The sequence below is a fragment of the Dama dama genome, chromosome 8, assembly GCF_033118175.1.
Source record: "Dama dama isolate Ldn47 chromosome 8, ASM3311817v1, whole genome shotgun sequence".
Taxonomy (NCBI): domain Eukaryota; kingdom Metazoa; phylum Chordata; class Mammalia; order Artiodactyla; family Cervidae; genus Dama; species Dama dama.
The window spans coordinates 7,920,554-8,062,241 of NC_083688.1; the positions used below are offsets into that span (position 1 = coordinate 7,920,554).

Consider the following 141,688-nt stretch of genomic DNA (forward strand, 5'->3'; position numbering starts at 1 on the left):
TTCCAGTGATTTCACTCTAGATTCCTTTCATTTGTTTTTTTAATAATATTAATTGATATTCTGTATATACACTGTGTACTTGGCTAGAAAAAACTTTGTTCCTGGAAAAATGTTTACAATATTTTTGGAAAATAAATATCTGCATGGAGGAAAAATTCCTGAAAATATGAACAATGGTTATCTTTGGAGAGGTGGGACTATGAGTAACCTTTTTTGTGCTCTTTTTGGTAACCTGTATAATCTACATTTTCTCCCAACCATTTCATCCTCTGTCGTCCGCTTCTCCTCCCACCTTCAATCTTTCCCAGCATCAGGGTCTTTTCAAATGAGTCAGTTCTTCGCATCAGGTGGCCAAAGTACTGGAATTTCAGCTTCAGCATCAGTCCTTCCATTACAGCTATTATCTTGTAATAACTTTTAATGAAGTGTCATCTGCAAAAATACTGAAAAATAGAGTATACCAAGCTGCATACCTGAAACAAATATAATATTCTAAATCAACTCTACTTCAATTTTAAAATTTTGATTTTAAAATTTAATACACAGAATCTGGGAACCTCAGACATTAGATCTTACAATCATTACATTTTAGGGGTGCCAGGACCAGATTTTGAGCACTGGGCCCTTTAGTCTGAGAGGCTGTATGTGACCTCGGGGGGGGGCGGTGAGGGGTTGTCATGAGCCAGGACATAAGGCTTCACTAAGACCTGTGCGGGGTAACGAGCCCGAGGATCACGGAGAGGGCAGGGTTGCTGTTATTATGCACTTGGCAACAACAAAAACTATTATCAAAACTTTGTCCCCAGTGAGCCCAGGAAACCAAGAGACACTTGAATCTGCGGTTTGGGGCACTGGATCCTTCCTGAATAAACCCTGAATATTCACTGGAAGGACTGATGCTGAAGCTGAAGCTCCAATACTTTGGCCACCTGATGGGAAAAGCCGACTCACTGGAAAAGATCGTGATGCTGGGAAAGACGGAAGGCAGGAGGAGAAGGGGATGGCAGAGGATGAGATGGTCAAAGAGCATCACCGACTCGATGTATGTGAATCTGAGCAAGCTCTGAGACAGTGGAGGCCAGAGGCCTGCATGCTGCAATCAGTGGGGCAGCAGAGAGTCAGTCGGACATGACTCAGCGACTGAACAACAGCAGCAATCCTTCCTGTGACTTTTGTGCTGAAGATGCCTTAAGGAACTGAGGTCCTCCTCCAGCCATTTCGCACCGGCGTCATCCTTCTTTGCCTGGACTATTGCAGTAGCCTGTGAGTCGGCCTCTGCACCCTCCTGCAGTCCACAGTCCAGGCTGCCATGGTGATCCCCCCAACACACACCCATCTGAACACTCCCCCACTCCCCAGTGCCTGCAGAACCAAAATCCAAGCCCCTCAGCTCGACCTGCAGCCCCTGTGACCTCCTGGGCTGCCCGCCTCCCATATGGTCCCCTCACCATTCCTCCATACGCCCCAGTGTCCACTCCAGCTTAGACGTACTTCTATCCTCCAGGCTCTGCATGTATGGTTGCTTCCACCTAGAGGCTCTCCTGCGGCTTAGAGAACTTCTGTTCATCTTTCCATCCTGTCTCAGCCGCACCCTGCATCCCCTGGCTTAGCCCTCCTGTCTTCCTGTCTGCCTGCCCCATGAACTCCCCGGGGGCACAACTCTGTCTTATTGGCCTTTTTTGCTTGCCGGTTCAGCCCGTGGAGTGGTGTGGGGCTTGGGTCTCTGGTGAATGAGTGAATGAACTCTGGCCAAGGCCTTGAAGACACCAGCCCAGAAGAGCAGAGTGGGGTGTGTGGCCCAAGTGGGGGCCACCCATTAGGACATCCACGAGGCCCCCGCGGTTTCAGCAGCTGGCCTGGGCACCAGGGAGGGTGGTTCCAGAACGCGGGCTCTAGGGCTTGGCCCCCTCTCCTTTGCTCGCGGGCTGCCTCCGGGCCGGGCCCAGGGCCGGCTCCCTCTGCGGGTGAATATAAATATATAAAACAAACAGCAGGCCTCGAGCTGCGAAACTAAAAATAGGAAGCCTGGAATCCGGCTCCCCGGCTCCTCGAGCCGCTGGGCCACACAGGTGTGGATGCGGATGCTGGGGGACATGGCCCCTCACCCCGGCTCCACTGGCCCTCCTGGGGAGGAATGGGGGCACCCTGAGTTTCCGCAAGGAACAGTTCATTCTTTCACTCTGGCGCCCCTCCACCTCCACCCCCACCCCCCAGTCCGTTTGACAGCTCATTTCATTTACGACCCCAAAATGAACCGGCCCACTGAGGTGCATTCCCGGCTCACGTGGCCAATCTGAGTGTCTGGGGCAGCTCAGCACTGCCCCCTGCGTCACGCTGGGGGCGGGGGTGGGGGGGCGCCTGGCTGGCTGTGTTTATGGGGTGCAGTCCGGGGCAGCAGGGGAGAGAGGCAGGTCTGAGGCCCTTCCCCATAACACCGGGGGCTGGCCCCACACCAGGCAGCCCCTCACTGTCTCCTCTGACCCTCACAGTTCCTCCGCCCCGCCCCGGGCCTCAAGACCCCTGCCAAGGCGTCCATCTCTCACAATGAAAGTCCAAGTCTTCTCCAAGGCCAGAAGCCCAGAAGGCTAGAAGTCGGTCTGGGGCCACGTCATCCCTCAGCGAGGGGTGCCAAGCACAGCCCAGTACCCAGCAGACCACCCCTGGGCGTCCTGAAGCCTGGACCACCTCTCTCAGCCTCTGGCCTGTGGGGCTGGGCAGGGGCCGGTGAGCCTGTAGGCGCTGTCCAAACTGGACCAAGTCCTCGAGCCTCAAAATGGAATTCTAGGGTTCAAGGGCTCACAGACTCTGGAACAGAAAGGTCTCACCCTGGACGGGAGGTGCGGGAGGTGGGGGGCCTGGGCCAGGGCTCCATTAGTAGGCTGCGGTTGCCAGACTAGGGACGTCAACCTTCCCGGCAAGCCAAGTAAACCTCTGTCCCAGAGCGGGGCCTCTAGGGACCACGGGACCTGGGTTCTGCTACATACCTGGCACATAGTAGGTGCCTGTGTAATGTCTGAATAAAAAGGGAGGCTCAGAGAGGGACAGGGACCTCCCACGGCCACAGAGCTCAAGAAGGAAGGAAAATCCTTCTTCCATATCGAGACATTTCCCAGGCCCTTCTGGGATGACCCTCCTGAGGTTAGGAAGTTCTTCTTAATACCTAACCTGAATTCTGGCCGTAACTGAGGCCACGTCCCTTTTCCACCTTCTCTGAAGGGGAAGGGCCACGCTCCCCGTCTGCTGCCACCTGCAGGCTGATGTAGTCACTGCAGCGCTTGCCCCTTCAGCCCCAGAACTGTGTGACCTCAGGCAAGTCCTAGACTTCTCTGGACCTCCGTTTCCCTCTGGGAAGCTGGGTGTGCCGTTTCTGTGCCTTCTGGGGTGAAGGCGCTGGAGCTCTGAGTCAGGGGCTGTGGAGGTCACACCTCCTTTTCTCTCAGCTGCGGCACCCAAGTGTGGCCGGCCGGGAGGAGCTTGAATTGGGGCTCACTTAGAACCTCCATCATCCCCTCCAAGCCTGCTAAGTCACTTCCGAGTCGCATCCAGCTCTTTGTGACCTTGTAGCCCGCCGGGCTCCTCTGTCCATGGACAATTCTCCAGGCAAGAGTACTGGAGTGGGTTGCCATTTCTTTCTCCAGGGCATCTTCCCAACCCAGGGATGGAACCCACGTCTCTTGCTTCTCCTGCCTTGGCAGGCAGCGTGCTTTGCCACTAGCGCCACCTGGGAAGCCCTCCAAAGTGCCCCCACACAAACACATACATGGAAGCAGAGTGTTGGCTTATAGATGCTGCTTCAGGACCAGTCCTGCTCATCCAGGCAGAGGCCACTCAGAGCCAGCCTGCCGCTCTGGCTGGACTCCTGCTCAGAGAAGACTCTGCTGGCCCTGGGGCAGAAGGGGTGCTGCAGGGCAGAGGGGCGGGGATCAGGGTTTGGCTGGGGAAAGGGGAACTTCCTGCTGGGTGTTGGGTTTCGGGCAGACCAACCTAACTGAACAAGGCAAAGTCTTGGGATTAGCTTTTGAAGTCTTTTCACTCAAAAATAAGGTCTGTTTTATGAAATTTCCCCTCCTCAAATCCCAGCTGGACAGGCACGGCGCGCCAGGCCTCCTTGCTGGTGGGGTGGGGAGGGAGGCAGCCCAGCCAGGTCCCCACACCATCACACCCACGGGCCCCACCATCAGCCACAAACAACTCTGCGGAGAGGCGGAGCCAGATGACACCCCTCTTTGCACCTCGGTCCCCTCATCCGCACGCTGGGGGAGCTGCTGGCGCTGCCCGCCTTGCACCTCTGATGGCTGCCAGGTCGTCAAATGCTGCAGCAAACAGCTCCCAGTGCAGGGCTCTCGCCGAGGCCGCGCCACAGTCCACCCGCCTCGGCCCCTCCTGACTCAGGGCCTGGGGGACGAGCTGGAGGAGGGGCCCCGTTTGTCCTGTGGATTCACCTGTGAGAGGAGGAGGGATGGCGGCTCCTGCAGACGTCAGTTTCCCTGGTGTTCCAGCCACACCAGGAGGAGGCCTCGCCAGCTGCTCTAGCCCAGAGTGGTCTCTCTGGCCATTCCTGATGGAGCTGCATGCAGGGAGGCCAGGGCGCTGGGGGTGGGAGTGGGGGTCTCCAAATCATCGAGGTCAGTCCTGGTCCTGCCCCCAGGCCCTGCCCTCTTCCTCCTTGGCCATGGTGGGAGGGCTCCATCCTCTCCCACCGCAACCACCCCCCCCCCAGGCCCCACCCAATGCACACAGCCCTGGAGGTCTGGCACGAGGGTCCTCTGACACATCTCAGAGTCCTATTGTTGTAACAAATCAGTCAAAATCCCATGTTACAGTTAAATAGTATAGAAGACGGTTTACTGTACAAGCAAATTGTGCATTAAAAACAAACACACCAAGCAAATTATAGTGCAAAGCAAGTTTCCATCCCTCCCCCACCCTCTTCCCAGCCCTGGGACGGTTTTACGGAAGGTATGCGTATAGCACGTATGAACATATCAGCATGACAATATGTCACAACCAACCTGTACCCATCACCAACAGGCTTACAGTAAACGGTACCCATACCCCTTGATTCCTCTTGCTTTCCGAGCCAGTGTGTTTGCCTCGTATGACTTTAAAGCAGCCTTGTAAATAAGGACCCATTTTTACCAGCCCAAGCTGTCTGCACCCACCATGGGCATTAAAAAAACAAGACTCAGCATGGCTGCCATCACTTTTAGTTGGGGACTGGGCAGGGGGTGAAGGGGTCAATTTATTTTCCGGTCCCTGCCCCGACCAGGGCTTGGATATCAGGAAGCGGGTAGTCATCTGGGGGGGTGGGGAGGGCTACAAAGTGCTGGGCCCTGGGGACCCAAGGGTGCCTCCCGCTGGAGCCTGGGGCCCGTGTACAACCACAGGGAACAGGAGAGAAGACACCGGGGCAGTGAATCTGTAGCTGCTTCCTGAGGAGGAGTGGGGAGCCTGCCCCCCCAGAACCTGCACGCTGCCTGAGGGAGTCAGTGGAATCCCCCAGCAGCTGTTTTAAAGGGATGGAGACGTGCTTTTTTTCCAGAAGACAAACTGCAGCAAGAGGGGGGTTGAGTAAGACCACCAGAAGGACTTCCTAACCTGCCTGAGTGTGTACCCCGTGTGCTTCTCCGGCGGTGGCTGCAGGCTGGGGTGACGGGCTGGCCAAGTGCTGTTACAGAGACAACCGCCAAGGGGCACTTTGTGGAGATTCCCACCTCCACAGAAGATGGGGCCGAAAACAGCGACTAAATCCACATGCTGCCCAATGCTTCTAAGAGTTTTCTTGTCCTGTTCCCCTTCTGCCTTTCTAGAATTAAAAAAAAAAAAACCCTCAGGCATGGGTTTCTTATGCCTTTCTAGAACCAGAACACTCGGACGTGCCTAAACCGGGGGGCCAGGACTGTTTTCCCATCTGCAAACTGTAGCACTTCCCGTGAACAGAGCCGGGGCTGAGGCTGCCAAGCTCTTAACAGCTCTTGTGATCTGCCCTCACTCAGCCACCGCGCCCCAGCTCACACCCTCTCGAACGAGAACAGACGCCTGAAGAGTCACAGACATAAGATTCCAGCCTTTCACCGGCGCTTCCTTTGTTCCACAGTAGGGTTTCCCTATGGTGGCAGCTGGTAGGATGCTGCTGAAGGAATGTGACATCTTGAGGAGGTTTTTGGGGGTGTGGCTAACAATTCCACACCCTCGAGGGGGTGGGGTGCGTATCATTCACTATCACGGGGCCTTTTCCTGTAAGGGACTGGGTGTCTGAAAATGTTTGAGAAACTTCTTTTTCTAAAACCAGCTTTGACAACTTGTTTTTCTATTTTGTTGTTGTTGTTCAAGACTGCTCTGGGAGCAGGCTGGTTAAAAATGGAAGGTTGTATGTCAGAGGTTGGGAGGTTTGGCTGGGCCTTCTCAGGAGGCTGGGGGTCAGGGGTGTGTGCAGCTTGGCTGGACCTAGGTAGGATTGGGAGGCTGACATCTGACCCCATGACCCCTCACCCCAAGGCTTTCTGCTAGGACCTGTCCGGTCCTGGTGCTCTCTCCAAAAATGGCAACATGGGAGACCAGCCTAGGGGAAAGGGGACCCTTCCCAGGCCCCAGAGGGAGGAGAGGGCGAACGGCTTGGACTGGTAAAGTGCACGGAGGCCCCGTCTGCAGGTGCCCGCCCTGGTTTTAGGGACCTGCTGTCACAGGCCAGTCTGCTCTGGGGCCCTGGGACCGGGTTGGGGCCTCTTAGCTGCTACGATTTGTGGGGGAGCAGAGCTCAGGTAGGGGGGCGGGCCTGGGGTGTTCTCTTTCCATCTCTGCTAGCGATTCCCCGGGGCCTCTGGAGGGGTTGCTTCCTCATCCATACCATGAGGAAGCCCCCCTTTCAGGGCTGGGGGAACCTTCCAGTTGTGACTCAACTAGTGTAAATGTGGAGGGAAGGGCTGGGCCCACGGGGTGAGGGGTCTCTGAGGAAGATGGCGGGGGGAGGTCTTTCTAGGGCTCTGTGGATAAGAGGGCAAACCATGTGGGCAAACACCACCTCTCTTTGGGAAAGAGATGGTCTCTGTCCAGGGGGCCTGGGCCCCTGACAGCAGTGGGCATAGCTGGGCACAGCCGGGTCACCCTGGGCAGGGAGGGGGCGGGGGCGGGCGGGTGGCAGGAGGGGACTTCTCCCACAGGGACATGGGATGAGATGATCTGGGCTGGGGGTGGGGTCCTGGGAGAGGTCCCAACCCCTCTGTACAAAGACGTGGCTCTGGGATAAGACGCTCTTAGAGCCAACCACCAGCTCCGGGGCCACCCCCTGGGACGGTGGACCCGTCTGGGGCCCATGACTGCCCCGGAGCATTAAGTCCAGTTGGTGCCCTGAGCCTTGGAGCTGGGCCCGCCGCGCTTGTCTGGAAGGTTCTTGGGGGTCTCTCCCCTCCGCCGCGCGCTGCCGGTGAGAGCCGTCCACCCTGCCGCGGGCGGTCAGTAGGGCCGCCACACGGCCTCGTCCATGCGGCCGGGCGTGCTCAGCGCGGTGGGCGAGTTGCTATGGCTGCCGTCGGCCTCCACGCCGTCGCTCTGGCCGCCCAGGCTGGGGTTCATGAGGTTGCCGGGGGCGACCGAGGCGGCGCTGCTGGTGCAGGAGGCCAGCATGCGGGTCGGGGAGCGGTCACCCCCGCTGCTGCCGCCTCCGCTGCCGGCCACCATGGAGAACTGGTAGGAGCCCGAGGACGCGCCGTAGTAGAGGTGGTAGGGGGACGGGTTGGCCTGGAAGGGCCCGCTCTGGTTCTGCGGGGCCCCCGGGTAGGGCGGCGGGAGGTAGGTGTGGTGGAAGCGGCCGGTGGCCGGCATGCTGGCCACGCTGAGGCCGCTGATGCTGGTGCCCGAGGGCGTGGCGCTGTACGGGAAGGCGGCCGACATGGCCCCTGGATAATGCATCCGGGGGTCGGGGAAGCGGCTCTCCGTGAGGGGCGGCAGGAAGGAGCGGTCGAACTGGCGGGGGTCGGAGAAGGGGTTCAGTTCCGAGGTGCCTGGTGGGAGGGGGTGGACAGCAAGGAGGGACCGGTCAGTCGCAGCCCGACGCCCCCCACACTCGTCCCGCCCCGGGGACCCTTCTTTAAGAATGACCTTGGGCGACGGCCCTGATTGGTCCAGGGGTTAAGAATCCACCTGCCACAGCAGGCGACGCGGGTTCGATCCCTGGTCCGGGAAGATCTCGCACGAGCAAGGCAACTGAGCCGTCGGGCCACGGCCACCGAGCCCGTGCTCTGCCAACAAGAGAAGCCACTGCCCTAAGAAGCCTGCGCCCCATAAGGAAGAGCAGCCCTCACTCGCCACAACTGGAGAAATCCCACAGGCAGCAACGAAGACCCAGTGCAGCCAAAAATTAAAAAATAGATTGATTTTTAAAGAAAGAGAAAAAACAAAAAGGATCTCAGGCTCTGGTTCATAGGCCCGTGTGGGGGACCCCCTGGTTCTAGGTCTGGCTCTGCTCTGACCCTTCTGGGCTGCTCCGGGGCTGGAGCCTGCGGACTCCGAATCCGGCCCCCACCTGGGGACAGGTGAGAGCAGGTGTCTGGGCTGTGGGTGGCTGGGAAGCGGGGGGTGGGGGTGGTGCTTGTCTCTCTCCTCCCAGAGTCCTTGTCACAGCCTGGCCAAGCAGGGGCCCGTCGAGGGGGTGAAGCTGGGCCCCCAGCTGGGCTGTTGGTGTCGGGGACCCCGAGGATGGGGCCAGCACCGGCCACCCAGCAGCCTGGCCCAGCAGCTCCTGCCTCCCTCTCTCCCTCTGGGTTAAGTAAGAACTGGGAAGACCATGGGTGTGAAGAGGGTCTCTGGTGGTCCTGCGAGATAAGGAGTTAGTCCTGCTTTTTGCAGACAAAGGGAACAGGCAGAAAGAGAAAGATGGCTTCTCCTATGTTGCACAAAGGACTGAACTCTGCACAAACGTCAGGGGCTCTCTGCTTTCTGCTCCCACTGGGGTGTACCCGTGTGCGTGTGCCCGCCTCACCTCTCTGCCCAGTGGGGCTCAGCAAGGCTACGGGAGCTGTCTGGCCTGCATTTGAGGGGGCTGCGTCCACCGCGGCTCTGTGCCTGCCACCCGGCCTCACCCTGGGCCTGTCATCTCTAGGGCTGCCTGCAGCCTGGAGCTGCCTGGTGGCCAGACAAGGGTCAGATGCTGCTCTCACCTGCCTCCACAACAAAGTGAGATGGCAGATCGAGGGGGTCTGGCGGCCTGGGCTCTGCCCACATCGCAGAGAGACCCAGCGTACAGCCCAAGCCCTGCCCTGACTCCCCCAGGGGTTTGGCTCCAAGACGCGGGTATCCTAGCCTCTGCCTCGCCTTTTGTAATCACAGACTCCCAAACCCTCAACTTCCCAAGAGGCTTCAGGAATGAGTCCAAATCCCTTAGCAGGAAACCTGAGACTCAGAGAGGGTGAGGCACTCGCGGAAGGGTCACACAGCACCGGGGACCTGGCGCGGAATCCGGGGGTTCTTGGTCCTGAGCACTTACACGTGCCTGAGGGGTAGCTGTCCCATCTCTGAGGCGGCACATTGGAAGTTAACTATATCGTCTCCAAGCTTAGATACAGATCTTAGTTCTGACTCTGACTAGCTGTGTGTCCCTGGGCAAGTCACTTAACCTCTCTGTCCATCGGGTTGTCCCACATGAAAAACGGAGACGATAACAGGCCCTAGGGATTTAATACATGCAAAGTGCTGACACTGGGCACAGCGCAGCGTGGGCTGTGATGAGGGCTGGTGCTGCCGCTGTGGCTGTGACACCTCCCACTCTTGGCACCCAGGAAAACCGGCCCATTTGGGGCCCAGCAAAGATGAGCCCCTGACCCCAGTCCTTCCTTGTACCCTGGCCACAGGGGTGACTCTGGGCAGCAGTGGGGTGGAGGGCGGGTGAGCTCCCAGCAGCAGTTCCACTGGGAAGTCAGTCTGTCCCCAAGCCCTCTGTCCACCAAAGACTAGGGGCCAGAGAGGACTCGGGAGGTGCCTAGCCCCTACCCTGGCCAGCTCCAGGCAGGCATGGTCTGCAGGGCCTGAGGCGTGGCTGGGATAAGAGCTGCAGGTGCTCTAGGCTTTGCTTTCCCAGGTCTGCCTGAGGCGCTGTGTGGCCTCAGATAACACCTGCAACCTCTCTGGGCTTTGGGGTCTTTCCGGCTCAGCTGGAGGTTGCTTCCTCAGCAGCAGGCTCTGGTCCTGGACATGGACCAGAATGCAATGTTGCGCCCAGGCTCCAGGTTGGGGAGATGGGGGGCGAGGGTCCGGGAGACTGGGGTCTTCTGGCACACCTGCTACCCTCCCTAACAGATCTCTTGACTGGTCAGTGCTGCCCTGAAGCCTAGGGGGTCAAGGGAGCCTGGCTCCCATCCTCACCTCCCAACCCCGGGGAAGAAGCCTTGGGGGCATCGCCTGGCACCTCCCGGAAGAGCTGAGCATGAGACTAACACCTTGCTCTGAGCTCAGAAAAGTGAGTGCTGACCCTATGACAGGGAAGCCTTTTTTCAAAACAAAGGGGACCCAAACAGGGACCCCAGGATGCAATGACAGGACTGCAGTCTGCTAAACACAGGGGTTGTGCCTGCTGGGCCTGGGTGTGTGTGGCCCTCAGGGGGTCCCGTGGGCTGTGGGCAGTCCTGCCTGGATCTGCCACCATCCCCTCCCATCTCCCTCCCAGGGCAGGGTGGCGGGGGGAGCATCTGCCCTCAGCACCCCTTAGCTCCTGCCCCCCCCCCCATTCCCTCCAGCCCAGTAGCCCCAGGAAACCTGAGCTGGCCAGGCCGCTGTCGAGCGGCCAATCCCAACACTGGGAGGAAATGTTTATTTTCTTCTCCAAATTGCCCCAGCTGCTGCGTGGTGGCTGAATGAGGCCTTTGAGCTGTGAGAAGCCCCCATTGTGGGCGGCCGCAGCCAGGGGGCTGGGGGCTGGGATATGGGAGGGTTGGGGCCTCAGCGCTGCTTGCCAGTGACCAAAGCTGGGGGGTCAAAGCTGTTAACAGGAACCAAGAGGAGTGGTGGGGGGGTGCCCTGAAGAGGACCCCCAGGATGGAGTCTGAAGGCAGAGATCTGTCCCACCAGGAGGGGAGGGTCAGAAAGAGGGACTCCCCAAGCCTGGCTCTACCAACATCCCCTCGGTGACAGATGCCTCCTTCTTCCCACTTTAGAGATGAGAAAACTGAGGCTCAGAGAGGGGAAGCGACTTGCGGAAGATCACACAGCCAGTGCCTGGCAGAGCCTACCTGACTGCAAAGGTCAGGCTCCTTCCCTGGTCTTGGATGTCAGAAGCCCTTCCTCTCACTCCAAAGGGGTGGGGTGGGGTCAGCCGGTGTCCCACACAGGCCCAACCTCCTCTCCTCCCAGGCTCTGGGGAGGCAGGGCCTCTGCCTGCTGCTGGGCCAGGCCTGGCCCTCTGGGGCCAGACAGGGGTGAGCAGGTCTGTCTGAGACTCCGTCAGGCGCTGATTCCCAAGCCATGTCCACACAGCTGGAAGGGGGGGGGGGGGGGCTCTCCTTCCATGGGAGCTGCTGGCCGGGACACCACTCTGTGCCCACCTGCTGGGGTCCGGGGGTCCCTGGCTGGGTCCCAGCCCCTCCCATGGCAGAAGACCTGGCATCTTAGACCACTTTACCTGCACAAAGGCTGGCTGGTGGGTGACGGAAACACGGACAGCTTCTGGGTAGAGGTGGGCACGAGCCCAGAAGACCTCTCCCTGCCTCCTGAGCTCAGACCTCTCCACCCTGAGGTGCCCTGGATTCAAGAGTTGCTGAATGTCTCAAAGTGGACAGCCCCTGGCCCAGAGCTGCAGGACAGGGGTGGGGGGCCTCTCCCCACCTTCGGGGCTCAGCAGCGCCAAGGCTCAGCTCCCCAGGCCAGAAGGGAGGAAATTTCTCTTCACGCCAGGGGGCTTCATCAGTATGCCATCGTGCCTGGCACACACAGCCATGGCTGAGGGCAGGGCCTCCCGTAATGGAGAGACCAAGTACAGACCCCCTGGCCTGGGCCCTCAGAACTACAGGAGGCACCGAAGGGCAGGTGCTGTGGACATTTTGAATCTGGCCAGTGATGGTCTGTGTGATCCAAGGGCGGCCCTTCACCTCTGAAGCCTCAGTTCACTCATCTGCCAAATGGGATCTAACCAGGGTCCGGGGGACCGAGAAAGGATGCACACCCGCGGTGCCTGATGGCAGCTGGCCCTCCCACCCCCGTCCAGCGCTGGGGATGAGCGTGCTCCCTCCCCGCCTCGCTTGAGGGTCAGCTGTGCACTCAGCCCCCTGCACCCCACCCTACTGGCCAAGAGAACCTGGACAGCAGTATTCATCCTCCCACCATCCACGTAGCACCTGCTGCGCGCCAGGCCCCCGTACACCTGGACATCCGCCTGAGACCGGGGCTCCCACGTTCCTGCCACGTCCATCCGGCCGCGGGGGAGAGACTCCATCCCGCGCCTCCGCCCAGAGGCCGCCCTCCTTCTCCTCCCTGTCTGGGATGTCTCTGGGTCGGTGGGGACCTTTCTTAGGTGAAAGTTCTGTGTCCCTCCAGGGCTACAACCTCACTTTACAAAGTCTGTCTGAGCGCAGTGAGATCATCTGAATGTCACCCCAGGCCTGGGCAGAGGCATCCAACCAACCACCTTGCTGAGATGAGAAAGGCGAGGTTTGGGGGCCCACCATGTCCTCGGGAGACAAGTGTCTGTCTCAGGCTCTTGGGGCAGGTCCTGTCCAACTCTAACGGGCATGCTGGGGGACCAACGGCTATTTCCCGCAGGGGACAAGGAGCTTCTGGGGCACAGGGGAGGGACTGTGTCTGTCCATTCACACTGGTCCTTGAGGCCGGGCACGGTGATGGCGCAGGGAGGGTGGCCGTATCTATTTGCTGAGTGAAGGAAGGAAGGGCTGAGCCCAGGACCCCGCAGAGCAGGCCCTCAGAGCGCGACGAGCATCGGAGCAAGTGGGCAGCCGCGCTCCGACGTAAGACCAGGGCGGTGCAGTCAAGGACCTTCCCATGAGCTTCCGCTCCACTCCGAAGTAGAGGGACCACGCCCAGGCCCCCGCCCACCCCCGCCGCCGTCCCCGCTGGGTGACCTACCTTGGATGGGGGTCTGGGCCTGGCTGCCGAAGTGGCTGGTGGTGCTGAGCGAGCTCCGGGGACTGGGCGTGCTGGGCGTCACCCGCATGCGCAGACGCTCCAGTTCCCCGAAGCGGTCGGGGAACGCCTTGGTCTGGTCCTCCAGCTTCTGCCGATGCCCTGCAGGGCATGGAACCCATAAGCAACTCATCCCCAAGAGTCTCGGGGTGCGGGGTGGGTGCGCAGAAACGCCTCGCTCCGTTGGGAAGTTCTCCCTGCGGTCTAACCTTAGGCCTCTGCAGGGAGAACCCACAGGCCGTTACCAACCTCTTTTCTGAACAGAGAACAGACAGTATGGGCCACCCTGCTGCTGCCATGATCTTACCCTGACCTTCTGCCACCACAGGTGAGGCTCAGAGAGCTTCCAGGCCACATAGCCAGTAGGTTCTGGAGTCAAGATCTTGGACCTGGGGTTCAAATCAAAGCCCATGACCTACACCTACCTCTACGTTACACTTTTTAAAAAATAATATTTACTTTTACTTATTTGTTTGGCTGTGTCGGGTCTTAGCTGGGGCATGTGGGACCTAGTTCCCTGACTAGGATAGAACTCTGGCCCCTGCATTGGAAGTGCAGAGTCAGCCACTGGACCACCAGGGAAGTCCCTATGTTATACTTTTCGGCAGAAGGGAAATCTGAGGCAACAGGCATGCATAGGGGCTCAGGCAAGCTCCATGGGAGGCAGGGAGAGAACCCAGTGATGGTACCATTCTCTGCCCCCAGCATTCCCTGCCCGCCCCCAGCATTTCCATCTGCAAGAAGGATGAAAGAAGGCCCAGTATGGGAATGCCGGCTCCTCCAGTCCAGAGCTATCTGGGAACCCCCAGCACATGCCTTCTCCCCTCTGGGCCTCACACAGGAGGGGAAATTCACCAGGATGCCAGCAAGTGCTGCGGGCACTGTGTGAGAGGCCAGACTCCCGTCTTTGTCCAGAAGCTGGGGACAGGGGCATTGAGCTTGGAGAAACTACCAGAGTTTTCCAGGATCCTTCTGCCATTACCACATGAGAAGGGCCCCAGCCTCGTCTCCAAGACCCTGGAGGAGCTAGCAGGGTCAAGATGGCCATGCCCTCCCTGCCTTTAAGCAGCCAGTCAAGGCCACCCTCAAGCCCTCTTGAATGACATCAGGCTCACAGGGACCACCCCTTCACACACACTCACACACGCACAACTTTTTCAATTACTCATTTTACATTTCACAAGCAACACGTGAATATCTACGAAAAGAAAAGCATTACAGGTAAGGCTAATGGCTCCTCTGACCCACCCTAAATCCTGCCCAGAAATCCCCATGTGATCAATTTGGAGATCTTTCTTTCCAGGTCTTTTTTAGGGTTTCATGTGCATGGAAAACACACAGCAAGTTTGTCATGGAACTTTCTTGAATGGTCTCAGCCTGGTTGTATCATTCTGTAACTTGCTCTTCCATAGCCCACCTGGGTGGGGGCCCCTCAATTTCCTTATCTGATAAGTACAGAGAGTACCCCTGCCTCAGAGAAACCACAGAGTTTCCGCAAAACCTCGGGAGCCCACCCTGGGTCATGGTGAGGAGCCATGAGTGGGGGCAGACTGGCCTCGCTGAGCTCATGTGTGTCCCAAGTTCCTGCTGAGACAGGCAGGCTGGCCTGGTCCTCTTTCTGTGAGACAACAGAACTGCGGCTCAGAGAGGTAAAGAGGCTTGCCTGAGGTCACACAGCGAGGAAGTGGGGAGGATTTTCTAGACCTGGGATTCTTGGAAAAGAAGCATGGGGAATGGGCTGGGGGAGAGCAGAAGGCTCGCCTGAGTCCTGGGGTCTGCAGTGACATGAGGAATTTTCTAGCTTGAAGAGAAAGAGAAGACAGTCTCAGAATATGGCACCGGGCGCAGGGCGGGGGGGGGGGGGGGCGGGGCTGGGAAAGTGTGATGGGACCCTTCACTGCTGTTGGGAACGAGGGGGGCAGAGCTGGAGGCTGCAGAATGGGCCTGATTCCCGATTTTCAAAGGAGGATGCAATGGATTCTGGTACCCACAGGCCCCCAGGCTGGCTCCACACCCCTGCCACCAGCTCTCATAGGCATCTGAGAGCCCTGAGCTGGCTGTCCTGGGGGCCACAGTGGGCTCAACAAGCCACCAAGAACCAGGGAACCCAATTTCTCCTCCAAGGAGGCCCCAGGCCCGGGCCCATGGGACATGTGGCAGCCAAAATGAGCCCACTTGACATCAGCCAGCCCCTACTATTGCCTCCCAGGACCCCTGGAAACAGGGAAAACGTGGGCTGGAGTGAGTTTGGCTGGAGCTGAGGATGCAAATTCATGCCTAAGAGGACCAGGCAAGTCTCATAAATGAGGCAGATGGGATGGGTGGGGACTGGGGCAGACTGAGGAGGGTGGGCTCGTAGAAGGGGCAGCTGCCATCCAGCCCAGCTGACTGGTGCCCCGTTGGGGGTGGGCCCAGTGCTGCCAGTTTCCAATTTACCAGAAGCCAAAAGCCTGCTTTGCTGTGAAATCTCCCATATTATGTATGTCGGCGATTAACCTAAATACTGAAACGTGAAAGTCACTCCGTTATGTCCGACTCTTTGCGACCCCGTGGACTATATACAGTCCATGGAATTCTCCAGGCCAGAATACTGGAGTGAGTAGCTGTTCCCTTCTCTAGGAGATCTTACCACCCCAGGAATCAAACAGGAGTCTCCTGCATTGCAGGCAGATTCTTAACCAGCTGAACCACCAGGGAAGCCTGGTATGCTGAAAACAAGAACAATAACAACAAAATAAGCCACTTGGCAGAATGTGTCTGCTCGGGGGTTGCCAGTTTGCAGCCTCCAAGTTTGAGGTTTCATTTGCTGGTTGGCTGTCTAAGGTGAGCCACCGAGGACTGACTAAAGGATATCCTTGGGGACAGGGTCTCTGGGGGGGGCCACAGGGCTCAGGCCAACGCTCTCGCCCTGGGTGCTGCGGCCACTGGAGACAGCAGGGTGACGTGGGTGAGCTGGATCCTGAATGCATTCAGAACAATCTCAACAGGCAGGAAGCCGGCCGGATAGATGTGGAGACCGCAGACTGACCTGACAGCAGCTTCGGGTGCAAAGGATCCGGGTGTCTTAGCCAACCACAAGCTTGAAGTGAGCCAATGAGGCTACACAAAAGCTGCTGCAAAACCTCAGGCCCTGCTGTTATTGTTGCTGGCGGATAGAGTCCCCGTTTCTGAGTCACACTGAGTACAGAGTGTTTACAGAGATGCCCGCGGGCCGGCGGAAGGAGGGCGGGGTTCACAGCCCGCCTGGGTTCGAGGACCGCCCGCAGCCTGGTGGCCGCGCTCGAGTCACACCCCTTTCCCCCACCCCAAGCCACAGTGGGAGGGCCACACACTGCCCTTGCAGGTCGTGGTGCTGACCAAACAAGGTCTCTGGACGCTCTCCACCCTCCCCCGCCCCAGGTCACTGTCCTCTGTGTGGTCACTTCTACCCCAGCTCACGCCAAGGGAGGCAAGATTATCATCTCCACGTGGAGACCAGGACACTGAGGCCAGGACGGGGAGTCCTGTCTGGGACACAAAGCCAGGCCAGCAGAGCCAGCGTCGGCACCCAGACCCCTGACCCCAAGTCCAGTGCTCCTTCTCTGGACACTTCCCTTTTGTCCCCATTATACAGATGGGGCCACTGAGGCTTCAAGATGAACCCTACGCTAAGTGACTGATCTGGGATATAAAGCAGGTAATGCGGTCCCGGAGCACGCGCTCCAACCACGTGCCACCCTGCCTTCGCGAAGGGCAGACTTCCTGGAGAGGAGTTTTCACAGCACGTGGGGAACCGCTTCTGCGTCGCTGTGGAGCTCCTGAGTCATGGCCGGGGAGGGCGAAGGGAAGCCCAGGCGGCTCGATGGGGCCAGGGCGCCAGAGAGTCTCAGAGCCTCGGGGCCCCGGCCTTCACACTGGGATCAGAACAGAACTCCCTGTGCCCGAGGAAAGAAGATGGGCCTTCAGAATAGACCTCTTTCATTCGGCAGCCCACAGTGAGGGCTGGGGGCGGGGAGCCCTGGCTCAGTTCACTGGGTCACCCGGGGCCCAGTCCTTTCACGCCAGGACTCAGTTTCCCCTCTGCACATACTGCTCCCCGAGGCCCCTCCAGCTTTGATAATCCCTGACTTAAGACTCCAAGAACTAGCCACTGGCCAGGAAGCGGCCCCAGAAGGAAGGGAGGCAGGGATTGCTGGCTCGGGGCCCCTCCGTCTGCTCCTTCTGCTGCTGTCCGCGGGGTTTCTCTAGTATTCTCTGCCTCAGACACTTCAGGGCAGCAGCTCTGGTACAGCCCCCGTCAGGAGTCTTCCTGTCCTTTGGGGCTCAGCCCAAGGCCCACCCCAACCAACTTCCCAGGAAGCCCCCTTCTCCCAGCACAGAGCCCCACAGCTCCTCTGCAAGGCTAAGAGCTGTAGCTAGCCTTAAATGGCGGCTGACGCTTCCGGAGCGCTTTCTCCACTGCAGCGTCTCAGCACTTGATGCCCTGCCTTGTCTCACCCGCGTCATCCCTATGGCAGGAAGGAGGGGTGGGGAACGGCGAGGAGGGGTGTCTACCACTGTCCCTAGTACACAGGTGAAGAAACTGAGGCTCGGGGAAGGCCAGTGACATGCTTGAGGTCACAGAGAAGCACTGGCCACCGTGCCTTCCTGCAGCACGCCCTGCATGAAGGAGCCTGGGTTGGCAAAGCTGGGGGGGATCCAAACGGTTGGCTGTCAGGGCCCAGCCTAGGCCCAGGGCCCAGGGCCCAGGGCCGCTCTCTGCAGGTGCAGGAAGACAGGCCCTGGAAAAGGAAGATGAGAGGGTCTCAGTGGACCCCAGCAGAAGCCCCGCCCTGCTCTGAAGCCTGGTCTAACCTTCTAAACTCACACCCTGCTCTAACCCCCAAGTCCCTCTCCTCCCTCTGGGCCTCGGTTTCCACACCCGTTGAGTGGTTATCATACTGTCTAAGCCCTGGGCTGAGGCTGAGCCAGAGGATGGGCCCCCAAATGTTTCAGAACAGAGGGAGGATGGGACACTGGGGGAGGGCGCCCCCCACCTTGCCATCTGGACCTGGCGGGCCGACCCCCTGCAAGCAGCTAGGCTCAACTCACTGAGGGCCCCTCCGACGTCACCTCGATCAGGGCTCATGGTGATCACGGATCACGGTGGTCGATCAGGATCGACCTCGTGTGTGAGCCTCCGGGGCCCAGCGACCCGGGGCCTGTCCCGGGCAGCTCTCACCCACTGGTGACTGGGGCAGGTCACTCTCTCTTCTGGGCCTCTGGTGTGTCATCTGTGAAATGGAGCTCACACTCTTAACTCCCGAGGGTGCAGACAGGCTGGGGAGAGTGAAATCCCGGCCTGGCCTCAGCCCTCGAGATTCATAGCTCCTCCTCAATGACCTAGTCGGTGACTGGCAGGGGGGAGTGCTGGGGGGAGGTGTGTGCACCCAGCCTCACAGGTGTGCGAGAAGGATCAGAGTTGGGGGACGAACACTGGATCCCAGCCGAACGGGTGACTCACCCAGGGTCACAGCAGCAGAAGCCTGAGGACCAAGGCTGGGTTCCAGTGGGGGCTGGTGGGGGGGGTGTGGTCCCTGCTCTCTACTCCCAGGGCACCGCTCATTCCTGGGCCAGCACTGGATCCTCCGGGACTGCCAGGGACCCGGTGCTTCCAGGGGGAAGCCTGGGGGCCATCAGGGCCATCCCCCTGCCTTCACCCTTGCCCAACACAAGGCCCCCAAGACAAGTATGGCAACCACGTGAGCAGACGTTTTCAATGGGCCACGTGCTGTGCTAGGCAGGCCACACGTATCATCTCCAAGGGCCGTGATGATCCTCTGGGAGGCTGCTACCATCACACCCATTTTCCACATGGGACAGTGGAGGCACATGGCGAAGGGCAAACCCGGAAGGGTGAGCGCGGTGCATGGAGCTTAGCTGCTAAGGTCTTGGCTTCCTCAGACCTCCGAGAGAGAGGACAGCTGGGCTCCTTGGCAGCAAGGCCGGGCTGGCAGCGGGCCAGCTCAGTGTCCTGCCGTGGAGGGGGCAAGGGGGGCAGCAGGCCAACCGGAGCCAGGAGCCAGAAGCAGCAGCGCTGGGTGGGGCCGCGGGAGAGGCGCAGTCTGCGGGCGACAACGTGGGCCCCAGCCGCGGGGCTCTTCTGCCATCTGAAGCCTCTCGGCCACCTCCTCGGCTGCCCGGCCCGGGCCTGGTGCAGCCACAGCTCAGACACAGCGGCCACTGTCTGCCCGGCCCCGCGGGTGGGGCACCCGGGCCCGAGGCCCGCTCTGTGGCCTGTCGGGAGATTTACACCCGGCTCTTAACAGCCGCGCGGCATCGCAGGCGGGTGCTGGGCCCGGGGTGGTCCGCTGTGAATCGGCCCCCTGTGAGCAGATGAAAGCCGGTCGGCGGCTGAGCAGAGAAGCGGGCGGGCGGGCGAGGGGCCAGCGGGTCCCTCCTGGGGCCACAAGCGGGGCTTCCAGCGGCCTGGGCCTGATTAGGGGGGAGCCCCGGAGGTCTGAGGTTAACCCCTTCCCGCCTGCTGGCTGCATTCCCTGGGAGTGGGTGGGGGGTGCGTCCTGGGAGCCAGGGGCTGGGAGCAGCTGCCTCTCCTTCAGCCGGGCACCCCTCCGGTGCCCACACCTGGAGCGGAGGACGGAACTATGGCGACCTGATGTTGGCGGCCGGCTCAGGGTCACTCGGCCTGCCCACGCTGTCTCCAGCTCCCAGCCGCCCCCGTGGCTGTCTGCTCACCTCCTTCAGGCCTCTGCTCCAATGTCACCCCTTCAGGAGGTGACGTTTCCCTGTGGGTCCCGGCCCTGCTCGCTCCATCCCTCCCCCAGCTTCAGTTTTCTCCACCAGACTTCTCACTACCAGAAATCGGAACTAGCTGATCATTTGTTTTACCTCATTCATTCATTCAACAAGTATCTACTGAACACCTACGACGTGCTCACGTCTGTGTTCCAGGGTATACACCAATGTCTGGCAAAGCAAAGGACCCCCCCACTGCCCACCCAGGGTTGGGGGGGCGCACAGACAGTTATCAGGGAAGATGAAAAATAGGTGAAATATATGAGTGAGCTGTATAGCATCTTAGAAGGTGACAAGTAAAACGAAGCCAGGGAGTTTAGGGGGACGGGGATGTCTGTGCGGCCAGGGGGTGTCGGGAGAGGCACGCCCAGGTAGAGGGAACAGCAGGGCAAAGGCCAAGAGGCCGAGCGTGAAGCTGCCTCCTTCAATGACGGGTCAGCAGGCCAGGGCGGCCAGGGTGGAGTAAGCAAAGCGGAGGTGGAGGAGAGGAGGGTGGAGGGATCCCGGTCACACATCAGACTGGGACCTCACGGCCGTGGTGAGAGCAGCATGACTTACCATCTCTCCCCACCCCGAGCATGTGAGACCCAGGAGGGCCAGAACCTGGTCTGTTGGGTTCAACGCAGCCTCCTCAGTTTCTAGAACAATGCCTGATACATGGTCGGGACCCAGGAAAGTAGTATTTGTTGAAATCATCCCATGTATATTTTGGGGAAGAAAAGACACTGCCCCCTCAGGGCAAGATGGGCCCGTGCCTCTGTGCACCTGCGCCCCACCCTCCCAGGTATGTGTTAGTCGCTCAGTCGTGTCCACGCTTTGTGACCCCGTGGACTGTAGCCCACCAGGCTCCTCTGTCCTTGGGATTTCCCAGGCAAGAATACTGGAGTGGGTAGCCGTTTCCTTCTCCTGGGGATCTTCCTGATCCAGGGATAAAACCCGGGTCTCCTGCATTGCAGGCAGATTCTTTACGGTCTGAGCCACCAAGGAAGCCCTCCCAAGTACACCACCGCCGAGCCTGGGAGATGGGGTGAGCAGTTCCCAAACTGTGGTCCAGCCTAGGCCCGCTCGAGCACTGACCCGCCTGCCACCGTGCTTCTGGATCCTGTTCCACCTGCTTCTTAACCAGCCCCTGGTGACTCTGAGGGACACCAGCCCTGAGAACCTCGGAAACCAAGGCCACACAGGCAGGAAGCCACCAAGCCAGCCTTCAAACCCAGCTGGCCACCTGGCTGCAGGCTGGGCACGCTCTGCAGGGCAGCAGAGGGGAACGACCCAGCCACAGAACCCACAGCCAGGCCTCGGGGCGCTGAAGGCGCCCGCTCCCTGGCTCCCGGGACCAGCCTTGACTCCCATTCCTCCCCACAGAAGGCTCAGCCCTCACATGGGGTTGCAGGGGTGGGGGACGGTCCCGAAGCAGGAGAAAAACCCAGAAGAAAAACCCGGCGAACATCCACCAGGGGAGTTTGAGGGCCAGTCAGCGACAGACTCATGGAACACCCACAGCTCCCCACAGCAGGAACTAATGCCATCCCCGCCTTACAGATGAGCACCCTGAGTGTGGAAGGCCCTTCCACGCGGCCCTGGCTTCCCGGGGCCCCAGGCTGGAGCCCCAAGGGTGTACCGAAGCTCGCCCTGGGGCGAGCGGCTTTGTCTGCCAGCCTGTCTCCTCCTGGGGTTTTGAGGATCAATTAAGAGACTCTGGGGGCTTCTCTGGCAGTCCAGTGGTTAAGACACTTCCACTGCAGGGGGCACAGGTCTGACCCCTAATCTGGGAACTTAGATCCTACGTGGCGCACAGTGCGGCTCCCCCACAAAAAGACTCTGCAAAGGGCCCGGCACCCCGGGAGTGCTCACTGACCAAACGCAGCTAGCTGAGCTGGCCTCTGACCGCTTACAGGTGGGGAAATGGAAGCTGAGAAAGGAGGCGGCGGCATCCAAAGGCGGCAGAGTGCAGGCCAGGTTGGGGCTGGAACCAGGGGTGCTGGGGAGACCTGCTCCCAGGGCCGGGCCGAGGGGTGGAGCAAGCAGGTGCTCTGAAGGGAGACCAGGAGGGCCACCTCCCACATCCGCCCTTTTCTACAAACGAGCGTCTGCTAAGATCAGAGCGTCTGAACAACAACCAAGATTTTGTTTCAAGAAACTGCTTTAAAAGCACTGATCTGGCCCACACTGAGTTGCTTCTGACTCTAGGGTCTTTGAGAGCCCAGCTTCGTTCCCTTCCTCTTGCTGCCTCCAACTATGCCATCCCTGCCCCGACCAGCTCACCCCAGGAAGGGGCCGTCTCAGGTGTGGGAGACCTAGGGAGAGACAGGCAGACAAGGACTCGACTGGGGGCAGAGAGCTGAGCCTCCGTCCTCATCCAGTGGCCTCAGTCGGGGACGGCGGGCAGCTCTGGGCTGGGCAGGGCTGAACACAGAGGGTCCAGGCATTGGACCCTTCTGGAATCTGAGGGATCCAGGCATTGGCTGGGTCCTGGGAGCCTTCCCACCAAGCTCCAAGTCCCCTGCCCGCCTGCCTCTATGCACGGGAAGCTCGCCGCTTTGTGGAGTGGCTCCTCAGTGCTCAGCATCACGCTGAGCCCAACTGGGGCTCCCATTCATCCTGATCCGGCCCCTGGAGACTTACAGTAAAATAGCACCTCCTTCATCAGAGACTCAATGCCTCTACTGCTATGACCTGGGTTTCTCAGCAGCCACCTTGCTGCTGACCAAGAAAGGTTCAACCATCGACCAGTGGGGGGTGGTGGTGGGAGTATGGGGGAAGCCAGACAACAAGGATTAACAGAACACCAGGGATCCAGAGACTCACAAGGTCCCTCCCTCTGCTACAGCCAGATACTATCCACATGCTATCATCCCACTTCCTGGAGGAGGCAGCTGAGGCACAGAGAAGTCAAGGACTGCCCCAAGGTCCCCCGGCCAGGCAAGACAGGTCAGAATCTGCTCTCTGTACCATGCACCTGTGGCTTACAAGGGCTTCCCAGCCATCACTGCCTTGAGACTCTTGGGGTCACTGACCTGGTTCACAGATGACAAAACCGAGACCAAAAAGGAGACAAGACTTCTCTCGAGTCACAAAGCCCAAGGTCACAGTCATGGGCCCGTCCACATCTAATCCCTGCAGGAAGGAACCAGCAGGAAGGTGCCAGGGCAAGTGCCAGCTGGGAGGTGAATCACTTGGGCCTGATGACCGTGATCAGGAGCCTCGGGGGCTGTGGAGGAGGTGGCCTTGAGAAGCCTGCAGGGAAACACTTCCAGGGCTGCAAGACCCTGCTCTGAGCCCTTCCCCAGTGGCCAGGTGCTAGTGTGGGCTGGACAGATGGGGGGCCAGGCCTGATTCCCCAAAAGAGAGAGGGGCCCAGGGCCAGGCCTGGGTGGTCTTCACTGATGTTGCCCTTGCACAGCCATAGCCCTTCCCAGCCTCCTTCCTCAGGCCCACTCAGCCCTGGAATTGGGACTGAAAGCTACTTCTGGGAAGACTGGGCACCTTCCTACACCTGAGACAGTGTGAGGCCCTGGCCAGGTTCTCAACACCCCCAGGGCTGGATTCCTCCTCCTGGGAACCCAGTGACCCTCTGGTTCAGGATCCCATGAGACAAGAGATGAGAGAGGGTTTTCTAAACAGTAAAGGGCCATGGCGACAAAGACAAGGACATGGCAACTCTCAATACATCGATCATGCCACAGGGTCGGGGCCAGTCCACATAAGCACTCTGCTCTGAGTTCAGGAAGCAACCAGAGATGACCGGCTGCTTGTTTCATTCATTTATTCATTCCCTCATTCATTCAGGAAACACAGGTCTCCGGCCCGCAGTTGCAGCTGCCCCTCTGGTTTCCCTAATCTGAATCTGAAACTCTGCGTCATCCAGCAGGCAGAAGCAACGAAACCGAAACCCTCTCTGAGGCTAAAATGCATGGATGGCCTGCTCCCTGCACAGAATATGTGCTCAATAAACAGAATCAGATCTGCATTCCTGATCTCAAGAGGTGGGTCCTGGGGTCGGAGTATCTGGGCTCTGTGAGACTTGAGTCACACTGAGATTCAGAGGAAGGGTTTCGAGGAGGGGATGTGGCCTCGCACCCCGAGCAGCGCCTGCTTCGGGTGCTCCCTCCCTCCCACACGGGCAGAGGAAGCTGGGGTGGAGTCAAGCCAATCTGCCCCATCTCTGCCCAAACACACACCGCCCTCTCTGCAGTCTTTTCCATCCTTTCCTTTCCATATTCCCCCGTCGCCCCCTCAGTGGGCAGTCAACCCTCGGGGTGGCAGGGTGGAGGTCAAGCTGATCCGTCACCTCCCCTTTGCAGCCTGGCTCCCTCCAGCCCCAGGCTAAGCACAGGCACACAGCGCAGGGAGGCCGCGGCGCGCTGCACGCGAGGACTGCAGTCCCCACGGCTCCAGGGACCCAGTGCCCTCTGCCTGACCCTGCTGACCCCGCTGGGCCCTCCTCCCCCGCCCAGTCAGTCCGGTGGCTTTGGCACTTACGTCTGGGCTCCCGGGGTCCATCCACGGTCACCTTGATGGCACGGTGGTAGGTGGCCACTTGCGTGGGGTTGGTGAACACGGTGATGGTCAGCGTGAAACTCTTACCTGGGGGGAAATAAAGGCAGGAGGTTGGCACCAGGAAGCTATTCACAACAGCCCGAAGCCCTCATCTTCCAGAAGGGCTGGGTCTCTCTCCTTTGACCCCGGGGCAGAAGAGAGGGCTCTGGGTGAAATTCAGGCTGCTGGGCTTGGCATTCAAGGTCCCCCAGAAGTCTGGTACCCATCTGATCACATTCCCCCGACCCTGTGTTCTGGCCACCCTGTTTTTCGGCCTTTGTGCTGTTCCTCAGGGACACTCAGGATTTTGGGGTGGGGGCTAGGATCGGTATATATTTTTTCCTGAGAATAATTTGTAACCTTTAGAGAAAATTTTGAGAATACAGAAAATATAAAAAAAGAAGAAAAAATCACCCATAGTTCCACTAGCCAGAGAGAAACACTGTTATTAACATTTGGGGGTTCTCTCCCGCAACCCTTTTTGGGCAAGTGGATGTTTTTACACAGTTGTAAAAATGACAATGAAGTAAATATTTCCATACCCTCTTTTTTTTTTTTTTTTTTCGTCCTGTTCACTTAACATCACATCATAAGCACTTATGTCACTAAAAATTCTTCATAAACTTCATTTTTAATGGCTGCAAAATATTTCCACTCATGGAAGCCTCATCTTTTATTTATCCATCTCCTTATCTTGGGTATTTATGCTGCTGCTCATTTCTTACTGGTGTGTGCAACCGGAGCTTGAAAAAGGACTGATTTGGGAGCTACAGACATTTCATTTGTAGACACAACTGTTATTTCCAGAACTCTGTTCTATTTTTAGATAAACATTTGGCCCCAAAGTCTCCATTCAAAATTCCTGAGGAGGGAAAAAAAAACTTCAAAAATCATCATTTTTGTGTTACCGTTTAAAATAAAAGGAAAATGACCTTCAGTTTATAAAAATCTTTGTCTACACCTCTGCTTATTTCCTTGGCCTAGGTTCCAGGCAGCGGTGAATGGTTTTATTGCAACAGAGGGCTGAGATGGATTCAGGGGCCCTGATCTCTCCAGTGAGATGACTCTCCAGAGAGAAGCATTGTGATCGGTGTGGGGCCGGGTCTACGATGTTGGTGGGTCTGTGATGTTGTCAGCATCTTCATGACCAAGTCTATCAAGGTGGAAGATCTCTGAAACACCCTAAGCTTCAACACCTTTCTTCTATTATCAGTGAGAACTGAAACGTTTTATATGTTTATCATCTGTCCTCATCCAACACAAAGGACCGCTTCCTAGTGTTCCAAAGTTTTAAGGTTTTAATGCCTTAAAAAAAACACACCACTCTCTAACAAGCTTGTTAACACTTTCCTTCTCCTGTTTGTGGCAATCGGCTTCCCACTTCACTGGCCCTTACATTTCGCTTTCTGACTCCGAGCTGATTTGCATTTTCAGTTCTACCTCTTGATTTGTGACTGCTCCTGTCTTTTCATGTTTGGGGAGGTTTCCCCGTGGAACAAGCAGGTAAAGAGTGCCTTCGATCAATATCATCTTCTCTACCTCCTACGTTGTTCTTTGATTCTTCTAAGGATTTACTGGTTGGCCTGGTAGAAAGTAAAGTTTTTCCTCAAAGGGCAACCCAATTTTCCTGAAGTCGGAGTCTCCTTTCCTGCCCTGCTCTCTACTGTCATCAAAGTCTCTATGATATATGAGGGTAGGGAGAGGGGGCGGCGAGTATCACTGATCCCCAAGTCAAACAGGCCTCCTTCTGCTCTGCCTCTGAGCACCCCTACCTCTGGTCCCCAGTTACGGGCCTGGGGACTCCCCAAGGGCAGGGGCCGACGGCTCTGTGCACCCGTGTCCCCCAGGGCTGTCCTCGTACTCTCAACACCCATCCAGGACAGGCAGACCCAATTCCATATTCCCACCACATGGGTGGGAGACAAAAGTTTGAGGGGTGTGTGTTGGGGGGAGGTACCAATAGCTAGCTTAGCACGGCTGGTACTTGATGATCTAGTGATGTGAGTGGAAATTCCAGCCCCAGAAACAGAGCAACCCAGAGCAAAAGAAAACAGCCATAAAAAGGAACAAAACTGTGCCGTTTGCAGAGACATGGATGGACCTAGAGACTGTTGCACAGACTGAAGTAATTCAGAGAGACAAAAACAAACAGCGTATATTAGCACATACATGTGAAATCTAGAAAAATGACACAGGTGAGCCTATTCGCAACGCAGACACAGAGACACAGACGAGGAGAAGAAATGTATGGACACCACGGGGGAAGAGTGGGTGGGATGCACTGGGAGATTACGACTGACATGTATACACTATATGTATAAAACAGAGGATAGAATAATGAGAACCTACTGTATAGACAGGGAACTCTACTCAATGCTCTGCAGTGACCTAAATGGAAAGGAAATCCAAAAAAAAAAAAAAAAAAAGAGGAGATATCTGTACACAGAGCTGATTCACTTTGCTCTGCAGCAGAAACTAACGCAGCACCGTAAAGCAATTACATGTGTGTCAGTCGCTCAATCCTGTCTGACTCTTTGTGACGCCACGGACTACAGCCCACCAGGCTCCCCTCCATGGGATCTTTCAGGCAAGAATATTGGAGTGGGTGGCCATTCTCTTCTCCAGGGGATCTTCCCCACCCAGGGATCGAACCCGGGTCTCCTGCACTGCAGGCAGATTCTTTACTGTCTGAGTCACCAGTTCAGTTCAGTCGTTCAGTCGTGTCCGACTTTCTGCGACCCCACGAGTCACAACCAGGGAAGCCCCTAAAACCAAAGATACTCGGATAAAAATTAAGAAAAAAAAAAGAAAATCAGCCAGGCTGCTTGGGGCCACACCAACGGGGGCTTCTGAGCCTGGGAGAGAGTGTGTGTGTGTGGGAGGGAGCAGGGGAAGGGTAGTGGTTTAAATTGAGGTGTGACTTGAACTGGGGCAGAGTGGGGCCTCGCTGGAGGAATTTTCCAGAGCTGGCAGCTGGAGGCAAGGATGGAAATGCACCTGCATCTGACCTGGCGTTCTGGGCCAGAGAAACCAGCCTGGCCCCTCACTCTCAGACCACAGGGGCACTTTCCATGGCTTTTGGAAACAGACTGTGCAGAAAGTCTCTTGGCCTCAGGCTCTCTGCCCACTCAGGGACCCTTCTACCCCACTACTGCTTCCTCTCATTCTGAGGTCCGTTCCCTGCTGGACCCTCTCCCCAGCCAGTTGGGCACTCTCCAGAGGTCCCTGGGCTTCTGACCCCCTCCATCACCTCCCTGGTACCGCAGGGTGGTTTAGGTGGCCAGCCCAGAGCCGATGGGCCACGGGGTCCCTGCACTTGCCAGCTCACTGAAGCCCTCTGTTTTTAGCCTCACTTCCTTCAGGTCATCACTTTAAAGTCACCTTCCCAGGGAGGCCCTCCCGGGTCACTTTATCTAAAGGAGGCATTTTTATCTTGGCATGCCTCTGAGAATTGAGCGGGCTTGAGAATAGAAAAAAAAACAAGAAAAGGACAACAACTGTATCTTCCCTAGCCTCCACCTGAAATGTAGCACCTCTCTGAAGGATGAACGTATGCAACAAATCACAGAGGCATGACAGTAGTCTCCGTGACCTTGTCACCAACAGACGTCACAGATATTAACATATCACGTTACAGATCACGCAGATTTCTTTAAATATCTTTTGTGCTCGTCACAACTTCAAAGTCACAGTCATGATCAAACCATTGCTAGATCTTGCTATTTAACATGCTAACAAAGCAGCATATTTATCACATTTAAAAAAAATGTTTTGCTAACTATGTTTTAATATAATTGGCTTTCATTACCATCCTTTGCATTTTATTTCATTCCTATTTTTTTTTCACGGTGGTCCACTTTTAAAAAACTTATTTTTAATTAGAGGATAATTGCTTTGCACTATTGTGTAAATGTCTGCCATACATCAACATGGATCAGCCACAGGTATACATGTGTCCCCTCCCTCTTGAACTTCCCTCCCGCCTCCTGCTCCATCCCACCCCTCTAGGTTGAAAAACACTATTCTGAGACTGTTAAAGGGGTTCCTGGAGCGAAGAAAGATTAAGAAGCTCACTCTGAAGCATCATAGACCTTCCCACTTCCACTTGCTAGGCTTGAATTTCCTCCGAAGACTTATTACTGCTAATAATCCATCTACTTATTTATTTTGTCTCCCTCTACTAGATGAGATGGTCGAAAGGCATCATCAACTCAATGGACAGGAGCATGAGCAAACTCTGGGAGATAGTGAAGGACAGGGAAGCCTGGCGTGCTGCAGTCCATGGGGTCACAAAGAGCCAGACACAACTGAGCGACTGAATAACTAGATGATATGCTCTGTGGGGGCCAGAATTTTTGTCTTCTTCATTGCTCTGTCCCCAGCCCCTAGGACAGCATCTGGCACATAGCACATGCTCAATAAATGCTTGTGGAATGAATTAAGGGCAAAAGTTACTGCTCCCATTTTACAGATGAGAAAACTGAGGCTCACAGCAGGGCAAAGAGTTGGCTAGGTCCCGCAATAACCAAGTGGAACCCAGAAAAGTCAGCACTTACTGGAACCTGCCCCGTCACACCGACCCTAAGCATCTACTCCTTGGGTGTGAGAAACTCCACCCCACTAGGCAGCAAACCACAGGCCAGCACTGAGGTCACCAGCCCACCTCAACAGCTTCCTCCCAGTTTCCAGGCCTGACACCACCCCTCCCAGGTACCCACAGAGAGGAAGGAGGGAGGAGGGACAAAGGGAGGAGCTGGGACCTGGGAGCAGGGGTGGGAGGGAGGGGGCCAGGCATCAGGTGCCACAGGAGGCTGCCCCCCACCACCGCGAACCAGAGGTGGGGGAAGCCGTCTCCCAGAGCGCCCCTCGCTTCTCTCTGTGCCTGGCAGCAAACCCATCCAGCCATCTCTTAAGGGCAGGAAGCAGAGAGGACTTTGTGCAGGAATCCCAGGCTCACTTGCACATCAAGGTGCAATTCCTAGGAGTAGGCAAGCAGCCCTAGAAGGGGGTGAGGAGTTCTAGTCTGGAAATTGCTGCTCCATGGGGCTGAGAACGGCCCCCAGACTTTGCCAGAGGACCCGGGTTTCGGTTGCTGGATGGAGCAGTGGTGGGGTCTGGCAGTGCGGTCCTGGGCAAGTCTCTGTCCCTCTAGGCCTGGGTTCCTGTGGAACAAGTCCCCGCCCCTGGGGCTTCATGGACAGGGGGAGGACTCATCTCTGGGGGCCTCTGGATTTGTTCAGGGTCGACCAAGAAGCCATCTACTCCTCCCCCACCAGTGGTCCCCCTAAACCGGTGCCCACGATCGCATTCCAAATTTCTCTTCACACACTGAGGTTTCCTTTTAACCAATTCATAACGGTTCAGTTCTTTTCATCTTCACCTAGGCCAGTGGCCCCCTCCTCAATTCAGTTCAGTTCAGTCGGTCAGTCGTGTCCGACTCTTTGTGACCCCAGGGACTGCAGCATGCCAGGCTTCCCTGTCCATCACCGACTCCCAGAGTGTACTCAAACTCATGCCCATTGAGTCAGTGATGCCATCCAACCATCTCATCCCCTGTCATCCCCTTTCTCCTCCTACCTTCAGTCTTTTCTAGCATCAGGGTCTATTCCAATGAGTCAGTTCTTCCCAGCAGAGGGCCAAAGTACTGGAAGTTTCAGCTTCAGTATCAGTCCTTCCAACGAATATTCAGGACTGATCTCCTTTAGGATGGACTGGTTGGATCTCCTTGCAGTCCGGGGGACTCTCAAGAGCCTTCTCCAACACCACAGTTCAAAAGCATCAATTCTTCGGCTCTCAGCTTTCTTTATAGTCCAACCTTCACATTCATACATGACCACTGAAAAAACCACAGCTTTGACTAGTGGCCATTTTGGGAGTTTATGGTGCCATGGTCCTCAAGAGGTGGGATGTGGTGGGTAGGGGAGATACAACTGTCTAGCACTGCACAGGGCAATGGATTATTCACTCTTCCTGTGTGTGAAAACCTGCTTACAGAGAGTCTCTAAGCCACGAGCCTAACTCAGTTGTACACAAAACAGAAGTTTTTGCACTCTTTTAACATCTACTGAATTTTCCAGAAGGGAAGATAGTTCTTAATTGTTTCAAAAAAACTTTGCTCAGAGTTTTGCCAAAAATTTCTCACAGCTTCAGCAAATCGGGTCCCTGGCGACGGTGCCACTTTCAGACTTTGAGTCACGTACACCTGGCCTGTCGGCTTGGGGGTCACAGGGCTTCCGCTAGAGGTGCAAACATTGATCCACCCCACAGTGTCTGTCGGCTTGCCCCAGCATTTACATATTCAAATAGATACATTGTGATAAAGTTACTTTTCCTTTTTCTCTCCATTAGAGTTATGGAATTATATCGATTTTGAGAATGCATGTAGGTGGATAGATCATGACAATATCATGCACACTTCAACCGTAGGACGGTAGAGGGCATGTCGCAAAAATCTTCTGTAAGAAGGGGTGCTGCGTCTGGCAGGGTGGGGACGTCAGCCCTAATCACTGCAGGAGAATGACTTGGTTTCCTTCCCTTTCTTCTCTTGGTTTACACTTTCGGGCTTATCATGAGAGCTTTGTGGTAGTTCTGTGTATACGTCTTGCACAGAAATCTCTTTCTTAGAATTAAGGCAGGATCAAGGGATAAAAAGCAAGGAGACGAACAGAAGTTTCCATCTGGCTTCTTAAGTTCTGGCAGAAGGCAGAGAGCCAGGGAAAGGCTTGGAGTCCCAAACCCCAGGCTGTCCTGACTCCTAAGGTGGCCCAAACTGTCTGTGTCAACCACCGATGTGTTCCTGGGAGGGAATTTCCCAATGGGTAGGCTGGGCGCAGCAGAGGCGTGGCTGCATGCCACAGGACCCCCGTGTCCTCCTTCCTCACTGCCAGCCGCCTCCACTTCTCCCACTCAACAATTCACACCTTCTGGGTTTCCCCCACCCCCGCCCAAACCACACCATAATCAGAGAATCAGTGACTGTCACCACTCAAAGGGACTTCAAAGGTCTCCTCCAGTCCCAGGCACTTGAAGTAACACAATCTCTAACCTGTATCCCGTTCTCAGCAGGTGCCAACCGATACACTAGTACCAGTTTCCTCAATGCTCACAGAAATCCCACGAGGTAGGTTCGAGTATTGCCCCATCTTATAGATGAGGAAACAACGGAGACACAGAGAGGTTAATAAGCCATTTGCCCAGTGTCATCCAGTGAGTCACCAGCAGAGCTGGTTGCAGAGCCCAGGCTGTCTGATGAGCCTCCAAGGTCTGAAAGGCTCATCAAGTTCCATGGGCATCGGAACCGCGCTCAGGCCTCTTCTGCCTCCTAGGACCACTGAGACTGGAGAGAGAATGGAGTTTGTAAACTCCGCCTCCTGCCGCTCCCAGAGCCAGGATCCCAGCCTCCCTCCGCAGTGCCTGCTCCAAGAGCCCTCGGCTGAACGATGCTTTGGAAACCCAGCTCCTTCTCTGTGGGCCTTGTGGGGTGGGTGCAGGTCTGTGGGTATAAATACTACCAAGAAATCATTTTCAGTGACAGGACGGCCAGGTGAGGTCTCAGGAACACACAGAATAACCAACTCGTCACTTTCCAGGAGAGGGAGTAGGGGAACCCATTCCTGACGCGTTGCTGGGCTCCCAGCACAGAATGCCCCTTCTGCTGCAGCTCCAGGTGCCCTCCACTGCCACTGGTGGACCCGGCCACCGCCCAAGACCCAACCGCATCCAACCGCATCCGAGCAAGCCCCCTGCCAACCAGTGGTGAGCAGGTCTCCACTCGGGGCTGGGATTAAGTTGCAAAAGGCTTGAGAAATTGGGAATGACAAAGGGGGCTTGGAGACTAATTAGGAGCAGCAATGAAAGCTTAATTCATAAAAGCAAACATTTTCCATCCATCAACCTGCAACCAGTTAAGGGCAACGTTTGAAAGAAATCTGTGCGTGGGGAAGGGAGCCAACAGGAACAGGAAATGTTTGAAAGAATGTAAACTATTTCAGTTTCATAAAAAAGTAACAAGTAAACAGTTATTACATGCAAATAATGCCCTGGTTTTAATTAATGCTGAAAAGTCAAAATATGTTTGACATTTGTATGTATACATTGAACGGCTGGAGAGGAAAAAAATGGTGCCCAGATGCCCGTTTCCGAGCTGGGCTGGCGGCTCACAGGGAACTAAAACCTTAAGAAGGTCTTGTTTATTGGTGATGAAAAGTACAATTCTGCCTCAGCCTCTCTGGAGGACTGGAAGCACAGCGAACCTAGCTAGCTTTCTGAACAAACTGGAGGGGTCGGCTGGTTGCCTGGGAAGGGCACTCCCCACTTTTCGCTTTTTTCGGCAGCCTGGTCTTAAAGGGCCAGCAAGCCCTCAAGTCTCCATTTCGCCCGGCCGGGGTTCTAGGATTTCTCAACTCAGAAGTGGTGATGGGGTTTCAGGTCCCAGCCGCCTCCCACTCAATAGCCCCTGGCGGCAGCCACAGCGGCGTCTGGTCCTGCCTTCCCTCATAACGCCAGAGGAAGATCAGATAGGCAGGCTGGCACACCAGCCTTGATTCTAGAGTGGGAGATGGCAGCCTTCAAGCTCTGCTTTCCAGCACCCAGCATCCTGCACTGAGTTCGGTTTTTTTCTTTTCTAAACCACCTTAAGGTTCAAAGGGGCTGGCGAAACTGTGGCTTCGGGAGACCACAGCTGGGGAGAGGCAGCCTCAAAGTGTGGGGGAGACTCCACCCCAGTGGAGAGAGTGGTTGGGGTGTTCGGGGCCCCAAAGACCAAGGATTTGTCAAAACTAGCTTCTAAGCAACGCGCCGCGCCGTAAAGACCCATGAGGCCCCATTTTGAGCTTGTTGGTCCGCGATCCCCCAGCATCTCCTGTGAGGCTGAGGAGCTTATCGGAAAGAGGGGAGATGGGGAAGGCTTCACAAGTTAGTAAACCCCAGAAACGGAAAGAAAATTGTGTCTTTTCTGGCCAAAGACCCTAACTTTCTCCACCTTCTCAAAAGGGTCTGAAACACCTTAAGGGGTTCCAAACTGCTATTTTGGACAGAGGTGGGCCTGGAGACCTGTTTCCAGGGCTTCCGCAAGCACCCCAAAGCCTCGTTCTCAGCTCACTTCCCTGCGCCTCTGCCATCGCCAAAGTCGCCCTTCCGCTCACCTCGCCCACTGCGGCCCACGAAGCGGAGGTCGTTGAACCTGGCCACCTGGTTCTTCATGACGGCCGAGGCGTTGCGCAGCTCAGCGGAGTAGTTCTCGTCGTTGCCCGCCATCACTGTCACCACCGTTCCATCTGGCACGTCCCCCAGCGCCACCACCTGAGGGCATGGGGGTGGGGGGACAGCTTAGGCAGGTAGGGGAGGCCAGCGAAAGAAGGGGGACAGGGGCAGCAGCTCCCCTACGCGGCCCAGGCGCAATGCGGATTTTTCAAATGCGGGGGTGGAGAAGAGGCTTAAAAACAGTAGGCACTTGCGCCCCCCCCCCCCAATACCACAAAAATCAGAAGGCAAAAATCTCTACTTTCCACACCCAAATCCTACATCAACTGATTAAATCACATCCTGAAGAATTGATCCTTTCAATGCAACGAAACCTAAGTGAAAGCAGGGAATGAGCACAGACACTGTGTCCTGGGGTGCAGTTCCTCTCTTCCCTTCGGCTTGAGCAAAAGAGGAATCAACACGCTCCTAGCAACCGAGTCTCTGAGTGAAAATAATACCAACAACAACAATAACGGGACTGCTCCCCCACATTCAATTAATGCAAGAGCCCTTTGGGGTATGAAATGGGGCGCCAAAATGCGGCCCAGGCCCAGTTTATCTGCCTCTGCAGAGCCTGATTTCGTTATGCAGGGAAAAAGCAAAACGCAAAACAAACTGCTGTTTTGAGAGGGACTGCCCAGAAACCCCCTTTAAAGTGAGAGAGGGGCTTCTGATAACAGGAGGATGCACCTGCAGAGGAACTGCAAAATGAAGGTGGAGATGCCCCCCCCAATACAGTCTTCCCCACCCCAGGCCCTAAGGAGCGTGGAGAGACAGATGCCTTTTGCAAAGGAAATCAGACTGCAAAGGCAGTCACAGCCATTTAAACGTGGCCACCGCGTGCAGGGACTGGGGATCCAGATGGTAAAAATTTCAAGGAGAAAATGTTTGGGGTCTGATTAAAAAGGCCAGATTTCCTGTCAACATCCTGTCTTCTTTTAATTTCAAAGATTCCTTTTAAGCTCCAAGTGACAGTAAAACCTCCAATCTGAGGATTAAAGTCACACGGGCCTCCCCCTCCCCCTCCTCCCCGGGAGATTTTCCCCACTGGTATTTTAAGATGTCACCCGGGAGACCTCAAAGAGCCACTCATCCCTTTTTCCAATTTGGAGTCGTCTTAATGGGACCAAAGACGGCCTCGGCTGCCAGGAGCCGCTGTTTCCAGTCACCTCGGGCACCCGCCACCCCCAGCCGCTGGCCCTTCCTGCGTTGCCCTTTCTCACGGCAGCTGTGAGAGGTTTAGGGGAAAACCAAGGCGTTTTCGTTTCATCTCGCTGCCCCCTTAAAAAAAATGAAAATGAAACAGTCGCCTACTCCGCAGCAAATAGAAAAAAGCTCCTTGAGATGGCTACCAGGGGCTGCCAGGTGTGGGAGCGCGCCCCCCCCCCCCAATCTCGGTCTGACATTCGGGATCCCGGCCAGCAATAGCTTAGGGTTCAGGGCCCCCCATCCCGGCCTGGAGCCTCCCGGTGTAAAACTTCAGAAGCCAGGGGTTGACGGTGTGAGCAGGAAGTGTTTTCTGAGAGCCGTGCAGGAGGAGGGGTGCGGGCAGGGGAGGGTAGGCCCTCTCCCACCCTCCGCACCCCGCCTCCGGGGTCCTCGCCCGGGTCCCAGGGCTCCTCTCTGCCCTGCTCGCTGCCCGCAGGGCTGTATCCGAGGGATCCGGGTTGGGGAAGAGCGAAACCCCATCCGCCCGTTTCCGCATCAACGGTCTCTCCGCAGGGCCCCCCCTCCCCACCACCCCAAGACCGAAGGTGGCAAAGCCCTTAAAAAGTCATCCGTGCCGGGTGCATTCTAGAGTGTACGCCCAAGTCCCCGGGTGGAGCGCGCAAAAGCTCCGGGGGGCCCGGCGGCCGGACTCTCACCGCGGGGGTCTCTCGGGCGCCTCCCTTCCCCTCCCTTTTCCGGGGCTTTGGCTCCTGCAGCGGAGACGCCCGGGGCCGCCGGGCCGGTGTCCTCCCGCCCGGGGGTGGGGGGCCTCCCCCGCACTCACCTTGAAGGCGACGGGCAGCGTCTTGTTGCAGCGCCAGTGCGAGGGCAGTACGGAGCAGAGGAAGTTGGGGCTGTCGGTGCGCACGAGCTCGCCCGCGTGGTCCGCCAGCACGTCCACCATCGAGCGCACCTCGGGTCGGGCGCGTCCGCCGGGGCCCACGGCCGCCTGCGCGGTCAGCGCGCCGCTGTTCTCGCCCATCTTGCCGCCGCCGCCGCCGCCGCCGCCGCAGGGGAAGGCCGTGGAGGGAGGTGTGAAGCGGCGGCTGGTGCTCGGGTCTACAGGAATACGCATAACAGCGGCCGTCAGGGCGCCGGGCGGGCGGCGGCGGCGGCTCGGCTCCCCCGGGGGCGGCCGGCGCGGGCGCCTCTCCTCCGCCGCCGCTGCTGCTGCCGCTGCGAGAAGCGGGAAAGCAGAAGCGGCCGGGCTGGGGCCTCAGGGCGCCGGGGCGTGGGGTGGGGTGGGGTGGGGTGGCGGGGGGCGGCGCCCGGGGACGCCCGCCGCGAGGCCTCACCGCCCCCCCGACGGCCGCGCCGCTGGCCCGGCCCGCTAGTCCCGCATCTTGGGCATGTAGCGCGGCCCGCGTGCGGCCGCTCCTCGCGGCGGTCCCGGCGGCCTTGCTCAGGCTGAGGCGGGGCGCGCCGCCCGCCCGCCGCCCGCAGCCCGCTCGTGGCCGCCCCACCGACTGGGCGGCCGCAGCCCCAGAACAAAATCCTCGAGAACCGAGTGGCCGCGCCGCCGCCGCCGCCCGCGCGGGGTTAGTACCCGCGGGGGCCCGCGAGGGCGGGGCTGGCCCGAGCGACGCGTCGCGCAGCCAATGGGAGCCCCCATCGCGGGCACCTCGGCTGCGCTCGCCGGGGAGGAACGGGGGCCTCCGAAGGCCGCCCAACGGGGAGGGGCGGAAGGCTCCGCCCGGGGAGGGCGCCCGGGGTCCGAGCTGGGCCACCCCCCCGACTCCCTGCGCGACAGCCCTGGGCTCCCCCAGAGTTCTGGGGAGCTGGAGCCGAGGCTGAGAATTTGTTTAAAACATCTAGTCCTTCCAGCCGCTGCCCCCCGCCCCCCCACTCCCAGCTTCTTCGGGCGCCCTTCCCGGCCGCCGGCAGCCAGGCCTCCCCAGCTCCAGCTGCTTTCGGCCTGTGAAGCTTGCACCCCCCCCCAGATGGGGACTGCGCGGGCGGGGGGGGCTTCAAGGCCGGTAACACCGAGCGGGGAGCGGCCCCAGAATGCCTTCTCCCTGCCCCTACCTGTCCCGCAAATTATTTTGACCCCAGAACCTCCACCGCACACGAGATGACGCTCACCAGGCAGAGGCCTCTGCAGCACCGAGCCCTGTGCAACTTTCCTCCCGGCCCGGGGCCAGAGAGAAGGGGGTCCCCTCAGTGCCCGCATCGGCGTGGGGGCGAATAACACCATTTCTCTCCGCTCTCCCCTCCAAAAATGACTTTCAGGATCGCGCAGGCCTCGCTGCGTCGTCGGCCTATGGCTCTTTGAAAACCTCGACGCTACCTGAAAAACTCGAGCATTTCCACTCCCCCCATCTCTCCCCCAACCCCCAAGCCCCAAACCCCCGCGGGCATCTAAACGCTGTCCTGCTTCGTAGGAGAGGACCAGAGTTCGTGATGAGAAGGAAATCGTGCAGAGAAAGCGCGGGAATGGCTGCAAAAGCTAAGGGCCCCGACTTCCAAAGCAGGGAATTTTCATCCACCCGGTGGATGCAAACTGGCCCACGCGGGTCCACGCCCACGTCTTCCCGGGCAGTGCGCTCTGGCCCTGCGGCAGGAATGCAGACAGCTCTGCCGAGGCACTTTCTGATCGCCAGCCCGGGATCCTCGCTCCTTCTCCCCTTCTCCCCTCTCCCCCGACCGCGTGGCCCAACCGCTCCCCGAGGCAAAACAGGCAAAGGATCCCCTCTCCAGCCTTTTACGCCGGGATAGCGGGCCCAGGGACAGGCTACACAGAGGAGGAGGACTGGAAAGATCAAGCCCCCATTCGCTCCGGATTATCGCCCCAGATGGACCCCCTGGAGTCTGGGAAACGAACGCGTGCAGAGTCTGCCTGCCGTTTTGGAGATTGGGTTGGATATTCGTTGTTTCCGGCCTTGGACAGGTGCAAAACGACTGATTCGAAGCCTCGGCAGCGAAGAAGCATAGGATCCGATGGCGGCAGCAAGATCTTTCCCTGAATCTGACCCATCGAGGGCCACTTAGTCTTTGCCAAACGAAATCAAGCCCTGTATCGGGTCTAGGATGGACCGGCCCTGACCCACCTCGACCACCTGGAGAGCTGGTCCCCAGCCCTGTCAGAGCCTCACACCAGTCCCCCTCAGACCATTTAGAGAGCGGGGACAAGGAAGGTCCCTCGCTGGACCTTTTTATAGAGCCTGCACGTGGGAGTTGCAGGTTGCCGGGAGGGGCCTGCACACTCTTGGGAGCGCTGATACCGGCTGCAAAACTGGAGGAAAGTAAGGAACAGGGGCGTTGGGGCGACCGACCTCTGGGAGCTTCCCGCTGCAAAGGCCCACCTTGTCTTGTCCAGGTAGGGCCTGGGGCCAGCACGGGTGACTCCGTGCTGCCCTGGAGCGGCTTTGGGGTCAGGACCCGCTGCATCTGGGGTTTGTAAATTCGATTTGTTGAGTGGTTTTGGTTTGCAGCCGTGCCCTTCCTGGTCTCTCCGCCTGATTTCTCCCTCTCGTCCTACAGCCGGTTTACAAATGGGTTTCCTGAGGATAGGACTCCTGTGGGTCCTGGCACCCGGCCACAAGTGCCTGCACGGCTCCAGCCCAAGAGAAAGGCGCTCGCTGCCGGTGGGCGCCAGAACTGGGGAACCTGGGTTTGTGGACGCTTGGGTCCCCAGCCGGAGGTCGCCAGGGCTGCTGGGCAAGGAGCAGTCCCAGGACCCACCGCTAGTTGACGCCTGCACTCTGCCAGCCGCGGAGGTTCTGGGCACAGATGTGCACCAGGCGCCACCGGCCGGCTCCTACAAGCCGCCCTTCCTGGACAGACCTCCCGCACGATTCCTCACCATCTGTACGGCCACGTATCGGACAAACCAGTGGCTTTGTGGTAGATCGAAGGCTGCCCTCCCCTCCCCCCATTTACATGGACGCTTAGTGCCTCATCTCAGACCCCAGAGGGTCCTGGCAGCCTCTGACCCCCTGCAGAACGTTCTCTCTGGTAGACGTGCACAGTCTTGTCCTGTTCTCGGGGAACCCAGGAGGAGGAGCACACACGGAGGAACAGACCAGCTCGGTCCCAATTTCAACCTAAGACCAACCCATTTTTGTCCCTACCCCAGACTGACAGACCTAACATCACACCTATCTCCTCTCCCCACCCATTCATGCCCCATTTTCAAAAGACAGTTTCAATTTGAAATCTACTCCCCCCCTGGGGCCCACAGATATCTCTCCCTTCCCCATCTTGTGTGGACAGCAGTCCCTTCTTCCCTGGGACCCATCGACAGCCGCTCTCGAATAGCCCCCATCTGAGTGCATGCCAGGTTGTCTGCAACAGGGAGAGGAAGCCAGGAGGTCTGGACCTACCTTGGTCCAGAGCTGGGTAAACAGAAACACAACCTGGGGCCTTGCAGAGTCTGGGTTCTGGGAGACACTCCTTCCGCCAGGGGGAGGGAGTCAGAATGATCCCGTGTTGGGCGCCCCCCTCCTGCTGCTGGAGGGTGTTTAGGAGGGCGCTTCATCTGCATTCCTGGTAGTGAGGTGCGTGCACGTGTCTCCCCTCCCTCCAGAGAGCTTCTGAGAGCAAGTCTGATTCCTAGGGAGTCCCCGTACCTGGGGAGGGGTGAGGACCCCCCGTCTGTGGCAGGTAGCGGACATAGATGCTCTGAAAAACCTTCTAAGAGGTCCACTTGATGTGGAAGGAGCTTGGGTCTGCGGTTCCCCTGCCCAAATTCTTCCACCACCTACCGTGATCTGGAGTAAATTGCTTAAAACTCTCTGAGCCTCATCTGTTTCTTCTGTGAAGTGGGAGTAATAACAGTGGTCTCTTAGAATCATGCGTGAAGTGCTTGGCACACACCTGGCACGTAGGTGGTGCTCCATCCATGCGAGCTGGTAGTGTTATGCTCAAAAATAAGTCCTGATCACCCCTTGTCCAGGGCCTTTGGCAAGTCCCTTCCCCTCTCTGGGCCTCACATTTTCCATTTGTGAAATATCCAGTCAGAGCTTGCCTGAGTCAGAGCCTGGTCCACGGAGGTCCTGTCCCAGATGGTTCTCCTGGGGCGGGTTGGGGGGAGGTCCCTGGGGGAGCTAAGGACTGTCTATGACCTGCCTCCAGGCATAGGCAGCTTGCAGAAGGGCTTTCAGCCGCCACCAGAGGACTGCCCGTGCCTTGATCTTGAGGACTGAGGTTCCCCTGGGCTCTCAGACCCTCCCTCGGGAAACCCACTGGTCCCGCCGTCTACCTCCCCACAGGCAGACACTTTCCTAACTTGAAACTTGCCTCAGCCCCCTCTCCCTCCCCGGGAGGTGGTTGTTCCCAGGAGCCCTAGTCCAGTGAATAACACAGAGGACCGTCAGCCAGAAGCTAATGATTTCTCCTGGCTTCCACACCCCCACTCCAGAGGGATCCATGGGGAAACCTGTTTCATGCCTCATGCCCTGGAACTCCAGGAGGAACATTCCTGTCCCTCACTTTGCCTCAGTTTCCTCTACTGTGAATGGAGGTTGTTCTGATTGTTCCATTTCACAACCTGAAGGGGAGGGGCATTGTGCTTCACCATATCAGATATACCATCAGTTGTTCTATGTGCAAGAATAAGAAAGCAAATGCTACTAGTTAAACTAGGGCTTGTCTGCATCCTTATTTCAGATGTAAATGTGTAAACTTACATTTACACATATGTAAGTTTTATTATAATATATATGCTATATGGTGGTGGAGGTAACTCAGTCATGCCCAACTCTTGCAACCTCATGGATTGTAGCCTGCCAGGCTCCTCTGTCCATGGGATTTCGCAGGCAAGAACACTGGAGTGGGTTGCCATTTCCTGTTCCAGGGGATCTTCCCGACCCAAGGATCGAACTCACATCTCTTGCGTTGCAGGCAGATTCTTTACCACTGAGCCACCAGGGAAGTCCCCATGTATGCTACATATGTATTCTACATTAAAATGTGTGTGTGTTTAGGCTCTCCAATTCTTTGCGACCCCATGGACCATAGCCTGTCAGGCTCCTCTGTCCATGGGGATTCTCCTGGCAAGAATACTGGAGTAGGTTGCCATGCCCTCCTCCAGGGGATCTTCCCAACCCAGGGACTGAACCCAGGTCTCCCGCATTGCAGGTGGATTCTTTACTGTCTGAGCCACCAGGGAATATTAATATTTATATCATAAAATATGCTTAAATAATTATGAGAAAGGGTCATGAAAAACAATAAAGTGTCTGAACGGTTGTCTCCTTCAGGGCAGGGAGCCTTCACCCCAGAGAATCCAGCTCTGAGGCCATCCACTCTGGGCAACCTTTCAGGAAGGCTCCTGCTGAGAGGACTGGAGGAGGAGGACAAGTGGCATCTCAAATTGTAGATTTTTTTTTTTTTTGGAAAGGGCCAGACTCTGAGAAAAGGGGGAGGGAGCTGGGGAGGAGATGGTGGGTAGGACAGAGCTACAGGCTCTGCTGTTGATTGGCTGGACTTTTGCCCAGGGCCTGCACCTCTCTGAGCCTTGGTCTGCCAGACAGTGAAGTGGGAAAAGCCGTAACAGCCATGTTGGCTGAGGTGCTCCCATGTCCAGCCACTGTGTTTGGGCTTGAAGTGGTCTTTCAACCCTCAATTGTATGTGGTAGGTGTCAACACCCTTTTAAATGAAAAGGAACATTGCCCAAGGTTTTCTGGGCTAAAGAGGAGAGAGCCAGGTTAAAAGCTCAATCTTACTCAAAATTTGGGGAGGATGCACCCCAAATGGTTATGTACATTCCTTGCCTCCCCACTCCAACCCTGCACTGGTTAAATGAAGAAATGGGAAGAGCCCTGCATACACATGGGTACTGAAAGACCTCAATACAGTTAACTGCAAAGGGGTGGGGGAGCTAGAGAGAGGCAATTGCACCTGTTAAATAGCTGTGGACTGGGAAATGAGCGGACCCTTCGGACTCCGGGACGGGGCTGCAGGAATTGTCCATCGAGGCCCACCCACTGCCCGTTCTCCTTTTACCTCGGAACCAACCCACCCGCAAGGAGGCTGACTCAGCTGTGATCCCCAATTTACAGATAGGAACACTGAAGTCCAGAATGGGGAGAGACTTAATCCGTGTTACCGAAGAAGAAGAGCGACTTGGCAAGGCCCGGGGCAGCACGGCACCACCCCCAAAGTGGGGTGGCCTGACTTCCGCCCACCCTGCTGGAGCCCCATAGGTGGAGCCCTGGGCCAGGACCACGCTGTACCCCGCCTCAGCCCACCCCCCGGCCAGAGCCCTGGGCCAGGCCCATGCTGTACTCCACCCCAGCCCACCCCCCGGCCGGTCACGACCCCTTGCTCCAGGAGAAATGCTGCGCCCCCCTGCAGGGATGCCCATGGCATCTGGATGCCTGGATTCCAAACGCGAGAGGGAAGGAGGGCAGGGGATTGGTCTCAGCACAAGCCTGGCCAGAGGAGAGTAGGTGGCCCCAGCAGTGGCCGGGGAAGTGGATTCTGGCTTCGGCTCCCACCCCTGCATCTGGTCTTCTAACATCCTCCTTGTTCCTCACTCTGGTCATCTGTTGTTGTTTAGTAGCTCAGTCATGTCTGACTCTTTGCGACCCCCATGGACTGTGGCCCGCCAGGTTCCTCTGTCCGTGGGATTTTCCAGGCAAGAATACTGGAGTGGGTTGCCATTTCCTTCTCCAGGGGATCTTCCCAACCCAGGGATCAAACCCCTGTTTCCTTGCATTGGCAGGCAGATTCTTTAGTGCTGAGCTTCCCACCAGGGAAGCCCATGGTCATCTATAAAGCAGAAATAATTCTGGCAGAGCTCTTTGGTCTATGATGAATAATTACCCTAATTGATTAGACCCCTGCTGTGTGCTGGGGGTGCTACCTCAGTTATCACTAACCCTCGTGATGCTTCTACAGGGTTGAGATTTTGTCCTCTCCATTTTACAGATGGGGAAGTTGAGGTTCAGACAGTAAATAACGTATTTCCTCTGGGTCTCAGAACCTGAGAGGTTCAGACAAGAAGGTCTTGAGGGCCCTTGTTTGTTGTTATTGTTTTTGCGAGATCTTAGTTCCCTGACCAGGGATCGAACCCAGGGCCACTGCCAAGTCCTAACCACTAGACTGCCAGGGAAGTCCTTCAAAGGCCCTTCTTCTAACATGACTTCTTGGTGCAGAGCTGGGCTCTGTCTCCACTCTGCTGGCTAGTCACAGGGCTTCCCTCCATCCACAGCAATGGCTGGGTGCCAAGGAACCCGCTGTCAGACCCATCAAATCAGAGGACCCTTCTGTTGGGGGCAGGGGAGAGGCTGGTATCTTGCAGCCCAAGAGGGCTTCCGGGAAGAGCATGGCCTTCCCCTAGTTCCAGTATAGGGCTTCAGCTCTGGCAATCATGGAGGGAAAGGGCTTTCTGAGGGGCTGTTGCCTCTTGCAGAGTAGAAGAGAGATAGGAGAGATTCAAGGTTCAACATGTCTCCAAACCTTAAGCAGGTGGCAAGAATGAGATTCCAAGAAATTGGTATTCCAAACCAATTTTGGGGATAGGATTGCAACCACATGATTAAATTTCTGAGCATTATTCATCATTGCTGACAGCAGTTAAGTTCAATCCATGCCTCCCAGTACTTTTACGGGAGAGGTACAGTTATCACCCCCCTTTTACAGGTGAGAAAACCAAAGACAGAGAGGCTAGGTAACTTGCCCAACGACACACAGCTGGGAAACTGTGGAGCTCAGATTCCAACCAGGCAGACTGGCTGCAGAGCCACGTTCCTGACTACCACACTCTGTTCTCATGGACCAGAATCAGATGCTTGAAGTTACAGTCATGGAATAGAATTAGAATCCTGGCATGAGAATTGTGGGCAGGATTCAGGATTTTATAATGTCAGACTCCACAGGGTTCTGAGATAGCATATCCAAATCTCTAGTTTATCAAGGGGCGGAACCAAGGCCTGGAGAGGGGAAGGGTCTCGCTCAAGGTCACAGCCTAGGCCAAGGGCAGAGCCTTGGACCCCCTCTCGCGGTCCCCCACTGACTCTGGTCCAGGGTAGTTTCCTCTCCACGGCAGGCCCTCCTCGCCGCCCCCCGCCCCACCCCCCGCCCACCCAGTGGCTCCCGGGCCCAGCCAGTCCCATTAGGGATTTTCCACCTCCCCAAAAAGGTTCTAATGACTGTCAGTCCTTGTGAAGCCTTAATTAATCTCAGAGGCCGATGGCTCTGAGGAGACCGGGGGCTTTGGCCTTACGCAGATGAAGATTACAGCTCCATTTCATGTGGTGGTGGAGGAACGCCTCAGACATTCCTGCCAGCAATAAAAGCCACATGGCTTTCCAGCGTCGCCCTTGGAAAAGAAAAAAAAAAAAAAAAAAAGCGCAGCCCTTTGCGGAAAGAAATCAGCTATGTGCTGTATGCATGGCATGAGATAAAAACGGGGCAGGACGAGGTGGAGAACAGTCGGTCTTTCATGCTGTCTCCGACGGCCCCTGAGCGTGGCAGGGCCCAGCGGTCGTGATCCCAGCTGCAGCCCCGGGGAGAGGGGGTGGCCCTCCGCGTGCTGGTGGAAGCCGGGGTGTCAGGGCCTCAGCTCCTCAACCTGAAGCAAGTCTGAGCCACGCCAGGGGTCCCCACAGACGGGGCCAGCGTCCCGGGCCCGTGACCTGTGCAGTCACACAGAAGGGCCTTGCCCTTGACTTCCTGCTCTGCCACCCTGCCTTGACATTTCTTCATTGCTTTTTGAACAAGGGGCCTGTATTTTCATTTTGCAATGATACGACTGGTCCTGCCCACAGGTCCTCCCATCAGCCAATTGCCATAGGTCTCCAGGCCCCTGGCATGGGTCCAGGCCTGGGGAGAGTGTTTTCTGAGCACCTACATTGTCTTGAGATGAAATTCAGAACAACTTCCTGAATTTGGCACATGTGGAAAACCGAGGCTCAGAGAGGTTTCCATGCAGCCAGGAAGCCTGGATTGGGAATCGGGTCCCTCTGACGCCAAAGCCAGTGCCTGAACCGCTGCCCATTCTGCAGTCTTTTATGTTCACCAAGCCCAGTGGGGATGGTGTTGCACATGGGCAGGTTTTTTTATTCTCCCAAAACAGAAGGGATAACTGAGGCCAGACCAGTGAAGGGACTCATGGTCATACCCAGTCAATGGGGAGTGGGTCACTCTCTTCCAGGCTGGGTAACAGTGGACCTGGGCCTAGACCCATAGGAACTGGTGGGGGCGGGTGTCCCCATTTTATAGCTGTTTGTTCCACTTTTAAATTTATTAGGTCTTCTATGTGGGTCATTGCCTTAAGTCTGGCCCGGGATGTAGTGGGAGTCCTGGCCCCAGATCTCCGTCCTAAACATCTGGAAGTCCTTCTTTGTGACTGACCTCCTCCACTCTTTCATGCTCCAGGATTCCTCTGCTACCCTCATTGGTTGGGGAAGCAGTTGTGTTTTGCACCTCGATAAACTCAAACCTGTCCTCCACAAATCAGAAAGTTGGGGCTGAATGGAGCCTAACTGTGGTCATGACTTATGACCTGGCTCTAGCCCCTTACTCCTTGCTTGTGTCCCCAGGCAAGTTCCTTCCCTCTCCGGTCCTCCAACAAACCCCATCAGGGAGAGAAATGCATTGGCCCTCACTTGATCCCCAGGAGGATTGTCCATCTTCAGTATTCTAGAATTCCATGTTAATCTGCAACTGGGAGCACTGAAGCCCAGGCAAGGTCAGGGACTTGTTCAAGGTCACACAGGCAGCTGGACCCAACTCTGAGGCCCTGGGAGAAGTTGAGCCCGGGCTATGGAAGTTTCTATTTGTTCTTAGTCGAGGGGCATTGACTCTTTAGGTGGTTTGTGAGCCCACAGCTTTCAGGCACATCCCTAGCATCTGTTAACCTCCTTCCCTCCCAAAGTTCCATGGAGGTGAGGGGGGCCCTCTTGGTCCAGAAAAAGGAGACTGTAATACAAGAGTTGCAGGGAGAGTCACTCAGACCTTGATGTGGGGAAGAGTATTGAAGCCATGTCATGTGACCGACTGTTAAAGCAACTGGGACTTTGCCCTGGGAAATGTCCGGTCTGGGGCCTGAGAACACTGTTTTCAGATCTCTGAAGAGCTGATGCATGTCAGGGGGCCACATACATGTCAAGGGTGGAACTACAGCCAGTGGTTGTTGAACTCCATATGAAGAAAAGAAGCAGAGACAGAATGAGACATTCCTCGGGAGGTAGAGAGGTCCCCATGTGCGAGGTATTCAAGTTGAGGTCAGGATATTGTAGTGGGATTACAAGTGTTGGATGGGACTGGAGGCTGGACCAGGTGCCAGTGTCCAGCCTAGGCTGGCTCATAGTAAGCGCTTATTGAACAAATGAGAGAATGAAACCAAAGTTTCATTTGTGACCTGACAGTTAGTGACACAGTGCCTACCAACTCTGAGTTCTCGCCCTGGCATTTTTACCTGCTAATGTGTGACCTTGGGCCTTCTCAAGCCTCAGCCTCCTCATCTGTAAAATGGGGAGAATTGACCATCTTCTCGGGTGGCACAACGGTAAAGAAATCGCCTGCCAGTGCAGAAGACGCAAGAGACACAGGCTTGATCCCTGCATCGGGAGGATCCCTAGAGTAGGAAATGGCAATCTGTTCCAGTATTATTGCCTGGAAAATTCCATGGACAGATAAGCCTGGCTGGCTACAGTCCAGCGGGGGTTGCAAAGAGCTAGACATGACTGAGCACACACACATGGCCATCTTCCATGGTTTCCCCCCAAGTAAACTTTGGTAGTTCAATGGCTCACATCCTTTATTTTTGCCTTTCAGTTTATTCCAAGGTATCTATTCATAAGTGGAAAATGACATTGAAAGCAAAAAGCATATGAACAAGATGATGGTTAACATAAAGACCAGGAGAGTGGGTCCTCCCTCTGACCATGGCAGCAGGGAAGGAGAAGGAGGGATGTGATTGGGAAGGGGGTGTTGGTGGGAGCCCTAAGGCCCACTTAGTGGGCTTTTTAAAAAGATGGGTGGTAGGTTTATGGGTCTCTATTTTATTATTATAACTTAAATAACATTTATATATACCCCCGTTACTATATTCTGCAGTAAAGAAAAGCAAAAGATAAAAAATATTTTAAAAGCCCTTCCTCCCTGAAACTTCTGAAAAAAGAATAGACAAAAATGCTTAAATTTGCATAGAGTTGCAGAATTGCCCATGGTGCATCAAAATTGGGACATGTTTATTCTTGGCGAAATCACCGTTTCAACCAGATTGTCCTGTCCACCAGCTCAGTCAGCTGAATCATCTGGTGGACTTGAAGCCATCCTCATCATGACAACCCCACCATGCTGAGAATTTCTGTGTAGCCAGCCCCGGCTGGGCACAGTCCCTACCTAGTTCATTAGACCTTACCAACAGCCCTCCAAGTACCTGTCATTGGGCATCCTTTAAAGGTGAGGGACTGAAGTGCATTGAATAAGTCTCCTGGAGCCAGTTAGGAAGGGTGGAGCTGGGATTTAAACCAAGGTCTGTTGATGCTGAAATTGTGCATTGCTGTATGCAGCAGCCTCATCCCAGGGGCCAGGCCCCTCATTTACAATAACTAATGCTATTCACACTTTACATATATCATATAATTTATCCTCACAGCCACCTTATGTATTGCATGAACGAGTGCTAAGTTGCTTCAGTGGTGTCAGACTGTTTGCAACCCCATGGACTGTGGCCCACAAGGCTCCTCTGTCCATGGGATTCTCCAGGCAACTGGAGTGGGTTGCCATGCTGTCCTCCAGGGGGTCTTTCCCGACCCAGGGGTTGAACCTGGTCTTCTACGTCTCCTGCAATGGCAGGCAGATTCTTTACCACTAGTGCCACCTAGGAAGCCCACCTCGTGTGTTAGGCAACCTTATTATTACTTCCATCATACCACTCGGAAAACTGAGGCACAGAAAGGTTAATAACTGGCTCCAGTTCACACCCTGGGTGAATGTCAGAGCTGAGCTTTTGAACCTTGGCAACCTGAGCTGCCCTGCCTGGCCCACAGAGAGCACAGATATCATGGACGCAAGACAGAGCTGTGGCCCGGGTCCCACAGATGACCCCCAGGAACAAAAGGCCAGGAGGGGTAGATGAATGGGCTGATGCCAGAGTGATGCTGTGCGTGCGTGCTCAGTCACTGCAGGCCTGTCCGACTCTTTGTGACCCTTTTATGGAGTGTAGCCCGCCAGGCTCCTCTGTCCAGGGGATTCTCCAGGCAAGAATACTGGAGTGGGTAGCCATTCCCTCCTCCAGGGGATCTTCCCAACCCAGGGATCGAACCCGTGTCTCCTGCGTCTCCAGCACTGCAAGGAGATTGTTTACCGCTGAGCCACCTGGGAAGCCCGGAGTGATGCCAGTAATATGCAGTGAGCAGTGGTCTGCTCCTCCTCACCTAGCAGGCCTGTGGCCCTTGGGACGGTGCTGAGGATGAGGGCAGTGCCATGTGGAGACTAGGGCAAGCTCATAAATTCCCACCTGGCATGTCCGAGCCACAGGCTCAGACATTGGGCACTCTGTCGTTTGCTGTTGGCGTGAATTTGTCACTGGCAAGAAGGTGATGTTCATCACTTGTGACTTTCGGGGTGCCCCTGGGTGGGCTTCTGGAAGGGGATCCTAGAATGTGCTCAGAACCTGGGTCGGGGCTGGGCCCTCCTCCTGCTCCATCTCTAAACTTCAGTCAAAACAAGTGGGGGGTGTGGGTGGGGAGGCTTGATGGTCTGAAAGTCTTTAGCTCACAGAACCTGGTCCCCATCCCAGGAGCACGGGGGAGAATGTTCCCAGTCCTATAGGGGAGCCCTGCACTTGATGAGGGAAAGAGCAGGAAAGGAAAAGGAGAAATAAGCAAATGGATGGAGGAGGCGGCCTAGATTCACTCAGTCAACAAACGTTTTTTTGAGCACTTACTATGTGCCAGGATTTATTTTAGGTGCTGAGGATCCAGCAATGGACCTGATGACTTTGATTCCAGCAGGGAAGACAGAAGATAAACAAGGAGTGAATACATACACACGCCAGCAAAATTAGTATGTGTGCACTAAGTCGATTCAGTCTTGTCTGACTCTGTGCAACCCTATGGACTGTAGCCCTCCAGGCTCCTCTGTCCATGGGATTCTCCAGGCAAGAATACTGGAGTGGGTTGCCATGCCCTCCTCCAGGGGATCTTCCCAACCTAGGGATTGAACCCACGTCTCTTATGTCTCCAGCTTTGGCAGTGGGTTCTCTACCAGCAGCGCCCCCTGGGAAACCTAGTGGGTGGGTCACTAATTCCCTAGATGGGGCGGGGTGGCTGTCAGTGAAAGTCTCTTGAAGGAGGTGACATCTGAGCCAAGACCTGAGGTTGAAGGACTCAGGAGGAGGAAGGGAGCAGGGAACCGATGTGATGGCCCATGGTGCGGCAGGAACCCACTGCTCCCATCTGCCTTCTCCTGCCTTTTCTGCACCGGGAGTGTCCATGACTCTGAATCTTGTTTCTCGATTTCTGCTTCTCCCACAGTAGCCCTGAGAAGCACGTGGGGGTGAATCTAAGCAGCCCAACCTGCTGCTGAAGAATCCGAGCTGGAGCTGGGAGGGGCCCATACAGGACTCCTTCAAGCCCATCCCCAGCCTGGTGCTCCTCGGGCCAGCCCCCACCGTCCAGCATGTTCTAAAACCTCCAGGTCCAGGCAGGCAGCAGCCAGAGTGGAGTCCGGCCCTGGGCACAGCTCCCCAGGGGTCACGGGGCTGGAAACGTGGGCTGCTAGGCAGGGCCCAGGAGGGGCGGCGCTGGGCCCCCCTACCCGGGCGGGGGTCCCGAGCGGAAGGCGCCCGGCCCTGATTGGAACAAGGTGCCGGGCCCGGGAGCCCAGCCGGGCTCCATTGATCTTGCCCGGTGTTCCAGCCACCGGGCGGGGCCAGCGCCGGGCAGGCTGCCGGCTTTCCCAGGTGTGGGGACTCCCTGGGGGAATGGTCTCTCATGTGGTTGCGGGGCAGGCCTGCCACCCAGCACGTGGGGAGGCCAGGGCGTTAGGGGCACGCTGGCAGTGTGTGTGCAGGGGGGTGGTCCGGAGACTTGGAATCCCGCAGCTGGCCAGTGTCAGGCTCCTGGAGACAGGGTCTCGGACTCCAGGCTCCAAGACTCCAAGAATATCAGAATCTTTGTCATCAGGATGCACAGTTTGTAAGTGCTCAGTGTATGCCAGGCACAGTGCGGAGCACTTGGTACAGTTTAACTCCTGACATCATCCCTCTGCCCAGGAGTCTGGGTTCTATGATCACCCCACTTTCAGGCAGTGAGACTAAGGCTCAGCAGGGTCAGTAACCCGCCTAAGGTCACACTGTTACAAGGCTTTTGTCCTTGAATATAAGAGCCCTAGAATCAGAGGGTCTTAAGAGTGTGGGAATCACAGTCAGTCAATGTTGGAAGGAATCCCAGGTGGTGCAAGTGGTCAAGAATCTGCCTGCCAATGCAGGAGATACAGGAGATGCGGGTTTGATCCCTGGGTTGAGAAGATTCCCCTGCAGGAGGAAACGGCAACCCACTCCAGTGTCCTTGCCTGGGAAATCCCACGGACAGAGGAGCCTGGTGGGGTACAGTCAATGGAGTCGGGGAGAGTCAGACGCGACTGAGCACATATGGTGTTGGGAAGACCTTGAGGATCCTTAAGTCTAACTCATTGGAACCCCTTTTCCTTCTCAGCTTGCAGTATCTAGGAGGGCAGTTTGGCCTTTGATATGAGTGGGTGTTAGCAGAACAGGATGGTCTTGGGAGCAGGAGTTGAGGGCAGATGAGGGCAGGGAGTGGAGAGGGGCATTGCTGATTCTGCCCTTCCAGTCAGCCCTGTGGGGTTCTTCATGACCACACCCACCATCTATCTGTCTGTCCTCATCTTTTTCCACTCTCCCCTTCCCTCTTCCCCCTCCAGCCATACTGGCCTTTTCACTGGTCCTCAAACACACAGTTATACCCCCACCACCATGCCTTTGCACATGCTGTTCCCTCTGCCTGGAATGTCTTTACATTCAGTCCACATGGCTCAACTCCCCACCTCAGTCAGGTCCCTGATACCCCAGTGAAAGGCCTTCTTGGAGCCCCAGTGGCAGGCAGATTAATGGCCCCCAGAGATGCCCATATCCCAGCCCCTGAAACTGAATACATTACTTCATGTGGCAAAAGGAACTTTGTAGATATGGTGAAGGTTTAGGACTTTGACATGAGGAGATTATTCTGGATTATCTGATGGGCCCAGTACATCACACGGGTCCCTACAAGTGGAAGAGGGAGGCAGAAGAGGACAGTCAGAGGGAGATGTGATCGGGAAAACTGGGCAACCAGAGATGATGGCATGAGAGATGTGGCCCAGCATTGCTGGCCGTGAAGATGGGAAAGGGCCACTATCAAGGAAAGCAGACGGCTGTTAGAAGCTGGGCAAGATGAGGACGTGGATTCTCCCGTAGCCCCCAGAAAGAAGCACAGCCCTGCCAACACCTTACTCTTAGCGAAACTCATGCAGGCTTTCTGACCCCCCAGATTTGTATGATAATAATGTCTGTTGCTTTAAACTACTGCATTGGTGGTGATTTGTTACAGCAAATCTTTTTCCATTTGGTTTCACATCCCCAGTTAGACTTGCCAGATTTAGCAAATAAAAATACAGAATACTCAGTTAAATTGGATTTCAGATAAACAGAAATACTTTTTCAATATAAACTTGTCCCAACAAGTGCAATCATTCATTGTTTATCTGAAATTCAACTGACTTGGGTATCCTATATTTTGTCTGGTAGCTCTATTCCCAGTGATTAAAAAAAGGCTTAGGGTCATACTAGGGTCTCAATAAGTATCTGTTGAATGACTGAAATAAATAAATAAATGAATGAACGAACATTAAATTTTAGCTTAAAAATCCTTTTGGCTCCCAGAATGCATGTAGGGTATATAACAACCAATCATGAAAGCAAACAGTTTCATGATCCTTGCTATATACCAAATACCATTCTGAGTGCACTACAATTGCTAACTTAGTTAGTTGCAGTAACCCAATGAGGTCATTAGCCCATTTTACAGATGAGGAAACTGAGGCCCTGGAGGTTCAGTAACTTTCTCAGTCACACAGCCTGCAGAGCCAAGCAATTCAGGGCCCTTGAATTCCCTCACAGAACATTCTAGCTTTATGTCTTAATATGCTTTCCCACACATAGCAGATTCTTTTTCTCTCATAGACCATGGTGCTTTGTGAGGGGTGGCTTCCCGCTTTTCTCTGACTGCAGAACCCTTGCTCATACATCAAAGCCTGGTCCTAATTCCCCTTCATTGTGAGACTGTCTCCTATGCTCCCAGGAGGACTTGTCCCCTCCTCTGATTGCATTATAAGGACTTGCTTTTGTGTCCTTCACTCTCCCAGACTATGACCACCCTGAGGACAGAACTGAGTACATTCAGTTCTTTGGCCCAGGAACTTAGAACTGAGCCTTCCTCCAGGGGGCTTTCCGGAAGCATTTAAGGACCAATGAATGAGTGAATGAATGAACAAAGGAATGAAGGAACATCTATCTCACTCTGAGCCTCAGTTTTAGAGTCTATGAAAGGGGAAGAACAGTCTCTAACCCCTACACCCCCATCTCTGGAAGCAAAACACATTTTTTTCTAATTAGAAGGATAAAACACACTCATTAAAGAAAAATTGGAAAATAATGAAATTATGCAGAGGAAAATTAAAACCATCCATAATCCTGCCACCCAGAACAATTGTTAATATTTTGGTTTTCAGCCTTCTGGTATTCTTACTGTATGTATAGATTTAATTTCTTCTCTCCCTCCCTCTTTCTTTTCTTTTCTAATGGTGGGAACCTATATTCCATGTTTTGAATCTGGTTTAGAAGCTCACCAACCTACAGTGGTACATTTCCCCATGTTACTAATCCTCTCCTCAACTGTGGGCGATGTGACTGTGCTGACTGGGCGTGTTGGGGGTCAAAGTGTGGACAGACTCCCACCTCTGGCTCCCTTGTGGTCTGCCCTTTGGGGTGTTTCCAGATTTCAGTTATGAAGAAGACACTGCCTGGAATACCCCGGTGTGGACGCCTTAGGCACGTTCCTGGGTCCTCCCTTGAAGAACATTCCAGGACTGGGAAGCCCACGTGGACACTGTTGTGCCCTCAACACCGCCTGCCCACTGCTCCCCAGCCCCACTCCTACCACTGGCCTTGGCAGGAAACCCTGGGGATCATTTGGAAGAGTGGCCCCATCTATATCCAAGGCCTCTCTGGTTCCATCCAGGCTGAAGATACTTGTGTACTCAGCCACTTGTCCACGTTATGGTCTAAGGCTCATGACTTCCTTCTCAGACACCAGGTTCCAAATGCAGCAGCCTGAGACATCTCTGAAGGTGCTCACGGCCCCAGGCCTGCGTATACATCACGCGTGTTAATAATTCAATGACTCAATTCACCACATAGCAGGCCCTGTGCATTTCTGTGCACCCCTACACCTCTCCTTAGCAGCTGGGATGACTGTGTCCCATCTTACAGATGAGATCCCTGAGGGCCTAAGAACTCAGTGACTTGTAGAAGTCACAGAGCAAGGGAACAGGGCATCTGGGGTTCAGCTCCGGTTGGCCTGACTTGGTGTAAAGCTGACTCTTCTGCCCTGCCCCCCAGAGGCTGCACCCCCGTGGACCACTGATTCTGCCCTAAAGAGCTGTGAGCCTTGTAATCTGGGGTGCAAAGACCCAGTGCCACTGCCCCTTCTGGCTACTATCTGATGGGGCACTGCCCCAGCATAACTGGGAAGTCAAGGGGAGCTTTGAGCTATAAGTTGGGCAGGCCAGATCCTGCCCTCTCCTGCATGTGTGTGCCCTCACCCTCTCCATCTGTGAAATGGGAGAGCAGGGACTCAGAGGACCTCCTGGACGTGTGGCTTCTCTGAGCCCAGCAGTGGTGATAACTCGGCGCTGAGTCAAAGGGAGAGAGAACTTTGTCAGACGGGCCACGTCATCATAGGCAGCCAAACCTGGTCCTCAGGGGGTTGGAGTAGGCAAGTCTCTGTCCTAGGCCAGGCTGGGGGGACCTGATAGCCCCAGATGGAACCTCCCCCCTCCAGCCCCAGCAGATGGGAGGCTATTTTTTAACCAACCCCACAGGAAGAAGAGGCCAGAAATGAGCTCGGGCGGGGTTAACCCAGGTCCCTGGGGACCCCTCCTATTTGCATCCTCTTCTCCCGCAGCAGCCAGGGAGCTAAGTGGACTTCACCTGGAGCTTCCTGGAGCCTTCCAGAGCTCCCAGAAGATCAGGCTGCTGGAGCTAGAAGGTCCCCATGTGATGGGCGGGAAAACCGAAGCCCAGAGGGGTTGGACCAGGCCTGCCTTCCTCACTGCCTCTCTGCCATGTGCTCCCACCTCCTCTGCCTCTACCTTTCTGGGGTGACTCAGGGCGGGACCTTCCTGCATGGCCTCAGTTTCCCCACTTGTAAGGTCCCCTCTGGGCATCTCTGAAGCCTTTCCCAGCTGAAGAACCTCCTTCTGAGCTGGGGCCGCCACTCTGGCCCATCTGTCCTGGGTTTCCCAAAGGCCTCATCCCTCTCGAAGCATCAGAAGCATGGACACAGCCCAGTGGCAGGTGTCTGGGGACCCCCCCCACCCAGGAAGAGGATGAACTTCCTGGCCCGAGAAACGGGGACCAGTCTGGGTAGGGGTAAAGCTGCTTCCCCTGCGGTCTCCCTCAGACCACACCACCAGATGTCCCCGGGTCCCCGCAGGCAGGGGTTCCTGAAAAGTTGGGTGTCTGTCACGGCGGGTGCAGCCTCTGATGTGTGTTTGCCTCTGTGAGGGGGGGTGGGGGAGCATGGGGGTTGGTGGGCACACAACCCGGGGGCCTAACATAGAGGGGGTACCAGACTTTGGCTGCTGAACTGGGGCAGCTTGTGACGCTGGCCCGACCACACCCACAGCTCCTACCCAGAGCCCTGGACTGGGGCTGGGCTAGCCTGAAGGAGGGAGGCATGTGGGGGGGCGTGCCTGAAGGGCAGGCGTACAGGTGGGGAGGGGCACAGGTGAGGGAGGGGCTACATGTGGGGAAGGTGTGCCCGTGGGGGATGGATCTCAGGGAACAGCGGCCTCTGTGGGTGAGGGTTACATGTGAGGGAGGGGTGCATGTGGGTGAAGGCACAGCTCCCAGATGCCATCAGGTCCCCCAGGGAATGCTTGCAGGGAGCTGACTCTGACTTACCTCCTTCTTATTGTCTGTTTCAAACAATACCGTTAGTAAATAACGTTAATTGTGTTAGTCGATCGTGCTCAGTCGCTCAGTTGTGTCCGACTCTTTGCAGCCCCGTGGACTGTAGCCCGCCAGGCTCCTCTGTCCAAGGGATTCTCCAGGCAAGAATACTGGAGTGGGTTGCTAGGTCCTCCTCCAGGGGATCTTCCCGACCCAGGGATCAAACATGCGTCTCCTGCATCTCCTGCATTAGCAGGCAGAGTCTTTCCCACTGAGCAACTGGGGAAGTCGCTCAGTCGTGTCCAACTGTTTGCAGCCCCATGGACTGTAGAGCCCAGCAGGCTCCTCTGTCTGTGGAATTCTCTAGGCAAGAATGCTGGAGTGGGTTGCCATTCCCTTCTCCAGGGGATCTTCCAGACCCAGGAATTGAACCCAAGTCTCCTGCATGGCAGGCGGATTCTTTACTGTCTGAGCAACATTAATTGAGTTCCTTATATAACACACCCCTGTCCCTATGATACAAGTAATATGAGTGCAGTGAAAACCTTGGAAAAATACAGAAAAACCACCTTAAAAATGTTAAAGCTGGAAATCTTAGCACCAGAGTAAATACCATGCATCTCTGAGGAGGAAGGAGTTGGCAGAGCTTTTTAATATAATCATCTTAGTTCTCGTACCCTGAGCATTTCAATGGGGCTACGGGCAGAGCTAAGCAATTGAAATATTATTTTGGTTAATTCTCTGAACTGTTATTTTCCCCCTTGTCCAGATGAGGAAACTGTGTGAAAGGGAGGTTAAATATATCCCGGGAGTAAGTAGCAGAGCTAAGATTCAGACCCAGGGCTGGCTAATTTGAAAGTGCAGATCATTCCAGGGTTGGGAATCCAGGGCTTGGCTCCCCTGGGAAAACTGTGTTCCCTTATTCCTTCCTCCGGAGGTATTTACTGAGCCCTCCTAGGAATCAAACCTAGCTCACCATGGGAACCTGGTTGCGGACAAGACAGGTCCTAATCAGAGCCCCCAGTGGTCACAGACCGAGCCCCATCCCTGACCACAGCTTGGTCCCCAACCTGCTGTCCCTGGCTGAGCTGTGGTCCCGCCTCCCCCGTCAACAGGGGCCTCTGTGAGCTTATCGTGGAGGGCCACGATGTGTCCAAAGGCAAGGCCAGGTGCCTGCCTCACCCATCCCATTGTCTGCTCAGGCAGGGAGACCCTCAGGAGCCCACCCAACGCCCCAGGCCCAACACTCTGGGCCAAGCCCCCTCAACCTGGGGTCGGGGGCAGAGAAGCCCAGCTTCCATCCTGCCTTGGCTGAATGGCAAGCCTCCACTCACAGCATGGGGCCACCCTGGAGTCTGAGCTGGCGTGTACCCCCCAGCAGCCCCTTTTAGCCAAGGACAAAGTTATTAGGAATGTCGAGAGGCAACCGTGGAGCATGACACACGTGTGGGACCTTCCGAACCTGGAGCGCTGCGCCATCCCGTGGGTTACAGCCCATGAAGCTGGTCCTGCTTGAGGGAGGGACCCAGCTCAGTCGTTCAACTTCCACCCCAGCAACAAAGCCCCTGACATGCAGTGGTGCAGGGGGGAGTGTGGGGTGTGTATCCAACATGTGCACTCAGGAGCTGCCTTTCTTGTCCTGGGCTGTGCCCGTGGAGGACCCCGTGGCAGTGGGGAGCAGAGCCTGGCATGCAACCCCAGCTCCACCCCCTACACATGATGTGAACTTAGGCAAGTGACTTCACTTCTCTGGGCCTTACTTTCCTCCTCTGCAAAATGGGGACAAAATTACCAACCGCTTGGGGTTTCAGAGTTAGCAATGACATCAAGTGCTGAGCCCACAATTTCAGAGGTGACTTGGGACAGAAGAATATTCCCCTGGACAAGCAAGGGGGTCCATGAACTGGGGTAGAAGCATGTCTGTGCTGCTCACCCCATGTGGGGGACCCAAATAGAAAATTCCAGAGGACTGCTGCAAGATGCCTAGGCAGGAGGCTTGGGGCAGTGCTGGACCACACATAACCTGCGCCAGGTGGGAGGGACTCCAGGGAGAGGGACTCCAGCCTGGAGGGAGAGGCCCACACCGAAGGGCTCAGAGTGCCCTTATGAGAGGGGCAGCAGGGTCTCTCCCTGCCAAATGGGAAAGGAGCCCTTTGCTTGCACCATGTGTGGACCTGGGTCAGCCATCGGACTTTGGCCTGGCTCTTGGAGTGCTCTCTGAGTTCAGCTTTGGCTCAACATCCCCCACCTCGGGGCTCCCACTGCTCTGTGCCTCAGTTTCCCCAACTATGCACTGATGGAGGAGAAGAACACCATCCATCGAGTGCCTTCTCTGTAGATCACATGCTGTGTTTTACAAACCTCCCCATCTTGGTCCTCAAATGACTGCTGGCCCATTTCTCAGATGAGGAAACTGTAACCCAGCAAAGGTGATGACTAACCCAGCAAGAAAGCAGCAGAGCTGATTCTGCTCGGGGAGGCTTGAGGAAGTGCCACCAGCCTTTCCCAGGAAGGAGGCCAGTGGAAGCCAAGGGATGTTCCTTTATCTGGGGAAACCTCAGTTGTTAATAACTCGGAGCTGACGTGCTATGGTGAGGTGCACAGGCTCCAGTTGCAGGTTTGAGCCTCAACTCTGTGATCTTGGGCAGGCAGTTTAATATCTCTGGGCTTCAGTGGTCTCATGCATAAAACAGGCTTAATATTGGTATTTATTTTGTAGGGTTGTAAGGATTAAGACTAGAGAAGGAAATGGCAACCCACTCCAGTACCATTGCCTGGAAAATCCCATGGACGGAGGAGCCTGATAGACTACAGTCCATGGGGTCGCAAAGAGTCAGACACGACTGAGCGACTTCACTTTCACTTCAAGGATTAAGAGGGGCTTCCCTGGTGGCTCAGATGGTAAAGCGTCTGACCGCAATGCGGAGACCCGGGTTCGATCCCTGGGTTGGGAAGATCCCCTGGAGAAGAAAATGGCAACCCACTCCAGTACTCTCACCTGGAAAATTCCATGGACAGAGGAGCCCAGTGGGCTACAGTCCATGGGGTCGCAAAGAGTCAGACACAACTGAGCGACTTCACTTTCACTTTCAAAGATTAAGAGAGCAGAGCACTTAGTGCCTGACATATGGTAAGAGTCATGTAAGTGTTGGATGCTAATAGGACTTCTTAAGAGTTGTCATAATTTATATTTTCTAGACAATTATGCCTGGAGAAGGGAAAAGCTACCTACTCCAGTACTCTGGCCTGAAGAATGCTAGACAATCATGCATTTATTGATTCCAATTTTGTACTTTCCGTTTTGTATTTAGGATCCAGCAAATTTCCCTTTCAAGTTTCACATAACTTCCTAGGTCCTTGAGAAGGTAACTCTCTGCTCCCACAATGGATTTAATAAGTTGTCCCGAGAGCAACTTTTCCCTAAGTGGGCTCTCAGCGCACCAGCTCCTTTGAGCAGCCAATGTTTGTTAGCATAGCAAAGGCTGAAATGTCCTCCACAAAACCCTCGGTGGAGCACTGGTTGGTACAGTCATTCTCTATCTTGTTTGGTCACAGAGTCCCCTTTATGTCTTTTTCTTTTTAGATTGATTTTTATTGGAGTATAGTTGCTTTACAGTGTTATGCTAGTTTCCACCGTAGAGCAAAGTGAATCAGATAGATACATATATATCTCCACTCTTTTTTATATTCCTTCGCTTCCCACTTAGGTCACCACAGAGCACTGAGTAGAATTCCCTATGCAGTAGGTTCTCACTAGTTAACCATTTTATGTATAGCTGTGTATACATGTCAACCTTAATCTTCCCATTCATCCCACCCCCACCCGGACCCCCCCCCCCCCCAACTCCCGGTAACCTTAAGTTTGTTTTCTACATCTGTGACTCTACTTCTGCTTTGCAAATAACTTACTGTACTATTTTCCTAGATTCCACGCATGAGCGGTGTGATACGATATTTATCTTTTCTCTGTTTGACTTACTCTACTCCGTATGACAATCTCTGCGCGCATCCATGTTGCTGCAAGTGGCGTTATTTTGCTCCTTTCCATGAGCCCCCTTCGTTTCTGCTCGGCACCTGATGACACCTGCCGAACACACGTCGGGAGATGTCCCACTCATTTCCTGGTTTCTAGGAAATGGCAGAGATGTGAGCAGAGCCCCCCACAGAGATGAGTGAGTGGTTCCACCTCTACGGAAATCATCTCCAGTAACTCGCTTCCACTGCTCAGCTGGTCCCCTGCGTTCTCATCATCACTGTCTGATTCAGTCCCCACAGCATCCTGGCAAGGTCAGTAGCGTCAATATCCCCATCTTACAGATGAGGAAATTGAGGTTCACGGAGGTTAAATGGCCACACAGCCAGTAAGTGGCAGATACAGGAGGCAAACCCACAGCTTCTGATTCTAAACCCCACATTCTTTCTCCTGAACATTGATAGGAAAAATAAAAATAGATCTCATTCTTACAGGATCGATCTTCCCTGGTGATATGCTTTTAAAAATCTAAAGCCTCCTCGCCATAGCACTGAATACATTACAAACTTAAATCTTTAGCAGCTTTCTTCTGCTTAAAAAGCAGTTCATGATGGTTGGGTATAAGACTTTTCAAACATTCTGAGTTGGAAAATGAAAAACTTCATAACCTCACCTCAAGAGATAATGTGGGTTGACATTTGGGCACATATTCTGCTAGGTCTGGATGGTCCAACATGTGCTATTTAAATAAAAATAGTTAAGATAAAATAATGTTAAAAATTCAGTCCTTTATTCAGACTCATTGTGGACCTGGGCCAGCCCATTTCAAACATTCAGTATTTACACGCAGTGAGTGGCTACAGCGTCAGGCAGTAGAGACAGAATATTTTCATCATCGCAGAAAGTTCTATTGAATAGCATTGCTCTAGACTCTTGCAAGACATATCCCAACATATATGCATACTGATTATTAATATATTTGGTGAAGTTCCTGGATATGTCATAAGTCTCTGTATGGCCTCACCCATAAAGGGAACAACCCTCTAGAGGCAAAAACCAGACACAGGGGAAAAGAGTCTAGACCGAAATACACTGAATGATAGCGGTTTTCTCTGGGTTTGAGATTACAGAGTTTATTTTCACATTTCCTAGGTCCTTCAGGTGATCGACAACCTAAAATGCAGGAGGGGTGGGCATTTGGTGAATTCATGTTTTCCCTAAAGTTCTTGCTGGTTCTAAAAGCTTCAAGGGATGTGCTTACATAAGGCTTCATTTATTATTATTTTTAAAATTGTGGGTGCATGAAGACTGGAAGCCTGCACAAGTCAAAGGAATGAAGCATAAGAAGGAGAAGCAGACAGAGGTTCATTTTCAGCCTAGCGTCCCCTCCTGCTCAGGGCTGTTCTAGGCAGGATCGGCTTCACGGACATGCAGGTCAAGCAGTCACACAGGGTCCCTTGTTTAGAAGAGCCCCCACTGGGACTTCCCACTGGGTGGTCCAGTGGTTAAGAATCTGCCTTCCAGTGCGCGGGACTCGGGTTCGATCCCTGGTCGGGGAACTAAGATCCCACATGCCATTGGGCATCTAAGCTGGCTGTGCCCTGCCCGCAACCACTGAGCCTGCACACCACATGAGACCCAACGCCGCCAAAGATAAATAAATAAATATTTTTAAAAAAGAAAAAGAAGAGCCCCACTCTTGGTTTCATGCTCTGTATTTTGCCATCCTGAAATTCTATTTGGTTTTCGAACAAGGGGCCCTGCATTCTCCTTTTGCACTGTGCCCTACAAGTTGTTCCATGGGCACCAGTCCCAGGATTCTCCCCGGAATGGGTCTCGTTTTGGCTGCTCTGAACCATCGACTTGTCCTCGTCAGACCACAGATGAGCCCATCCATGGTGCACTCTACGTGCCTGAGAACAAGTTTGCTTTACTTACTAAGATTGTGTCTAGAGAGTGATAAAAATAGGACTTGCAAGCGGGTGCAGGAGGGCCCCTGTGGTCTCTACTCACACACAGGAGCTCAAGGCGCACGTCTACACTGGCCTATTTCAGAGACAGCAGCCTGGTGCATCATGGGATGCTGTGCCCCACATCACCGCTTCGCTTGGATCCCGCCTGGACCCCACTTCCTTGAAGGCCATGCCCAGCCTCTAGGCTTGGCTTACCTTCCTTCTAGCATCTTCTCCCTCCACATCGCTGCAGGACCCACAGACCTGCCCATCTCTAAGCAAGCGTCTTTACAAGGTCCTTCTGCCAAACCTTTGCTGGTGCCATTTATCCTGCCTGGAACACCAATGTTCCTCCCTTCCAAGATCTGTCTATCCCAGATTCTATCCTTTCTGGGAAGCCTGGAAGTATGTGAGAGGGCCTGAAGGTACTCTAGTGGCATAGAACAGAATATGGATCACCTTGCCTGGAGGGATCAGGGAGACCTCCATGAAGGTGGTGAGCTGGGACCTTAAAGAACCCTAACCCTAACCTGTCTGCCAGGTAGAAAGGAGACTTTTGTTGGGTTGGCTTTGATATCAGACAGATTCTGACAGGAATTTGGGCTTTGCTGGTTACTAGCTGCATGATGTTGGGTTAGTTACTTCCCTTTGCTGAGCCTCAGTTTCTTCATCTGTAAAATGGGGGTGACGTCGATCACACTTACTACATGGATTAGAGATTAACTGATTGGCACACAGCAAGTCATTAACAAACATGGTTCCCTTCTCCTTTCCTTAGGGTCTTTCTCCTGTGAGATGTTTGTTTCAGCCCCTCACCTGTCGCTCTGGCTCTGTTTATTCATCTCTGCAATAAAGGTAGTAGTGCCCAGCACATGGACCTGTGATGAGGATTCAATGCAGGTAATGGGAACATTTACAGAAATCCCAGGAGGCTGAGATTCTATATCAATAGGAAGTATATCAGTCAAAGAGGGGCTGGCCTTTCTCACTGGGGCATTTTCCCGAGAAAAACTCTTTCCATACATCACCGGGCTCCAGGAAGGCAGGCAGCTTTGTCTGTTTTGTCTGCTCCTGAATCCTCAATGCCCAGCACAGTGCTTGGCATGCAGGTGGTACTCAGTAAATGTCCACTGAACAGCACCAGTTGGCCCACATCGCACCCAGGCCCTGGGCACTGGGAATGGGAGAATCGAGGGAAACCAACCCTTCCCAGAGAACCTGTCTTCAGACGGGGACCACAGTACAGGTCACTAGCATTTCCTGAGTGCCTGCAACATGTAAGGCTCTGCCCAGCCCAGGGCAGACCCTGGCTCCGCTGCCAGATGGGAGAGAACCCGGGGGGAAAGTGACGGGCACAGGGGCGTGGGAAGAGGAACAGACCGCCAGGGGTGGCCAGCGGGGTCTTGACTGGGCGGAAGCAGACCCACCCCACGCTGCAACCCCAGCTGACGGGGGACCCAATTCACCTGCTACTAGCAGGGCGGGGCTGCCCCTTCCTCTTCTTTGTTTTGAAAAACTAAAGTTCCCCCCCTAAATTTATAAGTAATACATGTTCAGGGCTTGCAACTTTGGAAAACCAGGCGTCCCTGGTGGCTCAGTGGTAATGAAGCCTCCTGCCAATGCAGGAGACATGTGTTCGATCCCTGATCCGGGAAGATCTCACCTGCCCCAGAGCAACCAAGCCCAGGCGCCATGACCATTGCTCCTGTGTCCTAGAGCCCCGGAGCCACAACTACCGAGCCCACGTGCTGTAGCTACTGAAGCCCTCTCGCCCTAGAACCCGTGCTCTGCAATGAGAGAAGCCACCGCAATGAGAAGCCTGCACGCCACAACTAGAAAATAGCTCCTGCTTGCCGCCACTGGAGAAAGCCTACTCACAGCAACGAAAATCCAGCATGGCCAAAGATAGATAAATAAAAATTGAAAAAATTTTGGAAAACCTACAATCAAAAGAATTAGAAATAAATGCTCCCCACGATCATTGCATCATGTCGCACAAACGACAGCATTTTTGTGTTTTCCCTCCGGCCTTTTTTCTAAGGCGGACCTGCTTCCACGGGTGGTGTCCTCCGCCCTCTGGGAGGGGACACGGCTGCTCTATAGGGGAGAACCAGGCTCAGTGCCGTGAGCCCTCGCTACCCAGGACATGGGGCTTCTTGCTCCAACCATCTTGTCCCTGTTGCATCTTGCTGGCCGGAGCTGTGGGTGGGAGGCTCCATCCATGGGGGGCAAGAAGGATGGAAAGAAAAGTCCTCGGGGGGGGGCCGTAGTGGTGTGTTTGTCTTTAGCTACAGGGCACCTGGGCGAGTTGAGTCTGAGGCAGGGGCATGACCAAAATGGACCTCCCTTCTCCTCCCCATCCCCTTTCTTTTCACCCCTTTCATTTGTGTGCCCCACGTTTTCCTTCCCTTATGTCTTCCGCTTGCTCTACACCCAGCCATTGTTCTCCTCTTTACAAAGGTGAGCAGATCCCTGAAATTACCCTGCATTCGAAAAAAGCCCAGTGGGGCCTTCACCCCAGAGGGGCCAAACGCCGTGGTGGAATTTCAGTCAGATGTTCTGGGGGGCGGCTAACTTCGGTCACCTCAGCAAATCATAAGTTATGGGCATCCGCCCTCTCCGCCCACACGTAAGTCTGAACCTTTTGCCAAAAACACTTTTCCCAGACGCAAAAGAAAACCCCAAAGAGGAACCTAAACCTTCACACGGCTGTGCCGATTGGACATGAGGGCTCAGACTCCCACCAGCAAGCGTTGTTTCAAAGAACGAGCCAGACGGTGAAGAGGAAGTAAGGGGAGAAGCTGGAACCCTCCCGAGGGTCCGTGTTGGTCCATCCATTCATTGGTCCTTTCACTCCCCCTCTACTTCCTCCTCAAAGCCCAACCTGCTGCTGGGAGCACCCCGCTTGCCAGGAGGAGGGTAGGGGGTAGTGTAGGCAGGAGCAGGGCACTCCTGAGGCCTGGAGAGGAAAAGCAGGGGAACCCAGGAAGGCTCCCCAGAAGGGGAGGTCTTTAGACTGGGCCTTGAGAAGAGAGAGATGGGTTTCTCACCTTCCCCATCCGGTTCAGAGTCAGACTCTTGCCCAGGAGGAACAGGAATACTACATAGTCATAATTTCCATAATGAGGGAGGTCCTGCCTCTGCGCCAAGCCCTGTATTAAGTATGTAATATACATAAGCTCATTAACCCACCCAACATGCCTTAAGGTGGCTACCGTTTGTTCTCCCCATTGTACGGATGAGAAAACTGAGTTCAGAGAGGCCACACCTTGCCCGCGGCCACATAGCAAGGAAGTGGCAGGACCTGGCTGCAGCCTGGGCTTGTGACTAACTGCGTTTCACGCTGGCTCTTCTCCATCCCCGTCTCTCGGAGCCATTAACAAGGGGCCTGACGGTCCTCCTTACAGGCTCCCTGCGCTGTCCTCTCCAGGGGATCACCAGGGGGTCAGTGTTAGAGACAGAGCTGTGGGTGAGACATGGGAGTGTCCGCCGTTAGTGAACCGGGCAGGGCACAGGGCCGAGAGTTTGAGGAGGTGGCCGTGCTGAGCGAGCGCTCACTACAGACCAAGCGTCATGCAGGCCTTCAGGGCAGGGTTGCCTTCTCTCTTGCAACCTCTCTAGCCCCATCTTACGGAGGAGGAAACCGATTCAAAGAGCTGAAGTCACGTGTTGGGTCACCCAGCTAACCTAACAGCTTCAACCTGGCCTGACTCCTGAGCTATGTGTGAGGTTATGTGTGAGCAAGTGGCTGGGGAAAGTCGGTGTTCCCGCTATGTCCCGGCCTCACACAAGACCACATGCCTCTCTGGACCTCAGTTTCCCCATCTATAAACCAAGGTGGAGGCGCTCTGCCTGCCAGCTCCAACGTTTCTCCTGAATTCACTACTGTTCTTGCTTCTCGCTGTGTCTCCAGGTAGGACAGTCTCACTCCCAGCCCGGCTGTGTTCCTCCAGGAGGTGCCGTTTCAAGGAGGATGGGGTGGAGCACTCGGGCTCCAAATCCACTGAGGGGTAAAACCCTCCCTTCCCACCTCCCCCTGTCCCCCTAACTTCCAGCAGGTAAGGCAGGCTACTGGGCACCAAGGCGGGAGTGACTGAGGCCCAGGCCAGCCTGGGTCTGAAGCTCCTGGGAGGCTAGGGGTCCTTGATGGCCACAGGGTCCTGAGGACCCTGAGGACTGCTGGCAAGAGGGGATGTGTGAGCTCAGCCTTGGAGACTGGGTGAGGTTCCTTAGCTGCCAGTAGGGCACCCCCCTGCTTGGTGGGTTTGAGGAAGGGTCTGTAGATGAGGCATCCCCAGGAGACGGCTGGAGGACCAGCATCCTTCTGACCCACTGAACCCTTAGCCCGGAATCCAGTCTCCCCGCCGATGAAGGCATCCAGACTGGCTCCCAGGTGAGGATGGGGTGGGGTGGGTGGGGGGTGCCACTGCCTTCCTGCTCTCAGAGCCTTCTGGAAGGTCAGGCCCTGTTGCTTGGGGGCATCCAACTCCTGGCCCCCATCTCCCCTGAGAGCTCCCCCCCACCCCCCAGGTAGCCGAGGAGGCCTCAGCTTTGATGCGGCCACCTCCAGGCCAGGGTGTCAATGGGCTCTCTATGTGACCAGCGGGGCCGCTGGGGGCCGCCGGCCGCCGTCGTGGGCACGGGTGAGGCCTGGACACACAGTCCCACTGTGTGGGGCCGCCTCATGCCCGCCCAGACCCTGTGGCCAGTGGGGGGACTCCCAGGAATGCCCTTCCTGCCTGAGGGGTACTTTGGACAGGCAGGGTGGTCTGGGGAGACGGGCGTGTGCAGGGCGGCCTCAAGAGCCGCCGTCAAAGGGGCTCCGCAGAGGTGGCGCCAGGCAAGCGCCAGAGTGGGTGTGGGTGGCTGGCGGTCAGTCCCTTCATCTCCTGGGGCTGTGGGGGGAGGGGAAGCTGCCAAGGTCACGCTGCTCGGGGTGACCAACCATCGTGGGGTGCCCGGGACTCGGGAGGGTCCCCTGTTGTTTGCCCACTGCCTAGAGCTGAGCAAAGGACAAAGTGAGTGGCCTCTCTGGTCCGAGCCCCACTGTCTGGTAACCTCTGAGTCAGACTCTGCCCAGGGCCGTTCTGTCCACCCCCTGCCTCTGCACAGGCCTGCCTCGCACCTGAGAGGCGGTTTCCCATTCCTTCCAGGTGTCTTCAGGGGCAGAGCTGCTGGCCAGCTGCCCACCACTGCTCAGAGAACCCCAGCCAGACAGGCCCATCCTAGTCCCCTTCCAGCACCTCACCCCACATGGCGCCCCCCAGCCACCCCAGGAGGCGCCCGGCATCATCACAGCCTTTCCTGCTTCCCCACCTTGCCCCCTGCCTGGGACATCCTTTCCCCGTTGATCACTTCCTCACCCTGCAAGGCCCAGCTCCAGGAGAACTGTCTGGCCAGTCGCCCTCTCTGATCCCCAAGCCCTCTTGTTCTTAGTCCCTTCTAACATTTATCCCAACCCAGTGCAATTTTCGGCTCACCCATCTCTTTCTACATCAGACCGTGACTTCTTCAAGGGTAGAGAGCCTGACCTAGTCACCCTTGCAGCTGAGCTCCCGGCACAAGGCCAGGCTCAAGATAATTCGAAAGATGAAGACGTTTAGCAAGCGCTTACTCCGTGCCAGTACCCTGCTTGTTTAATTCTCTCCAGAGCCAATGAGGTTGGTGTAATCATCGCTCCCATTTTACAGATGGGGAAACAGGCACAGAGAGGTGAAGCAACTTGCCCCGAGCTACGACACTCTGAAGGGCAGAGGCAGGACTTGAGCCTGGAGCTCTGATTCCAGAAGCCAGCTTGAATCTCATATCTCCTCCTTGATGAGCTTATGTGGAATTACTGAGTCAGGAAAACCTTCATCTCCCTGCGATTCCTGCACGTGGCCGTTTAGACCCATTTCCTACAGTTCTCTCCCTGGAGGGGTGCCCTCCCTGAGTGTCCTGGGGAGGGTGCATTTTGGGGGTGCTGTGAGGGGGGCCCTTCTGCAAGAGGACACCCCAGGGGGTGCAGAGATAGGCCTCGTGGGCAGATCCAGAATGAAGGTGCTGGCCCTCCAAGGGCTGTGGATAGGCCCTCGGGCATTCCCAGGCCATAGTCCCGTTTGTCCGGTGGGGACCCCAAGGCCCATAGTCATGCAGTGTATTCTTAGACCTCAGCTTCCCCAATTGTCAAAGAGAGGATTCATGCCTGGGAGATCCTCGGGAGAAGCGATGGGAGAAGGTGGAGAATTGCACCCCAGGAACCCCCTTCACCCTCTCAGTGTCTGGAATGCTGCCATCAGTCTGCCAGCTCTGTGGGATAAGCATCACCCTCTTCTCGTCTCCTCCTCACCCTCTAATTCAGGTGGGGATCAAATGCCTCTCCACACTCTCCCCATCCTCCCAGGTGGCTCAGTGGTAAAGAATCTGCCTGCCCCTGCAGGGAACACAGGAGACCCAGGTTAGATCCCTGGGTCAGGAAGATCTCCTGGAGGAGGAAATGGCAACCCACGCCAGTGTTCTTGCCTGGAGGATCCCATGGATAGAGCAGCCTGGCTGGCACACATGCACGCACGCCAGGTTCTCCCCAAACCTCTTCATCACAGAGAACTGAGAGGAGTTCTGGAATCCGGAACCCAACTTGAAAAACCTCTCAAGAGGTGGTGATGCCCTGAGACCCGCTTGCTCTACCACTTCGGGCTAAGGAACTAGGACCGTAGGCCTGAATTCAGGGACTCCATGGACTCAGGCAGGAAACACATGATGTCTTTCCTTTCACTGACCTCTAGCTAAAGTTTAGCATCTTTTTGCCACGGGTGACTTTGTCAGACATCCTTCAGTCTCCTTAGAGCTGTCATGATTCTCCTGAAATTCTGTGTACGCCCATTCCTGTCACATCACGGCCCTTACCGTCTCCACTGAGAGGCCTGTGGTCACGGTGTCACACACTGGCTTTTTTTTATAGTTTGAAGACAGCGTTTCTATAGATTTGAGGGTGTTTTTTTTTTTTTTTTTTCATAGTTCTTTGTATTTTGTTTTATGCATTTAAAAATACGGCTCTGAGGAGTCCATAAGCTTCCTGCGAGTCCGCAAAGGTCCCCGGCTCCAGGCAGGTTAAGGACCTTGTGTGGATTAGCATGAGGCGAGAGTTGCAGGACCCCGGGGTTGGATCTCTCTGGGGACAGAGTTGGGAAACCTCCAGAGACAGAATCTGGGAGGCAGATCCGTTCAAGTGAGTGGGAAGTGGGAGGGATAGAACCGGGCAAAAGAGTGGGGCCAGATTGTGTGGACAGGACTCGGAACTTCAGGGAAAGCTTCAGACAGCAGACTGAGCACCACCCCGCAACACACACACACACACACACACACACACTGGCTTACCAGGTCACTCCCCAGGGATCAGCATGCTCTGCCCAGCAGCCTCCCATCTCTGTGCACACAGCCAGCCCAAAGCCACCAGCTGTCCCCTCCCTCTCCCTCCGGGTCACCTCTACCATCTCTCAGGAGCTCACCCTAGGTGGGTGGCCCTTTAGTCCCGGCTCCTAAATTTCCTTTGTTTCAAGCTCAACGTTTCTCCATCTTGCTCACGGAGGGAGAAGTACAGATTACAAAGACCCAGCAAATGGTTTTTATAAACTCCTGTTTTCTTGCCACAGCACTGCCTTTAATTAGCTTGGAGGACCACAAAGGGAGCAGCGTTATACTAGGAGCTGCTGGAAGGAAGGAGCCCACAGCACTCGGCTCCCAGACCCAGGGCTATTGCTGGTCACCGGCCACCAGCAGGTTTGACGGGAGCGCCCCCACCACGGGGACGGCAGCCCCCCCACAACCCTCCTCTCCCCCACTCAGCGCCCCGTCTGCAGCCACACAGCCTGCCTCAGCCCCTCTCCAGGGAGGAGGAGCGGGTCCAGCCCTCAGACAAGCCCGTGCAGAAGCCTTTGAACAATAAGTACCCAAATGTGCCTCGGTCCCTGCACAGAGCTGACTGCCCAGGGACTGGCTCAGAGTCAGTCCACAGCGGGACAGGCAGATGGGCAGATGGACAGTCAGACCGGCTACTGCATCTCAGCTGACCACCTCAGCAAAGCAAAGGCAGTGCCAGGCCCCCAAGCCCTGGAGTTCTGCAGTCCACTCCATCCCTCTGTTCCAGAGGAGAAGTCGCCCCGTGTACAACCCCGAGGCGCTGCCCTCACACACAGGCCATTCCCAGCCTCAGGCAATCAGAATGCACAGCCAGAGGGGCCTTCATCTGAGGCACAGAGAGGTTAAGTAACTTGTCTAAGGCTGCCCAGCAGGGTAGCCTCAGGGTCTCTTGACCCCCGATCTCAGGTGCCACAGCCCCATCTGGGCTCCCGCTACTTGGGGGGAAGGCAACAAGGTGTTGTCTGAGGCTCGGGCACGTCACCTCGAAGGGCCAGACAGAGGAATAGTCTCCCCCTGAGTTCTAGCCTCAATCAGAGGTTCCCAGCGGGGGATCTGGGAACTAAATCCTTTTTGAGGGACAAAACTTAGACCTCCGGGTCCCTCTAGGCCATAGACAGAAACAACTGATTTCTCCCCGTGACCAAATTCACAAACCTTCCCGAGGCCTGCTCCCCACACTCTGATCCAGGCTCAGGGCCACCCAGAGTTGCATGCATTCCAACAAAAGCCTGGGCCCCTTCCTCCCTCTGCTGCCCTAGTCCCAGGGGTTCCTCGGAAAATGCAGAGTTAGGGGAAGGTCCTTGGGAAGGTCTCTGAGTCCGCCAATGTAAGCCTTGCCCCCTGCCTGCTCTGTGGCCCTGGGCAGAAGGCGGCAGGGGCCCTGGGGAAAGGGAGGATCTGAGCATCTACCTGAGCACGGGTAGAGGGTCTGAGCACCCCAGGAGGGCCAGGGGCTAGGGGTGCAGGGCCCCGGAGCCCCACGGGGGAGGCAGGAATCACACCCGTGGGGTCACAGGGACACCCCCGTGGCCTCTCCATCTCAAGACCCTCAGAGCTCTGATCTTTGAGGTTTTGAGGTCTTGTGGTATCCATGACCTCCACGAGGAACGGTCCCCACCAGGAACAGTCCCCACCAGCTGAGGATAAAAGTCCACAAAGATGTCCCACTCCAGGAGACCACGGAGGCCACCAAGCCCAGTTCCCACCTCCGGCTTTCAGAAGCCAGCGGGTTTAGGTAACCAACCCCGGGCCCTTGAAGGCAGCCAGGGAGGGCGGTGGAGGGTCGCGGTCCGGGGCCTGGCCAGCAGATCCCCACCCGAGAGGGCGCTCATTACTCACCGCGGATGAAGGTCTGCGAGTAGGTCGGGAAGGAATCGAAGATGCTGTTCGATGCCATGCCCCGCTCTGAGGAAGGCGAGGTTTCAGCCCTTCTGGGGTTGGGTTGGGATGGATTGGTTGGCTGTTGTTTTATTTTTTCCTAGCTACTTTTGAAAATAAAGTGGGGGGGGGGGGGTTGCTTTTTGTTTGTTTTTTTTTCGTTTTGCCTCTTCCCCCCCCCTCACTCCCACCTACTGCTACGAAAAAGAAAAAAGGAAAGAACGCGAGAGTGTGTGTGAGCGAGAGAGGAAAAAAATCCCCAAGGAAAGTAAGTTTCTGTTTGTACCCAAGAATTTGGATTCCCGGTCCCACAGGAATGTCTCGCCACAAATTTTCAACAGAAGCGTATGCAGAGTGTATCATTAGATGGCGGGAAGGGGCCTTCAGCAGCCAGGGCAGGAGTCGCGGGGCGGTGAGAGCAGGAACAGCCCTGCCCCAAGCGCCTCGGGAATGAATGAATGAGGCTCGCCCCCGTCAGAGCTCAGCTCAGTGGGTGCGAGAGCGGCCGGGGGTGGGAGGACCGGGAGCCAACCAGCTCCGGCGCAGGGCCCCCCGAAGGCGGCCGAGGGCCTGGCCTTGTGGTTCTGTGGTTGAGGGACCAGGCCTTCACGGTGTCAACTCAACCTCAGCTCACAGGATGCAAGAAGCTAGCTCGCGGCCTTGGCTCATTGGCTGGGCGGCAGTCACCTGGGCCGTGATGTCAGAGCCTCTTAGAAGATCTTGTGGCTGCCTCGCTCCCTTTTTAGAAAAAAAAAAAGAGAGAGAGAGAGAGAAAAGGGATGGCTTTTATTTGTGGAGCTGGCCTCAGCACGCGGCCCAAAAGCAGAACTGAAAGCGGCTGGAGCGGGAGTGGCCGGGTGGTGGTTTGGATCCTGTGGGAGACTCCTTTTTAATGAAGGCCAGTGTGGGCCCGGGTAGCAGGGAGCCCCAGGAGCCCGGATCCCTCCAGGGCCCCCCATCTGGGCTGTGGGTGGTTGTCACCCGGCCATTGTCAACCAATTCAGTCCCAGAGAGGTGTCCACACGTGTGGCTGGGTGGCGCTTCAGGGAGATTTTATGAGAGTTGGGATCAGGCACCAAGGGAAACACATGAAGGGGCGTCACCAGCGCTCACGCCGGAGCCCGTGGGCCTCCAGAAAGGGCTTCCTGGGGAAAGCCGGGGGCACGGCCTCCCCATGGGGCCTTGTGCAGAGCTTGGGGTCTGAGGCCCGCACCCAGTCATTCAGGGCCCTTTGCTCTCTTTGCCCACCTGTGTGTCTCTATGGGGTTCTCTGTTCCAGTCTCGTGTGCCTGGACTTGTCTGCCTCTGGGCCTTTCCTCTTGCTCTCCGGTCCCCACTGCCTCCAGCCCTCCCGCCTCCATACCCGCCCCCACCCTGCCGGCTCCCAGTGCCCTTCGTCAGCTCTCTTTTTTGAATCCTTCAACTCCCAGAGGGACTCAGAAGTAGAAAAGACAAGGAGGATGATTCAACTTCACAGTTTCGTGTTTTCCCAGAAGCCAGGTCAGGCTTTGGGGGGAGGGTGGAAGCTTCACCATTTCCCTGGAAAGCTCTACCACTCTCCCATTTCATGGGCCAGGCCACTGAGGCCCGAGGCATTGAAGTCAGCTCGTTCAAGGCCACACAGTACTCTGAGTGGAATTGGAATGTCAGCCTCTGGCTCATCAGGCTGGGCTTCAGCCACGACACCCCAGGGTTCTGTAGCGTCCTCTAAGCCAAATCCTGAGGCTCCCAAGAGCCCTCCGCAGCCTGGGCCCACCACCTGGCCTCTCCCAGGGAGCCCAAGCTTCGGTCCAGGCCCTGTCATCTCTGTAGGCTAACACAGGGAAGAAGGGGCATCCGGGGGAGGAGGAGCTTGTCCCAGGTCCCAGGACAACTTTCTTCTGCTCACCGCCTCACTGGGTCACCTGGGAGTGGGATGTCCTTGGAAATTTGCTGTCTGTGTCTCACCTGCGTCCTCCTGGAGACCCAGTCTTCTGTTCCCTAGTGGCAAGTAGATGGGGGTGGGGGTGGGGGTTCTGACTTCTCCAGGGAGGAAGCAGGTTTAAGTGAAAGGCGCAGGGCTCTGAGGTCAGATTCAACTTCTAGTCCAGCTCTGCTGAACCCCAGCTGCAAAGCCGTGGGGCCAAGTCACTGCCCTGCTCTGGGCCTCAGTTTCCTCTCCTGTAGAATGGGGATAACACATTTCTCCGAGGACAGGCAACTAGGTGAGGACACCGCGAAGGCTGGTTTCCTTGCCTGCGTCTGGGTGATGTAATTCTGGCTCTGGTATGAGTAAGTGCAGGAAAAGAGCCATCACGGTCACACAGGAGGATAGACTGCCCCTGCTGGAAACTCATTGGCTCGCCCGGCCTGGGCAGGGCTGGCGGGGTAGGGATGGGGGTGGGTCAGTGGCACAGCCCGCCAAGGGGCCTTGGCCCTCCTGGCTAAATTTGGAGTGTTTTGAAGTCTGCCATGTTGTGAAACCGATCAGAGAGGAAAACAACTGGAAAGACCCCCCTTTAACAGAATGGAAACTGAGGCCCCCAGAGGGGCAGAGACACACTCTGAACTCACCAGTGAGTCAGTGGAACCCGGGCCCCTTGCTTCCCAGCCCAGGAGCTGTTTCCACTCTGCCGACGCCGCCTCGAGTTTCTAACGTACCACCCTACGCACTTGGCTGTTTTTTCCATACATAAGAGTGGGCTCCCCCATAACACCTATAATTTGGTCACTCTGAGGGACTCCCCCTCCCTGGGAAGCTGAGTTCAGGCCCAGGGAGGGGGGGCCCGTGGGGCTACATCTGTGAGGCGGTGGCTTGTTGCCTTCCTGGGACCACGCAGCAAAGGCCCGCTGGGTGACAAACTTGGTTTCTCCCTCAAGAGGCTTATAATCTCCAAGCGCCCTTTCAGAAGCGTGCACCAGACTTTGCACGAACCTCTGAAGGCTGCCTGGGAAGAACCTTCCTGAAGCCTGCCTTTGGTCCTCATGAGAGGTGAGATCACGGGCAAAAGGCTTTTTCCTTTGAGCCTGCTTCCTCGTCCGTGAGATGGGACCCACTTACAATTGCAGAGGATTAAATGCAAAACACCGTGAACATGCCCGGCGCGTGGTAGGTGCCCAGTTCCCAGGACTCCTCTTGCTGCCACTTCTGACCATGCACCCTCTCGGGGTGTAGTGAGCAGTTGAGTATCCTTTTGTTCTCCACTGGAAAAAAAATATCCAATACCATAGACGCCTCTGAACTATTTAGATCAGGTTAATCCAAAATTTTGGTTGAAGAAGGAAATCATTGGAAAAAAACAGTGATGCTCCTTTTTTATGTTTATCAATGTGTACCAAATGGCCTCCCTCTTGTTCTTCTGTCTTAAATCAACCCAGAAGGAGTCTGCTACGATGTCCAGGTTTGTCCTCTTTAATGTGCGATACAATTGTAAAGATGCTTATGAAGCAATTAGCACCTGGTAGCAGTGCTGACCCTTTTGCCCAATGTTTCACAATGTTTCACCCACACTTAATTCAGTTTATTTTTTAGCAACTTGCCTTCACTGAATCTTTCCAAGGTATTCAACCTTGGCAAGTTTTCATAGAAACAGACGCCTCCGCTTTGCCTCACACCACCCGTAACATCACGTCACCGCTAGTGAGGGTCCAATGATGAAAACAGAAGCCACTTAGAGTGATGGAAACTGAGGGAAGGACGTTGGTTCAGGGATTATTGGAAACCCAGGCGATGGAAGAGCTGAGAAGACAAACAGAGGTGGGGAGGAGCCCCAGGGGCAAGAAGCCACTGACACGGGAGGGACAGAAGGAGGAGTGGGGTCACCAGGGCCCCCCGTGGAAGCAGGAGCATCATGGGCCCGTCTCACACTGGAGCCATGGAGGAGACTCAGCCGCCACGGAGAGGCCCCTGAGACAAGGAGGAAAGAAACTTCTCCCTTCCTCCCATCCTTCCATCTCCTCCCGGTGCCTCCCAATGGCTGAATGGAGCTGGGGCAGGCTGACTTAGTGGAACCAGACCTCTGCATTATACACCCAAACAGGAGAGCGAGTAGATAGAGCTAAAGGCAAAGTGGCCCAAAGCTGGCATGGTGGCCCTTGGAGCTCTGTAACCATGGAAACCCAACAGGAATGAATGGGTTTGGGAACAAAGCCAACAGATGTTTGGTACATTGACAGCTCAGTGGGCTGGGTGGGGCCAGAAGGTGAGGGTCCCAGTGAGGGACCTGCCAGCCAGTCCTATATCCCCTGGTATATTACCCCAGAGAAGGCAATGGCAACCCACTCCAGTACTCTTGCCTGGAGAATCCCAGGGACAGGGGAGCCCGGTGGGCTGCCGTCTATGGGATCGCAGACTCAGACACGACTGAAGCGACTTAGCAGCAGCAGCAGCAGCAGCAGCATGTTACCCCAGAGGTACCCGTGAACCCCATGGGCCATTTACATCAGGGTCAGTTAAGAAAACACCTACTGTGAATGGTGATGAAATTCGTTTTCTTAACCTGTGTGCAGAGCTGATGTTTTCACTAGAGCTTTGGGTGACTGTGACTGGGGAATCACAAGCATTGGCTTCCAGGCCTGTGTGTGAACTTTACAAAGATGGCACCTTCTGAGCCCACTGGACCCTCCCAACCACCTGTGGAAGAGGTGTGTCTCTCTTCACTTTTCTGATGAGGAAAAGACTAATCCCAGGGATTAACCCCATGCTTTAGATTCTAGGGGTCAGCAGAGCCAGCTTGGAGCGAATAGCTAGCAGATTTGAGGTGGGCACTGGTCTTCGAGTTCAAATTCTGACTTTCCAGCAGTCAATCACATTGCTGGGCCCAAGGAAGGTACTGGAATGATATCTGAGATGTACTGCAGGCTTTCCCAATGGGTCAGCAAGTAAAGACTCCGTCTGCAACGCAGGAGACGCGGGTTTAATCCCTGGGTCAGGAAAATCCCCTGGAAAAAGGAATTGGCAACCCACTCCAGCATTCCTGCCTGGAGAATCCCATGGACAGAGGAAACTGGCAGGCTGCAGTCTATAGGGTCAAAGAGTAGGACACGGCTGAAGCGACGGAGCACGCTAGCACTCAGGCTGCCCAGGAGGCTCCACCTTCAGAGCTGAGCGCAGAGACATCCAGATAAAGATGTCCCCTCCCCCATCTCCATCTTCTGTCTCCCCACCAGCCAGGTGACCACCCCCTGATCTATCATAAGATCAGGGTAGCAGATGAGTCCTGCAAGCATGCAGCCTACCCAGGGGCCAGGATACCCAGACCAAGGATGATTAGCTAAGAACCTACCAGGTGGGATGCACATGATGAGAGACGCACAGAATCTCCAATGGTGGGCTCTCTGGACAGCCCACCATGCAAAGTGGTCTTCCGGCCATTTCTCAGGGGCAGTCAGAGAGGCCAGGAGACCCACCCAAGGGCACCCAGCTTGCAGGTGGAAGAAGCAGGATCAAACCCAACCTGCCCACCATCCGCTTTCTGGGCTTCTCCCCACCCCGCCCCCAGCTTCTCTCTTTCCTGTTGTTTGTTTCAGAAAACTGCTCAGGGTGCCCCCTTCAGAACTCCCCCCTCCCTCTCCTCCACCTTCCGGCCTCAGCCCCCTTCTGCAGGCAGGCCTCCCTTCACCGGACCCCTCGCTGCCTTCCCATGGAGCTTCCAGAGGCTCGGGGGTACTGAGGACAATCCTGTAACCATCTTTACTCTCAGCATCTGCTTCACCAAGGACCTCCATCACTCCACGTGGTGGCCTTGCCTTCCGCCTGGAATTTCACCACTAGCACATGTTTGGGCTTGGATATATTTCAGCCACAAGCTCTCTGTCAAAAGAGATAGAGAGAAGTGGGTGGAGGAGTCACGGAGCTGCCTGAAGAGGGAAGAGCCCAGTTGGGTTGATCAGCTGCCCCCTGGATGGGCTTGCTGCCTCCCTCTCTGGACCGAGTTTCCTCACTGCTTAAAATCATGATCCCTAGGCCCCCTGGCCCACCGCCCCCTGCACGCAAACATCCCGCGCAGACACAGCCGAGATGGTTCGCTCCCTTTTACAGCTGGGGAAACTGAGGCTGGCAGAGGTGAAGGGACTCACCTGCAGTCTCAGGCGTGGTAAGACGGAGTCAACAGCAGGCCTGCTGCCACCACCTCCAGCCACCCCCAGGGCCCCCCTTGACTTCCCTTGTCTCCCTCAAGTCCCCCCAGGGCGGCCGAGATGTTGGGGTCTTGGGAGTCAGGAGAGCTGGGCAGGTCCCAGCTCCGGCACTTCCTGACTGTGCGACGCTGGTGTCAGCGGGTCCTTTCCCAGCCTCAGTGCCCTCATCTGTGAGACTGGGAAAATCAAAAGCCTTTCTCTCCTCCCAGGGTGGGCAGGTGAGGAGAGACCACCCCGGAGAAGAGTACACGTAGGCAGTTGGCTGGGGTAAGCTGTTTTGGGGCTGACAGTCTAAGAGCCTGGGCAGCAATGCTCAAGGGTGCTGTGTGTGGGGTCGGGGGGGAGAGCAGAACTGGGCGGCAGGAGGGGGCGTGTGGCTGACTCACCACTGCCCCAGCGTCCTTGGTGCCCCCCTGGCAGACCCCTGCCTCCTGCCCAGCCTCACCAAGGCCCTGCTTCCAGCAGCCCTGACTCTCCTGGGTTCTGAAGGCCGACTCCAGTCAAGGGCCACCTGAACCCGGGTTTCCAGGAGATGTTCCTTTGAGAGCTGGAAAACCTTGCCCATAACACGCTTCCTCCCTCAGAGTCCCAGGCCCCTCAGAGGAAGCAAGAAAACCCCAAGCTTTTGGCTCATAAAATGATCCTTTTTCTCTGGGTTTTTTCCGGTGGGATAATCTATTTTTAGCATCAAAGAGTTCTGCCAGGGGCTTCGACCTGCGGAGGGACTGGCTTCGTGTGACCACAAACCCTGCCGGAGGTGGGCACCCCTCAGAGGGGTGGCGGTGGGGCAGCAGGGCAGCGAGGAAGGGTGTCTCCCCCCGCCCCCGCCCCCAAGGGCTGCAGACTCTGGCTCAGGGCTCCTTCTCCTATTCAGGGAAGGCTTGCTTGGGGCCAGGCCACCTCCCCACACCCAGTGCTTTCTCCCCACAAACCCGAAAATAATAACAATAACAGTAATCATAAATAGCACCTCCCACAGGCCAAGCCCTCTCCCAAGAGCCTCAGGTAAATGAACTCATCGTCACAGACAAGGAGACTGAATCTCAGAGAGCTTAAGCGACTTGCCCAAGTTTGACTCAGGATGGATGGAGCCGGGATTTGATAGTCTATTTTATCAGCCGTTGGTCTCCTGTTACCGCTGAGGAAACAGAAGCTCAGGGAAATGAATGAATGCACTCAAAATCACCTGGACAGCAGACGGTGAGGGAGGATCTACCCAAGGCGGCCGACTCAGAGCTTCTGGCTCAGACCCACACCCCAGCCCCTGAGCTCCCGGGGTGCAGCACCTATGGACTCAGTTCACTCTCCCACTAAGTGGTGTTTGGGGGTGCTGGGCAGCATGGGGGCTGGAGGTACTATAATCTTCCATCTTCCTGAGGAAACTGAGGCTCCAACAAGAAAAGGGACCCGCCTGAGTTTGCAGAGTTAGGCCGTGGTGGGGAACCTCATCTGCTGGAATTCCTGAAGGCTTTGCTAAGCTTTGCTGCCAGCTTCCCATCCCCCACCCCCCACTCCCGCCACATACCCACCGCCCCAATCCCTGCTGCTTTCTTTGAGGGGGTTGGGCCCCCAGAGGCGTCTGGATAGGGCTGCAATTTTTAAAAAATGATTTGGTCTTAATGATCCACCCCCTCCCGCATCTCCCTCCCTTTCTCTCTCCTTCAATCGAAATGACCCCGTTTGCAGGGGTGTGCCGGCCAGCAAATTTGCTGACCCAGGCAAAAGGAAGGGGGGGGTGTCATTATGCGGTTGGGAAATGGTGAGGCATTTCATATGCCACCGATCTAGTATCCCAGGAATTTCTGCTGCCCTCAAGGAAATTAAAGAATTAGCTACCATCCAGGGCTGTGGCTTCCTCCTCACTGTGCGCGTGCATTTTCTTGACTTTAAATAGGATGCTCTGAGCATCTGCATGTAAGTGGCAGCATTGTAGGAGGAAGGGGGCCTGCCTAGGGTAAGGAGAAAGTCCTGGCCAATGAGGTTACAGGCTCAGAGAGGGGCAGGAACTTGCCCTAGGTCACACAGCTAAGGCCAAAAAGCAACACCACCTGACTTGTGGCTGGATTTTCTTTCCATGATGTGAGGTTCTGTGAATAATTTGTTGTGTGAAATCAAACAAGTTCTTTTCCCCTCTCAGAGTCATTCTTCCTTGTATGTAAAAGGTAGGAGTGAGATCACTGTCTTAGTTTAAGTGTGTGTGTGCTAAGTCACTTCAGTCGTGTCTGACTGCGACCCTGTGGACTGTAGCCCAGCAGGCTCCTCTGTCCATGGGATTCTGCAGGCAAGAATAGTGGAGTGGGTTGCCATGCCCTCCTCCTCCAGGGGATCTTCCTGACCCAGAGATCAAACCCATGTCTCTTATGTCTCCTGCACTGGCAGGTGGGTTCTTTACCACTAGTGCCACCTCGGAAGCCCTCTCTTAGTTTCGGGGTTCCTCCAAAGACAGACCTTGAACCTAGGGAATAAGTGTAAGCAGTTTACTTGAGGGATGGCAGCAGGAAGCAGGGGTGAGGGATCTGGGAAGAGGCACAGGGAAGGGAAGGCAGCCCATACAGGGTGCAGGGTGGTGGTTTGCTTCTCCGACCCCTGGAGCTCCTCCCCTCTGGGAACCCTCTGAGGAAGTGGGTGGAACCCACGCAGAAGTGCTTCGCCAGAGGCCAGGGAGCTGCAGTATGTATCTACCTACTCCCGTCTCTCCTTCATTGAGGGTTATCCTAGGAATGATGACCCTTCAACAATTCTTGTCACCCCTCTGGACAAAGGTCACTCAAGACCAGCAAATGTCCAATCCGTGCTTTAGGGGAACTCTTTGGGGAGGGTGTGTGATTTCTAAGGCGTCTCTTGGCTCTGGGAGATAAGGATTTCGTATTTCTTTTTTCTTTCTTTTTTTTTTTATTGGGTAAAATTAGAAAGCTTTATTAAACTGAACAAAAATCTTAAGGTATAATTAGAAGGTGTGAATGGAATTGGTTTGGCTTAGGCAAAATGTAACATCTGTATCTCACAACTTCATTATAATTTAATGCTTTTAAAATACTTTACCTATTTCTTTTTTTTTTTTTTAACTTTATGTGATGTTTTTTATTTTATTTTCTTTTTTTATTTTTATTTTTTTTATTAGTTGGAGGCTAATTACTTCACAAGGGATTTCGTATTTCAAAGACATCTTCCTCAGTATCCTCTCAACCCTTCTGAGCTGTCATGACCTCAGGGAAGTGATGTATTGGCACAGTAGTTGTTGGTGTTCAGTTGTTCAGTCGTGTCCGACTCTTTGCAACCCCACGGACTGCAGCACACCAGGCTTCCCTGTCCGTCACCAACTCCCAGTGTTTGCTCAAACTCATGTCCATTGAGTCGGTGATGCCATCCAATCATCTCATTCCCTGTCCTCCCCTTCTCATTCTGCCTTCAATCTTTCCCAGCATCAGGGTCTTTACCAATGAGTCAGCTCTTCACATCAGGTGGCCAAAGTATCGAAGTTTCAGCTTCAGCATCAGTCTTTCCAACGAATATTCAGGACTGATTTTTTCCAGGATGGAGTGGTTTGATCTCCTTGCAGTCCAAGGGACTCTCAAGACTCTTCTCCAACACCACAGTTCAAAAGCATCAGTTTTTTGACACTCAGTCATCTTTATGGTCCAACTCTCATATCCATACATGACTACTGGAAAAACCATAGCTTTGACTAGACAGATCTTTGTTGGCAAAGTAATGTCTCTGCTTTTTAATACACTGTCTAGGTTAGTCATAGCTTTTCTTCCAAAGAGCAAGCGTCTTTTGAGATGTAATTTAACTGACGCAGTAGATGTGGCACAAAATCACTCCCTGCCTATCCCAGAGCTTCAATATCCCCTATCCATGCTTCAGCATTTTGGACATTAAAAAAAAATATGTTATTTATTTGGCTGTGCCAGATCTTAGTTGTGGCATGTGGGATCTAGTTCCCTGACCAGGGATTAAACCTACGTGCCCTACATTGGGAGTGCGGAGTCTTAGCCACTGAACCACCAGAGCAATCCCCTTGGATCCTGATTTTTAAAAAGTGTTAAAAGCCCTGAGGGTCAGTGCCTCAGGGTGCCCTTGAGGAGGGTGGTGCCTGGGAGTAGGCTGATGGAAGGAGAGCCTGTTCTCCATCACTTTGGCTGAAGAAGTCTGCTTTGTGTATTAGTTTTTATCTAAACTTTTTTTCCCATCAAAGTTACTTAAACAGTCAAGTACTTCTATAAGGCACTCTTCACCAATTCTCACAGAAAAATATATTCAACTTTTAGTACTTACTCTATTTCTTTAGGGACTTCTCCAGTGGTTCAGACAGGTAAGAGTCTGCCTACAATGTGGGAGACCTGGGTTCAGTCCCTGGCTTGGGAGGATTCCCTGCAGAGTGGAATGGCTCCCCACTCCAGTACTGTTGCCTGGAGAATCCCATGGACAGAGAAACCTGGAGGGCTACAGTCCATGGGGTTGCAAGGAGTCGAACACGACTGAGTGGCTAACACTTTCACTTTTTTTCTGTTTCTCTAAATAACATGCTCACCAAGCTCATCATGATTCTTCAGTTTTAGACATTACCTACTGACTTTCCCCACGGAAGAGGATTTAGCTCCTTTTACCTGAACTTCTTACCATGCACCACTTCTATCCTTAAGGACAGTAGTTATTTTGGTTAGATAACCTGTTAATATTTCCTTTTTTCAGCTGGGTACATGCTTTCCCAGCTGGGTCATATAATATGCTCTGATCACATTTCCTTGATTGCATAGCCTTTTGTTTTCCCTGGAGTTATAATTTGTTTAGCTTTTCATTTGCATAATTTTCTGTGTGCTTACCACAAATGTATTCCTAAACTCTCCACTAATCGTCCCCATCTTCTATTATGAAATTCAATAGCATCTATTCATTTATGGAGCCCTCTCTTCTGGAATCCTCTAACCTGCTCCAGTCTGGACTGGTTGCTCTCCAGGTCCGCTACTCAATTATCAACCAGAGATCTTTCTACACTGTCATCCTAGAGTTCTCTTTGCCCCATCTTCCACCAGAGGCTCTGTTTTCTGGATCCTCACTCTCTCTCTTGTTTCACTTCCTTGTTTTGATGGAGCACATCTAATAGTAGCTTCCTAAGAAAGGGTGCCTAAGAGGTAGATTTATTTATGAGCATTTGATTATGTCATTAGTCATACTTCATGGGTAGTTTGGCTGGCATAGAAATCATAGTTAAAATAATTTTCTCTCTTCAAAGTTATCTCTCCACTGTCTTCTTGCTTCTTATGTTGCTGTTGATGAGTCTAAAGACATTTTGATTCTTAATCTCTGAAAATAGCTAATTTTTTTTCTCCCTGAAAGTTTTGACGATAATCTTTGTCCCAAATGTCCTAAGATGCCACAATTACATGCCTTTGTATGGTTCTATTTTCATCCATTATTCTGGACATTCCATTGATCCTATGACTTAGACTTTTATTGTGATCAGTCCTGGGCAATTTTCATGAATTATTTCTTTGATCATTTTTTCTTTCTCACTAGTCTCTCTTTCTGTTGAGGCTTCCAAATTTATAAATAATTTAAGATTTTCATAAATTCTAAAATTCTATCCTCTCTTATTTTCTGTTATGTTTTTGTAGTCTTTCAGGGGAGGATATCTTCATCTTTCTCTTTCCATGTCTCTATTTTCATTTTTGTTATAGTAATTTGAATTTGTACTTTTTCATTTTCTAATTATTACATTTCCTGTCTATTTGTATTGCATAGATGCAGTACCTTCTCTTATCCCTCTGAAGATATTAATGATAGACTTAAAAACATATTTCATCTCCCTGTCTAGTGTGTTTCTTTTGAGTTGCTTTATTTTTCCATTAAATTTTGTCTTACCTTTCTTGGTAGAGGTTTTCTTCATATGGCTGATAACCCTTGGCTGTCTGCCCTATTTATAATAGCAAGTACTAAGCTCTGATTGGAAGTTCTGTGTAATTGTGTGAGACGGCCCAACTCTGGGCTTCATAGAGGGATCAGACTAGATCATTCTCTTGGCCAGTACCTTTAGACCTTTCACCTTGATCTGTTCAGATTCCTTGGGGTAGACTCTCCTAATGTGCTTAGAAGGTACTGGACTGACTGCCAGTGTTTGGGGGCAAGAGGGTTGTGAATGCATATACATAGCATTCTCTTAATCCTTCATTTTTTATGCCATAGCTTCTGCCTTTTATGTGGTTGGTCCCCACCTGTCTAGAGACCCTCTGCTTTTTTTCTCTCCAAAAAATAAACCTCAAGTATCCTACTGAGATAGGAGAGAGAATCTGGAGGTCTAACTGCTTCCTATAGACTTTCCTTATCTATGTATTTACTATCTATTTATTTGGTCACATCGGAGTTAGCTGTGGGACTCGGGATCTTCACTGCAGTACACGGACCCCAGTTGTGGCACATGGGTCCCAGAGTGCTTGGACTTCACATTTGGCAGTTCCTGGGCTTAGCTGCTCCGTGGCCTGTGGGATCTTAGTTTCCCGACCAGGGATCGAACCCATGTGACCAGGGATTGAACCCATGTCCCCCAAATTGCAAGGGGGATTCCTAACCACTCTTTCAAACATTCCTTCTGTTCTCAGCCCCTTCCCCACCCGCATCTCTGGATGTCTCTCCTGTGCCCAGACCCCGAGTCTTTGGCGGGCGGTGGCTTGCCCCACAGATGCTTTCCAGGCTCCTACACTTTGCTACTATTATCTTTTCTCTTTCTGTCTGACCTTGTAGTCAGATAACCTAAAATAACCCCTCAAACCAAAAAACACACCACCACCAATCACCTAGCCAACAACAGCACCCCACACCTGGGAAGTAGAGGTAAACACAGGCCTTCAACCCACTCCTCTGTTTTCTAGGTTGTGAGGAAGATTTTGATTGAAATAAGGATTCCAGATCTATCTTGTTTGTGTTTGGGAGGACACAGCTTTAAAACACGTGAGTTCTTCATGTTGAGGTTTGACAGAAAACAATAAAATTCTGTAAAGCAATTGTCCTCCAATTAAAAATAAATATGTTAAAAAAGGGAGTTCTTCCCGAAATTCATTTATAAATTATATTAGCAATTCTAGGATTTTTCCATAAAACTTTACGAACTGTTTCTAAAGCTCTGCAGAAGAATAAGTGGCCAGGAAAAGACAAGACAGTTTTGTAAGAGGGAAGCAAGAAGGCTCATCCTGCTTGATATCAGGATCTAGGATACGTTAAAGTCATGAAGTCAGAGAGGTACTAGCACGAGACGATTAGGCCAATGAAACAGAATGAAGAGCCCAGAAACGCGTGTCCCTGCAAGGGTCCATCAGTCAGGATCCTGCAGGAAACAGGTGGTACCCCCCAAAGGCTTGACTGAAGAGTGTTTAAGGCAGCAGAGCTTTGTGGAGGTGGGGCAGGATGAAGGGAGCCAGGAAGGTATGCTGATGCTTCCAGTTTCTAGCAGCAATGGGAAGCCATTGGGCCACTGGGATGAGGGGACGGGGCTGGGAGATGGCTCAGGAACCCAATAGCTCTGGGAAAGGAGGTGCCTCACAGAAGGAAGGCAGGCCAGGTGAGGAGGGAATGCCCAAACCTCGGCAGGCCAGGTGAGGAGGGAGCCCCTCCAGCAGCGCCTCCCTCTGGCTGAACCCAGCAGGGAGGTCAGAGAGCACAAAGACCAAGCAAGGAGGTCACAGACGGCCGCCTCCAGGTGCGCGGAGCAGGGGAAGAGAAAGGTAACAAGCAGATCTGAGTTGGGGGAATGGAGAAAAACCAACACATGTGGAACTAGCCAAGCATCTCCCAGGAAGTCCACTCAAAGGTTCCACAGATGATGTAAATGCCACAGCTCCCAAAGTGACTTCTTCAGAACCTACTTGTCCTTCTTCTGCGAGTGGCATAGTCATCCACCCTGTCCCCAGGCTAGGTCCTGGATCACTCTTCTCTCTGACTGTTGGATTTCAATTCAGTCGCTCAGCTGTGTCCGACTCTTTGCAGCTCCATGGACTGCAGCATGCCAGGCTTCCCGGTCCATAACCAACTCCCAGAGCTTGCTCAAACTCGCATCCATTGAGCCAGTGATGCCATCCAACCATCTCATCCTCTGTCCTCCCCTTCTCCTCCTGCCTTCAATCTTTCCCAGCATCCGGGTCTTTTCCGATGAGTCAGTTCTTCGAATCAGGTGGCCCAAGTATTGGAGTTTCAGCTTCAACATTAGTCCTTCCAATGAATATTCAGGACTGACTTTCTTTAGGATTGACTGGTTTGATCTCCTTGCAGTCCAAGGGACTCACAAGAGTCTTCTCCAACACCACAGTTCAAAAGCATCAATTCTTGGGTGCTCAGAATTCTTTATAGTCCAACTCTCACATCTCTACATGACTACTGGAAAAACCATAGCTTTGACTAGACGGACCTTTGTTGGCAAACAACGTCTCTGCTTGTTAATATGCTATTCACCTTCAAAACAATCCCCGTGCTCCTCCTTGTCTGGTGGGATGGCAGCTCATCCTCCATCTATCAGCCAGGCAGATGGAGAATCAGCTAGCACTCCGCCTATGCTTTCAACAACTCATTTTCTGCAGGAAACCCCCTGCTCTGTCCCTCCATTTTCCTTCCAGGCTAGGTGTGGTGTCCTCACATCTCCATGACTCTGCCCCTCCTATAATCTCTCCCGAAAGGCCTGCCTGCCTCCCGCCCTTGCTTCTTGTCTGTAGAAAGCTCATGCCTCCACGAAACTGCTCTGTCATCCAGCCTCCTTGCTTGCTCCGTATTTCTAGCTGCTGTCATTCCTATGTCTGGCCCCCTCCACCCTCTGTGAGTTTGCAAAAACAGGAAGTGTGTCTCCAGATCCCAGAAGCAAGCACACATGATGTTTGACGAACGAATCCATGATTGCGTGACCAAAGAAGGGATGGAATCATGGGCCCTCCTTTTCTGAAATACTGAAGAAGAGAAGGCTTGGGCTGTGGGGCTCAACGTTCGTGTCATTTACTCAAGAGTTGCGCGTCATGCACTTACCATGTGCCACATTCTATGCCTGGTGCTGAGCGCCCAGGGTTAACATAGCAGGCGGGATTTCTCCACTCAAGGGACTCAGAGGCTGAAGGGGGAAATCGACATTCGACAAGTAACTTCACAAATAATTACTTCATTTTAGCCATGGGTGAAGTGACATTTTACAGAGTCAGGAGCTGTGGTGACCCGAGGGTAGGGGTGAGGTCTGTGAGGAGCGGGCTAGGTAGAGGGCACAACACGGGCCAGGGACCAGAGTGGGGCAAGGGGCCAGCCTGACCCGGGAGCTGCAGATAAAGGCTGTAGGACCAGGGAGAGGGGAGGCTGAACAGGTAGGTGTAGACAGCTCTGGAAAGATGTAAAGGCAACCAGATGTGAAGAGAGGGTTGGTAAGTCTTGGGGCCGGGGTGTAACACGGTCAGATGTGCACGCTTTAGGTTTTCTCTAGAGAATTAGTTGAAGGGGGACTGGGGTCTGTGTGTACACACATGCATGCAGGCTGGAGCCCCTGTCACTAAGGACAGAAGGACGGGGTGACCCTTCACCCTTCCTCCCTCCCCACACCCCGTGTGGGGGCTTCCTGTTAAGGTTAGCCCTGGGGCCCCGTCCCTACCTCCCTGAGATAAGGCTGTCTCCTCCAAACCTGTCCCCTGACTAATACCCTCCATGAGGGGTCTCCCTGGACAGCCCCACATTTTTGGAGAAGGGGACAGCCTGTTCCAACACCTCAACCTAGACCTGCCTGCCTGTCATGGGTTGAGTGGTGACTCCCCAGAAGAGTCTCGGGAAAATGTGAAGGTTACTTTACCTGGCAAAAAGAGGACGTGACCTTGTGTGGTAACGATCATGCATGCTCAGCTGTGTCTGGCTGTTTGTGAACACATGGACTGTAGCCCACCAGGCTCCTCCGCCCATGGTATTTTCCAGGCAAGAATATTGTGAAGCGGGTTGCCATTTCCAACTCCAGGGGATCTTCACAACCCAGGGATCATCTCCTGAAGCTCCTACTTTGGCAAGAAAATTCTTTTTCACTGAGCCACCGGGGAAGCTCGATATGGTAACTCAGGACCGAACCCAGGTCTCCCACATTGCAGGCAGATTCTTTACCAGCTGAGCCACCAGTGAAGCCCAAGAATACTGGAGTGGGTAGTCTATCCCTTCTCCAGTGGACCTTCCCAACCCAGGAATTGAACTGGGGTCTCCGGCATTGCAGGCAAATTCTTTCCTTTCCTTTACAAATTCTTTACTGAGCTACCAGGGAAGCCCGTGTCTATATGGTAACAGGTGTGGTTAAATTACAGATCTTGAGCTGAGGTTACTTGGGTTTATCCAGTGGGCCCTAGATGCCGTCTCACGTGTCTCTGAGGCAAAGGAAGGCCCCTTGGAAAAGAGGAGGCGGGGACCGGAGGGATGCGGCTGCAAGTCAAGGAATGCTGGCCCCACAGGAAGCCGGATGAGGCCAAACAGGGACTGTCCTCGAGAGCCTCGGGAGGGAGCACTGCCCTGCCCACACCCTGATTTGGAACCCCTGGCCCTCAGAACTGTGAGAGAACAGGTTTCCGCTGTTTCAAGCTGTCTAGCTTGTGGTGGTTTGTTTCGGCAGACCTAGGAAACTAACGTGCAGCTGAGACCCCTCCTCGCGGGAATCCTGGACTGGCGGCTTGGTGCTCTGTCCAGGGTCCGACAGCACGGACCTCGTGTGTGAAACACGACTGGGCCCCTGCTTCCAGAATGCCTCCCTGGGGCTGGCCACCCGGCGTGTGTTGCTCTGCGCACAGCGCTCAGCCGAACTGAAGTGAGCTTTGCACGTGGAGAGGCACGGACTTGGCAGCCAGATCACCCACACTGCGTTCACACCCCTTCTGCCATTTGCTCCATGGCACAAGATACGACTCGTGTCTATAAATGGGGGTGACGACAGCACCCGTCCAGGCGGCAGGTGGAAAGGACTTGGGTTAAATTTGCAGGTCTGCTGCCTGTTGCCGTGCATCCAGGGCGAACACCTCAACCTCTCTAAACTTGTACTCCCAGCTGAGGGTCAGGAGGGCATCGGGGAACTGGACTTGGGGCAACTAGTTGGCAGGTGGTTTCAGCAAGTCCCCGTGGCCCCAGGGGTCAGCCCCACAGGCTCAGCTTTGCCCATCAGCCCACCCCAGGAGGCCCCTCCCTTGACCTGTGGCCCCTCATAGGGCCAAGGACCCTCAGAAAATGGTCTTGTCCCTGGCGTGGGGGAAGGGGCCCTCCAAGAACCTGGAGGGCCTGAGGGGAAGTTGCCCGCCCCCAACCCCAGCTCCGACCCACCCTGCCCCTCACGCCTGGAGGTTCGAGTTCCCTCTTTCGAGGAAATAGATCAAAGAGCCTGAAGTTGCCTCGGGGTAGGGGGAGGGCAGGAGGGGAGCTCAGCTCTGTTCGCTAGGTGCTCTGTAAGCTGCCTTTTACCCGCTCCCTGCCCCTACTGCTCCATCGTCACCCTCACCTGCTGGCCAAGGTCAGCCTTGTCCCCATTTAATGGATGGGAAACTGAGGCTCAAGCCAGGCAAATCACTGACCCTGCAGGTGAGGGCCTGCTCCACAGCCCCGGGCGGAGCCGGGCTCTGCCCCTCGGAGCCCCTCCAGGCCCCCCACCCTGGGGCCAGCCCCCCACTCCTGCCTTCCTCCTCTCCCTGTAGCTAGTCATCTCCCTCCCTAATTACAAAAGCCACACATGTACAACGCTGAACCCATGGGAAGACCAAAGAGAAGAAAAAAATGTAATAATCAGCCCACGCCTCTTACTTAGAATTAAACACTGTCAATACTTTGGTGTGTCTCTCTCTTGAGTCAGGGTCTGTCAATTTCTCTCTCCATTTTTCTTTCTTCTCCCCAGATGTCATCACCATAGCTGAATTTTCACGAATCCACAGCAGGCAATCTTCCCCTGAGTACACAAGCTTTGGGGGATCTGGGGACTCCTGAAAACTACACACAAAACCATGTCAGATATGTAGTTGCCAGCCCCTCATTTTCATAAAATTCCCAAAGGAGCCCAGGGCCCAAATAAAGGTTAAGAATCCCCCTCTCTTCTGCCCGCTGGCCCAGGTCACAGACAGAGTTGTGACTGGGGAAGGCTCGCCCTTTGGGTGTCCTGGAGGATGGCCGCCCTTCACGGTGGACTCCACAGTGCCAGGGGGGTGCCTGCGGGAAGGAGCTCGATGACGTGGGTCTTCATGGGTCTGGGGGCTATCACAGCACAGATTCCCAGGTCTGCAGCCACTTCCACCCACTCCCATGTGACAGCTCTCCAAAGAGCCCTCCACCAATGTCTGAGGAGTCCCCTCTGGTTTCCGAGGTGCCCTTCACTTGGGGAGCCCGGGCAATGTGTTCAGCCACCTCATGTGCAGCTCCCCGGGCAGAGAGCTGAAACGGCAGGAGGTCGCATTGCTTTGCTCAACTCACAGGTGTTCATTTGGCACCTACTGTGTGCCGGGCATGAGTCTCAATTCTAAGATTCACAGTGAACAGAATAAGGTCTCTGTCCTCCTGAAGCTGGGTCCTTGGCGAGGAGACAGATGGTCAAGAACAGCAAACAGGTAAGTGGGCGTCGTGCTGGGTGAAGCCAGTGAGATGAAGAAATCGAACCAGGGAACAGGGAAAAAGAGAGAGGGAGGGGCAGGTCTAGGTAGGTTGTTGGGGGATCTCTTAACAGGTGACACATGAGCAGAGACCCCTACCCCCAGGAAATGAGGGGATAAGTCACTGGCATTTAGTCCAGAGAAGTGTATTCTATCTGATGTGAAAAGCCTATTCATTGGAAAAGTCCCTGATGCTAGGAAAGACTGAGGGCAGGAGAAGGTGGGGACAGAGGATGAGACGGTTGGATGGCATCACCGACTCAATGGACATGAGTTTGAGCAAACTCCGGAAAGGATAGGGAAGACTGGCGTGCTGCAGTCCATGGTCTCAAAGAGTCGGACACGACTCAGCGGATGAACAACAACAACAGTGTATTCCAGGCCACAGCAGCAGCCAAAATGTGCTTGTGCAGAGGAATGGTAAGAAGGCGCCTGGCTCCCCGCCTTCCCACCACACGAGGTCAGCTCCACATGCCAAGGGTCAACTGAGTCAGTCCATTGTCAAGACCACTGGTGGCCAGTGGTCAGTGGACACAGTGTGAAGTGGCTCTGGACCTCGGGCCACCAGACTTGGCAAATAAAAATGCAGGAGGCATAATATCGCCTGAGATACACTAAAAAATGATTCCTGTTTATCTTAACTGGGAACTCTGTATTTGATCATCAGTCCTACCTGGGTCTGGACTGTGGACAGGTGGGCCTCAAAACAGCAAAGGAGATTCGAAAGGAACAGCCGGTGTGTCTTGCCACAGCATTTGCCCTGAGTCCTGGGCAGGCCATGGGGAGCCATGCGGGAAACTGAGTGGGAGCGGAGAGGCTGATTTGCATTTGGGAAGAATTACTTGGGTGGGAAAAGGGGTTTGAAGGGAGATAGGTAAGGTACCTCACCTATCTTACCTATACCTAAGGTATCTGCCTGGAGGCAGGGAGGTATCTGGGCTTTGGTGATGTCCCGGCTTGAGTGCCAAGGCCTGAAACAGGATAGTAGCTGGAAGTGACAGGAAAGCAGGGAGATGGATTCGAGAGGCACTTAGGATGCTGGCTAGAATGAGCCAAGTGTGGCTCTGGCATTGGAGTCTGGAGGCTGGCTGGATGGTGGTGAGAACGCCGGGCTGGAGCCTGTCTGGTGGGGGGCACAGCGTGGAACACGGGGCAGAACCTGGGAGGTCCTGAGTTGCGAGGGGTTCAGGTTGGTCCTGCCGTGTCTGAGCAGGTCTCCTGGAGGAGGTGTCCAGCAGGCAGGTAGAGGTATCGCTCTAGAGCCCAAAAGCAATGGGGGCCTCACCTGCCTACACAGGGTCATGGAAGAATGGGTATGAAGAGATCCAGATGGAGGGCAGGAAGCTGGGACGCACAAGCCGGAGGGATGGGGAGGGGCAGGTGAGCTCAGGAAGGTGACTGGGAAGGAAGAGGGGGTCCAGGCCAGGGTTTGGAAGGGAGGTGTCAGGGATGGGAGGGAATGGGGCAGAGAGAACTTGAGACGTGACCGTGGATTTGGTTAGGAGGATGGCGTTGGTGATTAACGGGGTGCAGTTCAGGTGAGTGGGGTTCAGTGGAGGCAGCAGAAGCCAGATCATCTTCATTGATTCACTCATCCATTCATCAATTCATTCATGTTTCAGACTTGGAGCAAAGAGGAAAATGGCCTTCGGGGGCCCAGGGCTGGAAGGGCGGGAGGGGTGTGGCCAGGGGACCGTGGCAAGGGTACAGATGAAGAGGTGAGCAGCCCAGAGGAGCAGAAGGTTCCATGGGAGACAAGGCGGGGACTCTTCGGGGCAGTGTCCGGAAGCAGCCTGGACAGTGGGGAAACGAGGGAGGGATAGGCTCTCCTGGAGGGCTGCAGAGAGGTGGCGTACTCTGGGAAGAGTCAAGTTCTGAGCAGGTGGGAGGTGGAAAGAAACTCCCTAAGGTGAACCATGGCCTGGGGGACCTGGGGGCTCCGTGGCAAGGTCTGGTGTGGTGGGGACAGGATGTGGAAGAATAAGAGGCGTGAGTGACCCGCATGGGAGCTCTGGGCCAAAGGTGGCAGAGATGGGCTTCAGAAGCCCCAGGGTCCCCATCTGTCCCTTACCCTGACTGATCCATCCTGTCCCCCAACCTTTAGCATCTCCATGCTTTCCATCCTTCCTCCATCAGAATCCACTCCCAGAAAACAACCCCAAAATGCCTTCCCTCTGAGGCCTGGACCACAGAGCCACCTTCCTCCCCTGTGTTCTGGTGAGTAGACAGCAAGCTTTCGGCCAGGGGGGTGGCAGCTGAGACGGTGGGATTTCAGGTGCAGGAGAGAGAGAGAGAGAGAGAGAGAGAGAGGAAGCTCATCCCAGCCTCGCAGGGCCCGTGACTACACTGGCATCAGGGGCCTGGCCTCAGTGTAATTCCAGGCCCTGCCACTCCTGATGGCCCGATAATGACAGTCCAGGACTCACACCTGCCCCCACTCCAATCCCCAACTCCAGCCCCTACAGTAACATTTCCAAAGCAGAGCAACCAGAAGCAAGAGAGAAATCAAGATACTTCCCTTGTCTACTCTGTCAACTCTGTACATTAAGGCACATCAGATAAGCCTCTTGTCTTGTATGTGGTTGAGGTGTCAGACGAGCCGGCTGCTGTCTGCTTCCCTCAGTGGTTCTAACCGTTCAGCTGGGCCTCTGGGAAACCTGGGGAGGGCGTGGGCAGAGGCTACTCGCTCCTGGAGCTCGGGCTGGGGTGGATTCCTTAGCTCCATTGCCGCCCCAGGGGAGGCAAAATGCCTGGTCCTCTCCTGCTGTACAATCTCCCATGGCTCCCTAGGGCCCACCATAACATCTCCCCACTCCGCAGCCTGGAGTTTGAGGCCTTCCAGGTAACCTTCTTACTGCTTTTTATTACACATCTTGCACTGGTCAGGATAGGGTATGCTTTGCACCTAAAAAATTCAGATCATTGTTTACAGGGATTTTTCCCCTCCTGGAAGTCCCTCCCTTCCTTCTACCACTGTCTAAATGCTGCTCACCATTCATGACCCGGCTTTAGTTCCCCTCCCCCAGGAAGCTTCCAGCTGCCAACCTGATGCTTCTATTCTTCTGTGCTTCTTGTAGCCAAGATGTTAGCTTCTACTTATGTCGCCCCCAAAGTGTCTGGCACACCACCCCAAAGTGGTGTATGGCATGGGCATCAGTGAAGGCATTCATTGGATTTTCTACCCTTTCAGGTTTTGCTCACATGTATTAGGCACCTACTCCATGCAGCCTGACAATTCACAAAATCAACCTCCTGAAAGTTACATAATGGTGTGGTGATGTCAGTGCTGCTGCCACCATCTCCATGTTAGGAAACTGTGGTTCATAGAAGCTAAGGAACACCCCATAGTCACATGGCCAGGAAGTATCAGCGTCAAGACCGTGCTGAGGCCTTCCTGAGTTCACAATCTGGGTGTTTCTACTCCACACTTGATTTCTCCAGCTGAAACATCTTCCATGAAATAGAGTTTTGTAGGAAGCAGAGAAGAGTAATCAGATGTTTTCACACTGACTTTTATTTCAACCTACTCTTTCTTCTTTCTTATATCTTTTCTTACAACGAAAGATATTTGTGCTCAGCTCTGACACTTAATCCAGGGCTCTTTCTAAAACACTCTATTGCCTCTGTTTCAGGTGGAATCCCTGAGCCAGAAAAAGACAGAAAGGTCACCTGGTCCATTCCCCTGCTTCTAGTCAGAACACCTTTGGTTATTACACGTGAAAGTGAAAGTCACTCAGTCGAGTCCGACTCTTTACAACCCCATGGACTATACAGTCCATGGAATTCTTCAGGCCAGAATACTGCTGTGGGTAGCCTTTCTCTTCTCCAGGGGATCTTCCCAACCCAGGGATCAAAGCCAGGGTCTCCTGCATTGCAGGCAGATTCTTTACCAGCTGAGCCACAAAGGAAGCCCAAGAGTACTGGAGTGGGTAGCCTATCCCTCCTCCAGCAGATCTTCTCAACCCAGGAATTTAACTGGGGTCTCCTGCATTGCAGATGGATTCTTTACCAGCTGAGCTACTAGGGAAGCCCTATTACAAGTGACAGGAATCCAACTATGATTGTTAATATTATGTGTTAACTTGGCTAGGTGCTAGTATCCAGATATTTGATCAAATACCACTCTAAATGTTGCTGGAAGATATTTTTAGATAAGGTTAACATCCAGATCTTTGAGTAAAGCTGACTGTCCTCCCTAATGTGGGTGGGCCTCATCCAATCAGCGGGTGGCCCTAAGAGAGAGACTGACCTCCTCCTCGGAGGAGGTTAGCAGATAGACCTCCAGACTGGAGGTGCCACATCAGCCCTCCCACAGGTCTCCCTCTGCAAACTGTGGACCTTCCAGGCTCAACAGAGCAGACCTCTTCCTTAGAATCTCTCTCTCTGTTCTACTTTCCTCTGTGTTGACTTCATTCTTGAGCAGGCTCTCCTCATGAGGCACAGGGAAAGCTGCCTTATGTTCTAAGTTATTGTCTAAGCTTAGCAAACCATAGAAAGGGAAGCCTGCTTTTCAAATAATTCCAGCAAAAGTTCTGGGGTTGCCACTCATTGGCCTGTTTGGGTCATGTGACTTGTCCTAAGCCAACTGCTGAGACTCCAGCCAGGGGACCAGGTAACCTTCCTTTCTGTGGTCTGACGTTGACTGCTACATGTTTGTTCCCTGCCTTGAGGTACATCCAGGGGATGGAATCGCTCTGAACTGGAAACCGCAGATTTGAAGAAAAAGCACACGGATGTGACAAAGCATAGTGTTTCATTTGAACAGCTTTGGGGGTGGAGTCAGGCTTTGAATATTCCCCTGGGAAGCAGTTTGGCTGAAACTGAAATCTCCAGGGAACTGGCTCATGATGCCTCCCTACCCTCCATGAAATTCAGGAGACTTTAGTGCCTGCCTCTGCCCAACGCTTGAGCCAGTTCTACACCATTTGCAAATGTTACATGCCTCCAGTGACAGGGAATTCATTACCTATTAAGGCAGCCCGTGCCATTTTTGGCTAGTTCTGACTAGGTGAAACTTCCCTTTTACGTTGAGCTGGAGTCTGCTCACTCAATAGTCACAGTTCTGCCCTCTCCTACTCTCTCTCCCACCCCCTTGTCCCTTTCTGCCCAGTCCGGCACTATGCTAACCCCTCACCCACACCAAAGTCTCCAGGCCTCTAAGCCAGCTCTCCTATCAGCTGTTCTCCAGATGCTGAGCCATACATACTACTCATGTTATCTCATGCCCTTGTCCCTGAGGTGGGCACTCCCATTGTGAGCCTTGAGAAGTGAAGGGGTTTCTTAAGGTCACCCAACTGATACAGGACAGAGTAGGAAGCCTGCTCTGACTCTAAATCCTGTGGTTTTTTTGCCACCAGGCTACACTGACTTCAACAGTTCCTCAAATGATATGGTTTCAAGAAACCCCTGCTATCCTTGAAGCTTTCTTCTGATTGTGGTTCAGTAGATAAAAGCTTCTCACAGTGGGATGGCCAGGACTAAGCTGAATTGGTAAGGACTTCTATGGTTCCATATTATGGAAATTTCTCTCAGACTGGTCTAATGATTGGCTCATACAACTGAAAATTCCAAGGGGCTATGGCTTCAGGCATGGCTGGATCCAGAAGCTCAAACAGCATTATCATGATAAGGTCTCTCTCCTTCTTCTTCTATAGCTCCTCCTAATGCTATCCTCGGTCTTGGCCTAATTCTCAGGCACCCACTTCCTCTTAGTTTCTGTGCCCTTCAGTAACCAAAATTTTACATTTTATCAGTTTATCAGTCCCAGGAAAAGAGCTCTCCTTTCCATAGATCTGGGCAAATCTCAGGTCAGGTTCTCATTGGCCTGCTTTGGATCATGTGCTTACTTTTAAACCAAGGGCTAGATGCACTTGGATTCAGTACTCTCACTGGCCAAGCATAATAAACCACAAAGCACAAACAAAGATGGAATATGTCAGATGGCAAAGAGCACTAAGAAAGAAACAATATGCAAGATAAGAGGACTGAAAGTTACATGGGTGTCAGGAAAGGCCTCTCTGACAAGGGGGTATTTGAGGACAGGCCTAAATGAAATGAATGAGTGAGCCATCCCATGACCTGGAGGAAGAACATTCCAGGCAAAGGAACAACACATGCAAAGGTCCTGAGGTGAGAGCAGGCTTGGAGTGCTCCCGAGAAAAGTGACAAGACCAGCGTGAACCGAGCCGGTGAGCGAGGGGAGAGGAGAAGTCTGAAAGTAACACAGGCCAGGCTCGTAGGGCCTGAAGCCCACTAGCAGGATTTTATCTCGTCTTTCCAGGGTGGTGGGAGCCGTTGGAGCATCTTGAGCAGAGAAGCGGCCCGATCTCACTTGTGATCAGATGATGCAGAACCCCAAGGAGGGAGCAGGGAGGGTGGGTGGTGCCTCACAAGAAAATCCAGACAGCGTTTTCAGAGGAAGACAGGACAGATGCTGGAGGTGCCCCAAACACGGGGTCCACTGCAGTCGCCTAGCTCTGCAGAGGAAGGCTGGCTCATGAAACAGGGCTGTCTGGAAGGCAGTGCTGGTGTCAGGGACCGTGGTCTCTGGGGAGCCTTCTCCCTGCTCCTCCTTGCTTTAGGCTGCCAGTCCTTGGAAAGGGTCCCACCCTGTGAGGCAAAAAGGTCCTGTCTCAGGCATTCAAGGGCCTGACTTCTCTTTCCTGCTCTCCTGCCCGTCTCGCCTCTCCAGCCACTCAGGCTCCTCACTGCTTCTGAGCATGCTCCACCAGCCGCTGGGCCTTTGCTCATGCCATTTCCTCTTCTGGAAATGACCTCCTGACCATCTGCACATGTCGCGATCCGGCCAGCCTGCAAAGGGGGCCAGGACTCACTGAAATGGGCCACTTGTGGGCCTATCTCCCCGACTTGCCCAGAAGTTCCGGGGCGCAGGGGGACATGTTCTCCTGCATCCTCATCTCCTCAGCTGGGCAGGTGGGCAGGAAATGCTGGCTGAATAATGAATGATGAACAAATAAATTATAATCAAATGATGAAAGGGGGAATGAGGAATGGAGGGAGGAAGGGAGGACAGCCCCATTCAAATGTGACCTTCCTCGGGAGCCTCCCCTGATTTCCAAGTTTCAAAGTCACATGTCATGTATTTCTGAGCATCAGTCATTTTAAGATATGCCACTTCATCTCTCTTTTCTGTGATTCTAGGAAATACATCTTCTTCTCCATCTTTTCCTCTAGCGTCCCCATTCCCTTCCCACGCCCTTCCTGGCATGTGGCTTAATACCTACTGAATTAAAATGACTAAAGGCCTGAGAAACATACCAATGTTCTCCCCTACCAGGAAGAGGAGTACTTGTCTACTGAATGACGGGAAGGCTTGAATCCATCTTCCTCTAGCAGGGGAACCTCAGATGTAAAGGGGAAGTGAAGACAGTGAAGAGAAACAGGGTTCCAAGTTCTCCAAGGGAAGAAGGGAGCACATGCTAGGTGTCTGCTGTATGCAGGTGCTTCACACAGACACTTAGCTTATTTTCCCCACAGCCCTGGGAGGTGGGTATCAGTCTTCTAATTGCACAGGAAGAGAAAGAGCATTAGAGAGTGACAAGACCACAGTCACACAGCTGTTAAGAGACATGGATGGAACTGGACTCCAGGCAGTGGTGTTCTGGCTTTAAAAAAAAAAAAAAAGCAAGCAAGCAAGCCTTGATTTGTAGCACCCGCCAACTTCTATGGTGTAACTACTCCCACCAAGGTCAATTTCAAGTTACCAACAACTGACCTACAAAATTCCCAAGGGTTTCCCAGTTGCCTCCTGCAAGTTCATAGCAACCAGCACCAGCTGGCTTCAGTGCATGTCTAAAGGTCTGTCTTACCCCCAAAGGAGACCCCCTTCCACTGCCCTGAATGCGTGGGTGGTGGAAGCACAGGCTGCTGGAACTGAGATGCGGGTAAGGTTGGCCCTGGAGGTGGAGGTAGGGATCCTCCCCACGCTCAGACTTCCCCTGTGTTTCCCTCAGTCCCACTGGCTCCCTTCGCCTACTGTTTCTCTCCATTACCTGCTGGTGCCATCTCATGCTTTTCTCCTCCCAGAAGCCCCCTCTGCTCCATCTCTCTTCCTTTCTGATTCTTGGTCCTGCTGACACATTTCCCCTCCCATTTCTACCTGCAGGTTTCTCTCTCTCTCTCTCTCTCCTTCTCTTGACTCTCCCTCCCTCTCAGGAAACTTTTCAAAGTCGGCTTAAAAAACAACACAGCGACTCACTTTACAGGTTTTTTTCCCCTGTTCTTGAGAACAGGACGTGAGAAGGCCAGGTTGAATTTCCTGTGTGAAATGATGTGTGGGCTTTCTGAGCAAAACAAGGGTCAGGCTGTGGTCCTGGAGGAGCTGATGCCAAGGTCACCGGGAATCAGTCCTCAGACAGAGCAGCCCATGGGGTACCCAGGCCACTCCCACCCTTTTGGAAGATAGATTTATGGGACATGTGCTGGGAGAGAGCTGGGATGGGCAGGGAATATTCCACTGCACACCGCTGTTGCGCCCCATTAATCCAGGTCCTCACCACAGAGCAAGAAGGGGCCCTGGCCAATCCAGGCTCTATTCAGCTCTTTCTGGTGTGGGTGTGACCTGGGGGCACACAACACTCTGCCTCTCCACACCTCAGTGTCCTCATCTGTAAAATGGGGATAATGAACCCAACTTTGGGGTCTTGCCAGTGAGAGACTAAATGGAGGTCTTAATACCCAGAAAAATGCCTGGCAAGTAGGTGGTGCTGAGGTAACATTAGTTGTTTTGTCCAGTGGGGAGGAAGCGGAAGGGAGGTGTTCTCTATAGATACTAACTGAAATCTCCACCCTGTATATGGCAAAACCATGGTTAATTGAAATTCTCTTGAAACGTCTAATAATTGGCTATAGGACCTTAGGCAGGTTACTTAACCTACTCACACCTCAATTTCCTAATCTGTAAAGTGGAGTTTATGAGAGGACCTACCACAAAGGAATATTACATAGGTTAAACGAGTTGATACATGAAAAATGCTTAAAGCCATGCCCGGCATATAGTAAGTGCTTAATTAATGTAAGCTATTATGATTGTTGATTTTTACATTCCTAACAGCCATGTGACAGGAGAACATTGTGCCACTTCTCAGTTAAATTTGAGGAGGCCCCTGACAGAGACAAGCTCCACACATTTTCCTCTCAGGCATCAGCCTTCAGAGGCTCTTAAAGACTCAGTGCTGCCCCAGCGTCCTCACTTGCTACCTGGGGTGATGACAGTCCCCACCTGACAAGCTGGGTGTGCCCACCCCCCGTGGGCAGTGCTTGGAAATGATAGCGGTATTACCCTTTCTCTTCCTGGTTGCTCAGATTCCACGAGCTCCGGACGTGAGGGGGTTACCTCTCTCTGCCTTATCACCACTTGAGGTCCAGTTCCTGCTGTTCTGGTGGCCACGCCCTCATCTCTGGAGCCAACACGTGACCCAGACCTGGCCACCCAGAGATTTTCTGATTGGTTTGTGCCTGGGCATGTGACCGAAGATGGGCCAATGAGAGCCCAACCCTGAATTCAGGCAGAGGACTGGCTCTTGTCATGTGACTGGCACTGTCCCAAGCAAGTTTGGGCATGCTCTCCTTGCCTTTTCTCAGCATTTTTCTAACTCATTTTACAGATGTCTGGTGCTGGTTTTGTAGCTGACTCACTCTGTGATCTCGGAGAAGGTCCTCATTTATTTACTAAACCATTAATTGTCAAGTGCTGGGAAATAAAACTGCTAACATTTACTGAGCCCTGGATATGCTCCTGGTGCTGCTCTGAATGCTTCACAGCTGAGAAAAATGTTATTATTTCCATTTTACAGGTAGGAAAACTGAGTCACCAAAAGCTCACACAGCCCATTTGTGGAGAGCTGCTATATGAGCCCGGGTGTCTGATTCATGGTCCATGTGCTTAAACTACTTACTGTAGCACCTGTGCTGAGCCAGGGGGAGTTTGTCTGTCTTCGTTGAGCAAGGGTAATGGCTCTTGGGCCCTCTGTCTAGTTTCCTGGTTGGTTCTGGTTTCTAGAAGGCAGAATGGGCAATGTCCCAGATCTGGGAATCCCAGCTCTGACCTCACTCACCTGTGACCCTGGGGTCTTGGCTCCTCTCTGAGCCTCACTTTTCCTCTATCAGTGAGATGCATTCCAAAGAAGTTGCTCCACACACTTTCCACCTTCTGGGCTCTTAGCACCTCTCTGCATCCTGCCCCAAGTGGCCCATTCTTAACATCCCCAAACCCTGTTCCCTCCTCTGGGAACTCACTCTGAGAAACAATGGGTTGTGTATGTATATATTTCCTGACCTCTCTCCCTTAATATCCCTGGCCTCTCCCCAGACAGCCAGGGCAGGCAGGATTCCAAGTTCTTGGGTTGGTATAGATCCATTGCCCCCCCGGCCATCCAAGCCTGTCTGGCCTAGCGAGGACAGGGCTATTTCTATTGATCTGTGCTATCAGCACAGGGAAAACAACTGTTATTCTCCAAATCTGAAATCGATCAGACTCAGCCTAGCAGATGAGGGCAGAGGGTTTGGAGCCAGGAAATAGTTCGCCTTGACTTTTGGAAACACTTTGCTTGGAGGTCAGCTGGCGTGGCCAGGCCACAGAGCATGCTGGGAAGACCCAGCCTACAAGGAGGAAGAGACTTAGCCTAGGAGACCCCTTCCAGGTTGAGGGATAACCTTGATACTTTTTTGGTGCTTCAACTCATTGCTGTTCCGATCTAGCCCTGGACTTTGAACCTGAGGAATATAGCCTGGTGGTGTGTATTTGACAGCTCTGGCCTGGGATCATCAATCTGGTTCTAGCCCTTGCTCTGACATTGACCTACTGTGTAGCCTTGGGCAAGTTTCTGTCCCTCTCTGGGCCTCAGTTTCCCAGGGGCCAAAGGAGAAGGTCAGACCAATGATCAGTAAGAATGGTCAGCTCTGTTCTCCCTGATGGTGGTGACAACATTCCCTAGTGTCTGGGCAAACTGCACTAGCCAGGGAAGGGGCTCATGGGGTGGGCATGGTCATTGTCACTGCATAACCGGTCTATTTCACAGCCGGACCCCTGCCATCCCAGTGTCAATTACTGTTCCCTTTCCCCCACTCCTACTTTCTCCTGGCACGTTCCCTTCAAAAGGCCTCATGATGCTTACCCCCACCTCCCACCCCACCCCATCCCCAGGGCATGTACCTGTCTCCCAGGTATAGCTTCCCCTGTGATCAGGGAGTGGGCCCTGGGTCTTTGCTTCTCTTTGGGGGTGGGGCTGACCCCCCGGCAGGGGACCTCAGGAGCTGAGCCTGCAGACAGGGTCCTTATGATAGCTTCCAGAGCTGGGCTCCTGTATTTGCTGGTCAGGGGACACTGGGCTGAGGATCTAAGCCTGGACACGCCCTGGTTTCTGGCTTGTAGTGCCCACATCTGCAGAAGCTGCCCTCTGAGCTGGGGGCAGCTCTGAGGCCCCTTCAGGCTGATCTCACATGCGACTCTCTTGCTGTTCTGTCCGAATTTTCTTGACTCTCCTCCCTTCTCTCCTTTCTCCCTTCCCTGCTGCTGCTCCACTCCTCCTGGATCCCACCTGCAGCATCTTCATGGCTTCCTGACCCAGACTAGCCCTTCTGTCCCTCTGTTCCACTCTTTCCTTTAAGGTGAATCTTCAAAAACATGTGTCTGATCAGACCTTATCCTGCTCGCTGGCTCCTTGTTGCCCAAGACATAGAAGTCCAATCAGGGGCTCTATGCTCTCTTCCCAGCCCTCCCTTCTATTCTCATCCATCCCCCCCACCCCACTCCCCACGTGTCCCCAGCTCTCTAGCCATAATACACTGGTCCTGCTTGTCAAGTAGGGCTTTTTCACCTCTGGGCATTTGCTCTTGCCCTTCCCTCCCTTCTCCTTCTGTCCAAGCTACCGGTTCTTCGGAACCTGTACGGAGGTCATGTCAGCTGTGGTTCCCGGTGTTCAGAACCCCTGCGGCTCTGGCTACAGCCTCTCCTATGTTGCAGGTCTGCATCAAATTTGAGGTGGCCTTCACAACAGGGGCTTTTGAACTGTGGTGGTGGAAAAGACTCTTGAGAGTCCCTTGGACTGCAAGGAGATCCAACCAGTCCATCCTAAAGGAAATCAGGCCTGAATATTCATTGGAAGGACTGATGCTGAAGCTCCAATACTTTGGTCACCTGATGCAAAGAACTGACTGATTGGAAAAAACCCTGATGCTGGGAAAGATTGAAGGCAGGAGGGGAAGGGGACGGCAGAGGATGAGATGGTTAGATGGCATCATCAACTCGATGGACATGAGTTTGAGCAAGCTCCAGGAGTTGGACAGAAAGCCTGGCATGCTGCAGTCCATGGGGTTGCAAAGAGTTGGACATGACTGAGCGACTGAACTGAACTCACAACAGGGGATCCCTCCATGCCATGGAGGCTGCCTCCCAAATTCTGGGAGGCCATGAGGGCCCTGAGGACAGGACCTAGTCTCTTCTCATCCTATCATCAGAGACTTGTTTAATTCTGAAGAAAAGTAGCTTCTTCTTTTTAAAAAAAGAATAATTTTATGTATTTATTTTCAGCTGTGCTGGGTCTTCATTGCTATGCAGGCTTTTCTCTAATTGTGGTGAGTGGGGCTACGCTCTAGTTGTGGTGAGCAGGCTGCACTTGTGGAGCACGGGCTCTAGAGTGCACAGGCTTCAGTAGTTGCAGCATTGTGCAACTTCAGTAGTTGCAGCACGTGGGCACAGTTGTTGTGACTTTGGGCTTTAGAGCACAGGCTCAATAGTTGTGGTGCACAGACTTAGCTGCTCTGCAGCACATGGGATCCTCCCAGATCAGGGATTGAACCCATGTCTCCTGCATTGGCAAGTGGATTATTTACCACTGAGCTACCAGAGAAGCCTGAAGAGTAGCTTCTTAATAGCAACATGTTGGATAAAACTGGGCTGGGGTACCCTTTGAAGGAAAAGCATGGATAGTCTTTTTGGACCTGGACTGATTAAACAGGAATGAGGTGGATTGGGAGGATTTATCCGAAACTAGTTGAATTAAGTTGAGTTAGGTGTACTAGTCAGGCTGGGTGAGTCTGGGTTATATGGGCTTAGTTGGAATAAACTGAGTTAATTGGATAGGGCCAGTTAATAGAGTGGGGTTGGTTTCATTGGACTGGACTGGTTTGGTGAAATGACCATTTAGTGGAATTGTGTTGGATTACTTGGGATTGAGAGACCTGGGGTGGCTTGGCATGGGTAAATTGAGTTGGTTTAAGCTACTTGAGCTGGGCTATTAGGTTGGCTTTGCTGGGGTTAGTTCATTTGGGTTGGGTAAGTTGGGTTGGTTTGGGCTGGTTCAGTTGGATTTGGTTGGTTAGTTGGATTCAGCTAGGTTAGCTATATTGGGCTACTGAGTTGAATCTTACTCAGTTGTGTTTGCTAAAACAGAATGCCTTAGACTGGATGGTTTAAACAACAAACATTTATTTCTTATAGGTCTGAGGCTGGAAGCCTAGGATCAAGGTGCCAGCATGGTTAGGTTCTTGGTAAAGGCCCTCTTCCTGGTTTACAATTGGCCATTTCCTTTTTATATCCTCACAAGGTAGAGAGAAAGCTCTGCTCTCTTCATCCCTTTATAAGGACACTAATTCCATCATGAGGGCACCACATTCATGACCTAATTACCTCCAAAGGCTCCTCCTCTAAATACCACCATGTTGGGGATTTAGGCTTTGACATATGAATTTAGAGGGGACACAAACATTCAGTCCATAACAAGTTGAATTGGTTGACTTGGGATGGGTGGGTTGAGTTGGGCTAACTCATTGAATAAACTGGATTATGTGGGTGGGGCAGGACTACTTGAGTTGGTCTGGTTGGCAAAATTAGGCTTGACTTCCCTGGTGGCTCAGACAGGTAAAGAATCTGTCTACAATGCAGGAGACCTGCGTTCGATCCCTGGGTTGGGAAGATCTCCTGGAGAAGGAAATGGCAACCCACTCCAGTATTCTTGCCTGGAAAATCCCATGGACAGAGGAGCCTGGTAGGCTACAGTCCATGGGGTCGCAAAGAGTCGGACACGACTGAGCGACTTCACTTTTCACTTTCACGTGGGTTGAACTCATTACTTGGCTTGGGTTAGTCGGTTGGGTGATTGGTTTGGGTTGGTGCAGGCAAGGTTAGTTGGGTAAAGCTAGTGGGATGGAATGGGTCACTTGGGTTTCTAGAACTGGGCTGGCTTAGATAGGTTGGGTTGCTTGGCTTGTCTGGCTTGGGCTAGACTGGCGAGGTGGGCTGGGTTGTAGGCTGACCTGGTCTGGCTGGGGTCCCAGCCGGCTGGGGTCTAGCCACAGTGCGCTGAGTTCTGCTCAGTCTCCAGCTCTGAGCCAGCACGGCTGGGGTGGGGGGTGGGGGTGGGGGGGCGCCTTGGCCACAAATAGCTGTGGGGAACACAAACAGTTTGGTCTTCAAAGACCTCAGTGGTGGCGGCTGTAACTTTCCACACGGCCCCGACAAGCACGCCTCTAGGCCTCGTGTTCAGGCCCAGCTGCTGCTTCCTCTGTGAGCAAACCGCAGCGTGGGGGGCAGGAGAGGTGGGGAGCAGGGGGGCTCCGAGCCCCTCCTTGCCAGGCGTCCCCCAGCTTACACATTAGGTGCTCTCTACCAGGGAGCTGGAGATTGACCCCAAGGCAGGGAGCATCTCCTCCCTATATGGGGCGCACACAGTGTGTGCCAGGCCCTGGCAGAGGAGGGCGAAACCAAGAAGGACTGCAGGGAGGCAGGAGCCTTGGTTGACGATGATTAACTCTCCAGGCAGGGTGATGGTTAAACTACAGGCCTGGGAGGGCTCAGGGTGCCTGGAACTGATTCCTACACGGCTGTGGTGGGAATTGGGCTGGAGTTCATTCATTCATTCATTCATTTAAAAAACAAAAAACAACCCATCTGTTTCTTGAGCACTAAGTGCAAAGCCCTGGCAGGCAGCAGTCAAAGCAAGGAGTGTTGGTGATAGCTATGAAGACAAACTTAGCCTTCCCGAAGGGCTGAGCAACCCTGTGGACCACTGTTTTCTCACTCCCCGTGCTCCATCCCCTCTGTTCTCCTTTGAACACACCCACCGTGAGCAGCTCAGAGCCCTCCCACGTCCCAGCGAGATATGCCTGTGGGCAGACAGACGCAGGAGGGTGACCAAGCCCAGACAGCAGGGCCTGACGTTCAGCGCCCGCTAACCGCCATGCCTCCTCCACTGCTTCTCCACCTCTGGCCGTTCACCCCACTTCCCACCCACGCCAGCCGAGCTGACCCTCCCCTGGTCCCTTGGGAAGGCTGAGCATCTAAACCTCAGAGCATCTAGGGGCCTCAGAGGTTGTCAGATTGAGAGGGGAGGAAGCCGGGGCCCAGAGTCGGGGAGTGCGTTGCCTGAAACACATAGCACATGAGACGCAAAACGAGGGCCCCGTCCAGATGTGCGGACTCCCCACGCCAGGAGCAGCCACGTGGCCAGTGGAGAGTCCATGTGTTTGCGATTCAAGCAGCCCTAGACTTGCTATTGACTGCTGTGTGGCCTTGGAGAAGTGCCTTTGCCTCTCTTTTCCTCAAAAGGTGATGGTTCTCAGGCCCCGGGCGACTCTGCTCCTCAGGGGAAAACGTTTGGAAATGTCTAGAAATGTTTTCGGTTGTCACAGCCAGGGGGTCATAAGGAGTGGGCAGGAGCCAGGGATGCTTATAAACATCCCTCAGGGTGCAGGACAGCCCCTCCCAATGAAAAAGAGCTGGTCCCAAAGATTGGTAGTGCTGACGCTGAGCAACTCTGCTCCAGGGTGACCAACTGCCTCAGTTTGCTTCCCAGACTCCTTCCTCCTGCACCCTTCGCTCCATCATTTCTGGGCTCTGCGCCTGGCACGTCCTCCCAAGGTGCCCAGGTCCCGCTCCCCCATGAAGCCTCTCTGACGGGTCCCTCCCGAGAGAACAGTCCCTCCTCTGCTCACCACCCCATCGTCTGGCCCGCACAGCTGAGCGCTGCCCCTCAGGTTAGTTGTCGGATGCTCTGAGGGCTCCGGGTCTCTCTTCTTTGCAGGCAACTCACCTCATTGCCCTGGATTTAACTGGCTCCCTGCTCATGTCCCGACCAGAGAGAGCGCCCCAAATTCAGGGCCTTGTTGGGTGTGTGTCTGCACCCCCTGTCCAGCTCAGGGCCTGGCACAGAGGGGACAAATGTCCGCTGAGACATTCCACCAGCTGCCAGGCTCCACCGTCTGCATGTCCTGGAGGCTTGTTTGTCTTCTTGCCCTGTCATCCCCTTCCTCAATCATGCCCAGCACGGGACTGGGACCAACCAGTCCAGACCGAGGTTTTTTCAGCCTTCAGAAATGTCAGGATGGAGGTTATAAGGAGTCAAGAGGTTCTCAGCACACTGAGGGAAAAGGCTGATTACAGAACAGTTATGTGCGTGTGAGCTCATCTCGGTCAGTTACGTTGTTCATATGAAGGACATGTTTTCTCGATGTAAAAATGCACTTTGGCTCTTGAGGGTGACAGCAGAAGGGCCTGGCCACTTCCCTGCTTCCCCAGGTGTAAACTTGGGCAAGTTTTTCCACTTCTCTGGGCCTCGGTTTCCACATCCGTAAAGTGGGTATGAGAGCGTCTCCCTCCCTGGGGAGTCAGGAGGCGCCTGTGAGCTAATGCTATGAAGGGCCTGTACGCAGTCAGTACCCAATGGGTGTCCCCACTCTGTTATTACAGCTCTGAGGATGTGCTTGGGCTTCAAACTCCCCCCACTTTCCTTTTCCATCCTGCCCTTCCCCACAAGCGCTCCCCAACAACAGACAGAGGCCAGTACATCCCAGCAGAGACCGGGCTCTGAGCCCTCATGGTCTCTGGATTGGGACAGGGCTGTGGGCTCGTCCTCCGGCCCCTTGAAGAGGCCACACAAGATCCCAGAGCAACCACCCTGGTTCTCTCTCCCTGCACCCGGCGATGGCCGCTGCCTGCCGTGCCCACGCGGAGACAAGGCCAGCCTCTCCGCAAAGGCTCGGACAGGACAGGGTGGGTTTATTTACTCCTCGCTGATGCTGGTTTCTCTGTCCCCAAGGTGAAGTCCTGCTGGTTGACTGTGTTTCCTGCCTGGGTTTTCCCAGCCCTGCCCGTCTTCCATCCGCCCCACCCTGGACCCCTGCCACCCTGGCCACAAGCTCCCCCTCCAGGTCCCCTCCCTGGCCACCGGAAAACAGACTCAGGAGCCCTCAGGTTCTTCCTCAGCAGGAAGTTGGCACCCACGGGCAGCGGCCTCAGCCCAGGTCACCCTTTGGGCCGGGTTAGGACGGCCGCAGACTACACACCGGTTAGCCTGATGGGACATAGCAGAGCCACCCTCCTGCCGGGTCCAGCCAGGCAACTCCATCTACAAAGAGATGCTCTCCGCCATTCTGTGCCTCTGCCATTGTGAGAGAAGGGCATCCTGAGCTTGGCCTGGTGGCAGGGACCCGACCTCAACTCCCTGACTTTTGGCTTGATGACTCAGGAAGAAACAGAGCCACACCCCGCCCTGTGGTGAGCTGTCCTCCCAAACAGGCTTTTTTTTTTTCCAAATTTTAGTCATTCCAGTAACAACTTCAAGACGTTTGTTACTCTAAACTCATATTGCACATAATATTCCTTACTTCATGTGTTTTAAAAAACATATTCATTGTTTTTACTTTAATAGATTTAACCTCATCCTAAGAAATCTTGTCTGTGGAATCGCAGGTTTGATTAAGTAGAGACTTTGCCTGCCATGCAGGAGACCCAGGTTTGATCCCTGGGTTGGGGAGATCTCCTGGAGAAGGGAATGGCTACCCACTCCAATATCCTGACCTGGAGAATTCCATAGACAGAGGAGCCTGGCGGGCTATAGTCCATGGGGTTGCAAAGAGTTGGACGTGACTGAGCACCTAACACTTACACTTTCTGCCCTAAAATACATGAAATAACCGTGAAAATAGCAAATACTGGTCAGTGCACCTCTATAACACAGGCCTTGGAGAGCAATTAGGATGATTATCCCTAGGGAGGATCCCCAAGTGCATCTCTTGTCAGACCCCTGAGATGGCACAGCCCGGCCCCTTCCAAGCCACCCCCAGCACCAGGAAAGCTATTTAATGCCATGAGAACAGATTGGGAGCCCAGCTCCAGGCTGCTCAACCCATGTGGGTACCCAGAGGAGTTACAAAGTCCAGCTTGCTTATCTCAGGAGACAGGATGAAGAGTAACAACCCCATGTACTAGCCCAGCATCTGACAGTTGGCAGAGCCCATTCTCAAATCCTAGGCTCACCGTGACCAGCCCAAGGTCACGTAGCCACAAAGGACAGAGCGGAGATTGATGGTCAAGGTCCCAGAATTTTTTTTTTAATTATTTTTTAGCTTTGTTTTTGAGTGTGCTGGGTCTTTGTTGCTGCGTGGGCTTTTCTCTAGCTGCAGCGAGCGGGGGCTGCGCTTCATTGCATTGCACAGGCTTCTTATCGGCAGTGGCTTCTTTGGTTGCAGAGCACAGGCCCCCGGGCACTGAGCTTCAGTAGTTGCGGCTTGGGGTCTCAAGAGTTACGGTTCCCGGGCTCCAGAGCGGAGACTCAATAGTTGTGGCACACGGGCTGAGTTGCCCTGCAGCATGTGGGATCCTCCTGGATCAGGGATCAAATCTGAGCCTCCTGCACTCGTGGGCAGATTCTTTACCCCTGAGCCACCAGGGAAGCCCCAAAGTCACAGAATTTAGTCACTGGAAAGGCCCAAGTGCTGTCTGGTCTCTTAGTTGTTTCTCGTGCTTGTTGATGGGCACTGACTCCAGAGTGAGCCAGGAGTGCCCTTTTCTATTCTCACTGGCGCCTCTGATTCCCATCAGTCAGGTGCTGGGGGGTCTTTAACACTCTTGTTCTTGCCAGTCTCCCATCCAGACAGAGGGTCTCATAGTGAGAGGCCCCCACACACCATAGTATCCAGCTGGAGTTTCAGAACATTTGTCGTAGACAGCTTTCTCAGAGGGCTCCCAAGATTCCTATCCATGCTGTGTGTACTCCCATCTCCATGAGTGTGAGCAGAATCTATGAATGTGAGCTCATCAAAGGAAGTTTATCTTGGGTGGGCCTGGCCTAATCAGAGAAGAGTTTCAAAGAAGATGAAGTGCCAAGAAGTGACTTCTGCTCACCTGGGTGATAGCAAGCAGCCACTGGTGAACTGCATATGGGAGGCCACATGGCAAGGAACTGCGGGTGGCCTCCAGGAACTGAGGGCTGTCCTGGCTGACCACTAGCAAGAAAGCGGACAGTCCCACAGCTACGATGAACTGAATTCTGCCACCACCAGTGTGTTTGAAAGAGGAGCCTGGGCCCCATTTCTGCCAACACCTTGAGCAGGGGAATCCAACTAACCTGTGCCTGGGCTGTGACCTACAGGAACTGGGAGATAATAAATTTTGGTGGAGTTAAGCTTATATATTTATTAAACAGCAATAGGAAAGTAATGCAATGTCTTTACTTTCCTTATATTTATGTTTGCAATTACTTTTGCAGTTGCAGTTTCCTTATATTTATTTTTGATGTTGATTTTCTGTTTAGTGTGGGGATACAAGTTTTTTCTAAATTTTTTAACAATTAAATTAAATTTAAAAAATTCAGGGTGGCAGATTAGAAAGTAGCCTAAATTCTTTGACACTCGTATCATCAAAAGGTGGGCTTTATGTCCCTCTCCCCTTGAATCTGGGTGGACCTGTGTCTGCTTCCATCAGTAGAATCTGATGAAAGTGACATGATGTGACTTCAGTGTTAGGTTGCATGCAGTTTCTTCCTGCTTCTCTTGGGACCCTGCTGCTTAACAAGTCAGCTTCGGTGGAACACATCTGACTATCTTGAGGTCACCATGCTAAGCCACATGTAGGTGTTCTAGTTGCCAGCATGGCTGAGCCCCAAGTCGAGACCCAGCAAGGGTAGCCAGCTGTGGGAGGGAGCCCGCTTGGATGTCCAGCTCCGTCAAGCCCTCAGATGAATGCAGCCCAGCCGACACCTGATTGCAGCTGCATCAGAGACCCCAAGCCAGAGATGCCCAGCCAAGCACTTCCTGACCACAACCTCATTAGCGGGGAAAAAAAAAAAAAAAATTGCTGCTTTAAGCCATTGCATTTTAGGGTAATTTGTTATGCAGCAGCAGCAACTGGGGCAATTAGTGACACACTCACATGGTTCCAAAATCAAAAAGTACGAGCTTGTCTGGGATCAGCTGTGGATGAGGCTGGCCAAGGGACTGGGGCTTTGATGAGATGCTGCCCAGCCCTTCCACCACCCTCCCCACCCGCAGCCTCACCAGTGATAGACATTTGCTGAGAACCTGCTGCCTGCTGAGTAGTCAGCAAAGGCAGGCTGTCAGCGGGGCATTTATGGACCTTATCATTTTTTAATAGCTAACGACTTAAACACTTAACACATACCAGACCCCCTTCTAAGTATTTGAGAGTGTTGAAATCTCAAACCCGGTGGATGCTATTACTACTGCTTTCCCTTTCAGATAGGGAATTAGGCTCAGAGAGGTGAGATCACTTGCAGGAAAGTGGCAGAGGAAGGGCTGGAACCTAATCTTTTTGGAGCCCAGAGCCTGAATCTCTCAGCCTGTCCTGCATCTCCAAGAAACAGCAAGGCTGAGCCAGTAGGGAGGACGCGCTAGGTGGAGAAACTACAGGAGCAAAGGGTCAGAGGCTGGAGTCTGCTTTCTGAAGCCTAGGGGAGGAGTGAGGAGGAGGAGTGGGAGGTGAAGCAGGGCTTGAATACCTAGTCAGGACGCCTGCGTGTAGCTCTGAAGTGTATGGAGATGCCCCAGTCATTACAGCCTGGTTCTCCTCTCCCCTCCCTCGACCCCTCCCTCCGCTTTCTCCCTCTCTCTCTCCTGGAGTCTCCCTTTCTTTGCAGAAATGTATTTTTTCAATGTAAATTAGTGTATATATATATATGTATATACACACACACACACACACACACACACACGTACATATATATAATTTATAAAAGTTATATGTATACAACTTAAAAAAAAAACAAAAAATTAAGGTTGATGTGTCTAATCAAAGTCACACCTCCCTAACCTCTCCACCTCATCCCCACCTCCCAGCAAATAAGGTATCTCAGTTTGCCAAATGTATAGAGAAAGAGGAGCTGTCTTCCGATTTCCAGCTCACCATCACTTTGGCCCAAGAAGGTCTTTGGGACGGTCGGGCTCGTGAGCCACAGCCTGGCAGTCTGAGTCACAGGGCGCTGGAGAAGGGGGCTCAATCACTGGGGCAAAAGACCAGACCCTCAGGACAAGACAGAGTGGGGTCCCTTCTCCACCCCCATAGTCCCAGTCCCCCCACTCTGCTGAAAGGCACGAATGAGCCTCATCTGTTAGAGCTGGTTTTGCTGTTTAGTCGCTCAGTCGTGTCCAACTCTTTGCGACCCCATGGATGATAGCCCACCAGGGATTTTCCAGGCAAGAATACTGGAATGGCTTGCCACGCCCTCCTTCAGGGGATCTTCACGACCCAGGGATGGAACTCACATCTCCTGCAGTGGCAGGCACTGGCAGGGAGACTCTTGACAGCTGAGCCACCAGGAAGCACGGGAGAGTTGGAGGCTCCCTTGATTTCCTGCGTAGGTGAGGCCCAGGAAGGGGAAGGGACTTGTCCAAGGTCAGGCAGTCAGAGCACATGACTCAGCCCCTCCAATCAGGGCTCTTTCTCTGCACTGGGCTCCTTCACGCTTAGGGATAAAGGGTCATCAGAGGAGAGAGACAGGCTGAACCCAGGGGCTGGGGAGATGATGGAGTTTCAGGTTGGGCCTCCAGGCTTTCTTCATCTGGCGGTGGCGGGGAGGGGCGGTTGTCACATTTCTAGGCATTAGTCTAGATCAGGCCAGCCTTGAATGGGGTCCTCCTGATACCTCTAAGGAGAATGGATGGGTGAGTGGGAGGGAGCAAGGGCGGGAGGAAAAAGAGGCTTATCTGGCCTGGGGAAGCCAAGAGAAAGCTGACATGGGAGAGCTAGATTTCCACAGGAACTCTGATCCGGGAGTCAGGGGTCCAGTGTCCAATGTAAGGAGGCCACTGCCTCCTGCGGTGAGGTTAGCCATTCATTTCATTTACTCACTGAGTATTTGCTGAGGGGCTCTGTGCCTGGCCCTGTGCGAGGAAAGGGGAGAGGAAAAAATTACAGCCAACCTGCTAGGTTTCAGGAGCTCACAACTCAGCAACGAAGAGAACAGATGGGAATATCGGTAAAATACAAAGCTTGACCAGGACATAGAGAGGGAGGGCTGTGAGGGTTGGGGTGGGAGAGAGAACTGATTGGGTGGGACATGGGAAGGGCATTATAGGCACGGGACCACAGGGACAAAACCTGGGTGGTGGGTAAGATGGGGTCCTGCAGGGTCTTGCTCAGCTGGAACACAGTCCTAGGGAGGGAAATAACATTTGGAAAGTGTGCTTGGGAGCAGCTCAGAGCATGTCACTTTATTCTTTAGGCAGCAGGAGTCACCGAAGATTTTTGAGTGACCTTGTGGCAATAAGCCTGGGAAGCCAGAAGAGTCACCTTTTGAAACGCCCTTTTGCTTCTTTAGAGTTCAGCTTCTTTATCAGAAAATTGAGGGAGTTGGGCTAGATTAGAGAAGGCAAATCCCCAACACACATAATATTACTTCCCCATCCGCATCCGTAACAGGAATCAACAGTCAATCCCTGCACTCTCTCTCACTGAACTCACTTACAACTCTGAATCACACTAGCCAGTCACTATGGAGCTGACCTAAAGGATGGCCCTGGTTAACCATCTCTCAACACAGTTGTGATGGGGATGCTAATTGCAATGAAGACAGCCGTACTTTGTACCTTCTGGAGAGCTTTTGTCCTATCTTGCCTTCTGATTACTGTTACTGGCTGCAGGGAGACAAGAAGACTTGTACAAGGCCACTTAGCTTTCTGCAAAAGCCTCTCTCGGGCTTCCATCCCAGCACCAGGGGCTTGACCCCACTTCTCAGCTCAAGCCCACTGTCCTCCCAGCCCAGATGAAGGGGACTGATTTAGGGGCACCGCCAGCCTTGCCACTGTCCCCAGAGCCGCTGGGGCCTCTCTCCCAACCCCGGCCGCAGTCCTGGTGGTCCTAGACGCAGAGTTGAGGAGCTTCTGGAATTGCTGGCACAGGACAGACGCCCAGTTAGTTAGAAAAACATGTGGCTTACTCTTCCCTCTCCAGACCCCTCCAGCAGCCACCACCTTCTAATTCAATTTCCCTTGAAAAACAATGGTTTCAATGAAGGGGGAAACAAGATTTTCCGAAACTTCGTAAAGTTTTGCAAAATAATTACCCCCTAAACTGGCAGCCTCCCTCCCTTTCTTCCTTGCATAAACGCCTCTAGGACAGTTTCATAGACCTCAAATCCCAGCTGGATTTGCCTCTCACCTCCCTCAGAAGTTGCCCACCCCCAATCAGATCCTGGGCATCAGCTGGCCATGGGGCCCCTGGGAATCACTGTCCTCCTTCCTGTTTGCCCACCTCCTCTTTCAGTGAGGACTGGCCTGGGAAGAGAGGAAGGAGGAGGCCTGGCAGCCCCCCAGCCCTGGCCAAGGAAGAGGCCAACCCTTGGGGTAGCCCCCTGAGCTGGCTCCACCATCATGGTGCCCCAGCCTTTCCCACAGAAGGGAACTGAGTACCAGACTGGGGGGGAAGGAGTCTGCCAGAGGTCTCAGCTCGATGCAGCAGAGGACAGGGCCAAGACTGGACCCCGAACTTGGGGCTCTTCGTCCAAGCTCCCTCGCTGAGAAGCTTTGGGTGGGCCTCTGTTGATGGGCCTGATGCCTGGGAGGCCTGGGAATGCAGCCTTTTGGTTGGTCACCATCCCCTGGGTCCCTGCCAGCCCACTGTGCAAAGTACAGATTCTTCTTCCTGCTCCACTTCCACAAGGGAGCTTTCCGAGGGGCCTGGGGAGGCCCAACTGCAGGTCACTAGGGGGCTGTGGACCACCCCTCAACCAGACACGTCGGCAGGCAGCCAGCCCACCACGTCTGATTGCCAGCCAGTGTCCACTCACCAGGGTCAGAAGTTTCTCTTTGCTGTGCCCTTTCCCCCTGCATGCCTCCTGCCCTCTCCTGATGCCCTCACCTGGACACCAAGTGACCCCCAGATGACCCTGAGCCCTGGGCCCCAGCTCCCATCCCAAGTTCCCCAATCACTGACCCACTTAAGCGTCCCATGCTTGTCCTGCCCAAGGTGTCCCCTTTCTAATGCTCCCCCCAAGATGGTCCCCTCTGGTCCTCCCCAGAAAGGCTGTTCCCTGCTGGGGAATCCCACCAAGTGCCCTGCTTGGCTTACTTTCCCTTGACTCTGCATCCCATCAACTCCCATCCCAAATCTCTTTTTTCTGCTTCTACTAATTCATACTGAGGTGTGACTGGTTGATCAGCCTAGCTCTTTCAGACTGAGGCTTGGTTCTGGGCTGAGATTCTGGGATGGGAAGAGTAGCTTTTGTTCTGAAGATGCAACCAGGTGCTGCAATGACAGACTTTGGTGCAGACTCACCTATCCCAGGACCTTTGCTGGGTAGCAGCTTTAAGGAGCCAAATAGGAAGTGTCAAGGGCAGTGGGACAGCTGAAGGTAACTTCTGCTTGCTACCTGCACTAACCTCAGCCTCCAGCTGAAATAACCCTAAAGGCATCCAGCTGTGGACACAGTTTCCAAGATGGCCCCAGTGATCCTCACCTTCTGATATTCACCCCGTTGTAAAGTCCCCAGCCACACTGGGCAGGGCTGACTTGAGTAGCCAATAGCCTAATGGAGAAATGATGGAGTATGACTTCTGAGCCTCGGTCATAAAAGACATTGCTGCCAAAGAATTGATGCTTTTGAACTGTGGTGTTGGAACGGGCTCTTGAGAGTCCCTTGGACTGCAAGGAGATCCAACCAGTCCATCCTAAAGGAAATCAGTCTTGAATGTTCATTGGAAGGACTGATGCTGAAGCTGAAACTCCAATACTTTGGCCACCTGATATGAAGAACTGACTCACTGGAAAAGACCCTGATGCTGGGAAAGATTGAAGGCGGGAGGAGAAGGGGACGACAGAAGATGAGATGGTTGGATGGCATCACTGACTCAATGGACACGAGTTTGAGTAGGCTCCGGGAGTTGGTGATGGACAGGGAGGCCTGGCTTGCTGCAATCCATGGGGTTGCAAAGAGTCGTGAACTGAACTGAACTGAACTTCTGTTTTAATTCTCTGGGATCACCGAGCAAAGCTGGCCGCCATATTGTGAGGATACTCAAGCAACCATGGAGAGACCCACATGAGAAGCCCTGCCAAAGCCTGCACGAATTTGCCAGTCATGTGATTGAGTCATCTTGGGGATAGATCCTCTAGCCCCAGTCAAGCCTTCAGGTCAATGCAGCCCAATCAGACGTATGATTGCAACCTCATGAGAGACCCTGAACCAGAAATGCCAGCTGATCTGCTCTCCCATTCCTGACCCATAGAAATTGCAACATAATAAAAGTTGATTGTTTTAAGCCACAACGTTTCAATTCAACTCAAAGTGTAATATTTTATATCACAAAAAAGAATATACCAACCAACCCTCTGCCCCCAGAACTCCCCTGCAGCCTTTCACTGGAGCCATTTGCACATCTTTGTAAGAAAAATTATCCGAAACTTGGAAATGCGCAAACAGAGGGCAATGTGTCTTTTCAATGACATATTGGAGTGCTTCATAACTGGCCCAACCAAGGGTATTTAATTATCTGGAGGATTTAACTTTGACCAGTTGGCACATGCTATTAAAAGGCATGACTTTAGAAGTTATATGTTAACTGACAGATTTCTCTCTAGTAGAAAACACCCAAGGGTTACAGACTTTGGGTCTTTTAAGACATTAACCAGTTTTGTATTTAACTGGAGCTATTTTATTCCAATGTTCTTTCTCCAGTATCCTGTAATTGTCTTCCTCTTGTTCTCCCTTGAATTAGCATGACCGTCTTACTGGTTTTCTCATTCATGAGTTAAACAAACTTTTGATGTATGTTCAATCTATATTTGAATAAGAGTCATGCTTCTTTTTTAAACTTATACTTTGACAGCTTACATACTACCAGGAATGAGGAACTCACTACTCATCCAGGAACCCAGAAATCTTAGCAGCTTAACAGCTCCTAGAACAGGTGGAGGAATTCTCTTTTATCCTTATGGGCTTCCTATGTGGCTCAGTGGTGAAGAGTCCAATCCAAGATGCAAGAGATGTGGGTTCAATCCCTGGGTTGAGAAGATCCCCTGGAGGAGGACGTGGCAACCCACTCCAGCGTTCTTGCCTGGAAAATTCCATGAACAGAGGAGCCTGGCGGGCTACGGTCCATGGGGTTGCAAAGAGTCAGACACGACTGAGTGAGCACACACACTTACAGCTGCACTCTATAACAGCTGGTTCTCCGTGTGATGAGAAACTCAGGAAGTAAGCTAAGCCCCTAATTCCCATGGCAGCCCTTTATATTTGGTCATTCCCCGTGATTCTGCACTATAGAGTACATATTATGTATTCAGGAAAAGAAGTTATTAAATTAAAAAAAGGACATCTAAATTTTGCCTCTATGAGTTGACGAAAAAATTTATGGAGGAAGAGCCATTTACTGATGCTGCTCTGTGCCCATGACTATGCAGCTAGAGGAAGGGGTCCACTCTGACCCTCTACCTGATCTCTTCTCCCCAGGCTTTGGGGGAATCTCACTAGGTAAGACCTTCGTGACTCTTCCCTGGGTTCTTTTCATGGCCTGTGGCTTTGGGGGGTGAAGGCCAGATTCCCACCCTGACCTCCTGTACGGCCTGGTTTTGCCTCCATTCCATCTTATCTCATACCAAGCTCCCCTTTGCCCTCTTTGCTCTAGGCACATTTTCCCTCTCTGATGCTCACTGTGTTCCTTTCCGCTACCTGGACTCTGCTTATGCTGTCCTCTCTCCCTGCAATGTATTGTCTCCTCCCCACCTTGACCATTCCCAGGCCCCATCAAGGCTCTCAGCCCCAGCACACATTAGATGGCCACTAAACATTTGCTGGTGGGGTGATCTGATAGCGCAGGCCTCCCCTGATGGACTGCTGGTCACAGAAGTCTGAGGACAACCTCTGCCTTGTCCTATATTTTGTCCCCCAGGTCTCAGGACAGGACTGGCAAGCAGTGGACCCTCGGAGCCCAAGGGGCCCTGGGCCTGGCACTGAGGAGGCACTGGGGAGAATATACTGAGCAAAGAAATAAAGGCTTCATCACAACTGATGGCAGAATGTCAGGCTAATCCTAGATCTCGGTGCTCTTGATCCAGTGTTCCTCCTGCAGCCCTGAGCACGCGGTGGGGGGGTGAAACTGTTTCTTGTTCGAGCTGATGGAAATGCCTTGGCCTCTCGCACACCCACGAGCCGTGACTCAGCTTCTATGAAGTACAATCAAATGCTCCCCTCTTCTATTTCTCTAAAGAGAGCAACTTGCCACAAGAGACCTCTTGACGCCTACTCACACCTCAGCTCAGCCCAAGGTTTTCTTTATTTAAAAAAGGGTGTATATCACAATAGAGGTTAAATGCTCATTGAAAAAAAAAAAGTAAAATGCTACTGAAGTGTGGTGAGTACGAGGTGGAAATCCTGCCGGCCCACTCCCAGAGTAACCACTGCTCACAGCTAGGTGCGTCCCATCAGCACAGGTAAGATAATCGTAACGATCACAGCCTACACGGGGCTGACTCTGCACCGCGCTGCCGTACAAATGAAGTGTCACCAGCAACCCCCATAAGCCCCACGTGTTCGGTTTCCATTTCCATTTCATTGACGGGGAAACGGAAGCGCCCTAGGTCACACAGCCAGTAAGGGACAGAGCTGGGGTTAGAGTCCAGGCGGCCGGCGGGAAAGCCCGGGTGCTTAATCCAGAGCCGTCTTGAATTTATGCGGGCCCTTTACCCTGAGGCCTTCAGGCAAAGCTGTTCGCCTGTGCAGTCTGGACTTGAAACTTGACTCTGCTCCTTCTTAGCTCTGTGACCTGGGAAACCTACTCCACCTCTCTGTGTCTCAGCTTCTTCTCTGTGGAAAGGGGACCATGGGATTCTACTTTTGGGATGGTTGTGGGGTAGTGGGTGGGCAATGTCAGAGCCTGAGGGCCCCACACACAACCCGGCGGTGGGATCTCAACTCTGCCGGCCCAGCTGAATCACCTGGGGTGGGTTTAAATGGTGTCCATCCCAGAACCTTAGTTAAGTCTATGTTTTAAAGGACCCTGAGTGCAGCCAGAGTGGAGCCTCACTGATGAATTCAAGCTTCTCATTTTAGAGGTGGGGTAATGAAGACAGAGAAGCTTGTCCAAGGTCACACAGCAAAGCAGTGGCACCAGAACTGGGTCTTGGCATCCCTCAATCCAGCAGGATTCTGACTCGGCTGAAGGTTATTTTCTAAAAATGTTATCTATTTATTTTTAGCTGTGCTGGGTCTTCGTTGCTGCGTGGGCTTTTCCCCAGCTGCGGCGAGCAGGGACTACTCTCTAGTTGCAGTGCGCCGGCTTCTCATTGCTATGGCTTCTGTTGTTGCGGAGCATGGGTTCTGGGCACCCGAGACTTAGTAGTTGCAGCCCGTGGGCTCAGCAGTTGCGGCTCCCAGGCTCTAGAGCGCAGGCTCAGTAGTTGTGGCTCATGGGCTTAGTTGCTCCACGACATGCGGGATCTTCCTGGACCAGGGATCGAACCCGTGTCTCTTGCATTAGCAGGTTCTTTACCACTGAACCATCAGGGAAGCCCACTGTTCAAGGCTGATGCTAAATGAACTGACTGCAGTTGGTTGGTCGTGTACTGCCCACCCCCACCTCCCCCACCCACCCCTGGCCACAGCTGCTTCACCCCCAGCCTAGTTTCTTCTCCCGTTTGGCGGGTTCCTCTGAATTCAGAGGCAGAGGAAAAATCCACCAGGGGAAATGGTGGCAGGTGTGGGGTCACTTCGCCTGCGTCTGTGGTTTTGTCTTCCTCTTACCTCTCGTGAGACGGGCTGGAGGGTAAAGGGAAGAGTGTTTCTTGTGGAACCAAGAGGGGCCGGACTTCTGCAAAGATGTGGGGACGAGGGGGGCTGGGCATGAGGCTGCCACCCCCTGGGGGTCCCCTGGCCTGGGCCGCTGGGAGTGAGGCTGGCAGCACCGTGGGGACTCATGACTTGGTGCCTGGCTGCCAGGCTCGAGTCTCACCTCTTTCAATCTTTTTTTTTTAAATTAATTAATTTGTTTTAATTGGAGGCTAATTACTTTACAATATTGTAGTGGTTTTTGCCATACATTGACATGAATCCGCCATGGGTGTACATGTGTCCCCCATCCTGAATCCCCCTCCCACCTCCCTCCCCACCCCATCCCTCAGGGTCATCCCGGTGCACCGGCCCTGAGCACCCTGTCTCATGCATTGAACCTGGACTGCGATCTCCTTCATTTGCTAGAAAAGTGAGTGTAGCCTTAAACTGACCTCCACCAATGGCACCCCCAACAAGATGAGGCTGGTGGTCAGATGGCCCTGACAGAATTAGATGAGACCCCAGGGGGTCTTGGCAGGGGCTTTACTCAGGCAAAGGTAGCCCCTGTTGTTATCATGAGCACCTCTCGGGCCAGGCACATGCTTGCACCTCACTGGACGATGCTGGCCAAGTCCCTTCCTAGCCTGAAGCCTCAATTTCCTGCTCTGTAAAATGGGGAGAGGGTGGTTCCTACTCAGTTCTTAGAGATTGTTTTCTCACTGTCTTCAGAGGGTGTGGTCGTCATGAGCAGACAAATGTCGGGAGCGACACCTGGATCTGATCCTGATCCTTTTGGCAAAGTCAAGGCCAGCGCTGCCAACTGTCCCCATGCAGGACTGGAGGGGGCACCTTCTCATGGGACACTGTTTGGAGGCTCAGGCTGGCTTCTCCTGCCCCGGCTGTGTGCCATCGCCTGGATCTGCAGCCTGGTGCTGAGACTCTAAGGCTCCTGTTTGTTGACTGAGCCTACATGTCAGCCCCCGTGATGTGAAGTGGCTTGCTCAGAGTCCCAGCGGCAGGATACAGCCTGACACTCAGGCCATGTGGTCCCAAGTCTCCGCACTTTGCCCCACTCTGTCCTGCTCTGTTAAAATCATGGGATCACTACTCACTAGGCTCTTGGAAGTTTATGGCAACTGGTTGTGAGACAGGCTGGGATCTGGGACCCTTTGCTGCAGCCTGTACCTGGTCGCATCTCTCCTGGGGCAATAAAATACAAAGAAACTGCATGGGACTAAAAATAACGGGCGTGCATGCACTGTGGGGGCCAATTCCAGATCCAAAAGATACAAAGAGACCAAAAACTCCAACTGCCACACTTTTTGAGGAGCCTGGAGCAAAAACAGGGTGTTGGAAGAAAAAACATGCCCCCTGCACACACCACCACCTACTGGGTGAGCAAAACACCTAAGCCACCCCTCCAGTTTGACCCCTGGACACACCTCAACCCTTACCCTGTATAAGGAACAAGCTTGGGAAGTGAGTGGAGAAGGGAACTTGTTGTTTGTTCTCGATCCCTCTCTGGGGCAGTGGCCCCCAGAAAGCCTTGCCTGAATTTCTTGTCAGGCCTCTAGTCAATTTCTTTCGATTGGAGCAGGCCAGGAACTCTGGTCGGTACAATTGGAAGCATTGGGATCAGGAGCCAAACTACAAAGGTTCAAATCCTGGCTCTGCCCTTTGCTGTGTGACATGAGGCAAGTTACTTACCCTCTCTGGGCCCGTTTTTGCACCTGCAAAATAGGTTAATGACTTCCTTCCAAGGGGAGCGGTACGGAAAGGCAAAGGTTTAAGAGTGGGGAGAATAAGTTTACTTATTCTCTACTTATTCTTTACTTATTCTCTACTTATGTAGAGAAACCCGACAAATGCTACCTCAGCTAGTGATCAAGGTCAACATCCACAGTGGTAAGCCATATGGATACTATGTGCCCTTCATATGATGTGATGAAAAGGCACTTTACCCTCCTGGCCTTCCTTCCCAGATTCCATAACGCCAGTCCAGTCATGAGAAAAACATTAGACAAATTTCAACAGAGGGACAATCTACAAAATACCTGACCAGAACTTCTTGAAACTGTCAGGAACATTTAAAAAAAAAAAAAAGAGGAAAGTCTGAAAATCTGTCAGAACCAAGAGAAGCCTCGGGAAACATTACAGCTGGGGGAGAATCCTGCAAAAGAAAAGCAACAGCAGGCAAAAATGACAGAAATCTGAATAAAGTATGGACATTAATTAATAATATCAATTTGTTAGTTGTAACAAAGGCACCAGATGAATGTCAGATGTTAATAACAGGGAAACAGACTATATGTGTAGGGTACATGGGAACTCTGCACTAGCCTCTCAATTTTTCTGTAAATCTGAAACTGTTCTAAAAAACCAAAGCTGACCTTCAAAAATAGGATTAATAATAGTTCCTACCTCATGGGGTTGTCGGAGAGATAAAATAAGTGAATGCTTGGAATTTCTTTGACTAGTACCCCATACATATGAAGCCCTCAAGCAGTGCCAGTCATTATTACTATTATCATCATTGCCTTGATATTGGGGACACCAGACACCAAAACCCAGGGGGATAGATCAGCAAATCGTATCAGCCGAGGTTTGCTCCACACCTCCAGGGAAAGCCACTTCTCCTGTGATCCTGAGAAGGCAGGTCTGGTGTTGCCTCATCCTGCCTGTTCATCTGGGGGGCCCCCCAGGGCCCAGGATGAGCCAAGGAGCTGGTGAGGACATGCGTGGAGTGGGTATGGCCCAGGCTCAAGAGCTGGCCGGCCTGGTGAACCCAGCTCCATCCCTGCCACCTGATGACCTTGAGCACTCCACTTACCCATCCATAAAATGGGGGTATTTGGCTCACCCTCATATGGCTTGAGTGCCCAGTAACAGGAACAGTTCAGGAGCATCCTGAATTGGAACAACACCCTTGACAATCCATTGCTCAGCATCTCTACACCTAGTCCAGCAGAACTGCCCTTCTCCCGGCCTCCAGATGGTTCTTGTCCCCATCATCAGGGCCAAGGCTGGGCTCTGAGTCCAGGTAACCCCAGAACTGAGGGGCAGTGGATCTTCCGGTCCGATAGGAGGCAAGTCAGGAGAGGAAATGGCCTGATTGCCTGCTGCATCTTCTCCGAGGAAAAGGGTGGAGGGGGATTGCCCGGTGCTCCCAGCATCTTCGCACACCTGGAGCCAGGCAGCGGTGGGTGTGAAGGGGAACTGCATGGGCTGGAGGGCCCCCATCCCCTGCCCCCAGAGACTCCAGAGCCCGGCTTCCTGCCTCTATCGCAGCGCATCACAGCTCCTGCAGCTGTGCCATTAGTAACCCTGTTTTTTAGGTCTTGAAGTCCGTTTGGTCTTCTGTAGTCAATTCATGGGCTTCCCTGGCGGCTCAGCTGGTAAAGAATCTGCCTGCAATGTGGGAGACCTGGGTTCAATCCCTGCGTTGGGAAGATCCCCTGGAGAAGGGAACAGCTACCCACTCCAGTATTTACTGCCTAGGACTCCTCAGCCTTGACCCCAGCCACAGACCAAGCCCGGATTACTGACACACCAGGGCTGGCCACACACCATGCTCTGACCCTGGTCTCAGATGGACCCATAACCACAGCCACAGCATCCTGACCCCAAGCAGCCATGTCAGAGACATAGATGTGCGTTCTGGAAGAACGCAGGCCACTCTCTCCCCAGGACTGGCCTGCTGGGCCAGGGGTGTCATCCCCAGAGGTGAAGGCCATCCACACGTCTCCAGGACAGCTTGGACACACACCACAAAGCCATCGGCTGGCCCTCGGGAGACGTGGTTGTACCTGGGCCCTGCCCCAACCCCTGTGTGACCCTGGACGTGTCCCACCTTCCTTGGCCTTAATTTCCGCTCTGCCCTACTATTCCCCAGGGAGGCAGAGATAATCTCTGAGGCCTTCCCAGCTCTAAAGGTTGCTGATTCAGGAGACACAAAATGCTCTTGTGGGCCTGCTTCCAGACTTTTCCCAGCTCTCACTTCCCTAGTTTGACTCGCTTCCACTCTTAACTTCCTGGCCTCAGTCTCACAGCCCAGTGGTTAGAAACAGCCCTCAGGGCCGCAAAGACCTGGCCTCAAGACACAATCACCACATCCTAGCTGGGGGATGCTGGGGGGAACCTCAGCCAATTTCTTAGCCTCTTAGAGCCTCAGTGTGTTCATCTGTGAAATGGGGGTTTTGGGGTCCTGGGAAGACTCGTGCAGCAGATGTGTGAGAAGCTTTTGGCGCAGAGTCTGGCAAGTGGAAAGGGTCAGCAGGTCAGAGCCGAACAGGCTGCCTTTGTGTGGGCTTCCTGGGCTTTACTCAGTTCCAGTAGTGATTAAGTTACTGTAATGCTCTTTTCTTCCCTTTCTCGGGGGAGGGGGGGCGGGGGGCGGGGAAGAGGGCCTAAAGAGGGCGAGCTCCTTGCCTACACAATGGGAGCACCAGAGTCCCGTGTTCCCCCACCTTTATTCTTCTCTGCATGGAAGCCACCAGAATCCATTATCACATTCTCTGAGCCTCAGTTTCTTCCCCTGTAAGAGGAGAGAGGGGGGCCAGGGGGACACCCCCCCCCACACCCACATACACACAGCATTGCCCACCCAGCTACTGAAGGGGCAGGAGTGTGCTGGCGTGGGAGGTCACGGCTGGATGGCAGGCTTTGAGAAACCTCTGGAATGAGGGTTTAAAAGTTTGGGGCTCATTTTTGCTACAAGGACCCCGCTTCTGCCCTCCTTTCTTTTCATGACTTTTCACCAACTGTTTCTTCCCTTAATCCAAACCATTGTTTCTCCAGGGTGAGATTTAAATCAAAGCCACATGGCTCCCCCAATACACACCCCTTTGCCAAATGGAAGCGTGATCTGGAGGAACAATAATCACCCTGTTGAAGGGGATTCTGATCTCTCCGTGGGGACCACCAGGCAATGGGAAGACTTGGGGGGCTTTGAGTTGGCCTGACTAGGGTGAGCTCAGAAGTTTCTAGGCCCAGGGTGGCTCAGACCCAGAGCCCAGGATGGACCACAGTTCTGCCATTGAGAAGATGAGCCCTTTCCTGAGTCCGAGGCTTCCATCCCTTTAGCTGTGGGCGTATGAGATGGTGCCCAGCCCCTGAGGCCCCTTTTGGAAGGGGGGAGGTTCACAAGGTCAGCCCCGCAAGGCTTGGCCATTTATAGGCGACTTGAAGCGTTACAGCAGTGTGGCCTAGTGGGCAAGACATCTGGATATGGAGTCTGGTTCATGTCTGATGCTCAGTTGCTTGCTGTGTGACTCTGGACAAGTTCCTTAACTTCTCTGAGCTTCCGTTTCCTCATCAGTAAAATGGGGCGCTTGCCAGACCTCTGTGTTGGTAAAGTGCCAAATACCTGGTGCATGGTACAGCTTGCAATAGCAGCTCAGGGAGGTGCAGAAGTGAAAGGGAGTCTCACAGAGGAAGGAGCGAGGTGCCAGGCATGGTATCAAGGCAGGGGGCAGAGAGCAGGCAGGGTGGGGCTGGGGAGGCAGGGGAATCTAGGTACCTGGCTCCTGACAATGTGAAGGCCCAGGAGGGGAGCCTCACAGGACTCTGGAAGGGGCAGGCTATTTGTTCTATGCGGGTGGTGGTGGGGGGGAGCATGGCAGAGGGGCTGTGAGGGGGGCTGGGGGGGTGGCAGAGGCCTAGCCAGTCCCCAGGGGCCGTTCTCCAGGGGCTTCCCCAGGCCTGGCCTCTGTTTTGCATAGTCTGGCTCTCCCAGGTGGGCCCATTACTTGGAGTCTCAGGGGAAGGGCGAGGTCAGGAGAGTAAGGGGCACCCACCTACCCCGCCCCCCACACAAAGAACTAACCGCATACGGCCTGGACACCTGGGGGCTGAGCACACTTGCACACATGGGCCCATGCATCCACACAGACTAAGACATACATGCAAATATACACACGCTAGACCCGTATGCAAAACCTAGACCCAGACAGGCCCTTGCACAGACCCACAGTTCCACAATGGCTCAAACCCACATACAGGAGTGAGCGTGCAGGCCCACACACGCACACACGCATGTGCACACACACTCGTGCTGAGAGGAGGCGGCTCTCTCTCTAACCCGTTATTCCCTCCGCCAACACAAGCGGGTCACCCACCATGCAGCAGGTGTGACGGGCCCTGGATGCAGAGACCAGCCCCACTCCTGGAACTCACAGGCTAGTGAGAAACAAGTCAACAGAAGCAAGGATCGCCCTTCACAGGGTCAGGTGATTGTGTTCATTTAATCCTCACATGGCCTTCTGGAGTTGGGGGCATCTGCCCGAAGGAAATGGAGGTCTGGAGGGGGTGTGGCCTGCCCGAGGAAGGCCTTGGGGAGGTTGAAGGGGCTCTCTGCTTCCTCACCGTGACCTCCATACAGACCAGAGAGGCGCTCGGGACATGCCCCACCTTGGGGGGGCATCTGGGCCTGCAGGGCCCCGGCCCCCCCGCCCCCCTCCGCCGCCACTGCTATTAGCCAAACTGTGGGCTTTCAACCAGCCCCTCTCTCCCCACTCCGTCTGCTCCTGCTGGAAGAAATGATTTCACCCATTGTACAGAAGAGGACACAGAGTCTCTGAGAGGACTGGTGGCCTTGGAAAGTGGACACTGTGTGCCAGACCAAAACAATTCCTGCTCACCTGAGGGCTTCAGCTGCCTCAGACCCCCCGGTCGGTCAAGGGCTCCTCCCCGACCCTGGCTGGACATAGTGTGGCACAGGGGCGGGTGGGTTGGCAGGCCAGCCCCTAACCACCAGGCAGCCCAGCTTCTGGTTGCTTTCCAAATTCCCTAGAGAGATGTCACCAGGTCAGACCAAAGCTTGTCAAAACCAAGCGTGTCAAAACCAAGCTTCCTGAGTGTTAGGACAAGAGCGAGCAGACATTTGGGGCTCAGGTACTGGCCCCCACTTTTTCCTGCAAGAGGAAGGTGTAGGGGACATCCTTTCATTCAGCCCCTGCCTCAGTGATGCATCATTTCTGGGATCCCTTGGGGCTGGACCCCGTGTGCAGGCCGAGGTTGGTGCAGGAGGGGAAGGCCGTAGCCTCACCTGAGCCTCCCATTAGAAGCCCTTGCAAATCACCCTCCAGGGCACACCTGCCCTGGAGCCACTCACAGTCTGTCCCAGAGCCTCTCTGCCTTCTGATCAATTAGAGGAATCTTATAAAATGCAGATTCCTGGGCGCATTCCCAATCTGCTGAATCGTAGTTTCAGACTAGAATCGGTATTTTTGCAAAGCCTAGAGCTCGGGCTGAGAAGCCAGCACCGAGAACCCCTGGCCCTGGGCCCCGCTACTTCTAGTTGTTATGTTTGTGATTCTAGCTGGATGTCATCTTATCTCATCCTGGGTTCCTCCAAAGGATGCTCAATAAATGTGTGATGGTGCTATCAGGGGGCTGCCCAGGGTTGTGGGCCCCTGGAGGGGTGTAGCTGAGGGCCCCACTGGCCTGCTGTGTGACCATGGCTGAGTCACCGCCCTCTCTGGGCCTCGGTTCTGCTGGTCTCTAAGGGCTGAGTCTTCCTGAACCACTGCTGGCCCATAAGGGCCGTCTGAACACCAGGAGATGTTCCCCCAGCCGGGAGGGACTCAGACGGATCGCCCAGGCCTCTCTGGATTTTCCCCCTTTATCTTCTGAAAAATGAGCCCAAGCCAAGGGGGCGCCCTGAGCTAACCTGATGTCTGCGGTCTTCTTAACCTAAGTGGGGGAGAAAGCTTTGTTAGCCCCTGAGCCCCCAGCCCGGGCCTGAGCGCTGAGCCGGAGAGGAGGAAGGACCCCCGCCTCTCCTCCCCCCCGCCGTGGGGAGGCTGAGATGGTGGGCGAGGAGCAGGTGCAGAGGTTTCCACTTCTTAGAATTCCTGCAAGGCCTAGGGGGGTGAGCTCACTTACGGGAAAGGGGGATGGGGGGCTCGCTCTTCTCACCCGGCCCGGCTGGGGGGGGGGGGGGGGGGGCGGCAAGTGCGTCAGCAGCCCGGGCTCCTGGCCTGCCTCCGGAAACGCCGCCCGGGGCTCAGTCACGAACCGGGCGGGCGGCGGGGGGGCAGCTGGAGCGCAAGAGGGGGGAGTCAGGTGACCTGCAAGGAAGCTTGACTGGGGGCCGGGAGGCTGCACCGGGGTGCAGGGGGAGGTCAACTTCCCCCTTCCCGGGCCTGTACCCCCACACCCGTTGCCTGGCGGGATATCTCTCCAGCTGTCTGTCTGTCCACTGTTCCCCCCCACCACCACCGACACCCCCGTCCCACCACGAGCTCTGGGCCTCTGCTGGGCTCCCCTGGTGCTGTGAGGCCTTGCGTTCCCAGCAAACACCAGTCTCGGGGTGCGGGGTGGGAGGGGGGCGCTTCAGGCCAGGGTCCCGCGGGGTGGAGGGGTGAAGACCCCAGCCAGGGCCCTAGGGCAGGAGAACCCTGCCTCCCGACCTCCCTTCCCCCACTCCCCTGCAGCTATTTAAAGCAAGCGGTGGCCGTGGGAAACTTCTTCAGATGTGTGGTTTCGTCTTCTTCAGCACAGGGACCGGGCGTCTGCTCTCTCGGTCTGGTGACTCATCCTGAGTGAGAAAAGCCTTTTTGTTGTTTGGCGCTCGCTCGAGGCTCTCTGGTCTGAGAACCTGGCCCGATGGGGCCTTCCCTCGCTGGGACTCCTGGAAGGTCCTGGAAGTGCCCTGAGCTGCCCCTCTCTCCTGTTGTCACCAGACTCAGGAAGCCCAAGGGCTGAAATGCTCAGCTGCGCTTGGGGGGCTGCCTGGCTGGGAGGGCGCCCATCCTCAAGACTCATCACAGCCACCACCTCCTCCAAGAAGCTGCCCCCGTGCCCTCTGAAACCTCAGCCCATCTCCCCCTAGTGACTCGGTCCTCTGCCCTCAGACTTCTCATCTCTGAAACGGGGCAGTGAGTCCAAGCTTGCAACCTGCGGGAAGATGAACTGCAGAACGTGTAGCACGCAGTCTAACACACAGTAGGTGCTCCATGGACGGGGTTTATGGTTAAGAAGAGTTGCTAATGTTTATTGGGTGTTTCGGTTACCTGAGTGAGTGCATTTAATTTTCCCAACAACTCCAGGAAGTCCTTTACTGTCAAGAGTATTATCTCGTTTTACAGAGGAATAAACTGAGGCACAGGGAGTCGAGTTACTTCCACGCTGTTTCACATCTAGTAAGTGCAAAGTGAGATTCAAACCTACATGAGATGGCCCCAGAACCCGCGGTTAATGCCCTGCCAGCCTATCTCAGGAGCTTGGCACCTGGTGGCTGCTGAAGAGTTGGATTCCAGGGACTTCCCCGGTGGTCCACTGGTTAAGAATCTGCCTTTCAATGCAGGGGATGTGGGTTCGATCCCCGGTCGGGGAACTAAGATCTCACACACTGCAGAGCAACGACTGAACAACCCGTAGGCTCTGGAGCCCGTGAGCCAAAACTAAGACCCAACACAGCCAAATAAATCAATAAATACTAAAAAAAAAAAAAAAAAAGGATTTGGACTCAGGAGCTATGAAGAGCATGCCCCTTCTGCTCAGAACTTTTGCATATACTGCTTTCCTCTGCCTGAGCACTTTTCCCCCACTTGCCTGACCATATCCTCCTCAAACTTGAGACCTGAGCTTGACGGTCACTTCCTCCTGAAGCCTTCCAGGACTGGCCTGTTACATGCCCTCACAATGCCCTCACACTGTGCATGTTCATCGTAATTGCTTAAATCATGGTTTGCACAATTTTCTGCCTGGGTCCCTGTCCAGACCGTGACTGTCCCCAGGGCAGGGACGAGTCTGGCCCCTCATGGCTGTAACCGCAGGCAAGCACAGTACCTGGCTCATGGTACGTTTCCAAGGCTGTGGACTGAATAAGTGCCACCAAGGCAGCCAGAGGCTGGGAGCAGTGCGGAGCAGTGGTCACTTGGGAAGTTTTCCAGGAACTTCCCCTCTTGCCTGTGGTGACCTCTGGGAAAGGCAGGCCCTGGGACCTGCTGCTCAGGGAGGGTTTGGGGGTGACAGGAGGGTCCTCAAGGGGTCAGGCAGAGGATCACTTCCACGGACAGCAGGTGGCCAGCCCTCCGTAGTTGTGGGACCCCTGCCTATTTGCTTAGGACCCTGGAGCTTCGTGGGGAGTAGGAGGGAAGGAAGGCGTCCTGTATGCCCACTCTGGCATCAGCTGAGGTCCCATGAGAGAGGAGCGCTCAGCTCTATCCTTGGGGGCCCAGAGGTTGCCTGGGCTGATGGTGCTCAACACAGGTGGGGTTGGGGACAGAGAGAAGTCCCAGGGCAGAGGGGAGCACATGGTTCTTGGATCCCCGGAAAATGGAGGGGGCTGGGGGCCCCTGAGAGATGGATCTGAAGGTGAGGCTGGACTGCCCTGGAGGGAGGGGCAGCAGTTCCTGTCTGGTGACGTCTGGCAGGTGCCCTGGGTACTGCCACGAACACAGAAATCTGGGGCCTCAGACCCAGACCCAGCAGCCATGCCGGGGCGGGGGGCAGCTTATTTGACCACGGGAGTGGCTGTGCCAGCAAAGGGGCCCTCTCTCTGCGTGTGGAAGGGGGCATCGTCACAGCAGTCATGCCAGCAGGGGCAAGGCTGTGATCATCGGGTGTAGCCACACCAGCAGGGCGCAGGGGAGGAACGGAAGACGACCGTGGGAGAAGCCACGACCACCGCCCACCAGGTAGGAACGGTGCGGAGGACCAGCAAGAGCCGCAGGGCTGACCCCTTTGGCATCAAAGGACGTTCCCTCTGGCATCAAAGGCTGTGGATATCCCTGCGGGGGCCTGGGCCCTGGGGGCCCACCGCCCAGCATCTCTACCATCTCCTTCCCGGGCTCTCCTGACTGCCTCGCTGGCCTCGTGAGAGGCCCGTGGAGGCCCCAGAAGCACTCCCAGGAGGGACGCTGCAGGCAGGGCCTGGGAGGACAGCAGGAGAGAGGCCGGGGCCCCTGGACAGGCCGGGGTGGGGGCAGGGAGGAGAGCGAGGCCATCCTGGACATTGGGGTCTGCCTTCTCCCCGCTCACCCTCATCCTGCCCGGAGCACAGATGAGAAGGTGGGGGGTGGGGGGTGGGGGCAGGGCAGCCTGGAAACTTGAAAAGCTGAGGCACCAGGACTCAAAGCCCCAGACCCAGGCCTCTTCACTTGGGTGAGATCCACGCCATCTCTCCGCTGCTCCTGGAAGGAGAGAAAGGGAAGATGGGGAGGGGGGGAATGAAACAGGGCCTGAGGGCTGGGGAACGCTGGCCTCGCTCACTCGGGCCTCGGTTTCCTGCACCTGTGAAGCCGCTTGGCCTCCACCACCCCCTGGGGCTCTCCTAGCTGGTGGGTCTCACGGGGGGCGGGGCGGGGCGGGGATGGCACGTGGCGAGGACAGGCTGCCGCTTACTCCAAACGGAGACCGAGCTTGACCGGGAAGGTGAGCGCTGGCTGTTCAGGCTCAGCGGAGCCGGGACTCTGCCCGCCGCCCGCCCCCGCCTGCCCGGCTGCTGAAACATAGAGAAAGCTGTCTTCCCTGAGGCCACAGCGGCCCACCTCACTTGGAAAGTCCAAACTGACTCACACTCAGGCCCCCACTCCGTCCACTCCCAACTCCCCGCCTTGGCTTCAGAATCATGGGGGTCTCCCCATGGCACAGAGAAAAAGGCTGCAGCCCATCAAGGGCAAGGGACTCATCGCAGGTGCCCACCCCTCCTCTCCCCCTCAAGGAGGCCAGTCCAGAGCAGAGTCCTGAATCCAGGTGTCCGAACTCGTGGTTCCCTCACTACCACCAGGGGGAAAATAAAAGGATTTATTGAGGACCCCAGATGTCCGCTCTGGTCTGTCTGGGGCTGCTCAGGTCTGGGTCCAGCTTCAACCACACCCTTGCCTTAAGGTTCAGTCCTGCCAATGCCAGGGGCCCTGGGCACTGCCCGCTGGACCCAAGCGGCCCGTAGAAAAGGCCTGAAGAAGCCGAGCCAGAGCCTAGTGTCAGGGCTTCATTATGCCACAGCAGGGCCAAGAGCTGCCCCCTGGACCCACCTAAGGAGGAGCCATCTGCAGTTCTTTCCCAGCCCTTTGCAGTTTGTAGAGCCAAGATTTCTCCTTGGAGGTCTCACTGCCTCACACCAGCCCAGAGGGTGAACAGAAGAGAAGCCAGAAGCACCTGCTCAGTGGAGAAGCCACAGTTAACCTCGGCTCTTCTCTCCGTGTTGGGTTCGGGAGGCTGGGTCTTTTAGAGGCAGAAGAAAGTTCCCTGTGAATTCCTGAACAGCAGTTCAGGGAGGATTTGAGACAGTGGATTTGGGGTCAGTGGGGACAAGGGACCCAGCCAGGATCACACAGAAAGTTTGGGCTGAGTCAGCAGGGGAGATCCGTCTGCTCTGCCCAGCGCTGCCTCTGACCTGAGGCTGGAGCTGAGCTGACCGAGGCCCGGCTTGGGCATGACCTCCAGATGGTCCGTGCAGGTGAGGTCAGGGCCTCTGTCCGCAGCTCGGAAGCCTGCCTGATTCAGAGCCACCAGGTGAGGGAAAGCCCAAGGTCAGAGAGGAGTGGAAGTGTAACGCCCCCTCCACCCGCTTATATACCCCCCGCCCTTTGCATATGACTGGGAACATCTGAGCTGGGGCTCTGGCCGGATTCTAGTCCAGCCCAGACATAAAATTTCCCCTGTGGTTTGGAATGGATCGTGGCCATCATTTCCTGTGCCCCAAGGGAGGTGAGGGCAGGGCAGGGCAGGGCAAGGCAGGGGTCCAGAAAGGGAGCAACCCCACCATCAGGTGGTGCAGAGCCGTGGGTGGAGGTGCTGGCGTGAGAGTCTGCCTCCAAGGGTCCAGTCCTGGGCAGACTGCAGGCTCACTGGGGGACTTTCAGCAATTTCCTTTCCTCTCCCCTGTAAAATATATATCATTTGAATACTTCATTGTCCTGAAAAAACAGAAGAGACACAGGAGGGACTGAGGCAGGGGGTTTCGGGAAGGAGTACGGCTTTGAGTCACAGAGATCTGAGATCAAGTTCTGCTCGGCCACTTCTTTGCTGTGTGGCCTTGGGCAAGTGACTTGGCCTCTCTGAGCCTCCACCTCTGCATTCATAGAACTAATGAATGAGTTGGGAACTAGCATGAGTTGAGCCTCGCCTTTCTGCCCCGGGGCCAACTGATCACTCATAGACATGTCCAACTACCCGGAAGGTAGGGGCTCTTTTTAAATCTTGTGGGCAATGAGGGAACGAGGCTTGGTAGCCCAGAATCTGAACCCCAGCTATCTGACTCCAGATTCTTGATGCCGGTCATACAAGAGGGATCACCGGAAAGATCAGAGGAGATAATCTGAGCAAAGTTCCTCACTTGTCCTTAACACATGAAAATTATCGCCATCATCATTATTTCGGTTTTCCTCTTGCTTCCCTTTCCCTGGTTAATGCCAACACCACTTCCTAAGTCCATACGGCTTCCCACTGCTTGTCTCTGGGTGCCCCCCTGCCTTGATCTGGGACCCTCCCTCTGCCCTCTCTGTACCCCCAGCCCTTATGGCTGTGCCCATCACTGGGCGAGGGGCTGGGGGGGCGGGGGGGCTCCTGCAGGCCTTCGGCTCAGTCACCTGTCCAGGACCGCACCGCGCTCTTAGCACGGGGAGCCCCCAGCCCCATTCCTACTGCATGTTCTGTGTCAGCCGCCTCCGGACCCTGGGGCGTTGGGGACGGCTGAGCAGACGGGCTGCTCTGACACCCCCCTGAGGCGGGTTCTATCTGCGGGTGGAACTGTTGGTTGCCTACAACAGAATATCTAGCGCAGGGGTCCCCAGCCTCCAGGATCAAATGCCTGATGGTCTGAGTTTGAGCTGATAGAATAAAAAAATACAAATAAAGTGCACAATAAATGTAATGTGCTTGAATCATTCCGAAACTGTCCCCTGTTCCCCCCTCCCCACACCCCGTCCGTGGGAAAATTGTCTTCCACGAAAATGGTCCCTGGTGCCAAAAAGGTTGGGGCTCACCACTCTAGAATATCTTGCCCTGATGCCAAAATGTCTATCAGTAGCCAGCCACCCTTTGGGGTCGGAGCACATTCAGGGGTGCCCTGGTAAATTGTCCCAGGAAACAGCAGCTGGCATACTTAAGAGGGAATGAGCCCGGGGAGGGGTCACAGAGGGGGGGCTCTGAGCAGAGGGGTGAGGTGGTCTGCAGCCTGCTGGATCCTGCAGGCACCCCTAGGCTCTATGATGAGCACTTGGGGTGGAAGTGTGGGTAGAAAGGATAAAATTTCCCCCCAATTCTTCCCAGCATGCACCCCCTCAGCCGACCGGTTTGCTCATTGAATGAGCATCTGCCAGCTGCCATGTGCTGTGGGCACCTGTAGGCCCACCTGAATCCCGCCGTGTCACCCACAGAAGCATGCCCCACCTGAGTCTGGGGGGTGGGGGGGTGAAACCCAGAGGGGTCGCGGTTGTCACCAAGAGGGAGACTGACGGGTGGTCTTCAGTGTGAAGTCAGCTTTGGTTTTTCGGTTGAGAATCACACCCACATTTACAACCCACGGGAAGGAAGATGCTTGGGGCCAGATTCTGTGTTTTCTGGAAACACCACAGGGCGGTGAAAAGGTTTTCCAGGCCCTGACCTCAAGCCCAACAGGCAAGATTGTAATCGCTGAACTGTCTCTAGGTGTCTCCCACGATCTGGATCCAGCTTTGCGACCTCAGGACGTCAGGAAGAGAGACACCCCCGGCCCAGAGGCCCCGCCACCCACACAGAACACGACAGAACCTTCGTCAAGCTCTGACTTGGCGCCAAACGCTTCTCATGCATTTGCCTGTTTAGTTCTCACACCTGTGCCATGACAGATGCTGTGGTGATCGCTTCCGGGGAAGCCAAGGCTCAGAGACGTCAAGTGACAGCCAGAGACCAAGACTGAAGCTCAAGCTCAGAACCGCTCAGCTACAGAGCCCCACGCCCCTAGGGCCCTCCTTCTCCCACACCCTCAATGCCGCGGGAGCACTGCCGTGCTCAGCAGGACCCCGTGTCGAGACAAAAAGAGGAGACGGAAAAGGACCAGGAAGACTGCACAGCTCTTGCCTTCAGTGGGGGTTCAGGAAATGTCTGTTGACCACTGATCCTGTTCGCATAAAAACAAAACCGTGGGTGCATGTGCATAAGATGAATACTGGAATAACATGTACCCAAATGTTAATATTGAAGAGCATAAAGCATGGATTGCCTTTCTCTTTTCTGTGTAAATGTGCATTCTACAAATTTGCTACAGGAGGTTAGAAGAGAAACAATAAAAGGCTAATCAGATGTCTAAGCCAGAGCTGCCTAACCCACTTGGGGCTTGAGAGTTTCGAGGAGAGGTGGTCTGGGCGGCTGCAGACGACCAGAGGGCTCCCCAGTGAGGTGGCCACTTGGCTTCACACACAAGAGGGGACAAGGACCGGTGGCCAACCTCCCAAGTCTGAGCATCTTGGGGTGGGATAGTTGGGTGGAGGGGGATATGGGGCGGGTAGTAGACAAGGAGGAGAACGTTGGGTCAGCAGATCCTGGGTCCAGCTCCCCCTTTAGCTCAGGGTACCACGTGAGTCACGTCATTGCTCACATTACCATGTGAGCCTCAGTCTCCTCATCTGCAAAATGGGCCTCCAGGGCTGGCATGAGGACTCGGTGAGATCTGTAAACAGATGATCTTCCAGCCCCCAGCACATAGTCAGTGCTCAGACTTTGGAAGCTCTTGGCTGTGGGTCTTTTCTCGCAGGCCCCAGCGGCCTTTGGGGAAAGCTCTGGCCCCCAGCTGGGAGCTGGCTGGAGGAGTCCAGGGTCTAACCCTCTGGCTTAAGGTGAAGAATCTGAGGTTCAGGGAGGGGAGGAGATAAAGACAGGACCGAATCCTCCCTCCACCACACCCAGCTGCCTCTTCCAAGCCTCAGTTTCAGGGGCAGCCAAGTGTGGGGCTCTGGTGCTTCCGAGGAGATCGGAGGTCCACTCCGTGTATCCTGACGTCTTCCCGGGCCAGGCCTCTCCCCTCCTCCCAGCCAGCGGGGCCCAGGACCCGTGGACACCAGGACTGACAGAGTTCTCCTTCTCACTCTACTTCTGAGTCAGCCCCACGGCACGGCGGAGGTGACTCAGAGAACACAGAGCCCCACAGCACACCCCGTCCATCCCAGAAGAGAAGAGCTCGGCCCCCGGGCTGGGTTTCCCAGCGTCTGCCCCACCCCACCTATGTCTCTCGGGATTCCCTGGGAAGAGGAGGCTGGAGGGATGGAGGAGGAGAAAAAGGAGCTAGAGGGGAGCAGACCGGGGCCATGTCCTCCAGGTCTCTGCTACTGCCCGAGCCAGGAAGTCTAGTGTGAGACAGCGGGAGATCCGGGGCGCCCTGTTAGTTAACTTTTGTTCAGTTGCTCGTTTGTTCAGCAAACATCTGTAAAGTGGCCCCTTGGTGCCAGGCACTGGGCTGGGCTCGGGGGTTAGAGATGAATCAGAGCTGGTGCCCTCTCCCTGGGGACTCCCAGGCTGCTGGAGGAGACAGCCGTGGAGACAAATAATTAAAGACATGAATGAAGCTCTTTGAGATAAAAATACACAGGATCTGTGAAGGAACACAGAGGGGCCACTGAGATGATAAACTTAGCAATTAACATAAATGTAACTAGAGGGAGAACGCCTGTATCCCCCGGAGTGGGGTGGGTGGTGGGAGGTCAGGGTGGGGGGCCTGCTCTTGAGAGGTGCCCAAGGCCCCACCCTCTGTCTGGGCTCTTCCTGCCCGCTGCTGCCTGCCCTCCACTCTTCCTCTGGAAAGCGTTAGCCCTCTGAGATTCAGGACTGAGGAGAGACCCCAGGGAATTCAGGAATCAGATTGGGATTCAAGGATCCATTTGTAGGCTTTGATCTGCATGCAACTCGCTTACTTTGTGACCGTGTGCAAGTTACATGTCCCCTGAACCTCAGTTTTCTCATCTGCCAAGTGGAGGCCTGGATTTGAAGATAACTATAATAGCTGATATTTGCAGAACATTTCTGTGTACCAGGCATTGCACCAAATGCTTTGCATATGTTACCCGGTTCAGTCCTTACATCCGCACCATGAGGTAAGTACTATTAATAGAAGAAATCTCCTATCCAATGAGAGCAAAACTAGTGGTCTATTACTAGAAAAAAAAGAATACTTAAAGCAGGACATCTTACAATACATAAATAGACATTATATTAAACATAACATGTGGGCATGTTATATTTATTAGATGATCTTTTGCAGGAGGGCCAAGGCTTTTTGAGACCAAGGCCCCCGGCTAGAGTCCTACCTTGTTTTTCTTGCATAAAACAAACCTGTGCAGAAGGTTTGATGGTCCCCATGTGGGTTTCTTTCAAACGGAGAGAGATATCTAAGAGATGCTTGTCAAGCAATCTGTAAGCAGAATTCTTCTGGATTTTTAATAACACCCACCCCCCCAAGTTGTAACCTACACCTATTTCAACATAAGTTTCTGGTGGATTTTAACAATTGTTTTCACTGATCTTTTATAATTGTCTTGTGAAGTCGCTCAGTCGTGTCCAACTCTTTGCAACCCCACGGATTGTAGCCTACCAGGCTCCTCTGTTCATGGGATTTTCCAGGCCAGAGTACTGGACTGGGTTGCCATTTCCTTCTCCAGGGGATCTTCCCAACCCAGGGATTAAACCCAGGTCTCCTGCACTGCAGGCAAACGCTTAACCATCTGAGCCACCTGGGAAGCCCTAATTTATAATTCAGCATTTCTCTTCTTTTTTGGACAGTTCTCCTCTGTTGGATCTTTCTGAGGCCCTTTCTTAGTTTTCAGAGACACATCAACTCATTGTCCCGCTCTCACTCACGCTACGTTGGTTTAACAGTTACAACTGGCAGCTACAGATTCAGAGGGGTTGATGGCATTGGAAAGTGGCCGCCAGCCCGGAACACTCAGAATGCTGCGACACCCACTAGTCTGCCTTTCAGAGGAAGGGAGAATGTTTATAAACCCAGAGAATCCATCGGGTGGCGGCTGGTTAAGGCCATCTCTGCTGCTTTGTATCCATTTTGCAGGTGAGGAAACTGGTGTGTGAAGTCATTTCCCGAAGGCCACCCTCAGCTGGGAAGTGCTGGGGTTTGAAGGGGGCCCGTCTGGCTCCACGCTCTGTATCCCTGTTGTCAGCTGCCTCCTTAACACTCTGAGACTCTATGAGCCTCTGGCTTCCCTGCCAGAAGGACTACACATATAGGGTGTTGTGATCTCCTACATGGGACTTGAGGCGTATTTAAAAATCTTCAGGGACTTCGCAAGCAGTGCAGCGGTTGAGACTCTGCGCTTCCACTGTGAGGGACCTGGGTTCGATCCCTGGTCGGGGAACTAGGATTCTGTATGCCATGAGGCACAGCCAAAAAATAAATAAAACTTAAAAAACAAAACATGTGGAGCACTGCGCCTGTATGGACCATGTCTCCCTCGGGTCCATGTCCCCAAACCCAGGACTCTCACGCATCTGTGGAGTTGGCTGGGAGCAGGTGGCAGGGTGCCTTTCATCTTTCCATATGTCCCCGGGGTCCTGCTCCAGAGCAGGCACGCGGGTCGGGTTCTAGGACAGAACAGGGAGGAGAAGCAGCCGCCCTCGCTGCCCTCAGGGCTCAGGGCCGGTGGGATCCTTCCAATGCCTTTCACGTCCAAGCCCCTTTGGGCTCAGACTTCTGTCTGGGGGCACCTGGGGAACGTTAAACGTACAAAGGATGGAGATTTTGGAGGCAGGCCCACCTGAGTTCTAACTCTGGTTCTGCTGCTTACTTGCAGTGTGACCCGGGGGTCGCCAACCCCCTCTCTGAGACTCAGTGGGGAGTGAGATGGCCTCTCGGCAGACCCTCCATGGGCAGCACCCCCGAGGGCCCAGCACACACACAGGGCCGGGGACAGAGGACGGGGCAAGGCCGCCCTGCGCAACTTCCGACCGTTGGTGGCTGTGGAGAGGGACGCGGCGAGCGGGGGAAATGAAAAGAGGCCAGACGCAGTCCAGGCCGCAGCACGCAAGGGGCGCCTCGCTGGGCCGCCCGTCCCCTCCCAGGCTCAGAAAGGGGAAGGCGGCCCAGACCGGGAAGTGGTCGGCCTCTGATGACCACCTCATGGGGACCGCGCCAGCCCGAGCAGGAAGTGGTCGCCCCTTCCCACCCCCCGCCCCCCCAGTGAGCCGGCCCTGCCCGAGCTCACACTTGGGAAACAGCTGGGCCCAAAAGTCCCTGTTCTCTGGTCTGTTCTGGGAGCCGGCTTTATTCTTAGAAACTCAGCTCGGCCTGGGGCCCCGGGCTCTGTGGCTGGGGGTCTGCAGACCCTGTTTCTCATCCCACCTCGGCCACTTCCTCCGCCTTGGCCAAGTGGCTTCCCCGTCTGGACCTGTTCCCCATCTGTGAAATGGGGTGATAATCCCCCCACCCGCTGCCTCGGAGAATGAAAACAAACAGTCCTAAAAGGTCAGGGCTGGAAAGGCTCCCAGGGCTCCCTGGGTCCAATATCTGGAGAGGGAGGGCAGTTGCTCCCATTTCCAGTCAGGTATAGCAAGGGTTCTGAGGTTTTGGAAAGAGCCCTGGACTGGGAGCCAGGACTGGGTTCAAGGCCTCCGGTGTGATGGGACCTTGGTCAAGTCGATCAGCCTTTCTGAGCCTTTTTCTGCAGTGAGGGAGCAAGCTGTACTTCCCAGGATTCCGGTGGGGCTCACCGATGATGATTCACGCTGGGGATGTGTTGCAAACTGTAATAGACTGTGACCATGAACGGCTTTTTAGCTAAGGTGGAATCAGACTGGAACCCGGATCTCATGGTTCACTGTTCTCTTTGCTGCCCCCTACCCGAGGCTCTACGTATAACGAACGTTCTGGGCCCCAGAAAGCTGCCTGGTGGTTGTTCAGTCTAAGCCATATCTGACTCTTGCGACCCCATGGACTGTAGCCCACCAGGCTCCTACGTCCATGGGATTTCCCAGGCAAGAATACTGGAGTGGGTTGCTATTTCTTTCTCCAGGGTACCTTCCGGACCCCGGGATTGAGCCCACGTCTCCTGCACTGGCAGGAAGACTTTACCATGAGCCATCAGGGAAGCCCACGCAAGCTGCACTGGCCAGGAATCGAACCCGGGTGAACTGCGTGAGAGGCAGCTATACGCACCACTGTGCCAACAGCGGCAAATGCAAATCTCTTTCCCTGAGTCCACGGAGTCACCACCGGAGGCCATGTTCCTGGTGGGGCCGAGTGTGAAAAACTCACTTTGCCCACATCAGTAGCCAGAGATGTTATCACCACTGACACCCACCCCTCAGCTCGTGGCTCCTACCCGCCAACTCCTCCTCTCCTATAGGCCAAGAGGACACGCCTAGGACCACAAGCGCAAGCTGCCTTTCTGGTGGGGGCCAGAGGAACGGGCAGGCTGGATCAGACAGGGGCAGCCTGTCCACACCAGGCCTCCCTGGTGCCACCTGGCATAGGCCACCCAGGCCTGGCTTGGGCTTTAGGAGAGAGGGCCTCGGACCAGGAAGTCACAGATAACAGGACTGACAGACAGAGATTTGCCCATCCAGGGGATAGAACTGGGGTCTGTGGACCTGAAGAAGAGCTGGAAACTCCCAGATTGCACAGACTTGTGGTCATGTGCATGCGGTTGAACGTATGTATGGTTCTTTGTGTGTGTGTGATTGTGTGTCAGTGTGTGTGGAGCTTTGGTTGTATGTGTGTGTCTGCATTTCCTGAGAGGAGGGTCCAGATTTCATCAAGTCTTCACAGCGAAATTTTAAACTTCAGAATCAGTGTGCATCCCTCCCCTTTCCCATTTCACAGGAGGAGAAACTGAAACCGAGATACGCGAGTTGTCTCCCAGCCCTTATAGGGACGCTGAGGAAGGCAACTTAGGGCTTCGATTATGACTGCCTTTTTCAGACTCAAAAATAGCCCCTAGGGAGTTCAGAGGGGATCTGTATCCCATCTCCTTTGTCCCGGGACTTTGAGGGTGGCTGAGGCTTGAGGAGATGTGGAGAAAGGAAACTTAGGTCAGGTCCCCTGTACCAAGCCCCAGAGCTCCTGCCAGCATCGCCAGTATCACCTGTCACCATCAGCACCAACACCATCAGCAGCATCATCCCCATCGTCAGTGTGACTAACAGTCTGCTATCGGCGTCACCATCAGCAGCACCACCAGGATCGCGAGCATCACCTTCAGCACGGGATCGCCCTTACAGCCTGCGTCAGCCACCCTGCTTCCACCGTCACCCTGCCTCTGCTGGTGGCAGCCGGGGTGCCCAGCTCAGGCCTCGTGTAGAGCCCCGTGGGGCCAGCCCAAGGGTGGGATGAAAACAAATATCCAAGCTCTAAGGTGAGCGGGGCCATTCCGAACCGAAAATGCCCACTGCAAAATGCACTCAGCTGCCCTGACCCTCATAAAAGACCTGCTTAGAGATAGCTCATGCAGGCAAGCTCTGATCCAATTAAGACTGAATGCTGTTCCTTTCATCGTTCCACAGATATGTTTTCATTATTATTGTAGCCGACACCTATCCAGCACTGAGTGGGCACTGTCCTCAGGACTTTAGAGGTATGACTACTTCAACCCTCTCAGCAACTCTATGAAACGAGTAGTATTTTTATTTTACTTCGTAGTCGGGGCAACAAAGGCACTGAGGAGGTCCAAGGTCAGGCCTAGTAAATGACAAAGCCAAGGTTTGAACCCAGGCATCATTACACCAGATGTGAATCCATGCTCTTAGCCGCTACACTCCAGTGTCAGATCAGAGAAGTATGGAGCAGGCCCAAGAACCCCTCTCCCCACCCCCAGATGTGCAAACCCTGCAATGACTGTGATCTCTTTGAAGGCACAGGCTGTGCTGTTTTCATTGCCGTGTTCTCAGGGTCTAGCATGAGGCCTGGTATGCAGAAGGAGCTCAATAAATGTCGGTTAAGGGGATCACTGACCTGATAGTACTGGCCTCCAACACTTCCCCAGCTCTGACTTCTTCCCCGGAACCACACTTGAGGGCTGTCCCTGAAGCTGTAGTTCTCTTGCCAGCCAACAGAGGGCAGCATGTATAATAAGGCAAGACCTCGCTCCAGGCATCAGGAAGAAGGAATTAGGAGGAAAAGGAGGAAATACTTTGTGGCCGGCACGAACACAGTTATTGACTAAAAGCAAGTTGAGACAAACTCTGGGTCCCACAACGTAATAGGATACCATGGCTGGTATTCTTAATTTGACAGCTGAGGAAACTGAGGTCCAAAGAGGGAGAGGTTTTTCCCGCAAGATCACACAGCATGTAAACAGCAAAGCCAGGCTGGGAATCCGAGTCTCCTGGTCTCTTTCTCCACCAGAATGGCAGAAATAGCTGACAGGTTGGGGCAGGGACCAAGCCTTGCCTTGTCTGTGAAGGGAATAGCAGAAGTTAAAAGTCACCAACCCCGGGGCAGCCTTTTGTGCACATAGCCAGGGCGCCCCCTGGTGGCTGTAACTGTCAGGCACCCAGAAGCACAGTCAGGATAGTGTCAATCCATCCCCATTACAGGTGCAGGCCAGGAGTTGTTCAATTGTGCCTGACTCTTTGACACCACTCTTCATGGACTGCAGCTCGCCAGCCTTCCCTGTCTTTCACTATCTCTTGGAGTTTGCTCAAACTCATGTCCATTGAGTCAGTGATACTATCTGATCATCTCATTCTCTGTTGCCCCCTTCTCCTCCTGCCCTCCATCTTTCCTAGCATCAGGGTCTTTTCCAATGTGCTGGCTCTTTGTGTCAGGTAGCCAAACTACTGGAGCTTCAACTTCAACCTCAGGCTATTGGGAAGACAAGGGACCAAGAGGATCAGGTTCCAGTCCCTCCAGGGGCTTACAATCCAACAAATGAAGCAGGCTGGCCCACGGAACAGAGCAGAGAGCATGTGTGCCTAAGTTCCAGGGACCACAGCCATGGCTAGCTGTGCACCCAATACCATGGATGGCCCATCACTTTGAGGCCCACATCATCTTGTGGGATAGCCACTCATATTCTCCCCATTGACTGTTAGGAAACTGAGACTCAGAGACAGGACATAATTGTGTACATAGCCACCCAGCCGAGAATAGAGGAGCTGGGAAGTGAAGCCCAAACTGGCAGATTCCAGGTCTAGGGCTTATTCAACTTCCCCGCATGATAACCACTGCAGATCTGAGCAAGTGCAGTCAGCTTAGATTAGAGTGGACTTGAAGGCTCCTGTGAAGAGGCAGGCGTCCCACCAGCCCAAAGGCCAGACCCAATCCCTTTTGGCTACATCACCCATAGATGATGACGACAATCACCATGACAGAAAATATCATCAATTAAGTATTTAGTGCTGGGTGCTGTGGTTTAAGTACTTGCCATGAGTCAGTTATTATTCATTGATTCATTCACTTAACAAATATTTATCAAGCATCTTCTATGCTCCTATGTTTTAGGTATCAGGATCATAGCAGCAAATATAACAGAGAAAAATCCCTATCTTCGTGAAACTTGTATTCCAGACAAGGGGGAAAGGCACTGAGCAAAATAAGTCACTATAACATCCAATTAAAATATATAGTGTGCTATGGGGTGACAACTTCTGGAGAAAAGCTAAGTAGGGAGGAAGGATGGGGAGCTTTTTGGGAGGGAGGTGGAATACCCTGGATGACTTTTGATCAGAAAGCTGAAAGAGAGGAGGAATATCCTTCTTGAATAGTTCTTCTGTGCAAAAAAGACCTTAATGACCCAGATAACCCTGACGGTGTGATCACTCACGTACAGCCAGACATCTTTGACTTCTCACTCCAGGATGA

At 54.2% G+C, this 141,688-nt stretch overlaps 1 protein-coding gene across 1 annotated transcript; it reads right to left on the reverse strand.

The window, feature by feature from the left end:
* Positions 1-4,828: 4,828 nt before the first annotated feature.
* RUNX3 (RUNX family transcription factor 3) lies at positions 4,829-70,772 on the reverse strand. The gene is made up of 7 exons (XM_061148232.1): positions 70,504-70,772; positions 70,179-70,324; positions 35,672-35,946; positions 33,579-33,735; positions 24,379-24,483; positions 13,066-13,224; positions 4,829-8,000 (listed from the first exon to the last, which is right to left on the reverse strand). Exons 2-7 carry the CDS (start codon positions 70,234-70,236, stop codon positions 7,453-7,455), a joined length of 1,302 nt encoding a protein of 433 aa, XP_061004215.1. The 5' UTR covers positions 70,237-70,324; positions 70,504-70,772; the 3' UTR covers positions 4,829-7,452.
* Positions 70,773-141,688: the final 70,916 nt, after the last annotated feature.

Bases quoted from the DNA above. Each gene is read 5' to 3' on its own strand.
- RUNX3 (XM_061148232.1), bottom strand. From the start codon at position 70,236: ATGGCATCGAACAGCATCTTCGATTCCTTCCCGACCTACTCGCAGACC. The intron at 13,225-24,378 runs GTAAGTGCCAAA...CATGCCCTGCAG, and splicing joins TGGACCCCGGGAGCCCAGAC to GGCATCGGCAGAAGCTGGAG. The intron at 8,001-13,065 runs GTAGGTCACCCA...CCCTCCCACCAG, and splicing joins GGCCCAGACCCCCATCCAAG to GCACCTCGGAACTGAACCCC.